The sequence below is a fragment of the Rhinolophus hipposideros genome (genome assembly GCF_964194185.1).
Source record: "Rhinolophus hipposideros genome assembly, chromosome: 17".
NCBI classification, from domain to species: Eukaryota; Metazoa; Chordata; class Mammalia; order Chiroptera; family Rhinolophidae; genus Rhinolophus; species Rhinolophus hipposideros.
Window position 1 is genome coordinate 57,713,572 of NC_138063.1, and position 134,758 is coordinate 57,848,329.

Below are 134,758 nucleotides of genomic sequence, written 5' to 3' on the forward strand. Positions count from 1 at the left end.
TTGTTTAAGCCACCCAGTCTATGATATCTTTGTTATAGCAGCCCAGAGTGACTAAGATCAACACCTTATGAGTTTTGGCAGGAAGTAGAACCCACTGACTACTTAGAAACAGCTGAGGATCCAGGATTCTTCTTCCCAACTTCATTCAGAGCTGGTGAGGACACATGATCCAGACTGCCAAGATGCACAGAGGAAGGTTAGGGGCCTGGTACCAGGTTCTGCAGCAGGATTCTGGGAGTGGTGTCCAGATATTTAGCCCTGAAAATGATCCTGTGGATATTTTTATAATTCTGTGAGATACCCATTATTTTTTAACAAGTTCTATTTCCGAGTAAATCAGCTAAAGTTGGTTCCTGAGCTTTCCATCTAAGAAGCCAGATTGCTAGTCTATGAAAATAGTAACGTTATGCAGTGATGAAAACTACATTGTCTTCTAAAATAAAATAGTATCATTTAACCTCTATGAATAACCTAGAAATTTTTCTTGAAATTGCATTTTCTAAAGACCTAGGTGTGAATATGTCTTATCACCTACACCAAATATGATAGATATATTGGATGGCATTGATTGAAAGAAAAATTATTACAACACTTACAACTACAAACAATATTTTTTAAAACAGTCCCATTAAGTTGGTGTTCTCCCCTTCTCACTGAAATCTCTCAGAAATCACAAGAAAATCAAACTTTACCTTGATCAGAATTTGGATTTAGCTGAAAGGCCAAATCAAAAAGGTGAAGTATAAAAAGCAATAAAATTTGAGCAGCAATGTAGGAGAAAACAGAGAAAAGTGCCCTTGGCTATAGGTACCAGAAAGAGTTGACAAGGTACACATATCCAAGTGAGAACCCAAATCTTTAACTATAAGACCAAAATCATTTTGATAAAGAAAAAACACATTATCTTCTCTGTACTCAGTTTGGGTCTGAAAAACAGTGCGCTAACCTCCACAATCAGTCCCAGGCAGAAGGAGAACATATTTGCAACAAACCACCAAGTCATGTGACCACGTGAAAAGGAGAGATTCTGTTCTGTGACCAGACCTACAGGGGATTGCACTGTTGGGTAGGGACAAGTAAACACTGAAAAATGCACACACGTTAACTACAGCCAGCCCTGAGTACAAACCTGGCTCTCTTCCATTGAACCTGCAATAAATAGCTCATCCATGAAAAACTGCCTTATGCAGAGATGAGTAATCAAAAATAATTTGGTAACCATTTGCAAAAATATGGATGGACCTAGAGAACATTATGCTAAGTGAAATAAGTCAGACAGAGAAAGACAAATGCCATATGATCTAACTTATATGTGGAATCTAAAGAAAAGAATAAATGAATGAACAAATCAGAAACAGTCTCAGAGACATAGAAGAAAAATTGAAGGTTGCTAGATAGGAGTGGGGGGTGGGAATAAGGGGGAAGGTGAGGAGATTAGAAAACAGTCAGTAACCACAAGATTGCCATGGGGAATATAATCAATAATGTTGTAAAGATTTTGTAGGGTATCCAATGGACACTTGTCTCATTAGGGAGACAACCTCAGGGATGATGTAGATGCCTGATCACTGCACTGTACACCTGAAGCTGAAGCTGAACAATAAAGAATGTCAACTACAATTATATATATATTTACAAGAAGCAGAGTACAGCATTAGGAATAGAGACAGTGGAAATGTAATGGCTGTGTGCGATGTCAGAGGGGTGGTAGATGGGGGTAGTAGTTGGGGGTAGTAGATGGGAGTAGGGTTATCACTGTGTGAGGAATATAAATGATAAATGTTTATTATATTGTTTTGTACACCTGAAACTAATAAAATAAATAAATAAATCATAATTGGGTACCAGATATTTATAAATGTATTACAATAAATGAAAAATGAGAAATCTTACAGAAAAACACATGGCAGACAAATATCACTCACTAGAAATATTGGTCCTGAGCAGCAACAGAATACATATACTGAATTTTACATCATAAATTTCCAAGACTTAATGAAGTTTCTGCCAGTATAAAACAAGAGTACAAAGTAGGTATAAGAGCTCCACAGAGATCAGAAGCAGTACAGCAGACTTCAAATGGAGTTCATCGTTTTTCTGGACCCTCTTCCGCACAGATTCTCCAATGTCCATTAATACTGTGGTTCCAAATTTGCCACAGACCTGGAATGTAATATTTCACTCTCATGTAATTGTCTCATGTATACATGTAATGTGCCTATCAAATTGACCTAATAATACAGGATTTGTCTTCTCTTTGAGTTCTTTTATGCTGAGTAAAGGGAATGTTCTGAGAGGTTTCCCACCCTCATTATTTCTAGATGGCTTCCCACTATTTTTACTTTTCTGATGACTGTTTAAATTGTTATGCTGCAATCTTTGAACATACTAGGCATGGGAGTAAGAGACAAAATGCTTTTCCTCAATCTTATGGTCTTCCCAAGCTCTCTCATGAGTTGGAGTTTTCTTCTGGATGATTGCCACATGTGTCTCCTTGTTTGCCTTGTTTTATCCAACTGACCACTACAATGTTAGCCTTCTCCATATGAGAACCAAGGCCCACCCTTATCATCCTTTCTAGTTTTATGTGCCTTATATAGGGTCCCCAAGAGATATTTGCACATACAGTGGAATGGCAGCGATTGTGGCAGTGTTGTTCATAATAGCCCAAAGGTGTAACAACCCATTCATTTACGGATGAATGGATAATTAAATTGTGGTCTATACATACAATGGAATGTTATTCAGCCTACAAAAAGAAGGAAATTCTAACACATGTTACAATATGGATGAACCTTGAAGACACTATGCTAAGTGAAATGAGCCGGTCACAAAAAGACAAATACTGTATGATTCCATTTATATGAGGTCCCTAGTGTAGTTAAATTCATAGACAGAAAGTAAAATGATGATTGTCAAGGGCTGGGGGAGGAGGACTGGGCAGTTAATGTTTAATATGCACAGAATTTCAGTTTGGGAAGATGAAAAGAGTTCTGCAAATTGTTGAACAATAAATTGAATGTACTTAATGTCACTGAGCTGTACACTTAAAAATTGTTAAGGTGATAAAATTTTTATGTGTATTTTACCACAAACAAAACAAAATATTTAAAAAATTTTAATGCCCTACGTTAAAGCTGATTTTTCTCATGCAAGCAACGTTCCCAAAGCTGGACAGTTGCCTTGAAAAAATTTTTTTTGACACTTCATGATTTATCCCCTTCATCCAACTGAGTCTGGTTTGGAAACAGATGGCCTGAGATGGGGTGGCCAGTGGAGTGGTGACATCTCCCACAACTTGATGACAAGAAAAGACTATCTCCAAGTCACACAGTTAGTGACAGTGTCAGGATTCAACCTGGGCTCCAGAGACCCTGCATCCCCTGCACTGTGCTGCCCCTCCCATGCCGTACATTCCAACATGTTGTCATGTGCACATAAACTTGTGGAAGTTCTCTTCAGAAACTGTGGGGAGTTACCCTGAGCCTTGATGTCTCTCGCCAGGGCGCAGAGTGCTTTGCAACTTACATTGGGAAAATGACCCTGAGTGTTCTTCTACCCTAAGCCACCACATGCTATATGTCTGTTTTATAATCTGTTCTTTTCCACTAATGCATTATTGTATATAGTGTTCTATGCCACTAAATGGTCTTCTACAACACTTCTTAATGGTTGCATAGCATTCCATTGTATGAATGCAAAATATATTATTTAATCACTCTTCTTTTTTCCAGATTGTGGTTGTTTCTAATTTTTTGCTATTATAATTGCCCCTATAGGGAACACACTTGTAGCTAAATCCCGTGTTTCCCTGAAAATAAGACCTAGCCGGACAATCAGCTCGAATGCATCTTTTGGAGCAAAACTTAATATAAGACCCAGTCTTATTTTACTATAATATAAGACCTGGTATAATATAATTTAACATAACATAACATAATATAATATATATAATATAATATAACACTGCGTCTTATATTAATTTTTGCTCCAAAAGACGCAGCAGAGCTGATTGTCCAGCCAGGTCTTATTTTCGGGGAAACACTGTCTTTACTCACTAAATTATTACCTTGGAATAAATTACTAGAACTGGAATTGTTGGTTCAAAAGGTATGCACATTTTAAAGGCTTTTAATACATTTGCCAAATTGTCCTTCCCGAAATGTTCTACAAATGTGCACTCAGACGAGCAGGTTTTCAAGTCTCCATTTCCCTACACACACCCCAACACTGGAGCTTATCTTTTTGTTTTCCTCACCTCTTGCCAATTATGCTGGGTGTTTTTTTTTTTTTTTTTTTAAAAAGCAGCTTGTTTCCATTTGCATTTCTATGATCGCTGGTAATATTGAGCACTTGTTATACATTTATTAGACACTTGTGGTTTTGTCTTTTGTCTGCATCCTTTGTCTGTTTTCCCATCAAGGCGTTCATCTTCTCCTTAATGATTTATAAAAGCGTCAAGTGTACCTGCTTTCCTGAAGTGAGGCCCAGCTGTGCTGGCACCTCTCTGGTTGCTATGCAGATGTGCCAGTGGTGGGGCCAGTCTCCATGGCCACAGATACCAGGGTCTCAATGAGTAGGGAGAGGGTTGCCATGGTGATGCTAGCAAGCAGGGTCTGGCCTCCCCTCCCATTTGCTGAGCAGCTTTCCTGGCCACAGGGCTGCCAGCCTAGTCAGAGGTTTTGAGGGCTACAAGGAAGGAGGTGGAGGGAGGCCCACGCCCTAAAACAATTCAGGAGAAATTAGTTTGCACAGTAATGTCTGGGATGTGCCTAGCAGGGCCACCCACACTCAAGGAGTCAAAAGTTTAGAACATTTCATCCCTAAATAGTGAGATGCATAATAAGATTAAAAGAAGAAGCTGCTCATCACAAAACTTAAAAATTGTGCCCCACGGCCAGACCAGATGATCTGTAATGCATTAACTTAATATTTTATTAAAAATATTGGAATTGTCTTGTTAACATAATAGTGGTGCATTATTTGTGTGAAGAGTGTTTAAAGTACTAATTTGTTAAAGTAACCATTTAAAAGATAGATTAACTTTCTAAGCCATTGAGGCATGTCATCATTCTTTAGCATGTCAAAATCCTAAAATAAAAAAAATAAAAAAAATAAAGCAAACCTAGACATGCCATGGCCTCTCTCAACCTTGGACAGAGCTTGTCCTCCCATTTTATGAGCTGAACTTTGTCTTCCCAAAAATTATGTTGAAATCCTAACTCCTAGTACCTAAAAGTATGACTGTATTTGGAGAAAGGTAATTAAAGAGGTAATTAAAGTGAAATGAATACACCAGAAGCTAAACATTAATGAATGCCAACTATAATTTTATATATATAATGTGATGGTTCAGTGTGAGGTCGGAGGGATAGTGGATGGGGGGGGGTTCACAGTGTGAGGGATGTGGATGATGAACGTCTAAGTATTGCCTTGTTTTGTACACCTGAAACTAATAAATAAATTAATTAATTAAAAAAAATGAAATGAGATCATGAGGGTGGACCCTACTCTAATATGACTGGTGTCCTTTTTAAAAGAGAAAATTTGGAGACAGACAAACACACAAAGGAAAGACCATGTGAATGCACAGGGAGAAGGCAGCCATCTGAAAGTCAAGGAGAGAGGACTCAGAATGAAACAACCCTACCACACCTTGATCTTGGACTTCTAACCTCCAATACTGTGAGAAATAAGTTTCTGTTGTTTAAGCCACCCAGCCTGTGATACTTGGTTATGACAGCCTTAGTAAGTTAATACATCCCATATCATCTCGTTTCACTTCATTTGCACCACAGGGAGTTGGTGTTATCATCAAATCCATTGACAGATGCAGACACTGGGGTTCCAGAAGGTTGGGGCGGGGGGTGTTGAGAGAGGGACTGGAGTCGGGATTTGAACCTGGGTCAGCTCATCTCTGGCAGTGTGTTCTCCCCACTGCGTATACTTTAAAAAAAAAAACAAAAAAAAAACTCTAAGACTTTTCCTAAAAGGTGGGAAGTCCACATCACCCCCTTGCTTATCATTGGGGAAACTGAGTCAAAGGTTGACAATTCCCCCTGAGATTGACATTGCTCTACCTCTTTAGGGCAGCTGAAGCAAGGACTCCCCTCTCCTCAAACACCCCAAGCTGTGGGCAGTCACTTACAGGCTGAAGTTCTTTCTGTCCTGAATTAGGGTGATTTATATATTTTCTATTCACTTATTCTTTCATTCAATTACCCAATTCATATTTATTGAGCACCTACTAGGTGCCAGGCACTGGGCTAGGTGTTAGGGAGACAGCAATGAGTGAGAGGAAAAAATCCCTGCCATCATAGCACTCATATGCTAGGGGAGACAAACTATACCCATGTAAATTAATAAAAGATCATTTTAGAGAGCCCTAAATGCTTAGGAGGATAACATAACAGTTGACAGGATAGAGAAGGACAAGGCAGGGAAATGACTTTAGATAAGGTGGTGAGGAAGGTGACATTTGAGCTGAGACCATAGTGACCTGGAGCAGCCAGCCATGTGAAAGATGGAGAAGGTATTCTCCAGGTGAAAGGAGCAGCAAGTGACATCTCTAAGGCTAGAATGAGCATGGGATGTCCAAGGCACAGTAAAGAGGGCAGTGAGGCTGGGACATACTGAGGGTGCGGAGGGGAGGGAGATGAGGATGGAGCTGTCTTGGGAACAAAGAGCAGTGAGGACTGTCTTACGCTGTCCTCAGGAGCAACATGCCAAGGAAGAAAGCCTTTCCCAAACCCTTCCCCTGCCAGCATCGTCCCTTTCTGGGTGGCCTCCTGGGAGAAGGCAACAAGGGACATGAGAAAGAACATGAATTTTGGAGTCAGAACTATACTGGAATCTCAGCTTTGAACTAGCAAGCTCTGTAATCTTGAGTAAGTCATTTTATGGGCGACGCTGTCATATACAGCCCAATCCCCACTTTTGGATCAAGGCACTTATTTCCCCCAGGCTTGGAATGATGAAGGTGGATGGCTGATGGTTGAATCCCTGAGAGTTGTCCTTGGTTGATGTCAGCTGCTTTGCCCAAAGCTGGGTATGACCTGAAGCTTCTGTTGCAGCTGCATGGTATCCCAAGTGCTCTTTCTGCCCAGCTTGCTTCCCTCACTCTCTGCCAGCATTGATCTTGTGTCTGCCCTCTAACAAACCTCCCTCACATAAACCTCAATTTCACAATCTGTTACCCAGGGAACCTGGCCTAAGACACACTTCATCTCTTTGAAACTCAGTTCCCTAGATGGCTATACAGATTTATAAGGCTACAACGGCCATTTAGAGTTATAAGGTTTAAAGAGATGATGTATGCAAAGCTTCTAGGCTAGGACATGGAAAGTCTTCAATACGTTATTTTCCCCCTTTCTGGCCTTCATGTATTTCTTTTTTTTTTTAATTTATTGGGGTGACAATTGTTAGTAAATTTACATAGATTTCAGGTGTACAATTCTGTATTACATCATCTATAAATCCCATTGTGTGTTCACCACCCAGAGTCAGTTCTCCTTCCATCACCATATATTTGATCCCCCTTACCCTCATCTCCCACCCCCCACACCCTTTACCCTAAGGTAACCACTAAACTATTGTCTGTGTCTATGAGTTTTTCTTTCTCATTTGTTTGTCTTGTTCTTTTTTTGTTTTTGGTTTATATACCACATATCAGTGAAATCATAGGGTTCTCTGCTTTTTCTGTCTGACTTATTTCACTTAGCATCATACTCTCAAGATCCATATACGTATTTCATACGAGAGCTTCACCTGGAATAGATGTTCACTGTGTTCTGGATTCAGTCAACAGACTACATGTGACAAGTACTGCATTTTTCACATTTATTAGAAGATGAAACAGAAACTGCTCATTGTCCCCCAATATCTATTCTCAACTTCTCTCTCATGAAAATAGAATTCGAGACTTTTAGCTGGATACAGGGACTTCCAGAATAAAGACTACTTTTCCCAGCATTCCTTGCAGCTAGCTATTACCACGTGTCTAAATGTTAACCAATGAGTGAGCATAAATGATGTCTGAAACTCGAAATTGTGTTGTAAAAAAAAGAGTCATGCTTTCCCCTTCCCATTGGCAGGAATAGAGATGCTATGGCTTGAGGTGGAGCAGCCACCATGGACCACAAGATAGTGGAGCAACCACAAAGCCATCATCTGCATCCTGAGCTGAATGTTCTATGGCTGTGCTCATCATGATCTGCTTCAGCAAGTCTCTTACCTTTCAGAAACTCAGCGTTTGCATATGTGAAATGAGAATGAAATCCTAAGTGAGACCATATGTGAGGGAGTCTCATTTTACCCAACAGTTTTATTTTACAGGAGGAAAAAAAAATTCCTTAAAACTGTAGGATCTGGAATTTTAGAAATTCTTAATTCTAGATTAACTCCTTAATTAACTCATGTGTTTCTCTTTGTTTTTAAGGTATGATCTTCCTTTCTATGGGGTGGTCAAGATCTACTAGGACGAAGGGCAAGACCAACAGGTTTTTAAAAACAAAAGAAAACAAAACAAAACAGATCTCTCCCTCTCAAAAAGAACATTGAATTCATGTAAATTAAAATGTGACCTTGACAGGAAACCAGCAAGGTAGGCCAGAGATGCCAAAGCAGTAACTATACTTGTTATTCTTTGATGGTTTGAAATACCCTCAGAACTGCAAGACACCATAGGAAGGAGGCCTTGGTAGGTGCAGGTGGCCCAGGAGTTATGTAGCCTCTGGGCACAGAAGAGAAGGAAGAGTTTTCCTGAAGAGTAGAATGGCCTGGTCAATGGTGTAGAAGTGACATTGCACATACCAGGATGGACTCTAGCCAGGATGAAACGAAGGGTCTTTAGGAAATTTGAGGAGAGTAATTTGGGAGGACAATTCCTGAATGTGTGGAAATAATCTGAATTGGATGTGGATGTTAGTGAACCCAAGGACTGGCTTTCCTCTGGCCTGGACATCGGCCTCTCCACACCTCAGCCTAGCCCTTGCCCAACATGGCAGTAATGAGGTGGCATCCCACCTTCCCCACCAGCACAGTGTCAGAGGAGGCCAGCAAAGACAGAAGTCTCATAGCATAAGTCCTCAAATATCCATGTTTTGACCGCAAATCACTCTCCATCCCAAGATTCAGGTAGACTTCAACTTGAATGAGAAACAACAATCCAGAGAACCCAACCCTGATGATAGTGATACTAGAACTACCTGACAAAGATTTTAGAGCAACCCTTACAAAAATATTTAAGCAGTAAACACAATTGACGCAAATGAAAAAAACAGAAAATCTCAGCAAAGAAATTTAAGTTGTATAGAGAACTAAATGGAAATTTTAGAACTAAAAAACACAATAACCAAAATTAAAAACTCAAAGGATGGGCTTACCATTAGAACATAGGTAACAGAGGAAAAAAATCAGTGAATTTAAAGATCAAACAGTAGAAATTACTCAATATGAACAACAAAGAGTGAAAAGACTTTTTAAAAATGAACATACCCTTATGGACATAAAGGACTATAACGGAAGATTTAATATTTGTGTGATCAGAGTCTCAGGAAGAAAAAAAAAGTTTTTCCCAAACTGGAAAACTTTTCAAAAAAAAAAAAAATGCAATGGATAAAATTCCCCAAATTTGACAAAAGACACAAACCAACAGATCAAGAAGCTGAATAAACCTTAAACAGGATAAACCAAAAGAAATCTATGCTGAGATGTAGCATATTGAAACTTATGAAAACTAAACACAAAGAAAAACTGGGAAAGCAGTGAGATGGAAATGGCATCTTACATATAAGGGAAAAATTATTTAAATGACATCAGATTTCTCATTGGAAACAATGAAGACCAGCCTGATAACACATTTTTCAAGTGCTGAAAAAAATATCAACCTGGAATCTTATGTCCAGTGAAAATATACCTCCAAAATGAAGGCGAAATCAAGACATTCACAGAAACAAGAAAACTAAGAGAATTTGTCACCACCAGCCCTACCCTAAAGGAGTGATTATAGGAAGTTCTTTAAACAAAAAGAAAATTATAAAAGGAGTCTTGGAATATCAGTCAGGAAGAAAGAACACAGTGAGCAAAAATAGGGACAAATACAAGAGACCTCATCTCCTCTTAAGTTTTCTAAGTTATTTTTGCCAATTGAAACAAAAATTATAACACTATCTAATGTGATTCTCAATGTATATAGAGGAAACATTTATGTTAAAAATGGGAAGAGTACAGGGACATCAAGTTACTTAAGTTTCTATACTTCACTCGAACTGATAAAATGTCAACATTAGTAAACTGATAATTTATCTATGTATAATATAACACCTAGAATGTCATTAAAACAATCTATATAAAGAGATACACTGAAAAACACATTATACAGAGGGTGCCAAAAAACATGTATACACATTTTAAGAAAGGGAAAATACTGTATTAAAATTGTAATAATATATAATGGTAACAAAAGATGAATGCAAGTCACATGTGACTTCTGCAATTACGAGAGGTGGTCAAAGTGGTTACCATCAGTGTAATTTCAATACAATTTTCTCCTTTCTTAAAGTGTGTATAGATTTTTTTGGCAACCTCTGTATAAGTCAAAAATGAAATTTTTAAAAAGTTCAGGTAACCCACTGAAAGGAAGGAAAAACAAAAAGAGAAATTTAAAATAGAGGGAACAAACAAAAGGCAAAAAAATCTAACATATCAATGATTACATTAACTGTAAATGATCTTATATACTAATTAAAAGATAGAGATTTGCAGAATGGAACCTTCCTCCACCCCCGAAAAAAATCCAACTATATGCTATCTGTGAATAAGAAATTCACAGATTATGTCACAGAAATGGAGGTGTGAGAAATGCTTCTTGAAATCTGTCCTGGAATTTACGACAAATTGAACAGCTATAATTCAACAAAGGACTCCATGCATGGCACACAGACATGTCTGAGAGACCCGCAATTGTAATCATCGAAAGGTGGGCAAATTAGGCAAGCAGAGGAGGAGGGAAGGGGGAAGTGCAGAGATGTGGGCCACTGGCCTAAGGACACAGACCAGAGCTAGAAGCTCCCTGCAGTCCAGAGCTTTCCGCAGTCACGGGAGACGGAATAATTCGGACTGATAGTGCTCCCCTTATGGCCCACAGTCCTGCCTGAGGGATCACCATATAACACGGCTGAACTCAGCAATCCCATGAGAGACCTCGAAGCAAAGACTGAGGGAAGAAGGGTGAGGACAGTGTTTTAAGCCCTCACTGCCAAGAAGAGGACGGAAGACATACGCATGGAGCCTGGTTGACCCCTCCCTACCCTCCCAGAGCTTGCCCCACCCCAACCCTCCCAGAGCTAGAAGTAGACTCCAGAAGAATCAGTAGCAGTGTCAGATCAAAAAAAACAGAATATTTACAGCTGTGAGATCTGCAGCCCTACAGCCGCAGACTCACAGCACAACTAATTCCAGCAAAAGAGGAAGAATTGTAGGGGCAAGACAACTGTGGACTGGTAGTCCCTGTTGCTCGGAGCCACCTCTAACAACCCACCCCACCCCCGCCGATCTGAGCGGATCCCTGCAGAGGTAACCAGAGTTGATGAGACACACAGGTTCTGAATATGGTTGCAGGAAGAGTGAAGAGCGTTGGGACTTCAGAAGCTCTTCACATCCCCCCCACAGAGGTGATGCACTGAGATCCAGGCGACCTGCTCACAGAGCAGAAGCCCACCTTCCAGGGAACATGCCATCATGTGAGAAGCCAGAACAGTGCAAGAAAAAATATAACACTCCAGTGTGAGAGAGAATAAAAGGCTATAGGGGGAGAAAAAAATAAAACATTCCACCAAAATCTACTGGAAAGCAAAAGAAAGACCTCTTCCTATCAACTTGTTGCCGAACCCACTCCTTTTGATGTCTAGGAAGAGAAATAATAATTCATAAACTGCCATGAATAACTAAGGTAACAAGGCAGCTCAGAAAGAAAATGAAAAGTCTCCAGAAAATGAACTTAAAAACATGGAAATATATGACTTAAATGACAGAGAATTCAAGATTGCAGTTCTAAAAAAACTCAACGAGATGCAAAAGAACACAGACAGGCAGTTTAATGAACTCAGAAAACAATCAAAGAACAAAATGAACACTTTACAAAAGAGATTGAAATTTTAAAAAAGAACCAAATAAAATTTCTGGGGATTAAGAACTTGATAAAAGAGATAAAAAATGAAACAGCCAGCTTAGGTAGTAGAGCTGACCAGATGGAGGAAAGAATCAGTGACATCAAAGATAGAAACCTGGAAATGACAGGGATGGCAGAAGAAAGATACTTGAGACTTAAAAGAAATGAAAAGAACTCTATAAGAACTTTCTGACTCCATCAGAAAGAGCAATATAGGAATAATGGGCACCCCAGAGGGAGAAGGGAGCAGAGAGTATATTCAAACAAATAGTTGACAAGAACTTCCCAAACTTGTGGAAAGATCTGGATCCTCAAATTCAAGAAACAAATAGAACATCTAATTACCTCAACCCCAATAGGCCTTCTCCAAGACACATTGTATTGAAGCTGTCTAAAATCAACGACAAAGAAAGATTCCTCAAAGCAGCCAGGGCAAAAAAGACGGTAACCTACAAAGGAAAGCCCATTAGATTATCATCAGATTTTTCAGCAGAAACTCTACAAGCCAGGAGGGAGTGGAACCAAATATTCAAACTTTTGAAAAAGAGAAATTATGAGCCAAGAATAATATATCCAGCAAAGATATCCTTTAGATATGAAGGAGGAATAAAGACCTTTCCAGACATCCAGAAGCTGAGGAGATTTTCTAGCACACGACCTGCACTACAAGAAATACTGAAGGAGACTATCTGACCTGAAACAAAAAAGCAAACGAATACAAAACCGTAAGCAGAATTACGAACAGACAGAAGCAGGAAATGGCAACCCCTACACAAAATAGGGCCAGTGTACACTTAAAAATAACATAAAGGGTAAAAAAGAAAAAAATATTTAAAAAAGGAAGAAGAAAAGACAACTTAAGAAGAAAAGGCAACTCAGAAAGAACTCACAGCATAAGTAGGGATAACTTGTGACAACAAAAACATAAAAGGGATGAAAGTAAAAGTCTGAACCTGCAAAGGACAATGGAGATAAGAAGCACGCTGAAGAAAGAGGACTATAGTATACATAAAAATTTCTTTTACATAAACTTAATGGTAACCACTCAAAAAAAATTCTGAACTGAAATATATAACATGTAAAAGGAAAAACAGAGGGAAAAGTCATAGATTACTACCACACTAAAATAACAGAGAGCAACAAAAAAGCAAAGAAACAATGGAGACACCGAACCAGAAAACAAAAGATAGCATGATAGGAAATCCTCATATATCAATAATCACCCTAAATGTAAATGGAATAAACTTCCAATAAAAAGGCACAGAGTAGCAGATTGGATTAAAAAAAAAACTAAACCCAACAACATGCTGCCTCCAAGAGACACATCTCAGCTACAATGACAAATACAGACTCAAAGTGAAAAGGTGGAAAATGACACTCCAAGCAAATGATATTCAGAGAACAGCAGATGAAACAGACTTCACAATAAAAAAGGTAACAAGAGACAAAGATGGACATTTCATAATGATAAAGGGGAGTATACAACAAGCAGACAACAGTCATCAATATTCATGCCCCCAATCATGGAGCACCAAAATACAGAAAGCAATTACTAACAGAACTAAAGGGAGAAATTGACCAAAACACAATTACAGTAGAGGACCTAGATACATCATTGACAGCTATGGATAGATCATCCCAACAGAAAATAAATAAGGAAATATCAGCCCTAAATGACACATTAGATGAAATGGATATAATTGACATTTATAGAGCACTTCATCCTGGGACATCAGACTACACATTCTTTTCTAGCATACATGAAACATTCTCAAGGATAGACCACATATTGAGACATAAAATTAGCCTCAGCAAATTTAAGAAAATTGAATCATACCAAGCATATTCTCTGATCACAAGGCTTTGCAATTGGATATCAACTGCGAAACAAACAAACAGAAACAGAACAGGAAAACCCACAAATATGTGGAGATTAAACAACATACTTTTAAAGAGGGACTGAGACAAAGAAGAAATAGAAGGAGAAATCAAAAGATACACAGAAATAATGAGAACAAAAATACATCCTACCAAAATTTTGGGATGCAGTGAAAGCAGTATTAAGAGGGAAATTTATATCATTACAGGCCTATCTCAAGAAAGAAGAGAAATCTCAAATAAACAACCTTACATTACACCTTAAAGAATTAGAATAAGAAAAATAATGAAGCCCAAAGTCAGCAGAAATAAAAATCAAAGCAGAACTAAATAAAATAGAGAACAAAAAGACAATAGAAAAAAATTAATGAAGCAAAGAATTGGTTCTTTTGAAAGATTAATAAAATTGACAAATCCTTGGCTAGACTCGCTAAGATAAAAAGAGAAAAGACACAAACAAACAAAATTAAATGTAAGAAAGGAGAAGTCACTACAAATGCCAAAGAAGTACAAAGAATCATCCAAGAACACTGTGAAGAACTATATGCCACCAAATTCAATAACCTACAAGAAATGGACAAGTTCTTAGAAATATACATCTTTCCTAGGCTAAATCCTGAAGAATTGGAAAATGTAAATAGACCAATCAACAGTAAGGATACTGAATCAGTCATCCAAAACCTTCCCAAAAGCAAAAGTTCAGGACCAGATGGCTTCAATAATGAGTTCCACTAAACATTCAAAGGTCATCTAACACCTGTGCTATCGAAACTCTTTCAAAAAATTGAAGAGACAGTACTCCCTAACACATTTTATGAGGCCAACATTACCCTGATACCAAAACCTGGTAAGGATAACACAAAAAGGAAAGTACCTTAACATAATAAAGGCCATATATGACAAACCCTCAGCTAATATCATAATTAATGGTGAAAAACTGAAGTTCTTCACTCTATGTTCAGGAACCAGACAGGGCTGTCTCCTATCACCTCTGCTTTCCAACATAGGATGTGAAGGACCTATACACTGAAAACTGTAACACATTTTTAAAAGAAATTGAAGAAGACAAAAAGAAATGGAAAGACATTTTGTGTTCATGGATTGGAAGAATCAACACAGTTAAAATGGCCATATTACACAAAGCAATATACAGATTTAATGCAATCCCCATCAAAATCCCAATGGCATTTTTTAAAGAAATAGAACAAAAATAATCATCATATTTGTATGGAACCACAAAAGACCCTGAAAGCCACAGCAATCTAAGAAAAAAGAACAATACTGGAGGTATCACACTCCCTGACTTAACCTGGTACTACAGGGCTACAATAATCAAAACAGCATGGTATTGGCACAAAAATAGACACACAGACCAATGAAATAGAATTGAAAACCCCAAAATAAACCCACATAAATATGGACAGATAGTTCTTGACAAAGGAGCCAAAAACATACAATGGAGGAAAGAGCCTCTTCAATAAATGTTGCTGGGAGAATTGGATAGCCACGTGCAAAAGAATGAAACTGGACTGCTATCTGTCACCATGTACCAAAATTAACTCAAAATGGATCAAAGACATAAACGTGAGACCTGAAATAATAAACTGCATAAAAGAAAACAAAGATATTAAACTTACGGACCTTGAGTTCAAAGAGGATTTTATGAATTTGACTCCAAAGGCAAGGGAAGTAAAAGTTAAAATAAATAAATGGGGCTATATCAAATTTAAAAGCTTCTGCACAGCAAAAGATACCATCGACAAAATATAGAGGCAACCAACTGAATGGGAGCAGATTTTTGCAAACAACACATGCAATAAAGGGCTAATATTCAAAATATATAAGGAACTCATACAACTCAACAACAAGAAAACAAACAATCCAATTAGAACATGGGCAGAGGACCTGAAAAGACATTTCTCCAAAGAGGATATACAAATTGTCAATAGACATATAAAAACATGTTCAACATCACTAATCATCAGAGAAATGCAAATAAAAACCACAATGAGATACCACCTCACCCCAGTCAGAATGGCTTTCATCAACAAGACAAATAGTAACAAGTGTTGGAGAGGCTGTGGAGAAAAAGGAACACTCATACACTGTTGGTGGGAATGCAGACTGGTGCAGCCGCTATGGAAGGCAGTGTGGAGGTTCCTCAAAAAATTAAGAATAGGGGCCGGCCAGGTGGCTCAGGCGGTTAGAGCTCCATGCTCCTAACTTCGAAGGCTGCCAGTTCGATTCCCACATGGGCCAGTAGCTCTCAACCACAAGGTTTGCCAGTTCAATTCTTCGACTCCCACAAGGGATGGTGGGCAGCGCCCCCTGCAACTAGCAACGGCAACTGGACCTGGAGCTGAGCTGCGCCCTCCACAACTAGGATTGAAAGGACAACAACTTGACTTAGAAAAAAAAAAAAGTCCTGGAAGTACACACTGTTCCCCAATAAAGTCCTGTTCCCCTTCCCCAATAAAATCTTTTTAAAAAAATTAAGAATAGGATGCTATAGATGCCTGATCACTGCGCTGTACACCTACAGCTGAAGTTGAACAATAATGAATGTCAACTATATTTTATATATATACATATATATATACATATACAGTTACAAGAAGCGGAGTACAGCCTTAAGAATAGAGACAATGGAAATGTAATGGCTGTATGTGATGTCGGAGGAGTAGTGGATGGAGGGAGGGTGTTTGTCACTGTGTGAGGGATATAAATGATAAACGCCTAACTATTACATTGTTTTGTGCACCTGAAACTAATTTTTAAAAAATTAAGAATAGAATTACCATATGACCCAGCAACTCCTCTCCTGGGTATATACCCAAAAAATCTGAAAACATTTATCCAGAAAGATATATGTGCTCCAATGTTCATTGCAGCTTTATTTACGGTGGTCAAGACATGGAAACAACCAAAGTGTCCTTCGACAGATGATTGGATAAAGAAGATGTGGTATATATACACAATGGAATACTATCCTGCAGTAAGAAAAGATGAAACTGTACCATTTGCGACAACATGGATGGATCTTGAGATTATTACGCTAAGCAAAATAAGTCACACAGAAAAAGTCAAGAACCATATGATTTCACTGATATGTGAGATGTAAAACTAAAAGCAACAAAGCAACAAGACAAACAAATAAAGAAACAGAAACTCATAGACACAGACAATAGTTTAGTGGTTACCAGAGGGTAACAGGGGGAAAGGGGTGGTAGATGAGGGAAAAGGGGATCAAATATATGGTGATGGAAGGAGAACTGACTCTGAGTGGTAAACACACAATGTGATACATAGATGATGTTTTACAGAATTGTACACTTGAAACCTATGTAATTTTACTAACCATTGTCACCCCAATAAATTTTAATAATAAAAAAAAGAAATTCATTTCACATCTAATGATATGGGTAGGTTGAAAGTAAAAGGATGGGAAAAGATAATGACAATGCCGAATGGTGAGGGTGTGGAACAATAGGAACTCTCAGGTTGCTGGTTGGAATACAGAACAGTACAGCCACTCTGGATAACAGTTTGGCAGTTTCTTTAAAAACGAAATATACATTTAACATTCAGCACAGCAGTCATACTCCTGGGCATCAATCCCAGAGAAGTGACATGTTGTGTCCACACAAAAACCTGTGCATAATTGTCTATAGAAGCTTTATTTATAATAGCCAAAAACAACCCAAATATCCTACTATAGGTGAATGTTTAAACAAATTGTGGCACACCAATACCAACAATAAAAAGGAACAAACTACTGATACACGCAACAACTTGGGTGGATTTCAGGGGCATTATGTTGGGTGAAAAAAGCCCTGCTCAGAGGTTACATACTATGTGATTCCATTTACATAAAATTCTTGAAATGACAGAACTATAGCGATGGAAAGCAGGTTACCGGTTGCCAAAGGTTAGAAATGGTGGAGGGGGGTGGTTATGACTGTGAAGGGGCAGCACAAGGAGGATTTTGATGATGAGGGACAGTTTTGTATCTTGATCGCAGTGATGGGTACACAAATCTGACGCACAGTTATGTCACTCTCTGGTTTTAACATTATACTATAGTCACATAAGATGTTCCCATGGGTGAAACTGGATGAAAAGTACACAGAGCCTCTTTATATTATTGCTGCAACTTTCTATAAATCTACACTTATTTCAAAATAGAAAGTTTAGAAATAAAGGTTAGAATGCAAAATTAATTTCTTTACTTTGATTACATTTAAAGTTGAAGTTTAATGTGTTCATAAGGATAATATTCAGAAGAGCCCAAATATTTTTATTTAGATTATAAAAAAAAGTTAACAGTGAAGATGGTATTTTTTTTATTTTGTCAAAAATGTTATTTTGTTTCTAATAAATCACTATTAAATTGGAAAAAATTGGTTCTATTTGATATAAATGTATATGAAAGCAAGAGTGTATTCATTCATTCATTCATTTATTCCATACATATTTATTGAGTTCCAAGAAGAAAAACAAAAGCATTGAGCATCCTCAGCAATTTTCAGCAGTTTCCCAACCTGGAATGCAGGACTCAGAAGAGCAAGATAAAGAGGCTTCTGTGTACAGGTTCCCAACTCCAAAGCCAGATGTTTTGCAGATTGAAGTCCAGATTGAATCTGTGAACCAGTTTGAGATCCCTATCTGCCACCCTCCCCAGGCTGGGGGCTTCAGCTAGAGGTGTGACCCTCTCCAGCAAATGCTATGGCAATGGCTGTGGATAGGGAGGCACGTGGACTCCTTTCCCGGGGGCTGGAAGACTGCCTTCTCTTGCCACTATCCTTTCTTTCTAAAATATTCTCTTGTCCCCTTCCATATGCCAGGTGCTAGGGTTACAGCAGCAAACAAGATGGACAGTCCCTCTGGAACCATGGGCATAATGCTGAACCTCAGAGTCCTCAGGTGTAAAGAGGAGATAATAGTAGCTGCGGCATCACATAGTTGCTCTGAGGGTAACTGAGTTAAAATGCATCACAGGCTTAGAAGATAGTAAGTGCTAAACAAAACTGCCATTATTATTATTATTTATTTTAATTTTTAAATAATTTATTAAATAAAATCTTAGAGAGGGAGAAGCACTGTAGGTAAAACAAAGCCAGGGGCAGAAGAGTACAGGGTGGTCAGGAGCAAGTTACATAAAAGAGAGGCCCCAACAGGCCTTGCCAAGGCTGTGGCATCTGAGTGATGCCCTGATGGTGGAGCAAGTTCCCCAGAGAACTGCAGGAAGCGTTTGCCAAAGGGAAGAGCCCTGTAAAGGCCCTGAGAAAGAATCAGTCAGCCTGGCTAGAGCATGGGGACGAAGTGCATCGGAGAGGAGGCTGAAGTCCCCAGAAGAGACCAGGTCTTACTAAGATTAGAGGATCCCCGGGGAAGCACTGGCAGCTGTTCTCTGTCCTGCCCCCCAAGATTGCTAGTCCTTTGCCCCAATGCTGCAGGTGAATGTCCTTGGGCTCTGGCTTTCACCGAAGGAAGCCACATCTCTGGAGGAGCAGGTCTGAGTGCCCTCCCAACCACTCTGGGAGCTTCTCACCTTGCTCAGGATGGGTTTGCCCTCACCTGAATTTGCTCAGGGTCAGGCCTCAAGCTGCAGAACTGAGCACCTTCAAATGGTGCCCCTGCCATTCACATCGTCTTGCCCTCACACCCCAACAAGATGAGGCCCACACAGGCTCCCTGGTGGGTGGGGGCACTGTGGGAGCAGCAAGTGTGACTATGAGCACCTGCTCTTGCCAGGGTGGAGGGGACGGAGAGAGACCTCTTTCTATAGACAGGGATAAGCCGGGGGAGATAGCCCCATGGTGGGCCCAAGGCCAGGAACAAGGCTCTGCTCTGAGCAGGTCTGGAGACCGACCCTCTCCAAGCACAGCTCTTCCTTCAGAGACATCTTCTTTGTCTTCCAAGTCATGAGGCTGACTTGAGTATCCTCGGTTGCTAGTTGGGGGGAGAGTAGGGAGCAGGGCAAGGTCTAATAGATCCCGTAGTAGGGTCCTTGAATATCCTTGAATAGGTCCAGATACTCATGGAGCCTACAAACCACCTACACACAGCCCCACAGGCATTTGGGGACACACCCACACCCATGCAGGCACACTGGGATCATCATGGACACACACTTCACACTCACCAAGCAGGATCATGCCTACACCTGTCAACCCATTCCACAACAATCACGTTCTCATACACAAATATACATACCCCTGTGTGGAATCAGACACACACAAAACTCACTCAACAGGCAAATCTGATTCACAAAATTACATGCATTGGTGTACGCCAGACACCACCTGCTCTTGGTCACATGCAAGCACTCCGAAGGGAGAAAAGGGGCCTGACCATGCCACCTTGGCCAGGATGGGTGACAAAAAAGAAGCACCTTCAGAGGAGGGAAAACTGGAACACCTAAGAAAATTTACTTCCAGGCCTATCCACACCATCATGCCCTCCCCGTACACCTCCCATTCCAGCCCAGCCCACCCCCGGGTCTCAGATGTCATCTCCAACTGCAGGGACCACCTTCAGCCCTGGATCCAGGGACTTTCCCCACTGTCCCATCTCTTACAATGGGAGACCCTGGCCCAACCAGACCCTCACTATGTCCCATCCTTCCATTTACGCATGCCTTAAAGCAATATTCACTGGGTTCTTTGGGGACACTGCTGTGAAGAAAACTACTTGTTCTACCCTTGGGGCATTTACAGTTTAAAAAAAATGAACACATCAAGTTCCTGACAGGAGCCCTTGACCTAGTTTGGGAGGTGCCCTGAGATGACATTTGAGCGGGGCTGGCTCTGTAAGAGGTGGGGAGATTCCAAGCATGTGCAAAGGTCCTGAGGACAAAGAGGATATGGGGCTTGAGGGAAGGAGCAGAGGCCAGAGCACTGGTGCATAGCTGGCACATGAGGAGAGGGTGGTAAGGTCAAAATGGGAGTGGGGCCAGCAGGCCAACTCATGTCTGGTCAGGTTCTTGCTTTTATCCTAAATGCAGTGGGAACCATGGAAGACTCCAGGCAGGCAAGTGGGGTGAGTCCTGGTTGGAGATGTAGAGGGGACAGCATGGGAAAGGACAGAGGGAAAAGAAGTGAGCTCCCTGGGGAGTGGAAAATCAGGTGCCTGAACATGAGTGAGCAGAGGAGGGAGGAGCAGGATTCCTAGGGGCTCAGGTCTCCAGTTCAGGCAACGGGGTGGATGGGGGGTAAGGGGGCTCCTCCTTGACATGGAGCTATTGGAGGGGCTGGGGCATGGGGCCGGGCCAACCCCAGACTCCTTCCTGTCCCTGCCTCTGCCACAGCTCTTTCCACCAGGACTCCCACCTTCTGTGTTCTGGGCAAATCCAAATTCTTCCTCCATTCCTTCGGCATAAGCCTAATGTCAGGCAGTGTGAGCACAAAGACCAGGGGCTTGGCCTGCCATGCCTCAGGTGGACAACTCACATCCACTGACCGGCACTCTGGTCAACACCATGGTGGCTATAAGACCAGAGTTGGAGGGGGAGCCTGGGGAGTCAGGCAAGCCTTCCTGGGGAGCAAGGGATTACCTAGAGGCTCAGGGACACACTGGCCAAGTAAAGAATGGGGTGCTCCAACCCAGGGGTTCCCAAAATGGAGTACCAACCCTCCATGCAGGCCAAACCGTTGTGAATACATTACAGGAATATACTAGAATTTCTATGCACAAGGTATGAGAAGAAAATGTTAGAACTTCTGTTTTGTATGTATGTTTGTCAAAAAAGAAAAGAAGAAATCAGCTTATTAGCATACCCTATAAGGCGACACGCCAGCCTGCACAGCCCTGCAAGGCCTGGGTCGGGATAGCCACATGAGCTCCCGGGGAGGGGAAGGAAGACCCGAAATGCAGAGGGCACGCTCATACACGTTCATTCTCTTTCTGAGCATTGACATGGTAAGTGGATTTGTGTATGACAGTCTGCTCTTAATTGAAATAACCCTAACAAAATGACCAAGTGGCTTAAGAAGTTTCCTGCAAAGGAAATGTGGACTGAAGATAATACAAGGATGAGCTTTGAACAACAACAACAAAAATGGTAACACTGGCACTTCCATTCTTGGAAGGAGCTGCTCACCAAGCACATTACTATGTAAATACGGTGTCTACCTATCAGCTCTGTTGAGAAGTGGGACACAAAAATTACAAACTTATGGAGACATCTATTCAAAATGTGGGTTTACAGTTGCGACCGTTAATGCTGGCCTGACCTAGAAGACATCCTGGGGAAATAATAGGTGAAAAAGCAGGTGGAAAGACTTGTATCCCATGTGTGATATAAACAGAATAATAAGAATAATATATGATAGTGTATGCATAAAACCTGGAGGTATATACATGAAACCAGGCTTCTCCTTGTGGGGAAGGGCTGTTGCTATCGGCACCATGTATCTATCTCTGCTTATTTGAATTATTACAGTGAGCATGTAAGACAATTCTAATGAGAAACACAATAAAGAATTTTTAGCATCTGGAGTCTTTGTACGTTTCATTTTGAACTAATTATGGATTTACCAAAGAGTCTCAAAGACTTCCTGAATACCCTCCCCACAGCTCCTCCTGTAAATGTGTCCAAAGACCAGGGTACATTTATCAAGACAGAAATAGATGCTGGGCACCACTAGTAACCTAGGTTCCGATTTTTGAGTCAATCCAGGCTCCCACCTTGCATTCAGTCATCGTGTCTCCTTAGTACCCTCCTGTCTCGGACAGCTCTTCTGTCTCAACTTGTCTCTCACAACCTTGACCCTTTGGAAAAGCACTGCCCAGTTATTTTGGAGGATGTCTCTCAATTTGGGTTTGTCTGTCACTTTCTCATCATTATACTGCAGTTGCAGGTTTGGAGGAAAAAGATCACAGATATGGGCACCTTCTCATCCCATCACACCAGGGGTGCCTGACACCCATACAGTTGAACACTAGTTGAGTTGTCTTCCAGGATCCCCCACTGTCAAGTTTTAGCAGGTTTTCCAGCAGTGAGGGTTTCACAGGAACAGGGAGATAGAAAGGGAGGACAGAGGCAGGACAGGCCACATCACAGGCGACCCTGACTGTAGGTTCAGACCTTCTCTCGGAGATAAAGTGGGGTTGGAAGAGCATTAGGCAGAGATGCGCAGGGTTGGCCGTGAGATGCCGAAGTCATGATGATGTCTGTGTGCAGACAGGGCCGGGGGGCAAGAGAAGCAGGGGGCAGCTGGGAGGCCAAAGCAGCAATGCCCAGGTGATGGGGGAGGAGTAAGAGAGAAGAGGAGGAAAATTCAAGAGCAAGGGTGGAGATGAGGCGGTGAGGCTTCTGAGTAGTGCTTCTCTCACTGGAAGGAGCAGAAATCTTAAAAGTTGATGTCCTGGAGGGCACCCTCTGCCTTCCCATCCAATCCCACCTTCTCACAAAAGTAGAGGTGCCCCTGAGGGCGGTGCATAACAGAGCACTTCATACCTGTGCCTGCAGGCTCATGGTGGGCTCTCAAAGCAGACAGCCTGAAGGTGGGGAGACTCATGATCCAACATCAGTTCTTCCTGGGGTCTCTGGCCTACCCGCCTGCCCTAAAGATTTCAGACTTGCCAGCTCCCACAATCGAGTGAGCCAATTTCCTAAAATAAATCTATCTCCATCTCTCTTCATAGCTCTCTTTATAGCTCTCTCTCTCCACACAAACACATACACACACACACACACACCCCTACACACACACACACGTACAGACACGTACACACATGCACACATTGACACATACATATACACACATTCTCACATATATACACCTACACACATTCATACACATACACACATAACAGATACACACATATACAGATACACACACATGTAAACACATATACACACATACACATATGCACACACACATACACACATATCCTATCAGTTTCTGGAGGACCCTGACTGGTGCAACCTCTCTGGGGAAGTGCCCTTGGAACAGAGAACTGAATGAAGGGAGTCGGGGGTAGCTATGCAAGGACCTGGGGACAAAGGTTCTGGGCGAGAACAGCAAGGCATCTGGGAGCTTGTTGTGTTCCCAGTGAGCCAGAGTAGTGGGAAAGGGTGGTCGAGTCAGCAGGTTGCAGTGGAGTAGGGCCTATCAACATGGCACAGACTGGCACTTTGCTATGCAGAGAGCAGAGTTGGGAGGAAAGTGATGCTTCTTTGGGCCCCCAAGTGGAGGATGGACTGTTTAAGGCCTGTCAAGAGGCTGTTTCTGTCATCTAGGTGAGAGGGACGGCCACTTAGACTAGGGTGATGGTGGCAGAGCTGGTGGTATGGTGATTCTGGGTGCATTGGAGGCAGAGTCGAAAGGCCCAACCACTGGCTTAGCCATAGGCTGTGAGGGAACAATAGGATTCAAGAGGGAATAAGAATGTGGTCAGGCCTGTGTTACAGCTCCAGATGTTTCCAGGACTGTTTGTTTAAGCCTGTCTCCCACAGTGGGTTCCAGGAAGGCAGGTGATGAAATGTCTTCCAGTTATACGTACTGCTGTGCCCGTAAAGCTGGATAAATATCGTAAAATGAATGGGTGGGCTGCCTCTGTTCCTCACCATGGTTGCCACTAGTCCGACCCATGGGCTCCAGACTATGGTGTGGCTGTTGGCCCCTGGCCCAGGCTACCAGGAGCCCTGCTTACAAAGATGGCTATGCTGGGCCCAAGAGCTTGGCTCTGCCACGAGGAGCTCATGCAAGTTAAGGAGATAAGGCACAAAATAATTAGAGAGCAGAGTGTATAATTAAGTGTTAAATTATGTGTTTCATATTCTCTGAGCTAAAAGAGTATGAGTTGAGGAGGTTGTGCCAGGATGGTGTAGCTGGGGGAGGCAGCACATGCAGGGAGGGACAGCCATACAGGGGAAAACTCTGGGTTTGGCAAGGCATTAGTAGAGGGTGAGGCAGGAGCAGGGGGAGGTGCAGGGACAATAAGGACAGTGTCCCACACACATTCTGCAGGAGCACTTGTGGATAGGGAGCAGCACCAGGTCACAGGTGTATGCTGGGTGAGCATTGCATAACCTCAACAGGCCTCAATGGCCTTGTCTGTGAAATGAGTTGCTAAGGGTACCCAACAGGACAGTCTATACACAGATTCAGCACATGGTCTGGCACGCTGGGGATGCCCAGACAGACAGACAAAGAAAGAGTCAGGTGACCACATAGACAGAGGAACACACAGGCAGACAGACAGGAGAGCAGTCAGGTGGTCAGACAGGTGGTGAGAACAGGCAGACAGACAAGCAAGAGACATTCAAACAGACCAACAGCTGGATTTGTGCCTCCCAGCTTCTGGCCCTTCAGGAGCCCTGTCCAGAGCAGGTCTTATCCACTCTTGTCCTGCTCTGAAAGACAGGAAGACTGTGGCTGCCAGGTGGCTCAGGGACTTGCAGAGTCCCAAGGAATGCTGTGTGGCAATACATCCTCAATGAAACCTTCAGAGGTTGAGAGTTCTGGGAGAGCACCCCAGCACTAGCTGTAGGCCTTGGGAAACCAGGGTTGAGAGGTCAAGCAAAAGAAAAAGGAAATCAGAGCTGGAGCAGAGGTGGGCCTGGGCAGGAAGAAGACAGGGAGGAAGACAGGGAGGCAGAGCAGTGAGAGTCACTCATACCCCAGCCAGGCGGTCAGGCCTGAGGCTGCAACAGGAGCAGCATGTCCCTAGCACCGTAAGGCAGCCCAGAGGCCGCAGGAGGTTCTCTTGGCAGCACTGTGTTTGCAGCCTGACTTAACATCCACTGCCTGTTAAACAAACTTGTGACAGGCCTGCTCCATACACCCAGGGACAGCAGTGGCTCTCAGCTGTCAAGGGTGGCCCGTAATGGGGGCACTGTATGCCACAGCAGAGCCTCTCATTCCAACACAGAGGCAACGGCCTCTGCCTAAACAAACATGGGCTTTGGCCACAGCCATGTGAGACACAGCGCATACCGCACACTGGGGAAGGGGCCTGGGCCTGGGCCACTGCTGTTCTGCACTCGGGCTTCACACACAGGCAGGAAGGAGGCAGAACGTGCAGTCCCTGCTGCCCAGCCTGGCACCCATTAATCCACCCAACAAATATCAATTGAGCACCTACTGTGTGCCGGGCATTGTCCTGGGACCTGGAATACAACAGGAAACAAAGCCACCAAAAGCCCTGCCTTCCTGGAACTTACATCGTAATGGGGGAGGCTGACAATAGACAAAAATATAACGTCTGAGGGCAATAAAGAGCTCAAAGGAAAAAACACAATGTAAAGGGGATAGGGCATGACAGAAAGGTCAGGGAAGGTGTCTTTGAGACTTTTGGGCAGAGACCCAAAGGAAGTGAAGGAGCTGAGTAGGGATTCAGAAAATCCCCGGGAATAGCACATGCAAAGGCCCTGGGGCACGTCTGTGCTTGGCATGTTCTGGGACTGATAAGGAGATGAGTGTGACTGGAGTAAAGTAAGGGTTGAGGAGAGAGGCAGACCAAGAGGCCTGAGAAGTACCGGGAACAGGGTGTGTGGACTTTTCCTTGTTCTCTGCAGAAGGTGGGGACATGGAGGGATAGGACCTGGCTTCCGTCTTGACAGGGTCCCTCTGGCTGCTGCAGCAAGGGCATGGGGGGGAGGGGTCGTCACAACAATCCAGGAGAGAAGGAGTGGGGCAGCTTAGACCAGGATGGTAACAGTTTGGGTGGGGAGAGAGGTCGATTCTGGGTGAATTTTGGAGGTAAAGATGCCTGGGTTTCTTTACAGACCAGATGTAGGGGTCAGGGAAGAAGAGGAGCACTGGGGAAACCACCCTGGGTCATAGGCTTCGCAAACAGTGCTGAATTTCCTAGTTCATTCACTCATTCATACATTCATTTTTCTTTGCAGTGGTGAGGAAGTGGGGGGAGAAATAAAGATGTTCAGTGTAGCGTTAATTATAAGAGTAAAATTGGACACAAGCTACAGTCCTTAGCAATGAGGTAATAAATAAATTGCAGCTCAGCCATACAATAAAAGAGTAAGCTGCTCTAAAGTTCAGGTCTTTGGAGAGTTTCCAATCCATCTGTCCCTCTTTCCTCAGCCATGAGCGGGACCCTGGGGGCCCTGAGACAAAACAGCCACAGCCCAGCCCAGAGTGACAGCAGGGGAGCTAGAGTGGCCCCTGACTGCCCTGGGATGGGGGGGAAGGATTTGTTGATGGCAGTGACAGTGAATTCAGTCCTGAAGACAAGAGGGACTCAGCTGGGACAGAGGGGTGCTCATGCATGAGAGGAGAGTTATATCCATCTTGGTGGCACCCCTGAGTGTCCAATTTCAGCATGTTTAAACAAAGCCTCTAGATGGACCTTGGCTAGTGGGGAAGGCTGGATGCCTGTGCTAACTGGGCTGCCTGCTGCTCTGGCACTCAGGGACTTTCCACTAATTGGATCCCTAGGGAAGGAGAACAGCCTCCATCCCCAGCCAACCCACCAATCCATCCATCCAACTATCCATTCATTCGTTCGTTCATTCATTCATTCAGAACCTCCAATGTAGATGAGGTCACTGAGCTCAGCTCTGGGGATGCTGGGGTGAAGAAGATAAAGTACAGAGGAGCTTACACACCACTGGTAAGGCCCACAGTAAGTGCACAGGAGAGATCCGACGCAGTATACGGCAGGCAGAGTTCAGCAGGGTGGAGTGATAGAGTGTTGAATTGGAGGGATGCTTCTCCAATTAGGTGACATTTAAGGTGAGATGTGAATGGCCAGATGGAGCCAGTGTTGGGGGGGAGACTCCAGGCAGAGGGCACAGCAGGTACAAAGGCCAAGAGACCAGCTCAAACGTGGGGGCTGTTTAAGGATCAGCTAGGAGGCCTTGTGGCTAAGCTGAGAGGGCATGAGAAAGAGTGGAGAGAGAGGAGGTCATAGGTGTCAACAGGTGCCCCTTAGGTAGGACCTTGTTGCCCCCTAGGAAAAATGTGGGTTTTCTGTGGAGTGCACCACCTGGAGTGCTGTGAGGCAAGAGAGGGCAGGGACAGCCCGAGCTTGCTGAGAACCACTCCCTCCCTTTTGTGGTATGGACTGATGATGCCACTCACCCCGCAGGCAGGCCAGTCCAGGTCCTTTCGTTACCCTACTAGGAGGGGCTGTGGTGCTCATTTTATGGATCACAAGACTGAGGCTCAAACAGGTTACTGCAGGGACTTAGAGGCCAGTCATTCCAGCTGGATCTAACCTAAAGAGATATTTTGTTTTCCCTGCATAGTTTTTAAAATTTGAATCAGTTGCCAACATTTAAAAATTAGGAGACTTCACATAAAAGATTTTTGTTTGGCTTTCCAGTGTCTCTTGAATAATCAATCTAGGACCACCCCCTTACATGGGGTCAACTACAGACTCTCTGTTTTGGCATAGCCCCCTACTCCCAACTGCATCACACTTTACCTTGTCCCTCATTTGTGTCCCCCCAACACACCCCTTCAACATCTGAGATTGCCATCCTAGGCTGCACCTGGTTGGGCCCACTGGCTGCTGCAAGCCCCTCCCTTGTGGAGGTAAGGAGGTGCACATGCACAGGCATTCTCTGAGGGAACTAACAACCCCCCATCTCATCTCCAAATTCCATAACTATTTCCTCACTTTTCTGCCCTCAATTGCCTGCACCAAGCAAAGACACCCAGCTCCAGCTTTCAGGATGTAGATTCAGAATCCTTCCAGCCAGAGACCATGGATGGGACCATCCTCCAGGGGGGAACTCAGGCCCAGCAGGGCTCAGGGTCACTCAAACAGTCATTCCCAGGAGCCCTTCTGGAGAGACACAGTAAAGAGGTTGCATTCTTCTTAGAGCCCTTGGCTCAGAGCCCCAGCCCTGCCTCCATTTAACTGGGAGATGTGGGCAGCAGGTTTCAGTTTACCCATTTGTTCATCGAGATTCATTGTGATGCTCTCTGAGGCTTCTCCTATCTCATGTACCCATTGTCTTAAGAGAGAAGCAGCTTGTCTCTCTGGATTCAAACTCACCCGCCTCTGCTTCTAGCTGTGTGACCTTGGGCAGGTGGCTTAACCTCTCTGAGGCTTGATGTCTTCATCTATAAAATGGAGATGTAATCCATGGGGTCATTACAAGATCCCATCGGATGATGCAAGAAAAGTACTTAGCACATAGTAAATGGTCAGTAAATATGAGCAAGTCTGGGAGTTGTGAGCTGACCTCTGTCCCTCTCGCCAGGGGCTTAGGCCAACGTCAAGCCAACAGGCCAGGTATGGAGACCAGCTGACAGAGAAGGCCAGGCCATCTGATCAGGTGTCTGCTTGCCTGAGTGAGAGTCCCAGAGTGAGGTCACCCCTCACTCCTGTCACTGAGCCATGCATGTACCAGGCACCCTTGTTAGTACTGGGGAGGAGTCCAGTGGAGACCAAGACTAGGAGGGCACTGCTTCTAATGTTCTGGGCTGGGGATTGGGGGAGAATAAAACAGGGCGGTGGAACAGAAACAGCCAGGTAGGACTTGGGGCTGCTCCAGACCTCATGGTCAGGGACTAGCATTCTGAGGAAAGCACATTAGGAATGAGTGAGGGGGGCGTTACCAGGGAAGGGCATTGCAGGGGGAAGGAACTGCCAGTGCATGGCCCGGAGGCGTCACAACCTTGAGGCTTTGTTAGAAAGGAAAGCAGGTCTTTGCGTGAGCACCATAGCACCATCCGGAGAGGCCGTAGAAGGGGGCATGGCATCTACCAGACGGCATGGCATTCTTGCAAACTTAGGAGCCAGGCATCGGATTCTATTTCAAGGTGGCAGGAGCTCCCGGAGGGTTTGGAGTGGAGCTCAGTAGTGGGCTTTTCTTTTACAATGAGGCCAGCGCTGACCTACTCCTACCTGGAGAGTCTGGGTCCAAGCCCACAGCTCCAGGCAAGAAAATGAAGCCACTGGCCGTGGTCTACGGGTGGGGGCAAGAGGTAGGGTCTGGGGGAGGGGCACTGGCCGGGGCGTGCCCGGGACGCTGAGCTGGAGTCTGGGGAGTGGTGGGGCGGTAAGCAGGGCGGCGGTGGCGCAGCTCAGGGCGAGAGCTCCGCCACGGCCGGAGCCGGGCACCAGGGCGCGCCCGCGGGGTTCACCGAGGGAGCAACGGAAAGGGCTCCGCGGCAGTGCCAGTGCCCCTCGCCCGCGGCGACCGAGCCCCCAGTGTCCGGTGAGGCACCGCCCCCTGCTGCCCGCGCCCAACATCGCGCCAAGCGCTGAGCTGCGCCGAGGCTGCTCGGGGCACCGGGCCAGAGACCCGGCAGCCTCCTGACCGGGAACGCCGGGGGACTGTGGGGAGCCGAGCGCAGGAGGGAGGCCACACTCAGCCCGGCCCTGGCCGCAGGCGTCCTGCGACCTGGAGCAGCCCCTCCCTGCTCCGGATCTCACTTCACAGTGGGACACCGCCAAGGTCACCCAGAACGAGTGACGGGCCTCGTGCCAGGGCGGTTCTGCAGCGCTGCCCACGCAGACCTGGAGACTGCACGACTTTGTGAGCTTCAGTTTGCACATTTGTAAAACAGGGGTCATCATACTCCACCTGGCTTAGAATCTTCACCTTTCAAACCATAAAAATCTCAGCAGTAAGAATGCAAGTGCTGATTTCTCCAACGATTTCTAGATAGTTTTTTTTTTTTTTAATCTTCCCTTTTTTTGTTCATTTTCTTAGCTCGGTACTGAAATACAAGTAACAGTGCACTGCAGAGTCTGGTATGTAAAGATGTTGGTTTTTGAGAAACAAGACCCTCCAAAAGCCAAGTTTTTAGCCCTATTAAAACATATCCAAAGAACTATATTAATATTTAAAATGCACTTAAAGCACAAGAAAAGTCAAAAGATAAATGACAAACTGAAGAAAATATTTGCAACTCATCACAAAAGTCTAATACAGGGGTCTGCAAGATTTTTCTGAAAAGGACCACATAGTAAGCATTTTCAACTTTAGGACCTTAAGGTCTCTGTCACAACTTCTTTGCTGTTGTAGTGTACACGCAACCACAGACAATAAGTGTAGCTGTATACCAATAGAATTTTATTTGCAAAAGATAAGTTAGCAGGCCTGATTTAGCTCACGGGCCATAGTTTGGTCTAATTTAGCCAATATATAAAGAGCTCCTAGAAACCAATAAGAGACAACTTAATAAAAATGAGCAGAGACTATGATTGTTTTTAAAAAGGAAACTCAAAAGGCCCTAAACATATTACAAACATATGACAAATGCCCGACTTCAGACATGGTAAGAGACATGGAAATTAACCACATTGAGATATCGTTTCTCCTGTCACAATGGCACCTTTGTCAGGTACTGACACAATGTTGGTGACACTGTGGGAGACATGTCTGTTGCTGGTGGGAGTGCAAAGTGGACACCTTCTAGAGGGGAAGCTATCTGTATTTGTCCCTCATGGCTACCTTCTGACCTAGCAACCCCACTGCTAAGCATACGTCCTACAGGCGTACATAACCAGGTACCACGAAGTGATCCATTTTCAATGTTACATCAGGAAAGCCACTAATGCGGTGTTTGGAATAATAAAAATGTTGGAAACAAGCCACCCAGAAGCTAGTTACAAAAACTGCTTTGGGTGCACGATGGAATATCACACAGTTATTAAAGGCAACAGGAGGCTCCAAGGTTGATATCGAAAAATCTGCATGCTGCTAGACATTGAGAGGAAAGCAACATGCAGAACTGTGTATTCAGTGTAAGGCCTTTGTGTATGAACAAGGTCTGGAAATAAGCTGCGTATTTCTGTGTGTTTGTATTGTGTAAAGAAACACTGAAAGGATCCCTAAGAAGCCAGTCCAAGTGCTTACCTGTCTGGTGCAGGGAGGAGAGAAAGAACTCTCAATGTACATCACTGTACTTTTTCAAACCCTGTGAGAATATATTTTCTATTCAGAGATTTTAAACTGTTAAATCAATGTACATGGCTTTGATGAGGAGTGAGAGGAAGAAGCCAAACGCAGAGGAGTATATATAGACTGCTGCAATCTGAGTGGGAAAGGGCATGTTTCTTTATGTGCGGGGTTCTCTGGAAGAACAACCCCACTCCCTGCAAAAAGTACCAGCAACAGTAGCCTCTGGGAGGAACATGGGGCCAGGGTTTAGAGGAAGACGCACTTTTTTTTTTATTCTTTTGGATGGCTGGATTTTTTTTAACCATATACATATTTAAAGTTCTCAAATAAGAATAAAAAGAGGTGAAAAAGAAAGCAGATGAGAGCGCACAGGCTGTTAAAATAATACATCAGCGCCCCCTCCCCTGCCGCCCTCGCCCTCATGGTGTCTGCCATGAGCCAGGCTCTCTTCTATGTGTTTGCATGCATTAGCTCCTTTAAGGCACCAGCAAATACTACTGTTACCTCCGTTTTATAGCTGAGGAAATGGCCAGAAGAGGTGAGTGCCCTGCCCAGCCTCTCACACACGTGGGCATGTTGCCCATCAAGTCCCTGAGATTGCCCTCGGCCAGCAACTAAAAGACACTGATGTGGTCTCACACTGCTCAACACTGGAGTTCCCTCTATGAAGTTATCTCAACTGGTCGCCCAGGCTTTGTTTCAACACCTCCCAGGATAGGAAGCTCACTGCCTTATAGGCAGAGCGTTCCATGGCCAGATAGTTCAGTTGAAAATCTCACTCAGCAGGAGTTCCTCCCTGCCTCTGGCTCTGCCCTTGGGACCACCTGCTCCTTCTACTAGGGAAAGCCCCGAAGGCATGGAAAGACCAGGGTACCTGGAGCTGTTATTCAGACTGAGAAGCCTTGGCTCCTGTGGTAGTCCCTGTTGGATGGTGACTCCGACAAGACCCTTTCCCTCTCTGAGGCCATATGGATAACATATCCCTTTTCACAAGATTACTATGCCATCACAATAGGAGCGCCAGCATGCAAGGAAGCCCCAGCCAGTCTCTCCTGACTCTTCTCTTTACTCCATGCTTTGGCCAATTAATCTTTCCTTAGTCTTGCCCAAATTAGCCAAGACTGTGCATACTTCAAGGCCTTTGCACTTACTGTGCACTCTATCTGGAAAGTTCTCTTTATGTCTGCATTGTCCCATCCTCAGTTTCTTAGCAGGAATGTGACCTTCTTGGAGAGGCCTTCACTGACTATTCTAGCTAACACAGCTCCCCATCCATTCCCTTCCTATCTTTCCATTTCGTTCAGGAATCATCTTGCTTTCTTGTTGCTTTGCTTATTATCTGCCTCCCCTAGTGTAATATGAGCTCAAGAGGACAAGGACCTCGTTTACTTCATTTACTGCTGGACCCTAGTGCCTAGAAGAGTGCCTGACACATGATGTATGTTCAGGAAACACACAAATGGATGAATGAGTACAGAGCCTGCATACTCTAGCATGTAGGGACAAGCCAGCGAGGACTGCATGCCCACAGGGACATGGGTCTAAGTGTCCAGCACTGGAGTCTGCTCTGCACAGCCCCCACCCAGGCACCATCAGCAGCCCCTGCCCTTTAGCCCCTCTGCTCTCCCATTTACCACACAAGTCAGAGGTGAGGCCAGGAGGCCACTATCCCAGGAATATCAGGGCTCTCAATTCAATTTAAAACACTTTAATTGCCTAATTGCTCTGCTCTTCAGTGCAGTTTGTTAACAGAAGCGATTCTGCAGCACCCAGGCCAGTCTAGCAGAAAATTGGTATTTTAAAGGAAATTAAAGAGACAGAGCACTGAACTGCCACCACTTCAGCTACCCCAAGTACCCTTACACCACCACCCCCAGCCCCAGGGGAGGCCTCAGTCACCTGCAGGACATGGACAAGGGTGGGGAGCACCAGTGCTGAGCCCTTATACATGCAGACACTGTGTCAGTCTGCTGGGAGGTGCTTGTGTTGGGACGAGCAGGTGCTTCTGCTAGCATGTTTGGACTTCTCTGCCGTGTGCTATCCTAAGTATGGCTGTGCTTTCTTTTCTTTATGTTTAAGTCATGCTTTCAAATAGGGAACACATGCAAGTGGTGTTTTAATTCAAGGCATAGATGACTTTGCAGCTAACATGAACCTCCCTTCCCCCCACCCTGATCTCCGTCCACCAGTTCCCTTTTCTAGGCACAAGCAGTTATGTTTCCTGCAGGTCCTTCTAGAGATATTTTATGTTTATGTATGCATAGAACTGTTTTTATACAGACGACAGCACACGCTAAACACTGTTCTGCTTTCCCCCCACTTTTTCTATCTTGGAGACTGCCTAAGCAGAGCTTATGTAGAGCGTCCTCTCTTTGTAACAGGTGCCTCATCATGCCATTGAAGGACTGCCTTTTGATTGCTTTCATCAATCACCTATTGCTGGACATCAAGGTTGTTTCCAACCTTATGCTTTATAAGTAATCTCGCAATCTCAATCTGCATACATACCTCACTTTTCCCACATAGGAGGGAAATGTGTGTAGAATTCATATTTCTTTTTAAATCAAGTTTGTTTGTTCCTACTCTCAAAGCAACACTCACGTCCTACAAGAATAGGATAAGTGTCACAATCCTACAACTCAGAAACAGCTTTGATTACACTTAGCCCCTATTCCATGCTGATTCTAACTTCTAATTTACCCAAATGGGTTAGTAGCATTCAAACTATTTTCAAGCGAGTTGTTTTTTTTTCACTCAGCAATAAATGACATTTATCTTCCCACATAAGTAAACAGCTCTGTGTTTCGTTTTGTGGGCTGAGTAACACGCCATTGTGTTCTCCTACTACAGCGATTCAACCACTCCCTTACTAGAATCCAGACCGTTGACAACTTTTTGTTATTACAAGCTGCACTGCAGGGAAATTCCTTGAAGCCTAGTCTTGGCACACATCCTTTATTCTGTCCATAGGACAGCTACCCAGAAATGGAACTTCTAGATCACAGAGCATGTACTATTGTTTTGGGATGCACATTTTTGATGTATTTGGGTATATGTGTTTCTGTTGTGTGTCTGTAGGCCTGTGACTGTAGGTTCATGAAGGTACCAAAGCAAATCTGTTGTATGGCTATAAATGGGTGTGTGTGCTTTCTCTCCACCCGTAATCTCTAAAACCACTCAGTGCTGCCTGCCCTCTGCCTGGTAGCTGGGAAAATATAAGTGTCTCCTGTACCTGTGCAGTGCCATACCCTCTGGACACAGCCGTTGGAGGGTCTGCAGACCTCACTCCGGTTCCTGAGCTAAGCCAACTCTCCTCTGCCTGGATTCTCTCAGTAGCCGGGATCAGAAACCCAACCCAGACTGGCTTTATAATATGGGGGAGAAGTGTGAGTAACTGGAAGTCCAGGACCTCAGGCCCATGCGGATGCAGGTGTTGAAAGAAGTCCATTCAGAATCTACGCCTGTCTCTCGAAACTGGTTTCCTCTGTGCCAGTTGCTCTTGGGCCAGCCTTCCTGCATGGAGGCAGAGACCGCCTGAAGCTAGCTCCAGGCTTGCAGTTTCTTGCTTATGGTCCCAGAACCTTCTCTTCTTCCTACCTGTCCCACCAAAGCTTGGGATTTCCTCTCATGAGACCAGGTAAGAGCGTATGCCCTCCCACCCCCAAACCATCACTGCATCCAAAGGACTGTGGTACTTTTGCTGGCCAGCCTGGGCCACAGACCCAGAGGTTGGAGTCAGCCCTGCCTCGCCCAGTTCTTCCTGCTCCCCCTGGAGCCTAACTCTGTGTCCCTGCCCACATCTGCTCACCTGGCATCTAACAATAAAGAGGTCAACAGCCAACTATTCTCACTAGTTGCCTGACCTCTAGGATAGCTTTGGTCTCAAAGGAGACTCCCAGAAATCCGAAAGGCTACCAGACACACCGGAGAAGAGGAGCTGGGGGGTGTGGGAGAGGGGTCAGAAGCATCATTTCAAGCGAGAGAAGTCAAAGGGAAACAGACTTGACTGTTTTTCTTTACAAAGCACTAAATAATTTGGCAAAAAGGGTGACTGGAAAATGTCTAACTGTTTCACTGGTACACAGACATCTGTAAATGTTCCTGCTGCTGTTCCTATTTTCATGAATGGTCCCTCCCAACCTAAATTTTCAACCTCCATCAAAGGTCATTTGAGGCTGATACTGAACCTTCACCATAGGTGATGCTTCCAACCCCAGGTCCTATTAGGCTGGATTTCTGTGCTTTAGTGAACTCCTATTCATCCTGCAAAACCTATCCCAATGCTGCTTTCTCAGGGAAGCCTTCCCTGACTCCCTCTGGCAGAGTTAGTATCTCTGTCCACTGGCAGTCTAAGGTGACCTATTTCTGCCCTCTAAACATCAATTGTCTATCTGTGCTCTGAAAGATGTGAGCCTGGTCTAGGGCTTCTGACTTCCCTAGCCTCATATCCCTTCAGTCCATGAAAGAAGAACTTAGGGTGAGTTGGATGTTTTGACCACCTAAAGGAAAAAAATGTTTACATTCATTCAGTCAGTGTATACTGAGCATCTACCAAGGAGCAGGCTTTGTCCTGGGTGCCCCAAAAGACATCGTAATAATCAAATATCATAAATAGATAGTGCATTATAAAGGGTGGTGAATGAAGGAAAGACAGCATAACAGAGCAGCTAAGGGCATGGGTGTGGAGCCAGACTGCTTGAGTTTGAATCACAAAATTCACCACTTACCGGGGGGATGAGCATGGCCAAGTCACCAAACCTCTCTGAGTCAGTTTTAGAGTCTATAAGGTTAGTAGCAGCCCTGCCCTTTTCATCCATTGGGAGGATTAAACAGGCCATTGGAGGTGAAGTATCTTGCCTGGCCTATGGCAGGAGTATACATGTGTCTGTTCAGCAAACACTTGAGTATAGATAGCAGGGGTGCCTATTTTCTTTGGTTGGTGAAGGAAGGTTAGAGTTTGAGCAGAGGCTGGTGGATAAGTAGTACACGATTAACCATGAGGGGAGAGCAGAAGCATTCCAAACAAAAGAAGCGCATATGCAAAAATGCTGACCAGCTGGCATTTTGGGACTGGATATTCCACCTGTGCACATAACGGCTCAACTGCATGAGAAGAAATGGAAGGTGTGGGAGGGGCAACCTCCAGGAAGCATGGTGAAAAAGATGATTCTTAGTATATAAAGTATGGCAAGAATAGAATACAAAGGATTTGTAAAAGATATTCAATATTAGATGTGCATTAAATTTCCAAATAAGACATTTTAAATTTGTAAATGAATCTTGAGGTAGTTTCCACATATATATCAGATGTCATGCTTGAGCTAGCAAAATACAGTGCCTCATCAAGATTTGTTTTACGGACCAGCTGTCTGATAGTCACTGTGGATGAGACCTGCAGGTGGTGGTCGCAAAGGAGAGGACAACTCTGCCTTGTGTGGCCATATAGAGCGCCCTCTAGTGGCCAGTAGGAAGTCTACAAGGCCAAGAGGTGTGCCATAAAATAGTGTCCCAATATAATTCCAAATAAATTTAGTTGAATAGTTGTAAAAAATGATTTTGTACCTATAGAAATTCACGACCACAAACAATCCATGACCCTCAATAGCAGTAGGTTAGTACTAGAAAGCTAAGAGTGGAGGGGCCCAGAGACTGGGGTGCAGGAGTACAGACAGGGAAGTGTGGCTCCAGATAAGGCAGGTGTTGAGGGCGGAGCCTCTGGGGGCCTTGCTGCAATCCTAGGGAGCCATGCTAGAAGGGAGTCACGGAAGGGGATAGACTGAGGGACAGAATCGGAGCTGCACCTTGGAAGATCTCTCTTGCTTCAGTTTGCAAAGGGGTTGAGGACAAGATGGAAATGACAGCATTGGTCTAGAAGAGACAGGATGGCAGCAGGAACCCGGCTGCTGGCAGGAGAGAGAGACAGTAGACTGAGGCTATATTTTGAAAATGTAAAATGCACAGGACTTGGTGACCTAATGACATAATGGGCCGGGGAAGGGGAGGCAAAGGAGTGGAAGGCTTCAGTAGGCCCTCCGAGACCTAGCTTCCGGAGCCGGAGCCGGGCAGGCGCCTTTGGGATGGTAGCAACCAAGATCTCCTTAGCAGGAAGCCAGCTGGAGTTGGGGAGGGGCAAATGGCAAAAGTGAGCAGACTTCCCAGGTTCTGGGGACAGTCCTGGTTTATTCCTATTATATCTGAGTAATTATTCATTGTACCCTCTTCTACATTCAAAAGTGACCCTGATTTCCTCTGAATAATAAATTTTATTTATTTACTTACTTATTTATTTATTTATTTATTATTAGTTTCGGGTTTACAACACAAAACAACATAGTGATTAAATATTTAAATACCTCACAAAGTAACAACCCCAATTAATCTATTACCCATCAGACACTGTACATAACTATTAGAATATTATTGACTATATTCCCTACGCTGTAATATATATCCCTGTGACTATTTTTTAAAAATTATACTTGACATTCAATATTATTTTATATTAGTTTCAGGTGTACAGCGTAGAGGTTAGGCACTTATGTAATTTATGAAGTGATTCACCCCAATAAGTCTAGTACCCATCTGACATTATAGAGTTTTTGCAATATTATTGACTATATTCCCCATACTGTGATTTACATCCCCATGACTCTTTTGTAACCACTAATTTGTACTTCTTAATCCCTTCACCTTTATATCACCCAACTCCCCAATACCCCTCATATCTAGTGACCATCAGTTTGTTCTCTGTATCTATGGGTCTGTTTCTGTTTTGTTAGTTCATTTATTTCATTCTTTAGATTCCACATATAAGTGAGATCGTATAGTATTCCTCTTTCTTAGTCTGACTTACTTCACTTAGCATAATATCTTCTAGGTCCATCCATGTTGTCACAAATGGTAAGATTTCATTCTTTTTTATGGCAGAGTAATATTTCATTGTATATATGTACCATATCTACTTCATCCAATCATTTATTAATGGCATTTCAGTTGTTTTCGTATCTTGGCTATTGTAAATAGTGCTGCAGTAAACATACAGATGCATATATCTTTCCAAATTAGTATTTTGGATTTCTTTGGATAAATACCCAGGAGTGGAATTGCTGGGTCACAAAGTAGTTCTATTTTTAATTTTTTGAGGAACGTCCATACTGTTTTCCATAGTGGCTGCACCAATTTGCAATCCCACCAACAGTGTACAAGTGTTCCTTTTCTCCACCTCCTATACAACACTCGTTGTTTGCTGATTTATTGGTAATGGCCATTCTGACAAGTATGAAGTGACATCTCATTGTTTTTTTTATTTGCATTTCTTTGATGATTAGTGATGTTGACCATCTTTTAATAGGTTTATTGTCCATCTGTATGTCCTCTTTGGAGAAATGTCTATTCAGTTCCTCTGCCCATTTGTTAATTGAATTGTTTGGGTTTGGGGGTGGGGGTTGTTGAGTTGTATGAGTGTTTTGTTTAAGATTTTTAATAGTAACCCCTTATCAGATATGTCATTGACAAATATCTTGCCCCTTTCAATGGGATGTCTTTTCATTTAGTTGATGGTTTCCTTTGCTGAGAAAAAACTTTTTAGTTTGATGTAGTCCCATTTGTTTATTTTTTATTTTGTTTCCCATGACTGAGGAGATATATCAGTAAAAATATTACCAAAGGTAATATGTGAGAGTTTACTCCCAATGTTTCCTTCTAGGAGATTTATGTCTTTGGGTCATACATTTAAATCTTTAATCCATTTTGAGTTTATTCTTGTATATGGAGTAAGAAGGTAGTCCAGTTTTATATTCTGCATGTATCTGTCCAGTTTTCCCAGCACCATTTATTGCGCAGATGGTCTTTACACCAATGTATATTCTTGTTTCCTTTGTCATAAGTTAAATGACTATATTGGCATGGATTTATTCCTGGGCTCTCTATTCTGATCCATTGATCTATGTGTCTGTTTTTAGGCCAACCCGTGCTGTATTGATTACTATGGTTTTCTAGTATACTTTGATATCAGGTATCATGGCACCTCCAGCTTTGTTCTTCTTTCTCAAGATTGTTGTGTCTATTCAGGGTATTTTATAGTTCCATATACATTTTAGGATTATTTGTTCTAGTTCCGTGAAAAATGTCATTGATGTTTTGACAGGGATAGCATTGAATCGATATACTGCTTTGGATCGTATGGACATTTTAACAATATCAATTATTCCCACCCATGAGCATGGTATATGCTTCCATTTGTCTGTATCTTCTTCAATTTCTCTTTCAATGTGTTTTTTTTAATTTATTGGGGTGACACTTGTTAATGAAATTACATAATTTCAGGTGTACAATTCTGTATTACATCATCTATAAATCCCATTGTGTGTCCACCACCAGAGTCAATTCTCCTTCCATCACCATATATTTGATCCCCCTTACCCTCATCTCCCACCCATCACCCCCCTTACCCTCTGGTAACCACTAAACTATTCTCTGTGTCTATGAGTTTTTGTTTCTCATTTGTTTGTCTTGTTCTTTTGTTGTTTTTGGTTTATATACCACATATCAGTGAAATCATAGGGTTCTCTGCTTTTTCTGTCTGACTTATTTCACTTAGCATTATACTCTCAAGATCCATCCATGTTGTCACAAATGCTCCTATATCATCTTTTCGCCGAATAGTATTCCATTGTGTATATATACCACAACTTCTTCATTCATCTATCGAAGGACATTTTGGTCATTTCCATGTTTTGCCAACCGTAAACAAAGCTGCAATGAACATTGGAGCACACAGGTCTTGATGTATAAATGTTTTCAAATTTTTTGGGTAGATACCCAGGAGAGGGATTGCTGGGTCATATGGTAATTCTATTCGTAATATTTTGAGGAACCTCCACACTGCCTTCCATAGCGGCTGCACCAGTCTGCATTCCCACCAACAGTGTATGAGTGTTCCTTTTTCTCCACAGCCTCTCCAACACTTGCTACTATTTGTCTTGTTGATGATAACCATTCTGACTGGGGTGAGGTGATATCTCATTGTGGTTTTTATTGGCATTTCTCTGATGATTAGTGATGTTGACCATTTTTTCATATGTCTATTTGCCATTTGTATGTCCTCTTTGGAGAAATGTCTCTTCAGGTCCTATGCCCATTTTTCAATTGGGTTGTTTGTTTTTTTGTTGTTGAGTTTCATGAGTTCCTTGCTCTACGTTCAGGAACACGACAGGGCTGTCCCCTATCACCTCTGCTTTTCACCTCTGGATATTAGCCCTTTATCAGAGGCACTGTTTGCAAAAATCTTCTCCCATTCAGTTGGTTGCCTCTTTATTTTGTCGATGGTTTGTTTTGCTGTGCAGAAGCTTTTACGTTTCATATAGACCCATTTGTTTATTTTAGCTTCTACTTCTATTGCCTTTGGAGTCAAATTCATAAAATACTCTTTGAACCCAAAATTCGTAAGTTTAGTACCTATGTTTTCTTCTATGCAGTTTTTTGTGTCAGGTCTTATGCTTAAGTCTTTGATCCATTTTGAATTAATTTTGGTACATGGTGACAGATAGCAGTCCAGTTTCATTCTTTTGCACGTGGCTATCCAATTCTCCTAGCACCATTTATTGATGAGGCACTCTTTCCTCCATTGTATGTTTTTAGCTTCTTTGTCAAAAATTATCTGTCCATATTTATGTGGTTTTATTTCTGGATCTCAATTCCATTCTATTGGTATATGTGTCTGTTTTTCTGCCAATACCATGCTGTTTTGATTATTGTAGCCCTGTAGTACAAACTAAAGTCAGGGAGGGTGATACCTCCAGTATTGTTCTTTTTTCTTAAGATTGCTTTGGCTATTCGGGGTCTTTGTGGTTCCAAACAAATCTGATGATTTTTTCTTCTATTTCTTTAAAAATAGCCATTGGGATTTTGATGGGGATTGCATTAAATCTGTATATTGCTATGGGTAATATGGCCATTTTAACTTTGTTGATTCTTCCAATCCATGAGCACAAAATGTTTTTCCATTTCTTTCTGTCTTCTTCAATTTCTTTCAACAATGTGTTATAGTTTTCAGCATATAGGTCCTTCACATCCTTGGTTAAGTTTATTCCTAGGTATTTTATTCTTTTTGCTGCAATTGCAAAGGGAATTGTTTTTTTGTATTTCTTTTTCTGAGATTTCATTGTTAGTATACAGGAATGTAATGGACTTTTGTACGTTGATTTTGTAGGCAGCAACTTTACTGTATTCGGTGATTGTGAGTGATAATTTAACTTATTCATTCCCAATTTGGATGCCTTATATTTCTTTCTCTTGCCTGATTGCTCTGGCAAGGACTTCCAACACTATGTTGAAAAGCAGAGGTGATAGGGGACAGCCCTGTCATGTTCCTGAACATAGAGCAAAGGGCTTCAGTTTTTCACCATTAATTATGAGATTAGCTGAGGGCTTGTCATATGTGGCCTTTATTATGTTAACGTATTTTCCTTCTATACCTATTCTATTAAGTGTTTTAATCATAAATGGATGTTGTATCTTGTCAAATGCTTTTTCTGCATCAATTGATATAATCATTAATTTTGTCCTTTATTTTGTTTATGTGATGTATCACATTGATGGATTTGCGGATGTTGAACCATCCTTGTGCCCCAGGTATGAACCCCACTTGGTCGTGATGAATAATCTTTTTAATGCATTGTTGCATTCGATTTCCTAAAATTTTGTTTAGGATTTTAGCATCTGTATTCATCAAAGATTTTGGTCTGTAGTTTTCTTCTTTTGTGTTGTCCTTACCAGGTTTTGGTATCAGGGTAATGTTGGCCTCATAAAATGAGTTAGGGAGTACTGTCTCTTCTTCAGTTTTTTGGAAGAGTTTGAGCAGGATTGGTATTAGGTCCTCTTTGAAGGTTTAGTAGAATTCACTAGTGAAGCCATCTGGTCCCGGACTTTTGCTTTTGGGAAGGTTTTTGATGACTGATTCAATTTCGTTACTGGAGATCTGTCTGTTTAGATTTTCCAGTTCTTCATGGTTCAGTCTTGGAAGGCTATATGTTTCTAAGAACTGTCCATTTTTTCTAGGTTATTGAATTGGGTGGCATATAATCCTTCATAGTGTTCTTGGATGATCCTTTGTATTTCTGTGGTGTCCGTGAAAATTTCTCCTTTTTCATTTCTTATTTTGTTCATTAGTGTCTTCTCTCTTTTTATCTTAGTGAGTCTAGCCAAGGGTTTGTCAATTTTCTTAATCTTTTCAAAGAACCAGTTCTTTGTCACATTAATTTTTTCTATTGTCTTTTTGTTCTCTATTTCTTTTAGTTCTGCTCTGATTTTTGTTATTTCCTTTCTTCTGCTGACCTTGGGTTTCACTTGTTCTTCTTTTTCTAGTTCTTTAAAGTGTAACAAGAGGTTATTTATTTAGGATTTTTCTTGTTTCTTGAAAAAGGCCTGTAATTATATGAATTTCCCTCTTAAAACTGCTTTCGCTGTATCCCAAAAATTTTGGTAGGATGTATTTTCATTTCATTGTCATTTGTTTCTATGTATCTTTTGATCTCTCCTCTAATTTCTTCTTTGACCCAGTCGTTCTTTAAAAATATGTTGTTTAATCTCCATGTATTTGTGTTTTTTCCTGCTTTCTTTTCACAGTTGATATCCAATTTCAAAGCCTTGTGATCAGGGAATATGCTTGGTATTATTTCAATCTTCCTCAATTTGCTGAGGCTGATAAATGATGAACGTCTAAGTATTACCTTGTCTTGTGCACCTGAAACTAATAAAAATAAAAATAGTAACAATAATAAATCAAAAAATAGAAATAATTAAAAAATAAAAACTGTATATATTGAAAATGTGCATCATGTTTTGATATCCATATTCATTGTGAAATAATTGCCACAATCAAACCAATTAATAAATCCTTATTTCAAGTAACAAAAAAAAAAACAATTTGCTGAGGATGATTTTATGTCCCAATATATGGTCTACTCTTGAGAATGTTCCATGTACACTAGAAAAGAATGTACAGTCTGATGTTTTAGGATGAAGTGCTCTATATATGTCAATGATGTCCATTTCATCTAATGTGTCATTTAGGGCTGCTCTTTCGTTATTTATTTTCTGTTTGGATGATCTATCCATAGCTGTCAATGTTGTATTTAAGTCCCCTAGTATAATTGTGTTTTGTTGAATTTCTCCCTTTAGTTCTATTAGTACTTGCTTGGTATATTTTGGTGCTCCCTGATTGGGGGCATAAATATTGGTGACTGTTATGTCTTCTTGTTGTATAGTCCCCTTTATCGTTATGAAATGTTCACCTTTGTCTCTTGTTATCTTTTTCACCCTGAAGGCTGTTTCATCTGATATCATTATGGCTACACCTGATTTTCTCAGGGTACTATTTGCTTGGAGTGTCAATTTCCACCCTTTCACTTTGAGTCTATGCTTGTCCTTGTAGCTGAGATGTGTCTCTTGGACACAGCATATGGTTGGGTTTAGTTTTTTGATCCAATCTGCTACTCTGTGCCTTTTTATTGGTGAGTTCAGTCCATTTACATTTAGGGTGATTATTGATATGTGATGATTTCCTGTCATTCTATCTTTAGTTTTCTGGTAAGGCTGTGTCTCCATTGTTTCTTTGCCTTTTTGTTGTTGTCTGTTATTTCTGTGTGTTGGTATTCTATGATGTTTCTCTCTGTTTCTTCTTTTATTACAGTACATATTTCAGTTATGGATTTTTTTTTTTGAGTGGTTACCCTTAAGTGTATGTAAAGGAAAGTGTGATATTTAGAGTATTCCATTTTCTTCAGCATTTTACTTTCTCCATTCCCATGTTCTGGTTCAGGCCTTTACTGTCTCCCTTTTTATTTTTTGGTTGCCACAAATTGTCCCTGTTGATGGTGATCGAATAACCTCCTTTAGTATTTCTTGTAGTGCAGATCGTGTATTAGAAAATTCCCTCAGCTTCTGTATGTCTGGGAAGGTCTTTATTCCTCCTTCATATTTAAAGGCTGTCTTTGCTGGATATATTATTCTTGGCTCATAATTTCTCTCTTTCAATAGTTTGAATATTTGGTTCCACTCCCTCCTGGCTTGTAGAGTTTCTGCTGAAAAATCGGATGATAATCTAATGGGCTTTCCTTTGTAGGTTACCGTCTTCTTTTCCCTGGCTGCCTTGAGAATTCTTTCTTTGTCATTGATTTTAGACAACTTCAATACAATGTGCCTTCGAGAAGGCCTGTTGGGATTGAGGTAATTAGGTGTTCTATTTGCTTCTTGGATTCGAGGATCCAGTTCTGTCCACAAGTTTGGGAAGTTCTCATCAAAAATTTGTTTGAATATATTCTCTGTTCCCTTCTTTCTTTCTTCTTCTTCAGGTATGCCCATTATTCTTATAGTGCTCTTTCTGATGGAGTCAGAAAGTTCTTATAGGGTTCTTTCATTTCTTTTAAGTCTCAAGTCTCTTTCTTCTTCCATCTGTGTAATTTCCAGGTTTCTATCTTCAATGTCACTGATTCTTTCCTCCATCCGGTCAACTCTAGTACCTAAACTGGTTATTCATTCTTAATGTCTTCTACTGAGTTCTTAATCTCCATAAATTCTCTTGGTTCTTTTTTAAAATTTCAATCTCATTCGTAAGATACTCATGTTGTTCTTTGATTGCATTTCTGAGTTCATTAAATTGCCTTTCAGAGTTTTCTTGCATCTCGAGTTTTTTCAGAACTGCAATCTTGAATTCTCTGTCATTTAAGTCACATATTTCCATATTTTAAGTTCCTTTTCTGGAGACTTTTCACTTTCTTTCTGAGCTGTCTTGTTGCCTTGGTTATTCATGGCAATTACTGATTTATTATTTCTCTTCCTAGACATCTACAGGAGTGGCTTCTGCAACAGGTTGATAGGAAGAGGTCTTTCTTTTGTTTGCCAATACTTGTTGGTATAATGTTGTATTTTCTCTCCGACTGCAGCCTTTTTTTCCTCTCTTATACAGTGGTGCTATGTTTTCTCTGCACTATTCCAGCTTCTCACCCAATGGGGGATTCCCTGGGAAACACGCTTCTCCTCTGTTAACAGTTCACCTGAGTCATAGGGCGCCATGTTCCTATGGGGATGCGGAGAGCTTTTGAAGTTCCAAAGCTCTCTCTGCACCAGATTCAAAGCCCGTATAGTTCAGCAGTTCTCTTTACTCCTGCAGGGATCCACCCAGATAGGTGGGGCCAGAGGCGGGGTGAGTTGTGAGAGATGGCCCAGAGCAATGGCGGTGACCACCACAACAGCTGGTCCTGATTCGACAGCTCCCTCCCTTTTGCCAGAACAAGTTGGGCTGCGAATCTGTGTCTGCAGTCCACAGTTCTCAGAAAGGCAAATATTCTGTTCTTTTGATCTGACACTGCTACTGTTCTGCTTCTAGCACCCGGCAGATGGGAGCGTGGTGAGCTCTGGGAGAGTAGGGAGGGGGCAGCAAGTCTCAGTGCCTAAGGCTTCTGTTCTCTGCTCGGCAGTGAGGGCTTAAACCACCGTTTTCAGCCTTCTTCCCTTAGTCTTTTCTCCGAGGTGTCTGCCATGAGCGTTGGGTTCAGCTGTGTTATATGCTGCCCCCTCAACCCTGTGGGCCGTAAGCGGAGCCCTAGCAGTCCGAGTTCTTCCCTCTCCCACAGCTGCGGTAGTTCCGGGATGCAGCGAGCCCTGCGCCCGCGCGGCTCCGTCTCCGCACTTCTCCCTTTCCTTCTCCCCTGCTTGTGGGATTCTCCCACCTTTTAAGTGAATTAAGTAGTGGGCCTCGTCGTCTTGCCTGTCTGCTGTGCAGGGAGTCCTTTGTGGAGTTATTGTTGTTCGATTAGTAGTAAATTCCAGGGGCGCTTTACAGAGGCTCACCTCACGCCGCCATTTTGATGACGTCTCTCCATTCATTTATTATTTTCTTTAGATTCCACATATAAGTGAGACCGTATGGTATTTGTCTTTCTCTGTCTGACTTATTTCACTTAACATAATGTTCTCTAGGTCCATCCAAATTTTTGCAAATGGTAAGATTTCATTCTTCTTTATGGCTGCATAATACTGCATTGTATAAATGTACCACAGTTTCTTAATCCAGTCTTCTACCAATGGGCATTTTGGTTGTTTCCATGTCTTGGCTATTGCGTATAGTGCCACAATAAACAGGGATGCATAAATTTTTTTGAATTAGAGTTTTGGATTTCTCTGGATAGATACCTAGGAGTGGAATTGCTAGGTCATAAGGTAGTTCCATTTTCAGATTTTTGAGATACCACCATACTGTTTTCCGTAGTAGCTGCACCAATCTGCAATCCCACCAACAGTGCACAAAGGTTCCCTTTTCTCCACATCCTCGCCAGCACTTGTTGTTTGTTGATTTATTGATGATAGCCATTTTGACTGGGGTATAGCTTTTAATCTTCTTAAATTTATTAAGACTTGTGGCTTATCTTGGAAAATGTTCCATCTGCACTTGAAAAGAATTTATATTCTGCTGCTTTAAGGTGAAATGCTCTAAAATTTTCAACTAAATCCCTCTGGTCTAGTGTGTCAGTTAAGGCCTCTGTTTCCTTGTTGATTTTCTGTCTGGAAGATCTGTCAGTTGATATCAAAGTGATATTAAAGTCCCCTAGTATGATTGTGTTACTGTCAATCTCTCCCTTTATGTCAGTCAATATTTGTTTTATATATTTAGGTGCTCCTATGTTGGGTGTATAGGTGTTTACTGGGGTTATGTCCTATGTTGGATTGATCCCTTTATCATTATGTAATATCCCTCTTTATCTCTTATTATAGTGTTCATTTTAAAGCCTATTTTGTCGAATATAAGTATGGCTACTCCAACGTTTTTCATTTCTATTTGTGTGAAATATCCTCTTCCATGTCTTTACTTTCAGTTCATGTGTGTCTTTTTATCTGAGGTGGGTCTCTGTAGACAACATATGTATGGGTCTTGTTTTCTTATCCATTCAGCTACTTTATGTCTTTTGATTGGAGCATTTAATCTATTTACATTTAAAGTGATTATTGATATGTATGTAGTTATTGCCATTTTATTACTCACATTTTTGATCTTTTGTTTGTTTGTTCCCCCCCCCCCCTTTTTCTTTTTAAAGAACTCCCTTTAACATTTCTTGTAATACTGGCTTGGTGGTAATGAATTGCTTCAGCTTTTTTTTGTCCGGGAAGCTCTCTAATCTCTCCTTCAATTTTAAATGATAGCCTTACTGTGTAGAGTAGTCTTGGTTACAGGTCCTTTCTTTTCATCACTTTGAATGTTCCCTGCCATTCTTTTCTGGCTTGCAAAGTTTCTGTTGAGAAATCAACTGACAGGCTTATGGGAGCTCCCTTGTAAGTAACTAGTTGTCTTTCTCTTGCTGCTTTTAGGATTCTCTTTGTTTTAACCTTTGCCATTTTACATATAATGTGTCTTGGTGTAGACCTGTTTGGGTTCATTTTGTTTGTGACTCTCTGCTCTTCCTGGGCTTGTACGTGTATTTTCTTCACCAGGTGAGGGAAGTTTTCAGTCATTATTTCTTCATATAGGTTTTTGATCCCTGGCTCCTTCTCTTCTTGTACTCCTATGATGTGAATTTTTTTATGCATGATATTGTCCCAGAGGTCCCTTAAACTGTCTTCAATTTTTTAAAATTATTTTTTCTTTTTGTTGTTCTGATTGGATACTGTCTGCTACCTTGTTTCCTAAATCACTAATTAGATCCATTGCTTCATCTAATCTGCTGTTGGTTCATGTTAGTGTATTCTTCATTTTCAGTTATTGTATTCTTTACTTCTGTCTGTTTCTTTTTTATGGTTTCTATGTCCTTCTTCATGCTTACTATCTCTTTGTTGAAGTTCTCACTAAGTTCATTAAGCATTCTTATAACCAGTTTGTTAACCTCTGTCTCTAGTAGGTTTGTTACCTCCATTTCATTTAGTTCTTTTTCTGGATTTTTCTCCTGTTCTTTTATTTGGGACATGTTTCTTTGTTTCTGCATTCTGGCTGCCTCTCTGTGATTGCTTCTATGTGTTAGGTAGATCTCCCATGTGTCTCAGTCTTTGCCGTATGGCCTTATGCAGTAGGTGTCCTGTGTGGTCTGGTGACACAGTCTCCATAATCAGGTACTATGGGGGTCAGGGGACGGAACTAGGAGAGGAGGATTATGTGGGGGACTTCATTCTATCTGTGATGTTAAATACATAAAGTTGTTTTTAAAATACCTATTTGAGTGATTGTGAGAAAATGCAAAACTGACAAGCTGGTGGTATGTGTAACAGAGACTGCCAGCTGCCTACCTAATATCCACTTTCTTTCTTTCTTTCTTTCTTACTGATTTATTGGGGGTAGCACGTGTCCAGTTCAAAAGAAAAAGAAACTCTACATATTCCAGCTTCCCTTGCAGTGTGGTGGCCATATTAGCAATTTTTGGCCAACAAGATGACAATGAGAGTTATTAAAGGCAGGTTATGGGAAAGCTCCTCAACAGAAGAGGTGACAACTGACACCATGGTTTCTTTTTACTCTTAACCCTCTTCCCTTTCTTCTACCTACCTAAAACTAGGTAGGACAGGACTGTTGGAGTTGCAGCTGCCATCTTGGACTGCAAGGCCAACTTGAGGATGGGAACCAAGACTAAGATGGCAGAACATAAAGATAGAGGGAGCTGAGCATTGACGACATCGTGGAGCCCAAAACCAGCCCTCAATGGCTGCCTCTTGAACTCACTTCATCAGGGAAAAATAATCTCTATGTTTAAGCCATTTGGGTTGGGGTGTGTCCACACACAGCAACTGCGCCTCAGAGCATAGCACTTGGGGAGCCCACCGTCTCTCATTGCAGGTGCAGGTGATAGGTGCCCTAAGTCCTTTATTTGCTAATCCTCTTCTGTTCTTTGCCTTTCCAGAATCTATGTTTCAAGCTTGTTGAGCCTGCCTTTTTTTTTTCCCTCCTCTTCTTGCCAAACAATAAAATTTCAGCATTTAGCCTTCAAAAATCTAAGCCTTTCCTATGATGGTAAAAGATATCTCAGCAAGACAAGAAAGAAAATGTTCCCACACCCGTACAGCTGCAAGACACTCTTCGGAATCACAAAGCTGGTTCCATTAAGTGGGGAACTGAGAATGTTCACCAAAAAAGTTTTTATGTTCTCTTTGGTGTGGAGACTAATGTGCAAGTGTAAACTCCTGTTTTATTTTTCTGTCTGTATAAAAGTATCCTTAGAAGGGTTATCTGTACAAAGCCTTTGGTCTTGGCTGCCAAGTCCTATGAAATAGGACCTGCATCCCCCTCAATGCTGCAAGGCCCACAGTGGGGGGTCATATGTGATCATTTCTCACCCTTTGGATAATATTTAATGTGGTATCTGTTATTTTCTGGAATTTCTGGGTCAAATCATAAGAGGCTCGTTGCCACTTGCATGAAGGAAAAATTAACAAACTAAGAGGTTGTTAGATTCTTTATTTGAACCAAGATTCCAAGAGTCTTGTCTCACTGAAATCAACACTGACCTAGCAGACTTTGCTGATAGATTTCTCTGCCCAGACTGTCCTCCTACTCCACCCCTCTCTTATTTCACTAACACTGGCTCCCCCTTCAAGTCTGCCCAGAGTCTCCATCTTGGAAAGACCCTGCCTGTGGCACAGCTGGGTCTCTTCCAAGTCCTCAGCCCCCAGCATCTCCTGGAATATCTCCGCCTTCACTCACATTAGCTAGGGCTGCTCTAGTCACAAGACACAGGAGCCTGATTACAACTGGCTTGGGCTAAAAAGGAGTTTTGCTGGCTCCTGACAGGGCCACATTCAGGCACAGATGGATCCAGGCACTGGGATGATCATTCACTCCTGTGCTTTGCCCCCTGTATTGGCTCGGCTGTACTTTAGGGTAAAGTAACATCATCCTCAGAGAGGCTCAAAGAAGGGGGTGACAGCAGCTCAAGACCACATTCTACCAGCCCAGCCAACCCTGCAGAAATGCAAGTCTTGTTTTCGAGGTCCAGAAGCAGCTCAGTGATTTCAATTGGCTCAGCTCAAGTCTCACATGTGTCTCTGAGCCAATAACTGCAGCTTGTCATGGACTAGGGCTGGGCTCACCCATGAGGCAGGGGTGAGTGGGGCCCTGAGGATGTGAGACAGCCAGTCCATGAAAGTGCAAGGTGAGGTTATCAGTAGACTGAGCTGGCACAAAAGAGCACAACAATGTGAGGTTGTAATTTGTTTTCTCGTTTGCCTTCTGTGCCTAGCCCACCAAACAGAGCCTGGCACACAGTAGGTGCCAAGAAATGACACGAGTGGGGAGTACAGGATGCAGCCTGGAAGATGTCACTTCAATACTATGCCATTAGAATTTCTCTGATTTTCAAATTCTGATATGTACAGGGGCCAGACAGGAGACATGATTGGTGCAGACCAGGGGACCTGTCAGAACTGGGGAGAAAAATGTCCCAGTTGTAGAATTGTTGCATCTTGTGAAGTTTTTATTTATTTTTCTTTTTGAGAAGTCAAAAATCTGGACATATGTGTGAAATCTAACGTTTAAATTACGACAACTAATTTTTTAAAATTTAAAACAAGTCATTATTTGAAATTTGAATGAGAGGGGAAGAGCAAGAGCTCTCTGGGAGGTTACCTTTTGGGGTTGGGCTGCTTGGGTGACTACAGGAGAGTGCAGTCACCCCACACCAACCCCACAGGTAGGCTGCCTTGTGAGGGCCCAGCACAAAAGGAGAGCCATCTCCTTGTAGTGGCTCTCACATTTTCCACCTGGAAGCAGGCCTGTCTTACCCACAATGCCCTTTGGCCCCAGCTGAGCAGAACTGATTGTCCCAGGGCCTCTCGGAGGCCCTAAGGAGACTTTGACTGGAGCTTTAAACATTCCTCACAGCAGATGATTGGGTCTTGATTTGCTGAATGCATTCAGCTGAGTAACCAGCTCCAAACAATATGAGAAATAAAACATTGGCCACGATCTAGTGGCCAGTGGGTACTTCCTGATACACAGACCAGTTACATGAGCGGTCCCACCAGCAGCCCCCGTGCCCCTCTCCCAACAGCCAAGGTCTTGGTTAGAAGCCGAGATTAGGCAGCCCCTTAGAGAATCTGCACCATGCCAAGCCCTGCACAGGATGGGCGTGGGGGGCTTCACAGAGGCCTAGGAGGCCTGATCAGTGCCACATTACAGGTGGGGAAAATGATGCACAGAGAGTGAGCAGCCCTGCTAAGGTCATAAGTGAGGGAAAGGAAGAGCTGGGACTGGGAACCAGGCTGTTTGCTCCGTGCCTGTGTGTATTCTGGACCCCACTCTGCCATAAATGCCAGGAGGCTCTCTGTCCCCTCCTGGGCAATCCTTTGGGGGTTTTCTCTGCAGGTTCTTCATGGCGCAGGTTCTTCATGGTGCAGTAGCCTCAGAGGCAATGCATGAAGCCCATTCTATTCAGGAAGTGTTTTTGAGTCTTGGCCGTGGGGTGCAGTGGTTAGGGGCCTGAGGTCCAATCCCACCCTGCCTCGTGTTTGTCCATGGGATCTCTCTACCCCTCAGCTTCCCCATCTGTGAAGTGAGCATCTTAGCAGTATGGGACTGTGTAACCCACATGGAGTGTTCAGGACTACTGTGATCACTATCCCTTGGATGACAAACAACTGTCATTTTTCCCTGGGATAACCAACCAACAGTCTTCATTTCTGACACAGGGTCCTGAAGGACGACGCTGACTTCCTCTCAATGTGACACCAGCTCTAGTTCACACCTTCTATACTGGTGCTACTGGGGATGCAGTGTGGCAACCCACTCTCTCCTGGGCCCACATGCTAGGTCCGCGTCCCAAGAAAAATAACTGCACCTCCTGAGCCTTGCAGTCCTCATTTGTAAAATGGAGGTCAGGGAAGAACACCTCTCTTTCAGGGTACTTATCAGGACTATGGCAGAATTATCTCTGGTGGATGACCCACACATGTGAACGAGGGTCACCAGCTCTAAAAGGAGACTGGTCCTCTGAGACATAGCAACCCCATGAAACCCAGAAGGGCCTGCCTTAGCCCTCTCCTGCTGAGGTAGAGCCCATGTACAATCCCCAGGGACTCAGGGTGCACAGGACCCACATCCTTTAGGTCTCACTTGGTTTTTGCAATTCTGGGAAGTGTGGGTGCAGTTCTTAGCTCAGTCAGGTTGCCACTTCACTCTAGGCCACTCTCACCAATCTGTTCACTGGGGCTTAGATCCAAGCGGGTATCTCTGACCACTCAATCTTCTACAAACCCACTTCTGAGACTGAGGACACATGTTGCTGGTGGCTGCAGCCTCCCTTTACGATGGTTCGACAGCTGCTTCTCTAGGCTGGTTGTGCCCCCTGTGGCTGCCTGTCCTGGGGAGGCAAAAGAGCAGACTCAGTGCAGGAAGAAGTGGGAGCAGGAGTTATCTTGAGCAGCCCGTCTGCCATAGGATTGGTGACATGGCGCTGGACAGCCTAGATGACAGGTGCAGGCAACCTGAGCATTGTTAGAGATAGGCCCAGGAAACTAGCTACTCTGCAGAGGGGCCACAGCTTTCATCCCTAGGAGAGAACATGGCTGCCCCTTGTCAGGGCCTGGGACTGCAAAGTACAGGCAGTTTTTCAGTGACATCTTTTCAGAGAAGGGACAATGCTTCCTATGTTGGCATTCCAGGAGGCAGCTCAGCACAGGGTACCCGAGACGCTCTAATAAGCAGTAGCCATGGATGTCAGTGTTTTCTCGGCTTCACAGACCCCATCTCCAAAAACAAGTTTGTGTCACCATAATGCATCAGCTCTTTCCCAGGATCACATAGGCCCCATCCTCAAAGTGGAGGTGAGGCTGCTGGAACCTGAAGGGAAGGGGAAGGTTAGGGCATTTGGGTTATGAGACTAGCCAAAGTGTCTCTGAGGAAGGGAAGCCACAAATGGGAGGGACAACTTTTGCATGAAACTGACACAAAAATGAGGTCTGAAAATGAGGCCCATGAGACAGATGAGGGGGTGACCCTGTGAACCCAGAACTGTTCCTTCCTTTCTTCCAGCTGAGGTCTTGTTCTCCCTATTTGTCATAAATCAAATTAACTGAGCACCTACTGTGTACCAAGTGGCCTATCTCATTTAACCCTTGCATCAGGCAGGATACGCCAGGATATGATGCAGTAACAACCCCAAATCTTAGAGCTTAAAGGACAAGGTTTACTTCTCATTCTGGTTATGTGTTCAGTGCAGCTTAGCAGAGGAACTCTTCTCATGGAGCTCCCTTAGGACAGACAGACAGAGGCTCTGTTTGACATGGCTCTACCATTACTGTGTTAGGACAGAATGATGTGCTAGGAATTAAATACTTCTACCCAGAAATCACACCTGCCACTTCTCACATTAGATAGATCAAAGATTGTCACATGGCATTACCTGCCTTCAAACGATAATAATCCTGTGCATGTGTCCAGAAGAAGGGGAAGCAGAATGTGTGAGCGATTCCCAAGAGAACCCATTTACACAGGTGCTGTGGATCCCAGTACACAAGCCTGAGGGGTTTTCTAGAAGGCTGCTAATTTCCAACTTGGCTCTATTCTGCTGAGTGGGTGGAAGATTTTACCTCAGTCACTCTTGGAGTTTTCTGCCTGGTCCATGGACTTGGTCAAGGACCCAGAATCTTGCACATCACCATATCAAGGCTTTTAGAACCCCCCACTCTTCTACATGATGTCTGTTGCCACCCAGGCACAGCACACAAGTTGTGGTCCAAGCAGAACAGACGTGAGCAGGGCTCTTCAGTGTCAGGATGTCAGGGGGACCGAGTGCCCTTTGTTATGGGCTGAATTGTGCCCCCCCCCAACCAAATTCACACGTTGAAGCTCTAACCCTTAGTACCTCAGAATGTAACTGTATTTGGAGATAGGTTAAGAAGTTATTAAGTTAAAATGAGGCTGTTAGTGTGGGTCCTAATCCAACCTGACTGGTGCTCCTATAGGAAGAGGAAATTTGGGCATACTGAGCGGTACCAGGCGTGAGCACGCACAAAGGCCATGTGAGGACCCAGTGAGAAGGTGGCCATCTGCAAGCCAAGGAGAGAGGCCTCCGAAGGAACGAACCCTACTGATGCCTTGATCTTGGACTTCCAGCCTCCAGGACTGTGACAATAAATGTTGAAGCCACCCAGTCTGTGGTACTTTGTTATGGCACCCAAGCAGACTAGTACCACATTGGTCATGTGTTCACACCTGTTATCACTGAACCTCCAGTGTTCCTGGCCACAGGTACCTGCAGGTCTCAGAGCTCTGGTTTGCTCATGCCACACACAGGCCGGGAGATTCTTTGAAGCAACTGAGAACCCTGTGCCCAGGGTCTTACTCCCTAATCTCACAAGTGTGCCATCTTATCTAGAACCTGACCTTCACCATGCCTGGGCCCCCGATGCTGAGGGCCTCACAGACCTCACTCCCAAGGGAATTCCCACCTGTTTCTTTCCACAAGCATCCTGCTGCCCTCTATAACCCTAAGCATTTGAAAACAAAGTCAGAAAGTCATCCACCAGCTGCAAGCTTTCTTGGGCAAGGAAGCCCAGGACCAAATTCCTGCTGATGTGGAAAGGAGAAAGGTGAAGTTCAGGAAGAAAAAGGTACAAATCTATTTCTTGAAATGTTATCCTCTCTCCCTCAAACAACCTGTTAGGAGAGCATACCATCATCCTCACATTTCAATTAGGATTGGGCTTGCCATAAACAAAATAGTTTCTTTCTCTTGTATAACAGAAGTCTGTTGGTAACAGCCCAATGCTGGTATGGCAGCACCATCATCACTAGGGACAGGGCTTGTTTGTCTTTCTATTTGAACATTCTTGGTGAATAGCTTCCCCAAGTTGCCTCATTATCCAAGATGGCTACTGGAGAGTCAGTCATCACATTTGCATTCCAGGAAGCAGGAAGGAGGAAGGCAGGAGCACAAGAGTACATCTCCTAGTTGAGTCAAGCACGCTTTAAACAGCCTATGCTAAAAAAAAAAAAAAAAAATCTCTTCTACTTCTGCTAAAATACCATTGGCCAAAACTTGGTCACATGTGAGTGCAGTGAAAGGAGGAAAATGTCACCTTTTACCTGGTGCTTCACTGACCCATAAAACATCAGAGTGTGGTTACTAAGGGAGGAAAAATGGATATCAGATGGCAACCAGTCATCTGTTACCGCATGTTACTAATGAGGAAACTGAGGGCCAGAGAGAAGACATGATTTGCCCAAGGCCCACAGCCAATGAGCATCAGCAGTAAGGAGGTAAGACTGGTACTTGGGCTATGTATGGTGAACTCCATCACTATATGAAGGCTTCCAGAACCCCCCACATCCTGGTCACTCTTCTACATGATGTCTGTTCCCACCCAGGCACAGCATACAAGTTATGGTCCAAGCAGAACAGACGTGAGCAGGGCTCTTCAAGATCAAAAATTTGAATAGCAGAGTGTCAGTGAGGCTTTGCTGGTAGGAGTTAAAACTAGTCCAGTCTCTATGAAGGCTGTGTTGGTTCAGATAAAGTTCAACTATAAGTATGAGAAAAATCCAAAGTGGTTTAAACAAGATAAGTGTTTATTTCTCTCTCAAATTCAAAGTCATCTGAAAGTAGGAAATCCAGGGCTGTTATGGGTGTACCATATGTCAGGGACATGGGCTCCTTTGACCTTGTTGCACTGTTATGAGGGGCTTCCATTCCCAAGATTATCCTGTGATTCAAGATGGCTGCTACAACTCCAGCCACTGCAATCACCACCCAGTTAGCAAGAAAGAACAGAGCTTACCCTCTCTCTCTGAGAGAGTTGCATGCATACTTACATCCCATTGGCCAGAACTTAGTCACATGGCCACATCCATCTGCAAGGAAGGCTGGAAAATGTAGCCTTGATTCCAGGCAGCTGTTTATCCAGTGGAGGAAAAGGAGAACATATACTGGAGGACAGTCTCTGGCAGAAGACTATAAAACTAACTGAAACTAAGCCTGTGTGCTCCAGAAATTCTACTTGTGTGAGTTACCAAAAGCATTACATGGTGTGATCAAAAACTATGGTGACTGTTTAAATTTTAAAAAATTTATTACAGTATAAGACACATTGCCATTAATCCCCCTCAAAACACTCCCTCTCGCTTCAAACACACTTATCCCATCGTTCTTGCCACTTTCTGAAGCAGTTCTGGAAGTCCTTTCATGAATGTCTTTAGTTGCGGTGTCGTGGCTGCTTCGATGTCCTCAATTGATTCAGAACATTTATTTCTCATGATCATTTTGACTTTGAGAAAGAGCCAGAAGTCGCATGGTGCCAGATCCAGTGAATAAGGTGGGTTACAACACACTGCAATGTTTTTATTTGACAGAAATTGCTGTACCAAAAGTGATGTGTGGCACAGAGCCTTTCCATTGTGGTCAAGAAATACAGTGAATGCTGCTGCCGAGTGCCATCCAACGGAAAGGCAGGGATCTTCAATGCAGGAAGCAGCACATGGAACCTGAGTAATAGTGTGTGACAAGTTTCCACTTGTTCAGTGCAGTTAGTTTGGTGTCAGTACAGTTGAGAGAAGGTGTGTTTTAAATCATCCTCCATCATGACAATGCTCCGAGTCACACATCACTTCTGGTATACAGCAATTTCTGTCAAATAAAAACATTACAGTGTGTCCTCATCCATCTTATTCACTGGATCTGGCACCGTGCGACTTCTCGCTCTTTCCCAAAAATCAAAAAGATTCAGGACATCGAGGCAGCCATGAGAGCGCAACTAAAGACACTCACGAAAGAGGACTTCCAGAACTGCTTCAGAAAGTGGCAAGAAGGATGGAATAAGTGTGTTCAATGCAAGGGGGAGTATTTTGAGTATTTTGAGTATTTATTATAGTAAAAGATATTAATGGCAATGTTTCTTTTACTGTAATAAATTTTTTTTACTGTAATAAATTTTCTTTTACTGTAATAAATTTTTTTAATTTAAACATTCACCGTATTGTTTGATCATACCTCATATTTATAAAAATTTTTATTGCTGCATTGTTTGTTGTTGCAAAACATGTTAGAATCAAAAGTCCATCCTGAGGGGACTGGTTAAATAAAGTGCCGTGGATCCACAATGTATGCAACTAACACAGGGAACGATGCCCAGGTCAACTGTCAAGTGGAGAAGACAAGCTGTGGATTATTTACATTCCCAAACGAGGGGTAACACACACACACACACACACACACACACACACACACACACTTCTGGAAGGCCACGGAGACCTGGCCACAAAGTGCTTCTGGAAGGGGGACAGGAAACTGAATGTCAAAGTCCAGGAGATTCACCTCCTGTACACCCCCATGCAGTGCTCAACTTTTTTTTTATTTTGCACATACATATATTACTTATTAGGTTGGTGCAAAAGTAATTGCAGTTTTTGCAATTATTTTTAACCTTTTAAACCCCAATTCTTTTTCCACCAACCTAATATTTAAAGAAACAAACTAAAATCAGAACCAAAAAGCAACAGGCTTCTAATCTTTCTTCTGTTGATGTCTTCCTATGGACGTGGCTGTTTGCTCAGTAATCTCACTGAGCAAACCAGGCTGTCGCTGTGACCTCTCAGGTTGTGTACCCATCAAAGGCTACCAGTATTGAACCCAGCTCGGAATTTGACCATCAAACCCAGTCTCACCCCCAACACTTACAGGCTTACCTTTCGTACCTAACAGGAGTTTCTGGAAACTGTGAAGTCGCAGCAGTGTGGAGAAGCCTGTCAGGATTCCTGAGCAGCCCTGAAGCCCCTGGGCCAGAAGCCCAACTGCCTGGCTGTTCCTCTACATTTGCCATGCCCATGCCACTGACAGCCCTTTGGGCCCTGGATCCTGAGGAGCCTGGCATGCTGGCTCCACTGTCAAAAGTGCTGTTGAAGCTGGTGCCCTCGGTGCCCTCCTAAGAAAGAGGGCAGCAGTGGAGGTGGGTACCAGGCCTGACCCTCAGCATTCCCACAGTCCCAGCCAAGACCTCTTCCCTCTGATTGTGGGAATTACATAACTGGCAACTCCCTTTTTCCTTTGGCTAAGTGACTCAAAATTAGCTACACCAGTGGCAATATGGACATGTGGAACTTCCCTCTTATTTCCATTTTCCCATCCCAGGGCTTTATTCTGACTTACCCCATTTTCAGCTCATCACATCCATTCTTATTATAAATATCGTCCCTTAGCTTCCCATCCTTTGAATGCCTACTGTGTGCCAAGCACTGTTCCAGAGGCTAAAAATAATGTTATCATTATTGTTCCATTCCCAAATGTTAGCCATTCACTTACTATTTTCTAGTCCTTACAAAAATCCTTGCAAGACAGGCCTTCTTATTCCTATTTCACAGATGGTCAAACTGGAGGTGTGGCAGCGGAAGTGGCTGGCTCAAGCTGACAGAGCATGAGCAGAGAAAGGACAGGAACTGCAGGGCTTATTCCAACCTCCATACTCTTCAACAAGGTGGGGAGATAGCCCATACAAACCAGTTTTGTCCACATCAGTCTCCTCCATGATTCCTTTCCACCTCCCAGCAGCCAGGGCCTGCACACTAGCCAGTGTTCCTCGGTTGAGCCTCCCTGGGTTCAGCAGGCAGAGGAACGTGCCAGGACCTCTGAACACCACAGCCCTCAGGCTCCTGAAAGGAACCAGCCCCAGTATTCCTCCAGCAGAACCTCCACAGTGACACCTTCTGCTCCTTTTCCTTTTTATTAAAAAATAGATGAAGAAAATATATACACTTCAGTCCACCTGCCAGAGTGGGCTTTGAGGAAGCCAAAGCGCTGTAGGGAGGTAGTCAGACCAGACCTGGGTACCTCCTCTCTCCTTTGAAGAAAGGAGGTGACCTTGGCCAGCCTAGCCAGGCCTGGCTCTGGGAGATCAAAGTCTGGGCCATGTCACTGAGCAGGGCGAGGGCAGGTGGAAGGGGGAGGTGGCCCTCAGCTAAAGCACAGGTGGTCAAGGGCAACTGGGGGCGCAGAGGGCAGGACAGAGCCTGCATGGCGCTGCTGTCCACACAAGGTCTCGTGACCTCATCCTCCTCCCCTGAGAACTCTGTGCTCTGGCATCCTCTCCAGTCAGCGTTCCATAGGCCCCAGCATGCCCTCCAGCCAGGGCAGCCACATTCAGGCACTGAGAGCCTTCCAGCGCTCGCTGTCCGTGCTATTGATGCTGCCGGTGTGGCAGGGCATGGAAGCAATATCATCCAGGTAGGCCACCCCACCGGCCGAGTCAAACTGTGTACTGGCAGCGCCTACTGTCTCCAGGCCCTCACGCCGGGCCACAGCATAGGGCTGGGGAAGGTGCACATCCGGTTCCTCGGTCTCATCCACTTGGCATTTGTAGGAGAAGAGGATCTTGGGCTCTGAGCTGGTAGGGAGGTTAGAAGGGTGGGGGAGTCCCACTGTCTGAGTCCGGAAAGGCCCTCCCTCTGGGCAATGAGGCTATCAGACTAGGAGGAAACACACTAACAGCTGCTTAACACCCACCCCGAGGTCCCTATCACTTGAACTGTGGAGGACTAAAACCCAGCCTTCTTTATCCTGGCTGTGTGTGTACTTGGCTGTGTAGAGCTTCTGTATCTGCTTTCTCACCCAAAATGGGTAGAACAACGCCAACCTGAGAGGCTCTTTGTGGCAAGTGAACAGCCTGAAACAGTACCTGACTCAACGTGCTCAGCAAGCACTGGCTGTGACCTCTACCCCTGCAGCTCTTACACTACCCTGTGCGTTCCCCCATCCTGCAATCGACAGCATTACTTTCTAAGGAAGAAAGCACTGCACCCAATTTAAAACAGGAGCCTGAGGCCAGATTGATGTTGGGATGGGATCAAGCTACTCCTTGTCACCCCACCTCTAAAGCCCTCACCCAGCGGGAGATCCCTTATCCCACCCTCAGACCTGGTGGGTGGGGAAGGGTGGGCTTAGGGAAAAATGCCCTCACTTTCACCAACCCTCAATCCCATATGTCTTCTCCCTGACACACCTACAAACACTCATGTGCACAAAAGTACACCCCACCCCACACTCAAATACTCACTAGACTCCTCTCAACCCTGCTCCTCTCCCCAGTCACCTTCAGCTAGAATATGAACTCCATGAACGCATGCATTTGCGTTTACTTTGTTCCCGTTTGTGTATGCGGCTACAGCAGTACAAGGCACAGTGAATACATGCTGAAAGTATGAACTAACCTATTCTTAAATGAAAAACAGCAAGTGCAGAAAAATGTGCATAGCCACTGTCTCTCTTGTGGGGAAAGCGTATACACACATCTGTGTTGCATATGTAACATGTATATGTATGTGTATATTGTATATATGTGTATATATATACATATATGTGTACATATGTCTATAGGTGCATGACTGTGTATATGTATGTACATATACGAAAAGGTACAATTAAGTTCGCGAACTTTCCACCATGTAAGCGCCTAGTGGAAAGTTCGCGAACTTACTTGTGCAACCTTTTTGTATACACTCCATCTGCCTCCTCTAGCTCCTGTCCTAGCCTGCACCTGCACCCTGGGCAGGGAGGCTCTGGACTTGTACCATGCCTGTAGGCACGCGCAGGAAGCAGAAGTCGCAGTCCTGCTGGCAGCCACACGAGGCGCCCATAGACCTCCAACTCAGGGTAGTGGGTGGGGAAGCCGGGAGCTCCGCTACTAGCCCCAGCCCACTAGCTCCGCATGCCCCTGCGGGAGGACTCACCCGAAAAAGCCCCGGAGGAAGGCCACGTAGATGAGGGGCGCGAAGAAGCTGAAGTAGAGGAACGTGGTGGCGTCCACACAACTGGGGGAGGGGATCCGGTCAGAGCGGGCCTCGTAGGGCGGGGCTTTCCCCTCCCCTCCCTGAGCCCCAGGCCTACGTACCAGAGGCCCTCAATGATGTCCACGCAAAGCAGCGCGCTCCCCAGCCCCTGCAGCAGGTTAAGTAGCGCCAGGATGCCTGCGTACACATAGAAGCTCCTCCGGGCTAGGGGTTTGGGAGCATGAGGTCCTGCCCTCTCCTCTACCTTTCATCCCCAGTGTGTCACTGGGAACCCTTGGGCCTCCCAGGAGGCCACCCGCCCTCCCACCCAGGGCTCTCCAGCTCCAGGCCACAGTGGCCCAAACAGAACCCCCACCCCCCACCCCCACCCTCACCCCCACCACCCTGCACCCAGCCATGTCCCAGAGCTGCTCACAAGGCAGGGAGATGCGCTCCTTTAGTGGGGTCTTGGGGAGCACTACCACCAGAGAGTACACCTGTAGAGACAGAGTGGGGCTGAGAAGGATGCCCGGGAGCACCAGGCCCAGAGCTAGGCCCAGTACCAAGGAATCCAGGCCCTGGTTCACCTGGCTACCTCTAGGGTACCCAGGCACAGGGGTCGACCCTCCAACTCACCAGGAAAAAGAAGCAGGAGCTGACCAGCCAGAACTGGCGGCCCCCGTGCCCATAGATGTTGAAGTCCTCAGCTGAGAGGTGGGTATCAGGGTACATGATCTCCAGTGTCCCCTGCAGGAGTAGACAGGGGAGGGCTCACAGGCTGCTTCTACCTGGAAAGGCCCCTCCCTGGGGTCTTCCCAGATAGAGCTCCTGAAGCTCTCCACCTCCACCCAGCCCAGGCCTGGCCCTCAGAGGTTCCTGCTCCAGCCTGCTCTGCGGCCACACTCTGCCCATCTAGCTCCAGCACCCATAACAGGCCCATCATGGGGCAGGGGGCAGCGCCTGCCTTGTTAACAAGCACCCCAGGTGATTTCTTAGATACATTTAAAGTTTGAGAACATTGCACCTGATAAACATTCAAACACTGACCCAGGACAAGGAGGTGGTGGAGGCCTCGCCCTCACTGACTGCAGGCCCTCCAGTGAGCCCCTGCGGCCACCCTGCCCCCCCCTTACCTGGGTTACAGAGTAGGCCAGGGACAGCACTGTGGTGATGGCCAGCACTCGCTTGATGCTTGACTTACTCTCCAGGTGACCTGGAAGAAACGTGCTGGTCAGTCAGCAGGGGGGCCACCCCAAGTGACTGTGGTAGGGTTGGCCCCCAGCCAGGGAAGGGCAGGAAGAGTACTGGCCCCAGCAGCAGACGCACCAAAGGCAAGGCCCAGGATAACCACACTCAGCTCGATGGCCAACAGGAAGAAGCGTGTAATCTCCCACAGGATCTGGACACAGAGTTGGCAGAGTGTCAGCCTGGGGGCCCAGTCACCCCTCTTCCCAGTGCTCTGCACCCCCCTATTGGCAGGCCCAACCACACCTTATCAGCAACAGTTGCAGCATCTGAGGTGCTGACCGTCATGGACACCACGGCCCGGGCGATACCCACCAGCGCCACCACGAACACCTAGTGGGTGAGAAGGGAGTGTGGTGGAGTGGGGGAAATCTCTGGGGATTGCAGGGACGGCAAACCCACATCCCACATCTGCAGGCGCTGATTCCTCAAGAATGGAAGGATTCCAAATTAAACAAGTCGGGAGGCGGGGAGACCCTCCACTGACCTGGCCCTCCCCTCCTGGGCCTCAGTATCCCAGCTACACTGACAGCCCCGGAATGGTCAGTAAGGCGACATGGTGGAGCCAGACTGCTGGAGTTCAAATCCCAGCTTTACTGCTTCCTGCTTCTGTGATTTCAGGCAAGTAACCGCACCTCTGTGCCTGTTTCCTCATCTATGACATAGAGGTAACAATAGCACCGATGGCATCTGGGGGATCAAATGGGTAAATAAATGTAGAAGTGTTCCTGGCACCCAGTAAGGGCTGTGTCCATATCTGCTGTTAGTCTTGTCACATTAATGGTTTTAATTCTGAGACATGGGAGCTGGCGGAAAGGAGGCCAGAGGGAAGAGGCATCGCAGACCCTCTGAGAGGTGCTGCACCGGCAGGTTTTACAGAACTTCCTGTGCTTGGCATCTGTGGCTTTTGTTAGCCCACTACCCATCCCCTTCCTCTGGCAATAGCCTCATTCCTCTCCCCACCTCCTCCTTCACATGGTTTTGTGTGTGTGTGTGTGTGTGTGTGTGTGTGTGTGTGTGTGTGTGTGTGTCGTGGGGGAGGAGTGCTGACCCCACCACTCCTGGCTTCAGGAACTGGCCTGTGGCCCAGGGCTGGCCATTCGTGTATGCCATTCCCCTGGTTTAGGGATGGGGGTTGGACCCCAGGAGGACGAGTCACAGCCAGGACATCAGGTGTAGTCACTGAGAAAGTAAGCTGAGGGGATGCGAGCCTGGAGCTGCTAGGGCCACCTGGCTACCATGGGTGTGGAGATTGCTAGAGACAGAGCCATCAGATAGACGTGCAGATGAGAGAGAGAGAGACAGTGCTAGACAGCATCACTGAACCCAAATCCAGCCGTGCCCACAGCCCTGGGGTATGTCAGTTTCTCAGTCAATACATTCCTTCCAGCTTCTGTGGGTTTAAGTTTGGTTTTCTGACACAAACAAAAGAGCCCAGATTCATATACACTCTATCCTTTGTGCCTTGAAATCCATGTCTAAGCCTTCAGGAGGCCAACATCACTCAACAGGGCAGGCTGCAGAAGCAACCAACTGCCATGTGCCTACTGTGTACCAAGCCCCCACAAGGCAGGAGTTAGGCTCGCTGTCATCTTGTGCTCACAGGAGCACCACGTGCTAAAGCAAATCCAACACACATCACGTAGAAGGGCACCAAGGCATAGAGGTGAAGCCACTGGCCCAAGTTCACTCAGCACAGCTAGGGTTTGGAGGTGCTCTACCCAAGTGCACTCTTACCACGACCTCCTCTCCAGGATGAAGTCCCCAGGAGAAAGCGGGTGGGGCCAGTGCTGACTCCCCTAGCCCTGCCTCATGTTCTCGGGCATTAGCCCTGGGTCCCTTTCCCCTGCCCACTCCCCCAGAAAGGGCATCTACCTGACGTACAGTAGGTGCTTAATATCTGTTGAATAAATACACAAACAAGTAAATGGTCAGAGAGGCAGTGGAAAAGGGCAGAGAAGAAAGCAGGCCTTGATCCCCACCCCTGCTCGCCACCACTTCATAGGGGAGGGCTTCAGTCAGCTGGCAGCCCCTGGGGTCTCCACCAATAGCCTCCAACTTTCCCCACAACCTGCCCTGCTTCTCTGCCTGTCCACTGGGAAGTACTGAGCCAGGCCACAAGGGGGAGACCGGGGAGCCACTCAGCTCTCTTTGGCAGTGGTAGGTAAGAGGCACAGAGAGGGGAGGACTCTGGTCAGTTGGTCCTGACCCCTGAAGGAAGGAAGCTGGACAGCCTGCACGTGAGGCCCAAACCTGGGGCTATCTTCTCAACTGCAGCCCTGCTGCCTCTCCCAGGCAACACCCACCAGAACTACGGAGTGAGGAGAATGCAGGCCCCCCCCAATTAGAAGGAAGTCCGCTTCAAAGAGGTCTCAGAATGTGTGAGTGGATGGACAAATGGACAGATGGAAAGATGGAGGCCCAGTGGGTATTTTTCCCCACCCAGCATCCATTCCTCTTCCTTCTAGTAATGGTCCCCCAATTTTCTTCTAGTGACCACCGTCCTCTGGGCTGGCTGAGGTGACCCCATTCCCAGTTCCAAAGTATCCCTTTCCCTGTTAGTCACAGTAATTGGCTCAGGACTGGAACCCAATGTGGGCCAATCAGAGGGAAGCTCAGATCGACACTGGTACCATCAGGAACGAGGTACTGCTCACTGCAGTTGGCATGGAGGCAGTGTGTTAGCTCAGAGCTGCTCCGGGCTATCTCTGACACCATATAAGGAGAACTCATCCGAGGTAGGGCCGGAGGAGAACAGAGATGCAGAAAGAGACAGAGTCCTGATGACATCAGTTAATCCCCTGGATCCAGCCATACCTGAAGAACTGCTTTTTCATTAGAGAGACAATTAATACTTCCTTCCCTTTTTTGCTTAAGTCAATTGAAGCTGGGTTTTCTGTCACCAATTGGAGTAAACTCACCAGGATATAGAAGGTGATAAAAATGGGGCTGGAGGTGATGCAGATCTTGGCCCGAGCAAACGGAAGTTTCCAGAGCAGGAAGATGAAGAAGAGCACATTGGGGATGAGCAGCAAGAGGTCCCAGTACCGGACCCTAGCAGATGGGTACAGAAGCCAGCTCACTGGTGAGGTTGTGTCTTTGTGTCTGCACCCCACCCCCAGCCCCACCCCTTGTGCCTCTCTCCTCTCTCTCTCTCTCTCTCTCTCTCTCTCTCTCTCTCTCTCTCTCTCTCTCTCTCTTTCTCACACACACACACACACACACACACACACACACACACACACACACTCCAGGAGAACCTACTCACACATAGCCAGCCAGCTCTGCAAGGCTGTGACTGCCTCACCTAGAGGTGCCAATGTCCTCGTAGAGCAGTAACAGACAGCGATGTGGCACACTGGCGTTGGGCACCAAGATTGGAGAAAGCGTTGTACTCCCATTAGCCCAGATTACCTCCTGCAGGGTGTCCATTCCACCAGCTGCCAGCCCTAGGGAAATGAGAGCCACCACATTAGCAGCACAGGAACTGTGTGGCCCTGGGCATCTGCGTCTCAGGTTCCCAGTGGAATACAAGAGGAGCTACTCTTCGTGGGCCTGCTGCCCACTGCCCCCCATGCCAGGCAGGAGGTGAACTGTGGTGCTCCTGCACATGTTGCAACCCAACCCCCACACAGGGCCCCATCCCTCGTCCCAGGCTCTGTCTCGTGACCCCCAAACAATCAAGTCCCCCATCCAGTGACTGAGCCTGCCTGTGTGCCAGGCACAGTACCGCAAGCTACTTGGCATCACCCCCAGTTAGTCCCTCTAATCCTGGAGGGCTGGGGGAGATAGGGTTCATGTCTCAGCCTGCCCCTTACTTCCCGGTCCTCTCTGTGCCTCAGTCTCCCCCCACCCCTGGAATGGCGGTAACGATGGTGTGCACCCTGCGAGCTTGTGGTGAGACTAGATACATAACGTGAAGCACCTGCACACATGACGCCCTCAGATGCTGAGCTCCAGCTCCAACCCTCCACACCCACGCACAACCCACTCAGAGGCTGAGTGATGTGTGGGGTCACAGCCACCAAATGCCAGAGCATGGCATCATGCACACCTCAGGTGGCCCTCAAGCCCATCTCCCCCTGCTGCCACCCTAGAAAGGCAGACACAAATGGATGGGACACTGTCCTTTGCCTAGATGCACAGAGGCCTCTAATTGGCAAGGGTGAGGGAAGAGGAGGTGCTGTGGAGGGAGGCAGTGGAAGCCATGTCTACAAATGCAGGGGGCTACTGGGGCAGTGGGAGCCAAGGGCGCTGGCACAGCCAAGTGCCCACGTAATGATCTGATAGGTCAGTGTCCCGCCTAGAAGATAGGAGAGCTGGTGGTTTGGGGTCCTGGAGCCCCCCTGAACAACTGAGACAGGCTCACAGGTCACAGGACTCAGGGAGAGCAGCAGTAGAGCTGGGCCCACATTCCCAGTGGCAGGGACTTCCACAGGGAGCGACGGGGGCCCAGGGCAGGCGAGCCAGGCTCACAGGACATAACAGATGCCAGCTTTTAAAATGGTGACTTGAACCACCTGGCCCTATGACCCATGTCTCCACTTCAGGGTATGTTCATAACAGCCCGCAGCTGGCAGCAGTCCAAATGCCCACCACCAGCAGAACACATACATGAATGGTGATGCCACCACGAGCAGAGGAACGCCGCCAAAACAAACAGAAGAGATGACTGCTACAGGCAGCCCCACAGAAGGGCCTCGCAGACACAAACGCCAGTACAGGCGCAGACATGCGGTCTGACCGCACACAGGCAGACAGGAGAGGGTCATCTCTGTGCAGGACGGAGGGTAGAGGGGTGGGGCGACGTAGGCCAGCTGGAGACTTGATTTGGGTGGTGGGTGGCACAGGTTTGCTCACTGTGTCGCAATTCATTGAGCCACGGACTATGGTCCCTGTACTGGTCTGTGTGGGTCCCACTTCAGTAAATGTTTTAAAATTGACGTGTTCTGGCTCTCTGCTCCTCCCGTTCGACAGACAGCCGCGTCTTCCTGCGCAGTACCAGCACGACCCCGAGACACGATGGTGAAGGTCGGAGTGAACGGATTTGGCCGTATTGGGCGCCTGGTCACCAGGGCTGCTTTTAACTCTGGCAAAGTAGATATTGTTGCCATCAATGACCCCTTCATTGACCTCAACTACATGGTCTACATGTTCCAGTATGATTCCACCCATGGCAAGTTCAAAGGCACAGTCAAGGCTGAGAATGGGAAGCTTGTCATCAATGGAAAGTCCATTACCATCTTCCAGGAGCGAGATCCCGCCAACATCAAATGGGGTGATGCTGGTGCTGAGTATGTTGTGGAGTCCACTGGGGTCTTCACTACCTTGGAGAAGGCAGGGGCCCACTTGAAGGGTGGAGCCAAGAGGGTCATCATCTCTGCCCCATCTGCGGATGCCCCCATGTTTGTGATGGGTGTGAACCATGAGAAGTATGACAAGTCCCTCAAGATTGTCAGCAATGCGTCCTGTACCACCAACTGCTTGGCCCCCCTGGCCAAGGTCATCCATGATAACTTCGGCATCGTGGAGGGACTCATGACCACAGTCCATGCCATCACTGCCACCCAGAAGACCGTGGATGGTCCCTCTGGGAAGCTGTGGCGTGATGGCCGAGGGGCTTCCCAGAACATTATCCCTGCTTCTACTGGCGCTGCTAAGGCTGTGGGCAAGGTCAGCCCTGAGCTGAATGGAAAGCTCACTGGCATGGCCTTCCGCGTCCCCACCCCCAATGTGTCGGTTGTGGATCTGACCTGCCGCCTGGAGAAAGCTGCCAAATACGATGACATCAAGAAAGTGGTGAAGCAGGCATCGGACGGCCCCCTTAAGGGCATCCTGGGCTACACTGAGGACCAGGTTGTTTCCTGCGACTTTAACAGTGATACCCACTCTTCTACCTTTGATGCTGGGGCTGGCATTGCCCTCAACGACCACTTTGTCAAGCTCGTTTCCTGGTATGACAATGAATTTGGCTACAGCAACAGGGTGGTGGACCTCATGGCCTACATGGCCTCCAAGGAGTAAGAGCCCCCTGGACCTCCAGCCCCAGCAAGAGGAAGAGAGGCCCTCGACTACTGTAGAGTCCTTTTCCCAAATTGATCCCCCAACACACTGAGAATCTCCTGACCTCGTCTCCATCCCAGACCCCCCTAAAGGGTAGGGGCTAAGGGAGCCCAGCCTTGTCATGCACCGTCAATAAAGTTCACTGTACCCAGCCAAAAAAAAAAAATAAAATAAAATAAAATAAAATTGACGTGTTCTTTTACGTTCCAAGAGCACAGGTTTCCCACTCAGCAAGTAGCAGCCCAGGGTGCTTAGCACCTGCTGGCAAGAAGGATTTGCAGCAATGCACCAGGCACCCCTCCCTGCATATCTGTCCCTAGTACTGTCCCCAAGCAGCAGCAGGCCCAGGACAGGGCTGGATGAGATGCAAGCACATGCTGTTTCTCACAGCCATGAAACGCAAGTGCCACCTCCGGCTGAAAGGGAAAGACGCCAAAGGAGGGGGGCCAAGGTCTGGGGCTCAGACCCTCTAGCCCTCTCTCCAAAGGGCCACTGACTGGCTCCGGGACTTGCAACTTGAGGACATACCAACAATGAGGAGTATTCAGGAGAACGTAAGCCTGACACATAGTAGGTCCAAAGAAAGAAGTCGGCGCCTTCCTTGTTTTCTACTAATAGGAGAGATGGCCAAAGAAGTCCACCCTTCCTTCATTCATGCATTCTTCTACCCACAGCAAGTAGTGAAGAGCACCTTCTGTGAGCCAGGCAGGAGTCCAGGTGCTGGGATGGGTCCCCCAGCTGGGATGGGTGCCCCCATGGGTCCTTCATTCTAGGAGGGGAGGCTATAGCCAACAGAAAAGCCAGTATTTAAAAAGCAAATGTCTCCTAGAGATTAAGTGCTGAGATGAAAAGAGCACAGAGGGGTGAGACAAAAGGATGGGAAACCCAGTAGAGATTGCTGCAGTCCCCAAAATGCACCCTTTCCTGGAGTACTAGAAATGGTGGCTTCCCAGAACCGTGGCTACTCCCCCAGCCTCCCGTACCCCTGGCTGTGGCAACCTGACCACGTTTTATACAACTGAACATGAGCAGCGTGGTTTGCCAGTTTCAGGTTGTGCCCTTCACCCTTCCTATTGGCTGGAACGTGGATGTGGTGGTGGGAACAAGAGCAGTCATCTCAGACTCTGAGACAGAAGCCATGTTTGAGGATAACAGAGCAGTAAGAAAGGTGTCTGTGTCCCAGACACAGTAGGGCTGCATTCCCATTCCGGACAGCTTACATGCATACGTCATGCAACAGGCAAGAATAATCTTCTATCTTGTTATCTCAGTCTTTGTTTCAACAGCTAAGCCTGAATCCCAGGGAACATAAAGGGGTGCTGCCTCAGATTGGGCTGTCAGACAAGATGACATCTGAGCTGAGATCCAAATAACTGAGAAGGCGCCAACCTTGGAACAAGGTGGACAAAGAGCATACCAGGGAGAGGACAGAGCTGCAAAGGCCCTGAGATAGAAACAGGCTTGGCCTGTTCAAAGGGCAAAAAGGAGGCCAGTATAGCTAGAGGTGAGATCAGAAAGGTTGGCGGGGCCAGGTCAGATGGGGCCGTGTGACCATAGCAATGTGACTTCATTCTAAGTGCATTGAGAAGGGTGTTCCGAAGGCAGATGACAGGGTCCCACTTCCCTGTGGAGAGGATTGCTCAGCTGCCAGAGACAACAACTAAAGTGGGGAAAGAGTAGAGGCAGAGACCCAGGAGCTTCGGTATCAGTCCAGGCACAGGAGAACAGTGGCTTAACTAGTGGAGTAGAGTAGAGGGCTGTGGGATACCTTAAGGAGATCAGGCCACAAGAACTGCTGGCAGCACATGGAGGGAGGGAAGAGGGCAAAGAAGGGCGACGCCGTGACGTGTGGCCTGGGCCCCTGTATGGTTAGTTAGCAGCGGTAAGGTTGGCACTGTCAATGGCGTCCCCAGTAGACGCTGTCCCCTTCTTCCTTGCTAACAAGCTGCTCTTTTGTTCCAGGACCCCACTCCATGATGCTCTGTTCAGATCAGGGCCCTCCCCAGCACCAGAAGCTGTACCTCAATAAAGTACAAGCCAGTGGTTGTGTGAAGCAGTACCAGACGCCTCAGCGGGGCACATGGGTGCTCCAGTTTGATCCAGGGACTGTGGGGGAAGGGCTATGGATTTGTCGTGGGCAGGGTCCAGGACTGCCAAATGTCCAGCAACACATGTGATGCTCCACCGGATGAACGAGCATCCTCCCCTTTGCCGACAGTGACCTACAGAGAAGCTCTGGTCAGTCAGGAAGGGTAGGCCCACTCTCCTCCTCGTCAGCAATTGGTTAGGCAGGGCATGCAACGCCACATGGGGGGGTCTCCTGCGATGAGTGTTCCTCCCTGACCAGTAGATACCGCCAAGGACAGAGCCCTCCTTTTCTGTGCCTGTATGTGGCTGCTGAGGTATGACGCCTGAACTGCGGCCATGCTGCACCCATGTCAGGACCAGGCCACCGCGCTAAGCACAGGGAGCTTACAGCTGGTAGGGGGTATGCCACCTCCCTTGAGATTTCTAAAAACCTGAGTGAACATGGAAGGGACAGTTCAAGGAGAGAGATACCAGTCCCCTCCGCCTCACCCCCTGTGGATCAAACATCTGGACTTAGCAGACCCACACCAGCTCTGGCCTAGGACAGAGTGTCAAGCAGCCCCAGTAGGGACAGGGCAGGGGTGCAGGCCAACCACCCAGAAGCCACAAAGAAGCTGAGAGGCCCCTGTAGCAAAGACAAGCCAGTGGGGATGAACAAGGGCCAGGAGTGGGAGGAGCTGGATAGGGAGTCCAGAGTATGGGGGTCAGGAGGGGCTTCTCTTGGCTTTGCCTGTCCAGCACCCCATTTTCCCTCCACAACCCCAGGGAATGTGCATGTGATCTACCCCTGGCCAATCAGGATGCTCCGTTCTCCTGGCCAATGAGAATCAGCCCAGAGAAGTTTGCCGTAATTATTAAGAGCTACACTTTCTGCTGAGAGCAGTAAGCCAGAGCTATATTACTTTGACCCCACATATGGAGCCACGTGAGAACAAAGCCAGCACAGAAGAATGCAGCGCTGAGAGACAGATGGAAACATATCTGAGAGACAGATCTTTATGTGAGCCCCTGGATCAAGTCACAACTCAAGCTAGTTACCCCCCTGGACTTTTGATTTACAGAATCCAAAAATTCCCTTTTCTGTTTAGGCCAGTTTGAATCTGAGTTCCCTAATTTACCACTGAAAAATGTCCAGCTACACAAGTTATACAGTTGGACAACCCTGGCTTGCACTTTTGGCTCTGCCATGTACTTGCTATATGATTTTGGGTGAGTCATTTCCCCTTTGTGAGTGTCATAGGGACCATAACACTTACTTAAGAAAGTTGCTATAAGGGCCAAATAAGACCAGAGAAGCAAATGTCTACAAAAGGTCTCACACACAAAGCTAACTGCTGCTCCTCTTCCCAGAGGAGAGACTCGGGGCATGGAGAGGGGAAGCATGTGGGTCACAGGTCCAAGGGCCCCTTTCGAAGTCCCACATGCAACAGAGTCTGAGGCGAGGAAGAAAAGTGTCAGCTGCTTCTCTGCACCAATTCCCCTGTTAATTCTTCAATAACAGCAAAGAATCCTCCCTGAAGCCTCCCACCCTCCTAGGAAAGTACTTATGTAATCCTCACTGTACAGAGCTCAGAGGTGGGCAGCCACCTGAGGGGCCTGCAACCCAGGCAGTCTCCAGAGCCCAGGCCCCCAATCAGCAACCTGCCAGGTACACCTCGCCAGACCTTGGTTTCTCCACCTGCTGATAAGAAACTGTGCTTCTCAGACGCAAGTGCTGTTCTGACCCAGCAGGCCTGGGGTGGGGCTGACAGTCCACATTTCTAACATACTCCCATGTGGTGCTGCTGCTCTGAGTTAGGAGGCTGTCAGCTACACCAGAACTGCCACTCTGTGTGAAAGCTTATAAAATAACTGAAGCAATGATAAAAATTAAAATAAAACAACTATGAACTGTGCAGACACAGGGCCCAGTGCTTTACATGTGGTCACACACTTAACCATCACACCAGCCTCTAGGAGAGATGTTCCCATTGTACAGAGGAGGAAAGGATGGGCTGGGAGGGATTAAGTCACCGCCACATCCTCCTTCTCCCACCACCAGGGATCTCCTGGCCTTGGGGGCAAAAGCCCTGGCAGTGACAGAAAAGAGGTTTGCAGGCTCAGGAAACAGAGCTGGTGGGCAGACTGGCTGAGGGCAGGAGAGGAAGGTGTGGAGCCCAGACCAGAGGATGGGGAAGAGGATTCTCAGGTCTCTCAGGACCAGGGAAACTGGGACCGACGGTTCCTTCCACCTAGGAAAGACTCTGCTGACCTCATTCCCATTCCAGAGGCTCTCTTCCCACCCACTGTTTGGGCCTCCCCGTCACTCCCTCTGTCTGTGGCCAGGCTGTGGGGCAAGCTGCCAGCTTGGCTCAGGTCATGCACTGGTGGACCTGCTGTGAGCCCCTGGACAGAGTCTTCTCCTCTCTGAGACTCAGCTTTCCTACTTCTCATCTGTGCAATGGGATTGACCAGCCCTCTCCTAGAACTACTGGGTGGGAAACCTGGGGAAAACAGAAAGCCCTGAGAAGAGAGAAGCTATATATATATATATATATGCTTCATTGTTGCTGTAAGGCCCCTCGATGCTTCTGACCCCTAGCCGGTAACTGAGCTTTTAAACCCCCTTCTCCTTCAGCCTTGGTGGGCACAGTCTTAGAGAGGCCAGTCCTCGGAAACTGCCAGCAGCCCAGGTGGGAACCCAGGAGGAAGAGGAGCACCAGGCCCTTCCCTCACCTTCAAGACCCATCCGATGTGACCCCTGCCTGCTGCTCTGCCTCACTGCCTGCTGCTCTCCAGCGTCTGGCTTTCATCCTGTTCTCCGAGCTGCTGGTAAACTTATGCCTACCTCAGGGACGCTGCGTTTCTGCTGCCAGCATTGTCTCACCACTCTCGCCACCTCCTCAGAGCTGCCATTCTTAACTGTGTCTCACAGCTATCCCACCGTGTGTTGCTTTCTAGAACGCGGCCTCTGTCTAAAGCGGCGCTCGCTGTGGGTTTCGGTGTTTGTTGGCTGCCCACCCCACGCAGGTTCGTGACCCCATCCCCTAGAACAGGGCCGGACACAAGACAAGTCCTCCACAAAACGTTATGACGCGGACAAACGAATCCCCACCGCAAAGCCAGCCAGCCCTTCCGGGGAGCGGGAGGAGGACCCAGGGAGAACCGAGCCACGGGGTGGGCACGCCCTGCTGGCCGGCCGCGGCCCGGACCTGTGCGGCTGCGAGTGGGCACCGCCCCCAGTCACCGCCTCACCCCCGGGTGTCCTCACACGCGGGGGCCCGCTCGGCCCCCGGAACTGCCCCAACGGCGTGCTCTGAGGCTGTGGCCAGAGCAGAACGGGGTCACTCCCTGGGGGAAAGGGCAGGGACAGGTGGGCCCCGCTGTGGCTGGGGATGGTGGCGGTCTCAGTCAGCTCCAAGCTCCGTCGCAGCTGCCGCGGGGAGCCCCTGGCTGCCCCGGGGAGGGGTGCGGAGGGCTGTGGGTGCGGCGGAAGCCGGGGCCTCTCCGCAGCAGAGGCGCCAGCCCCACGGTATGGTTCCACGCCGGGGCAGGACAGGGCAGAGGTTCCCCTCTTACCTGAGGGCCTCGGGCCGCGCTCAGGCCCCGCCGCCCCAGTCGCCCATCTACCGCCAGTGGTGCGCGGACCCGGCACAGGCCACGGGACTCCCGGCTCCCGCGCCCCCATCAGGCGGGGGGAGGGGGGGCCGGGGAGCGTCGCGCAAGAGCCGAGGCCCGCAGGCTCTGCGGAAATGGGGAACAAGTGAAGGAGACGAGGCGCTGTCCGCGCACCCGGCCCCCAGGACCCCAGGCCGCCTTTGCGGCCCTTCCCGTAGTGGCAACCCGGAAAGTAGGCGCGTCCTTTTCGTTTAGCCAAAACTGCAAAAACGAACACGGTCCCTACTTGGAGCATTCGGGCCCGCCCCAGCTCCCAGTAGCCTATAGGAATGGAGCTATAAGGAAAAGTGGGAGGAGGCAGCGAAGGACCCAATCGGATGCCTAGAAGGCGGGGCTCTTACAGCAAGAACACGCAGCCGCTGAAGAGAAGGAAAGCAGCTGCCGGGAGGGGAGAGGCGGTGTTTCCACCCGGAAGGCCGTCCGGACGGTGGACGCGGCCCCCTCTCGGCCCCGGCGCCTGCCCGGCGTCCGCAGCTGTGAACGCACCAGCTCGCTCCAGCCTGCGCTCCTCTTGCCGAGGCAGGCTGGGCCGGACGGTTAGGGGAGGAGCATCCGCGGGCCGCCCCATCCAGTGCTGCCGCTGCCCCGACGCTCAGCAGTGGCCATCCGGCCTGGTGACTCCTGGCCACCTAGGAGAGGAAGGAAGGGTGGGGACAACCCCGCCCCCCGAACGACGCGTTTCCACCAGCTTGCCACGCTGCCGGCACAGCCACATCAAAGCACCCTGGCATTATTGAGCACCGTCCGGGTTCCAGGCACTGATTTCACGACAACCCTGCAAAGCGGTTATTACTAGTAGCATTTCACAGAGGAGGAACTTGACAATTAGAGACGTTAAATAACTTGCCCAAAGCCACACAACTAGGAAGTGACAAAACCTGGACGCTGGACTGAACCCTTATGTATTTCTAACAAGCAGTTCTTCAGGCAACTTCCTCTGGGAAGCCTTCCCTGACTGCCCTCCCGTGCCTTCCTGACTTCTATGCCGTTCTCATGCTGGCGCCTCATGGTTTGCCCCCGACCCCCACCGCCTCCCACTCACCCCCTTCTCATTCAGGGTCCTCAGGTTACCTGGTTTCTGTTTCTCTTCCTAGAATGTACCAAGCCTGTTCCTGCCTGCGGGTCTCTATATCTGTCCCCTACCGAGCTGGCTCTTTGTCACATAACCTCCTCTTTGACATTTTAGCTAAAGTAGCTCTCCAGTTTTTGTCACATAATGCCCTTTTATTTCCTTCTGATCACCATCTCACTAACATGATTATATTCATTTACTTCCTTCCTAGTTAGTCATCAGCCTCCCCCCATTAGAATGTCAGTGTCTTGAGAACAGAACTGTGCTTGTCACATTCCCTGAAGCTGACTGAAGCAATGTCCTGAAGCTGACTCAGTGCTTGCTGCAAATTGTAGACACCCACTTATCACAGTAACCCCCAGATACACACTCGGTGATAACAAAGTTGCTTTACCATTGGACTGAAATGATGTTGGGCCCGTCTTTCCCTAGCTCCTGTTCTAAAAGAGGGGAAGGTTAGGATGTCACCACCTTATGACCATTTGGGACTTGGCTTATCTGGCACTGTTGCAGCCTGCTGGGCCAGCATGCACAGTTTCTTATCAGCTGGCAGAGGCGGTGGTCCTTGCTGATGCCTGCCTTCATAAATGGGCTGTGAGGAGTCAAGGTCAGCAATAATTAGAGTTTCTGCCAGGACATTACACATATCACCCCAACTCATTAATTGGTAAAAGCAAGTCCTAGGCTTCTACTTTTAAACAACAGGGGGCAGGAAACTTCCCTCCTACCATGTGCCAGAGGAGGAGAAATGGAGTATCTGTGATGAGACTGAATGACTACATTCCATCTTTATTTTTATGCTTTTTGAGACAGTACAGACTACCTGGGAGGAAAAAAAGATTGCTATTACAATCGCAGTACACGATTCTGCATTTTATACTCTGAGTTTGGGCCCCACATGTGGGTTTCTGTGGGATTTTATTTGTGGGATAACTGAGGGTTTATATTTCACACCCTCCCTTTAGGGCAGGCAGTGGCTTTTTCACTGCAGTATCCCACACACACAAGACAAAGTGAAGCATCAGCAAATTTCAATAAATAATTGTTTAATAAACAAAGATCTGACTCCCAAGTTCTGTTCCTTGCCCTACACCAGCTTCACGGGTGGTCATCCTCTCCAGGCCATGGCTGACAGAAGGAGATGCTGCTACAGAACTGGCTGACTGATGGCAATGGAGGTCCCAAAATAATAGAGACAAGATGGCAGTGCTCAGCTGTCAAGAGCAAAGTGGGTGCGATAGTCATACAACCATCGAGGACAAAGTAGCAGTCAGAAGGCTGAATAGCTCACTGGGATGGATATATTCAGTAGTTGGTAGAATGACCACATTGGTTCCTTGGTTTGAGTGGTGAGATTTTCCATAGATATGAAGGTCAAGTGAAAGTCCCTGAAACTTCCTTCCCCTCACCCACCCACCACAGCCAAGATAATAAATAAATAAATAATATACCAGGGGAAATGGCAGAGATTAGTGCCACCCTTGAAGACCTAAATAATGTGGAAAGGATTGGGCCCCATCACATCCCTATTTAATTTATCAGTCTGGCCTTGGAAAAATACAGAGACTGGTGGTGGATTGCTGCAAACTCAACCAAGGAGTAGCTACAACACAGCTGCTGTGCTGGTATCACTGCTAGCACAGAACAATATGGCCTCAGGTGGGTGGCCTTTGATATGACCCTCCCTATCAGGAACCATTGACATTCACAGGAAGGGACAACAGTTTATATTATGGTCTTGCCACAAGCCTATGGTCACTGTCCCACGCTTTGTCATAATATAGTCTGAAGGACCATGGCTGTCTGGGCATTTTGCAGAATACTGCATTGGTTTATTATATTGATGATATCCTGCTAATCTCTCTGAATGAACAAAAAATAACAGATAGATGAAGACCTTGATGAGGCATTTTTCTCCCAAGAGTGGAAGATAAACCCTGTGAAGATATGGCGGCTTGCCACATCAGTGAGGTTTGTAGGGGTCTAATTGTCTGGGGCATACCAGGAAATCCCTTCCAAAGTAGACGACAAATGATTGCATCTTGTACACCCCAACGCAGGAAAGGAAGCACAATGTCAGAACCCACTCTTTGGGTTCTGGAGGAGGTATATTCCATGCCTGGGAATGCTACTCTGGCCTATACGTCAGTGAGTGACATCAAAGGCGTCCAGTGTGGAGTGAGGCTCACAGCAGGAAAGGGCTGTCCCTTAGGCCACAGAACCCACAGACCCTATGATAGAGGCATATGTAGTGGGAAAACATGCTGTGAAAAGTTTATTGCAAGTCCTAGTGGGTATCAATCAATTTTGACTGAGAACTATAAGGCAAACAAAAGCTTTACTTGGAGGTCTTTTTAGGAATTGCAAATCCAGGAAACGGAGATTTGGGTAGAAACCCAACTGTTCCTAGGGGAGAAAAAGGCACAGAGGAGGTTTCCAAAGGAGTTTCCACAAGTTGCTTTGAAAGAACTGGGATGGGTGTTATCAATTGGTATACACTATGCTACACACGATCAATTGCTGATGTCTATTGCTAGGTGAAATTTTTATTTTTTAATAGAGAATTCAGTGATGCAGAGCCGATTCCAGGAACTGTATCAGGATTTAGCCATTTGGTTTAGCCCAGTTCAAAAGTTCAGTTTCACATGAAGAGGGTGTGTTAGCTCAGTTTCCTGAAGGCCTCCTGGCTCAATTTTAGATTGCTCTCTTGACAATACCAACTTCATTTTGCTGGTTTTCTTTCACATTTCTCCCTTTTGATCAAGATCTTTCCTTAGAAAGCATGGACGATCAACTATCAGGGAGTATCATTGGTCTAGTCATCAAAAAAGCAACATTGTTTCCTCTTCACAAGGGAGGCTCCTTCCTGGTATATCATGTCCCGCATAGGGGTAAAGCAGTCTCCTGAGAGTACAGTAAGAGGGCTTATGGACACATTTGAACAATAGGACATTTGTCAGAAGCAGAGCTAAGTCCCATATTCCTCAGGTCAAAGGTTCCTTTGAGAGGTGGTCTCAGTCAGATGTATTTGTTGTAACATCCCTAGATGTTGGGCTACCATTATTCTGGCAGTGGCTATTAGTCATTGTTGAATGCTGGTAAAACATCTGGTTAAGGTAGTGAACAGTGTAATTACAAAAGCCAATATGATTAAGACTGGTAATGTAGAACAAAATCAGGTCCCTATTCCTGCAGGCAGCCAAATATGCATAAGTCTGTCCATTGCAACTTATAAGGTAATGTTCTGTCTGTTCAAGGGATTTTAATATTTTGTTTCAGAACCTCAAGCTGTTGCATCACTTTACCTGATTTAACAAAGAAACAACATTCCTTTCCAACTAAGCCTTGTTGGGTGGCTAACACATGTAGAGCCCTATGGTTTTGTAGTGCTACCTCAGCCAGACTGTCAGTCATTCTGTGTTGTACTTCAAGAATAGCTGCAATAACATTGTGCTACAAGAGTAGAAAGATTTCTGATAGATTTTTCTAATTCAGCTACTCCATACCAAAGAAAGAAAACTACAGCAAAGGCATGCGCAAAGCTTCACTGATCTATTATGGGGTTTGGGTTATAGAGAGAGGACGGAAAAGACCATGCCCAAAATCCCAATTCTGTTTGGTCAAAGTATATAGATAAAGGTGCCTAGACTGCGGATAATGGCAGAGGAAGGGAGAGTCTTTCTGGTGACAGCGTCAAGTATGAACATAATGATACCACATCTGCCTTGCCATCGAGTCGACAAGGTGACATATTTGGGTCCCACACAAAAAGAAATACTTGGTGCCCTGAAGTGAGAGTGCATAATTAGGCCCCTAAACCCAGACTCGAAGGGAAGTATTAAGTTTATTTTTGAGACAGGGATTTCATGTCGTCCCACATGTTGGATGATCATAATAGTTGTCAACACAGAAGACATTAAATTCATCATGCGATTCATGAGTGTGATTAAAAGAGCACCTGAGGTTTCTGTATATTTGGGTTAGGATTGAAAGATTAGGATGGGTTTGATTGTTCCAAGTATTTGGGCTGGGATGCCCTAAGAGAGAGATTTTATCTGTTTTCCATCAAATACCAGCTTTTTGATCTAGTCCCCAAGTAGTACTCAGGAGCAGAACGACATGTGCTTCCCAGGATTGAGTGGCATTGTTCCCTCCTTTCCCCACGTCAGGGAGCCCCTGTAACAAGTAACACTGCAGTGGCTGAGGGCTCAGTGACGTGTGAGCGCTTGGTGGTCTGAATCACACAACAGTATAGATACACTTTTTTCATCACATCACTGACCATAGTTACACATTTTTAAATGGACAACACTCAAGATTCTGCTTGAACTATTTATATTTTCAAAACAGACAAGTTATCAGTAAGAGTTCGGGTTGTATTTATGGGTATTCCCTTGTGGATTAGGGAGTACCTTATGGATGGATCTAGCTACAGGAAGGCTATTGGTTCCATCAACATTTTTTGAGGTTTGAGAATAAAGGACTTTAAATCCAGTGTTATATCCAGTTAGATTTTATAAGCTTTCAAGGCTTAAGGACGAAGCCACTAATTCTTGTTCATCATGAGTATAGTTAGCTCAGCTAAATTAGTTTAGCCCAGTTGAAAAGTTCAGCTTCAGTTAGCTAAATTGGCGCTGTTGGATAATCATTGGCTATCAGGAACAGAAGGGTGTTGAAAGGTGTGGGGACAGAGTCCCAGAAAGTAGTTTCCAGACTCTTGGCCTCACCTGGAAAAGTGCTGGCTCGGTTATTAGATGGCCATCAGCTGCTACTGGTTAGCCATTAGCCACTAATATAACTGCTGTGGCTACCCTGGCAAGAGAGGGGGTTGACAGAGCAGTGGACGGCAGATTGCGGCTACCAAGTGCGGTTAGCAAGCAGATTGTGGACCGCAGATAGTGTTGATCCTACTTCCTGTGTCTCGCCTGGCCGCCAGTGAGAGGGGGGTGCAGGAGGACCCCTCATTGGGGTACTGGCAGATGTTTGCTTTTGTTGTCTCGACCAGCCGCCTTCAAGAATATAGTACTATGACTCCCCTATCTATCGCTTCGTTGTTGTTCCTTTTTGGCCTCACCATGTCCTGCGTTTTTGTGCGGGGAGTGGGAGCTGAGACCCTGCATTACACATGGTGCCACGAGCAGGGTTCTGGCCAGGAAGGAATGATGTTTGACTCCGGGCAGGAGGACATGTGGCCCCCACACAGCATGTGGTGCCTGGTGGCCACTGTTCTCAGGAGATGGACCCCTGTGGAGCGGTGGCAGGACATGGATGGTTCTCCAACCGGCATGGAGGAAGCTGTGCAGCTGCCGGAGAGCTGGACCCCCGTGGAGGGGTGGGAAGATGTGGACTGTTCTCCAACCAGCATAGGCCGGAGAAAGCGAAGGTCATTGCGGCCATGAGGGCTGGGGGGTGCTTGCTGGGGCGGCCCAGATGCGGCACTTGTAGACCCAGGAGGAAACGCTTGCTGAGCCCTCAGTGGAGGATGTGGGTGAGGTCACCGTCATTCCTCACCCCCAGGTTGGGGAGGAGTTAAAGCCCTCACCCTGCGAAGACGGCACACATTGTGAGGCTAATGCACAGCCCTGGTGATTGACTATGGACTCTGGGGAATTACCTTCCATCCCTGGTTTGATGGACCACTTGACTGTTTGCTTGGGAACCGTACCACCATGTAGTGGAACTGGCGGATGTTTGCTTCCTGTGTCTCAACCAGCCGCCGTCGAGAATATGTAAGCACCTTGGCTGTGAGCCCCTATTGCTCCAGCACGGTGCCCTGAAAGCCCTGGCTGTGCCCAGGAGGTCTGGCTGTACCCAGAAAGACTGTCTGTTCCCCAAAAGCCTGGCGGTGCCCAGGATATTGCATCCACCTCCAGGTGGCAATGGCTGTACAGGTGGACATCGAGGGACACCCCCTGGGACATTACTTGAACTGGACTAGAACTTTTTCTCGTGCGCTGGGTTCCTGGCACAATGCCCCTTGCAGAAGACACTTGTCGCCCAGATTGTGAGGCAAGACCCTGGAGGGGTGGACTGTGGGGACAGAGTCCCAGAGAGCAGTTTGCAGGCTCTTGGCCTCACGTGGAAAGGTGCTGGCTCGGGTAGTAGTGGCCACCAGCTGTGATCAGATGGCCATCTGCTGTGGCTGGGTGGCCATCAGTTGTTACCAGTTAGCCATTAGCCACTGATATAACTGCCGTGGCTACGCTAGGGGGTGGCTTGGTTGGTTGGTTGGTTGGTTGGTTGGCAGAGAAGCGGACAGCAGATTGCAGCTAGTAAGTGCAGTTAGCAAATGAATTGTGGTCTGTGGATCATGTTGATCCTACTTCCTGTGTCTCACCTGGCTGCCAGTGAGATGGGGGTGTAGGAAGACACCTCGTTGGGGTTCTGGTGGATGTTTGCTTTTGTGTCTTGACCAGCCACCAGCGAGAATATAGTGGTATGAGTCCCCTCTCTATGGCTCCATTGTTCCTTTTGGCCTCACCATGTCCTACGTTCTTCTGAGGGGAGCGGGAGCTGAGACCCTGAGTTACAAAGGGCAAATAGAGTATTCACTGTTGTAAGCAGACATACAAATCTGAGTATGTTCATCTTGAAATTAGACTAAAGAGCTAGGAAAAGGAAGAATGTTTTCTCAAGAGTTGTTCAGACAAAAGTTAGGTTATGATAACAATATAATCAGTAAATGAAACAAAGGTGGTTAAAGGGAAGACCAAGTATAAGGGTCGCTGGGTAGAATCACGTCCTGGTCTGGAATCTTGGGGTCTTGGGTAAGTAGTATACATCGCATGCCATCTGCTTTGATTCTTGAATGAGAATTCTAGTGGTGATCTAGAGTTGTTTGGAGATTTTCAGCTTAAGATCTCCAAACGGCTGAGATGACCACGCAGGTGTGTGTCCCTTTTAAACGAGACACATGACTCCATGAGCCAATACCATTATGTTAAGCAGCACAAGGGTTAGTTAGCAATACCTGATATGGCCCTTTCCACTGGGGCAGAAGGGCATCTTTATGGAGATGGCGTTTATGATAAACAAAATCTCCAGGTAGGAGATCGCAACATTGTAGATCTTTGTCTCCAGGAGAGCACTATGGAAAGATTATTCCACAAACTGTGAATCAGTTTTAAGGGACCTTATAAGTTCTTTACAGTAAATCAGGACGTCTCCTTTCAACAGTGCAGGTTCATACATTCCTTGATCTAATCTCAGGGGTCTGCCTGTAATAATTTCAAAAGGAGACAGTCTGTTTGCCAAAGGGAGTAGATCTTAAGTTGAGCAATACCAAAAGAAGAGCCTTAGGCCAAGGCAGATGAAAAGACTCCATAAGTTTTGCCAATTGAGTTTTGATTACCCCATTAGTCCGTTCTACCAGACTGGAGGACTGGAGGTGATCAGCACAATAGAAATGTCACAAAATGCTCAGATCTTACAAACAGCTTGTATGACTTGTGCTGAAATGAGTTCCCTAGTAGTTTGGTCACTATGGAGCTCTGTGGGATTCCCCAAGTTGGGAACATCTTCTCTAGGAGTATTTAACTTACTGCTGAGCCTGTGGCTCTGCAGCATGGAAATGCTTCCACCCAGTGAGAAAACATACGAATCATCACTAACACATACCTGTATCCTTGACAAAAGGGCAACTGAATAAAGTCCATTTGCCAGACCTCAAAGGGATCAAAGCAAGGGAAAATGCCCTATTGAGGTATGAATGGGTTTTCCATGGTTGTGCTTTGGGCAGATTTGGCATTTTGGGTATACCTGGGAAGCTATCTTTGGAGAGGACTTCCAGTATATTGTTTTCCCCATGAAAACATTTTTTCCAGTGTTCCAGTGAGTTGTCATGTACATATTGTAATATGTAATATTGTATACAATCATGGAGGAGGGGTCGGTCATTTGGACCTACCTATAAGTTTCTTCTAGGGTCAAATTTACAACCTTGTTTTAACCACTACTTTCTATTTTGTCAAACATCTAAATACTGTGCTTCCATGTTATCTTTTAAATCTCCAATTGCTTCAGCCAGTAGCACATGTGCTTCTGTGGGGACAGAGCCCCAGAAAGCAGTTTCCAGGCTCTCGGCCTCACATAGAAAGGTGCTGGCTCAGGTAGTAAATGGCCATCAACTGTGATCAGATGGCCATCAGCTGTGGCTAGTTGGCCGTCAGCTGTAACCAGTGCGCCATTGGCCACTAATATAACTGCTGTGGCTACGCTAGCAGAAAAAGATGGGGGCTAGCAAGAGCAGATGCAGAGAGGCGGATGCCGCCGGTGAGAATACAGTGATATGACTCCCCTACTTATGGCTCCGTGGGTGTTCCTTTTTGGCCTCACTGTGTCCTGCGTTCTTATGTGGGGAGTGGGACCAGAGACCCCGCCGGCCGCCCCACATGACACATGGCGTAGTCGGCAGGATACGGTGCTGGCCAAAGCTTTCCGAAGGGCAATGGAGCAGTTTGTGCGTATGAAAGCTCAGTCTGAGGAAGACCAGGAGGAGCAGCTGCCGGAGAGCTGGACCCCCGTGGAGGGGTGGGAAGACGTGGATGGTTCCCCAACCAGCATAGACTGGAGAAAGTAAAGGTTATTGCGGCCCTGTGGGCTGGGAAGTGCTTGCTGACGCAGCCCAGATGCAGGAGACTTATAGTCCCAGGAGGAAACGCTTGCTGAGTCCTCCGTGAGAGATGAGGGTGAGGTCAAGGTCGTCCCTCACCCCCAGGACAGCCCTGGCGAATGACTATGGACTATGGGGAATTGCCTTCCATCCCTAATTTAATGGACCACTTGACTGTTTGGGAACATATTACCATGTAATGGAACTGGCGGATGTTTGCTTTTGTGTCTTGACTGGCCGCCATCGAGAAGATGTAAGCACCTTGACTGTGAGCCGCTGCTGTTCCAGCACGGTACCCCGAGAGGCCCAGAGAGAGAGTGGCAGTGCCCTGAGAGCCCTGGCTGTGCCCAGGAAGTCTGGCTGAGCCCAGAGAGAGTGGCAGTGCCCTGGGAGCCCTGGCTGTGCCCAGGGAGACTGGTGATACCCTAAGAAGCCCAGGAAGTCTGGCTGTGCCCAGAAGTACTGGTGGTGCCCTGAGAAACCCTGGCTGTGCCCGGAGAGAAGGTGGTACCCTAAGAAGCCCAGGAAGTTTGGCTGTGTCCAGAAGTACTGGTGGTGCCCTGAGAAAACCTGTGTCGTGCAGGGTGTCAGGCGGGGTCTCTGCTCCCGCTCCCCACATAAGAACGCAGGATGTGGTGAGGCCAAAAAGGAACACCCACAGAGCCATAAGTAGGGGAGTCATATCACTATATTCTCACAGGCGGCATCCGCCTCTCTGCAATCCGCTCTTGCTAGCCCCCATCTTCCTGCTAGCGTAGCTACAGCAGTTATATTAGTGGCCAATGGCTTACGGGTTACCGCTGATGGCCAACTAGCCACAGCTGATGGCCATCCAATCACAGTTGATGGCCATTTACTACCTGAGCCAGCATCTTTCTATGTGAGGCCGAGAGCCTGGAAACTGCTTTTTGGGGCTTTGTCCTACAACCTGGCTGTGCCCAGACAGCCTGGCTGTGTCCAGGATATTGCATTCACCTCCAGGCTCCTCACACAGGGCCCCTCGTGGAAGACGCTTGTCACGTAGATTGTGAGGCGAGACCCTGTAGGGGTGGAGTGTGGGGACAGAGCCAGGAGTGCAGTTTCCAGGCTCTTGGCCTCACGTGTGTGTGTGTGGGGGGGGTGCTGGCTCAGGTAGTAAATGGCCATCAACTGTGACTAGATGGCCATCAGCTGTGGCTAGTTAGCCGTCAGCTGTAACCAGTGTGCCACTAATATAACTGCCCTGACTATGCTAGCAGGAAAAGATGGGGGCTAGCAAGAGCAGATTGTAGAGAGGCGGATGCCGCCAGTGAGAATATAGTGATGTGACTCCCCTACTTATGGCTCCGTGGGTGTTTCTTTTTGGCCTCACTGTGTCCTGCGTTCTTATGTGGGGAGTGGGACCAGAGACCCTGCTGCCGCCCCGCACGACAGCTTCCATTAGGGGCTGAAATTGTTTAATGCTGCCTACCTACCCAGCAGCAACGTCAGCCAAATGATTACCTTATTTTCCTCTATGCTTGGCATTGAATGTCCAGGGATTTTTACGATTGCTAAAGATTTAGGTAATTGGATAGCCTCTAAGAGTTCTAAGATGTAAGAACTATTTTTTATATTTTGTCTGGAAGAAGTCAAGAATCCTGTTTCCAGAGCATACCAAAGTTATGGGCAACACCAAAGGTGTACTTGCTGTCAGTATATATGTTAGTTGTTTTACCTTTGGCCAAATTGCAACCTCCAATTAATGCATAGAACTCTGCTTGTTGAGCAGAAGTTGCCTGAGGCATTGGACTGGCCTCAATGGTTTCATTTAGAGACAATGGCATAGCCTGCTTGGTAGTGGCCTTGTCCCACAGGGTGGCATGCGGGGTCTCTAGTCCCACCCTCCACAAAAGAACGCAGGACGTGGTGAGGCCAAAAAGAAACACCCACGGAGCCATAGGTAGGGGAGTCATACCACTATAATCTTCGCTGGCAGCTGGGTTGGAGACACAGGAAGCAGGAGCCACAGGATCCGCAACCCGCCGTCCACTTGTCTCTGCCAACCACCCTCACTTGCTAACTGCAGTCCGCCTCTCTGCAATCCGCCATCCACACTCCACCGCCTGTTAGCTTAGCCACAGCAGTTATATCGTGGCTAATGGCTAACCGGTAACAGCTGACGGCCGACTAGTCACAGCTGATGACCACTTACTACCTGAGCCAGCACCTTTCCATGTGAGGCCGAGAGCCTGGAAACTGCTCCCTGGGGCTCTGTCCCCGCAGGCCTATTTCAGATTTTAGGTAAGAACCATCAGCAAGCCAAACTAATTCAGCATTTTCAAGGGGTGTTTCCTGTAAACCAATTTGAGGAGTTAGTAGGTGGTCTGTTCATGTCAGGCAGTCATGAGGAGTTTTGTCAGAGGGCAGAGGAAGGAGAGTAGCAGGATTCAGAATCACATTGAGCAATAGTAACATTAGCTGAACACAATAAAAGAACTTTGTAGGAGGTTAGTCGGCTAGCAGAGAGGTGCTGAGTACGAGAGTTAAGTAAGGTTTCCAGTGAATGAGGCACATGAAGAGTAGTGGAAAGTCCTTTACTATCTGTTCTGTATGTTGTAGTAAATTAACAGTGGCCACAATGGTTCTCATACAGGGAGGGAGACCTTTGACCACTGGGTCTGATTGCTGACTACAGTATCCAATGGGCCCCATGTCGTTGGCTTCCATGTCAGTAGGTCAAGACACTTAAGGTATTTCCCTCTCTTCATGGACAAAAAGGGAAAAGGGGAACTGATATTAGGATATCCTAAAGCAGGTGGATCATAAAAATTGCCTTTTATTTCACCGAAGGCTTTCTGGGATTCCTCTGTCCATGTGAGAGGCTCTGTCTGGTCAGCTTTGAGAAGAGAGTATAAAGAGTAAACCATGACCGAAAAATTAGGAATCCAATTTCTATACTATCCAGCCAAACCTAGGAATCCCCTGAGGTGCCTTTTAGTCTTGGGCCTAAGAAAAGTTAAAATGCCCTGGATCCTATCAGAATCCAAGAGAAGAACTTTATCAATAACTAAATGTCCAAGATTATTAATTTGAGTTTTACAAAACTCAAGTTTTTCTTTAGATATCTTATGTCCTTTTTTGCTAGTTCGTGAAGGAGGTGGAGGCTATCTTCAAGGGATGCTTTCTTAGAGGGCGAGCAGAGGAGGAGGTCATCCACATATTATAAGGGTGGATTGGTAACGGGATGCTATATGGCAATATCTGCCTTCAAAATTTGGGAAAAGTAAGTCAGACTTTCATTGTAGCTCCGAGACATTATTGTCCCAGTATACTGATGTCCTTCCTATTGAAAGCAATTAAGAACTGGCTTTCAGGATCATCAGGAATATTTAAGAAAACACTATAAAAACCTGTAACCAAACAGAATTTACTTTCTGGTGGTATGGCTCAGAATAAGGTATGAGGGTTAGGCATGACTGGGTGCCAATGCATGACTATTTTTTATAGCTCTTAGATCTTGAACAAACCTCCATCCCTTCCCACAGGGTTGTTTTTAACAGAGAAAACATAAGTATTACAAGGGCCTGTATAAGGGATGATATCTCAAATATCATTACAAGAGAGGCCTTCTTTGAGATATTCCTCAATGATAGGTTTGATTCCTTGAATGGCTTCTGCATTTAAAGGGTATTGATGGATGTTAGGCAAAGGTTTATTTTTGTCAATTTTAATTTTCATTGCTGGTGCAGAATAAATGCAATCTATGTCAGTGGCATTTTTTGACCCAAGTTCATTTGGAATGTAATCTAAAAGAGGGTTTGAGTCAGTTTACGTGACTGAAAAAACAGGAATAGCTATGGTCTAGTTCTCTTGAGGGTCATTAGTTAGAAGCTCAAGATGTAAGAATATTTCCCCCTTTTGAGAGAAGGGAATATGAGTTACAAAGCTTCAAGAAAGTCTTTCCCTAAAGAGGAATATGTACAGAAGGAACCAAAAGAAATCAGTGGGTTCCTTGAATAGATCCAAATTGAAAAGGAATCGAATGGGATTTGGAGACAGTCATGGGTTGATTGGAAACCCTCACCACTTGTATGGTTTCAGTACTCTTTAGTTACCTAATTCTTAATAATTAGCTCAATTTCTCCTAAAGAATTAATTAGGAGCATGAGAATAAAATCCCCTTTTGATCCTCAGAGCAACCCTGTTGCTGAGAAAATTTAGGTTGGAATCCTTACAGAGGATTTGCAAATTTTATGGGCTGTTAGCCTTTTAAGCTTTAAACAATCGTTTTCCCCCAATGTCCAGGCTTTTTGCAATAATTACTAACCCCTCTGAAGGGTGGTTTGCCTTGGGGATCTTGACAAGTGTGTTTAGCTGTCAATTGCTGTAATTGTAGACTCATTACTTGAGTTGCCTGAATTTTGGCGTTTAGGGCTTGTGTAGCTTTTTGGATAGCTTGGTGAGTTGCTCATCAGTGTACTAAATTATGGGTTTGCATGGTGGTCCAATTAAGTTACAATTTTTTTCACCTGTTGTCCAAGTTTGTCTTGTATATCCTCAACAAAAGCTGAATTAAAAAACATTGAGGTACCTGAAATCTATGTAACTTTAGTAACAAGTGTCATACCAATAAACTTCAATTAAAAAAAATTTAATTGATGCTAAAAAAAAAGCATTGAGGTGTCATCTTTGACCTCATCAATGCCAGAATACTGTTTAAATTTTTTTCAAATCTATCATAATTATCAAAAACAGTTTAATCAGGATTTTTAACATATTTTTAAATTTCTTCCAAACAATAACTCAAAGAAAAGCCTCAGTTATCTTTTCATGAAGCCATTTAGCCAGCTTTGAGGCTTTGTTCATGGTTTCTTATCCTCAAAAAAAAATCTCTCATAGGGTTTTGCCATTCCATTTTGTTTGGTCATTCTCTTGCATAACTTTCTCCTATGAGCACATAGATAAGCTGACAGAGGTCAGACAACTTTGGCTCATATGTTTGGATAGTTAGCAGAAATTCCCTAGTAAACCCAATGGACCCTCTTTGGGATTAGATTAGGGAGATCTTTAAGATCTTTAGTAATGGCATGGAGCTCAGGTTTAGTCCATGGGATATAAGAAATAAGGGTTTGTCATCTTGGGCTTGGCCCATCCAATGGTTTAACGTTAAATGGGGTGGTAGGAGGAGTCTAACAGAGCCTCAAGTTCATCATTATAAAAAAGGGAGTTCACTGAATGAAACATAAAGAGAGGGAAAACAGGCATGCAGCAAAGGAGCAGAAGGTGCAGATAATGAGATGTCAGATGAACATTTAGAAGTTTCCTCAAATTTAGTGAGTTTCTGAGACAACTTGAAATTTGCTTTGGTTAATTTAGAATTTGTGTCTTGGAGGGAAGCAATTTTTTAATTACTTATGTTTGGAGGCCTCAAAATGCTAATTAAAATATGCTTTCCATTCAGGTTGCTGAGTTTTGTAGTCATTTTCCAACTGACTACACAGATAGATTAATTTGGGGATTTCAAATAAACCCCAAGTTGGCCAGTTCAATTGTAAATCCTGCTGGGCAATTATGGTCCAGCGAGATAGAAATTTACAGGACAGAGACCTGTAATTTTTGTACATAAATAAAGCAGGAGTTCCAGAAGGTTGCTGTTCAGCAGTCTCTCCCTTTGAAAGCATACTTCCCATTTTTCAAAAGAGTAATTACCAGTCACGCACATTAAATCCCGTAGACAAAAGATCAGGAACAGAGGACATCTAAGTAGAGCCTGGACCTTAACCAAGACAGGAGGTTCAGGTCTAGGAGGACTTATCACAAGGATCCAAGATCACTGGGGAGACAACAGGTGAAATGGACTCTTGTAAGTACCTTACTCAAATCATAGAGATGTTGGAGGAGGCAAGTCACTCTGGATCCCATTTCTGACACCACATATTGTCAATCCATTTCAGCTAAGAACTGTAAGGCAAGCAAATGCTTTATTTGGGGTTTTTTTAGGAATTGCAAATCCTGGAGACACAGATTTTGGTTGAAATCCAACTATTTTCTCAGGGGGAAGAAAGGGACAGAGTTTATAAAGACAGAAAAGGGACAGAGTTTATAAGGACAGAAAAAGGGGGACTTCTAAAAAGATTACACAAGCTGCTCGGAAAAAGCTATAATTGGTACTGGCAAGGAGATTTACACTATGCTACACATGATTAATTGCTTATGTCTATTGCTAGGTGAAAATTTTATTTTTTAATAGGGAATTCAGTGATGCAAAGCCAGTTACAGGAACTGTATCAGGATGTAGCCCAGTTGCACAGTTCAGTTTCATATGGAGGGGATATATTAGCTCAGTTTCCTGGAGGACTCCTGCTTCCATTTTTAGATTGTTCTCTTGACAGTACCAACTCCACTTTGCTGTTTTTCTTTCATATGGGAAAACCACAATGTGGAGCCCTAGGATTCTAGAGCAAGGCCAGGATCTCCACTACAGAAAACTATATAAAAATTCAAAATGCAAACTCCACAAGTCTACTGGATCCTGGTGGAGATGACTAGGGGACATTAAGTGACCATGAGGCCAGAGCTGCCCCTAATGAACTGGGTTCCATCAGGCCCACTAAGTTGTAAACTCCCATGGGCCCTGCAGCCATCTATTGTAAGACTGTAAGTGATCCATTGTAGACCTACATCATCCACCACTGTTGCGCCAGGGTCTCTCCCTCATTCACACCTATGGCAGATTGGGAGGTCATGCGGGAGCATGACCAGCTGACAAATAAAGGAAAAGGCTAAGCTTGATCAGAGATGAGCTGGCTCATTTATCAGCAATGCCTTGGGGTGGGGGTGGCAGCCATTTTGAGACCTTGAGGATGAAAGCCACAGTCTGGATGGTGGAACCAGAAGTTGGGAAGGAGACTTGTCCTTGATCATGTTAGTGCCAGAAGTCCACTGATGTGAGAAAAATAAAACCCCAAGGTGATGTGCATCCAGAGTGAGTCCAAGATGGCTGGTACCTGGATCTAGAGTTGCCTGTATGTCCTCAGGAATGAGTGATCTAACGGAGAGAGGGAAAGGAGAACAAAGCCACAATCTTTTCATAATTTAGTCTCTGAAGCGACATCCAATCACTTCTGTCATATGCTTCTGGTCATACACACAAACTCTGGTACAGTGTGGGAGATTATATAAAAGTGTGAATACCAGAAGCAGGGATAACTGGGGATCATAACAAAGTTATGGCTGCCCCCAACATCTTCTACCTTGCCATTTCTCCTACCCTCCTCCTATTAGCATTTAAACATGCCCAAGTATCTCTCATTTCAGGAAAAGGCCTTTCCTCAGCTCCACATCCCACTCCAGTTAGTGCACTTTGCATACTCGGCCATGTCCCACAGCCCAACTTCTCCAAAGAATTGTCCAAGTTCACCCTTCTCAACTCCCTGCACCCTGGTCCTCAGCACACTGTAATGTGGCATCTGACACTGATCTTGCCAGGGCCACCAGTAGCTCCTGATCCTTACCAAACTTGACCTCTTGGCAGCTTGTCACCTGCAGTTCCCATCAATCATCTTGACCCCTCTGGTTGGCAGCCTCTGAGATGGTCTCCTCTCCTTGATGGTGGATTGAAACTAGCAATTTACTTCTAACTAACAAACAGAATATGGCAAAAGTAATGGAATGTTACTTCTGGGACATGGCTTCTATCTTGCATGGACTCTTTCACCCTCGTTCACTTGCTCTGAATAAAGCCACTTGCCATTTTGTGACATGTCCTATAGAGAGGCCTACATGGAAAGGAACTGAGGAGGCCCCCTCAAAAGAGCCAGTATGAAACTGAGTCCTCAGCCAACAATCTAGGAGGAACTGAGTCTTGCCACATGAAGGCGCTTGGGGCTTCTCTGAGCTGAGCCTTCAGATTAGACTGGCACCATGAGTGCAGCACCAGGAGTGCAGCCTGTGAGAGACCTTGAGGTAGAGGCACCAGCCAAACCAAGCTCATATCCGGACACACAGCTACTGAGATAATATGCAGTAATTGTTTTAACCTGCTAGAATCCTGGATAATTTGTTATGCTGAAATAGATAAATTATACAATCCCACCCACTCCCAATAGCAAAAGGCCTCCTTGGATATCTCTGTTCAGGGCCCACATTCAACACAGCCAGAAACAAACTCATCCTCTTTCCCCCAAAACTTACTTGTCTTCCTCTTAACATTCTGCATCTCAGAGACGGTACCATCATCTGCCTAGTCTCCTAAACCAGAATCCTGGATGCCTCCCTTTTGCTGTCCTCAATCCCCAAGGCCAACAGACCCCATCTCCTAAATATCTCTTGGATAGTTTCAGTCCTCGTCATCCCTCCTGCCCCATAACCTGGGTCCCATCCAGAGAAGTTTGTTCACTGCACTAAAGGGCCAAGAGGGCTTAGATTCAGCCCTGCCCTGCTCACCAAGGAACCGGCGTTAGCTTGAGCTACCTGTAACTGGAGGAAAAACCGCAGCAATCACGTCCAACCTGCTTCAATTCACCTCAACCCAGGGGCAGCCTGAGGGATTGTCCTTGAGCCCACATTGGCTCTTGTCTCACCTGCTCAAAACCCCTTCCATGGCTCTCCATTGGCCCCAGGATAAAGCTCCAACTCCCTAAAAAGACTTGGAGATCCTTCCATGACTTGGGCTCTTCAACCACAAGTCTTGTCCCTACCGGGGCATCATAAACTGTGTAACCCAACTGTGGAATTGCTTGCAGCTCATCATTGTGCTATGCTCACTACCTCTTTACAAATGTTCTATCTGGAACATCTCTGAAATGGCTTCCTACCATCCCGGAGCGTTTCGGTCTGAAAGTTTTTTTAGAAGCTGTAACTGTCCACTCATAAGACAGTAGGAGCTCAGAAAACAAGGCTGTGAACCTCAGTTGCCTCATCTATAAAACGGCCATACCGTGACTAAGTCAGGCAGCCAGCAGGTGAGGATGGTCTTCAGCTCCCAACTTGCCGGTCAAGGCAGCGCAGGGCAAGCTACCCGCACCACCGGCAGGTGGCAGCTTCCAGGGCCCGGGACCAGCGGCCTCCGGGCGTCGGGGCGGGGCCTGCGGGCGTCGGGGCGGGGCCTGCGGGCGTCGTGGGCGGGACCTGCGGGCGTCGGGGCGGGGCCTGCGGGCGTCGGGGCGGGGCCTGCGGGCGTCGTGGGCGCGGCCGTCCCCCCTGGCTCCTCCCGCGTGCCGGCAGGACGGAGGTAGACGCCGACGTTATGACGACGTGCTCCTTCAGACGCTTCCCGGGCTCCAGCGGGTCACGTGAGCCACTTTTCGCGCGAAAACTGGTTGCTGCTGGAGGAGCGAAGAGGATCGCGGCGCTAAGATGGCGGTGAGCGCGCGGGTGCTGGGCGCGCGCTTGGTCCCCGCGGCCCAAACGTCTGCACAGCCTGGGGCGCGGGTGGTGAGGGACTCGTGCCAGGAGCAGGGACAGCGTGCGGGTAGGGGGGTGCTGCGTGCTTCTAGTCCTTGCCCCGCTCTTGCCCTGCTCCCGCCCGCCCGGGATCGGTCCTCCGGACGAGGTAAGGCCCTGGGCTCTGGTTTGGAGCTGATTCCTCTCGGGGTCTGCAAAGCCAGCTGTCCCGGCAGCGCTCAGTCTTCCTGGTGATGCCGCCTCCCCCACTCCAGCCTGGGAGCGCCGGACTCCTGCAGTGGAGGCAGCCGGCCACTGTCATTTATTCATTATGCACATGCTTGTTGGGCGCCCTCTCTGCTTGGCGCAGAGTGTACACAAGATAGACGAGGTCCCGCATCTTCGTGCTTTTTGTCTCTTTGTCTTGTTTTCTGTCTGACCCCCTCCACCAGTCTGTAAGCATCAGACCTCTTACGTTTGCTCTCATATGACAGTGCTTAGCACAGTGGGTGCTCAAATGGGTGGGAATGCATCCTCGGTGATTTGTCGTGGAGAGAACACAGGGTATTTATTGTGTGTGACCAGATGTTTGAAGAAGTGATATTTGAGGTGGTTCCCGTGCGTTGAGAAGCCATTGTCTCAGAGAACTCAGAGGACAGCGTTCTATATAGAGGAAAACAGCATGTGCAAAATCTTGAGTCTGGAAGGGGTTTGGTGTGGTGGACCACACGGTAACTGGTGGGGAGGGCCACCTTATAGAAAGCTAAGTTAGCCTTCACCTTCTGGGTCTTCCCTTGCAGGAATCATCTGAATCCTTTACCATGGCCTCCAGTCCAGCTCAGCGTAGGCGAAGCAATGATGCTCTCACCTCCAGCCCTGGACGAAGCTCCCGACGCACAGATGCTCTGACCTCCAGCCCTGGCCGTGACTTGCCTCCCTTTGAAGATGAGTCTGAGGGGCTGCTAGGTACAGAGGGCCCCATGGAGGAAGAGGAAGAGGATGGAGAGGAACTTATTGGAGATGGCATGGAGAGGTACTTTCATTCAGTGCCTGCATCAACAGATAGTTTTGGAGGGAGTTTGTTGTGTGTCTGCGATCATGCTTTGGGTGCTAGGGAAGTAGACGAATCTGAGCACCTTGCCTTTGAGAGCATCTTGCTTCAGTCTGGGAGGAGACAGGTTCATAGGACCACAATGTAGGTCCATTTAACTTTTTGTATCTAAGACTGCAACCTAAGGCCTGGGTAAGCCCAAACTCCATAAGATGTGCACCTCAAGGGCTGTAAGGGTCCTCTAATCTGGTGGACAACATCAGGAATGCCCCCTGGGAAGCACAGGAAACAGGCAGCTGAGTATTTTTCTGCAATTTCAAAAAAACAGCAAATTTAGGGGGTAGCTAATTAACCATCATTTAGATTCAATTCAGGTATTTATTGTACCTAATCCGTACCAGGCCCTGTATTAGTTACTTTCACGCTTAATTAGTAAACAATAAACATACATTAAAGGTTAAACAATAAACGTATTAAAGGTTACGTGTATTAAAGGCTTAATGCTAAGACAGTAGAGTAAGCTCTGCAAGAGATCAAGGTTAGATTTCTACTGCTGCTTTGCCCCGTATTAACAACCAGGATTTGGTGGGTGCATCAGTGGTAGAATTGTGTGAATGCCCAGGAGCCTCATGAAGAGGCTTTTCTTTCCTTGGACTCGGGGTTTCAGACTTGGCGTGTGTGAGAGGACTATACAGGCCATCCCACACTCCACAGGGAGTGCTCTTGTGAGCCATCCCACGGACTGTGAAGGGTCCCTCTCTGGACCATTCAGATCTTTGCTTTAAGCACTGTGACCCCAGATGATCAGACTGGGTGTGCAGAACATGTCAGACTATGGAAGGAATGAGGCGTTTGGGACAAATCAGCCTGGGACAGGTCCTCATGCACTGTGGAGTTGTTCAGGCAGAGCACCCCTCCCTCATCCTCTACCATCTATTTCTACTTTCTCCTTCCCTTTAGAGAACGAGAGGAGAGGCCCTTTGCAGGGGCTTCTGGATAGAGCTATCTGAGGGCTAGCTGGGCCAAATTAGACTTTGTTTTGTGACTTTTTAAGAAACAAGTTTACTGAGCTATAATTTATATATTGTAAAATTTACCCCTTGGAAGAATATAATTCTAGTGAATTTTAGTCAATTTCCTGAGTTTGGCAGTCATCACCACACTCTCGTTTTAGAATGTTATTGGGCATGTTCATCCCATTTAAGACCCCTTGTGCCTGTTTATAGTTAATCCTGGTTCCCATTATCACTCCTAGGTTGCCAATAACCTATTTTCTGTCTCTTTAGATTTTACCAGTTATGACCATTTCACACAAATGGAATCATAATACCTGACCCTTTGCGACAGGCATCTGGTTTTCAAGGTCCATCCATGTTGTAGCGTGTGTCAGTACTTCATTACTTTTTGTGGCTGAATAATGTTCCTTTTGATGGTGTCATGCAAGGACTCAGCTCCTGCTTCCCACACAAGAACGCAGGATATGGTGAGGCCAGAAAGGAACAACAGAGCCATAGATAGGGGAGTTCACACCACTATATTCTCGCTGGCGGTTGGGTTGGAGACACAGGAAGCAGGAGCCACATGATCCTGCAATCCACCGTCCACTTCTCTGCCGACCAACCAACCAACCCCCTAGCATAGCCACGGCAGGTATATTAGTGGCTAATGGCTAACCGGTAACAGCTGATGGCCACTCAGCCACAGCGGATGGCCATCCAATAACTGAGCCAGCACCTTTCCATGTGAAGCCGAGAGCCTGGAAAGTGCTCTCTGGGACTGTCCCCACATTTGGATAGCCCACATTTTATTTATCCATTATCAGTTGATGGACATTTGGGTCCTTTGCACTTTTTGTCACTTATGAATAATGCTGCTATGAAGCTTTTGTGTAAACATGTGTTTGTAATTCTCTTTGGCAAATACCAAGGGATGGAATTACTGGGTCATATGATAACTGTATGCTTAATCTTCTGAGGAACTGCCAGAATGTTTTCCCAAAGCAGCTTCCCCATTTACATTCATGCCCACGAGCGGTGTCTGAGGGTTATCATTTTTCTACATTCTTGCCAACACCTGTTGTTTTCTGGTTTTTTATAATAGCCATCATAATGGGTATAAGGTGGTGTCTCACTGGGGCTTTGATTTACATTTCTCTGATGCTTAATGTGGAGCATCTTTTCACGTGCTTATTGGACATTTGTATATCTTTGGGGAAATGTCTATTTAGATCATTTCACTTTGTTATTGAATAAGAGTTTTTAAACTTATTCTTGATATAAGTCCTTTATCAGATACGTGACCTGTAAATATTTCCTCTTCAATCTGTGGCTTGTCTTTTTCATTTCTTTAATGACACATTTTGAGGCACAAAAGATTTTAATTTTGATGAAGTCAATTTTCTCAAATCTTTATGGACCAATTAGAATTTCTGTGAGGATATTTCCTGTGACTTGAAGAGTCAGGTACCTTTTTCCTGGGAATTTAAGAATTCAGAAACGGATCAGCCTAGAAGTATATCTGGCTCTGGATTTTGTTTCTGACATGAACAGTGTGGGATTACTGGTCTTGAGAGTGTAGTCTGACAGAGTTTACAGAAAAACAAAAAACACCCAAATAGTAGCAGTTCCTCTGATTACCACTTACCTGAAAAAAAAGGAGACTTCAAGAAGATTGTCTTGGGGAGGCAGTGTGGTATCAGGGAATGAGTTTGCGATTTGTGGTTGTACTGTATTTCGACACCCAGCTCTGCTGAGTGACCAATGGCAAAAGTCATATCATCTCCTAGTGCTCAGTTTCCTCATCGTTTCGATGGAGCAATGATGCCTATCTCCCAGAATTGTAGGGAGGAGAGCAGGGCTTTGCTCTCAGGGGTTCCTTGATAAGGTAATCATTCTTCACATAGCTGATAAATGACATTATGGAAAATGAGTCCTTGGCAGTCTTAGAGGAGCTGAGAGGCTTGAGTGAGTTGGCGAGTGTTGGTTTGGCTGATGTGAATAGAAGACCTTCCCAGCTCTTGAAGGGGTTTTGAGGCGGTATTGTCAGAGAGGGAGAGTTCTTGCACTGTGGGGGAGCTGGGCATGTCTCTGAAAAGCTTTTATGTATGAAGGTTTTGTGGTTCTCCAATTTCTCTTATTGGGTGCTTACAGCTGTGTGGTGAGCTCCCCTTTTTTTATTGTTGAAAAATAAGTAAATAACGTAAAATTTCCTCTCTTAAATACCTTTAAGTGTCCAGTTCATTGGCTTTAAGTACACTCACGTTGTGCGATCATCACCACTGTTTCCAGAATTTTTTCATCTTAACCACACTGAATCATGCATTATTTGTCTTTTTGTGACTGGGGTATTTCACTGAGTACAATGTCCTCAATTCATCCATGTTGTAGCATGTGTCAGACTTTCCTTTCTTTTGGAAACTGGATAGTATTCCATTACGTGGACAGGCCACGCTTGGTTTATCCATGGGAGATCCTTTTCAGCCTTTTGTCTTTCTGGCCTGGAGATTCTTCAGCCAAGGGCTCCCGAGCCTTCTGAAACAGGCCCAGTTCCTGGGTGGCGTTTGGGGTTTTTTGATACTAACATTTGGGGCTCTCTCAGGGACTACCGTCCCATCCCGGGGCTGGACACCTACGAGGCTGATGGACTGGCCCTGGACGATGAGGACGTAGAGGAGCTGACAGCAAGTCAGAGGGAGGCGGCAGAGCGAGCCATGCAGCAGCGTGACCGTGAGGCCGGCCGGGGCCTGGGCCGCATGCGCCGCGGGCTCCTATACGGTAGGTTGAGATGTCTGCACCCCCAAGGGGGCTGTCCTTCTTCCAGAGTCTTGGGGGGCTGGGAAGGCGTGCTGGGGAAAACTTCACTCAAGGATGTCCCTTTTGCTCCAGACAGCGATGAGGACGAGGAGCGTCCTGCCCGAAAGCGCCGCCAAGTGGAGCGGGCCACAGAGGACAGCGAGGAGGACGAGGACATGATTGAGAGCATTGAGAACCTGGAGGACCTCAAGGGCCACTCGGTGCGCGAGTGGGTGAGCATGGCAGGCCCCCGGCTGGAGATACACCACCGCTTCAAGGACTTCCTGCGCACTCATGTGGATGGCCACGGCCACAATGTCTTCAAGGAACGCATCAGCGACATGTGCAAAGGTATGGCTTCTGTACCCCCATTTCTGTTCACCATAGCTCACCTTCCAGAACTCTCCTGTAGAGAGTTACACTTTGGCCCATTAGTGGCACATTTAATGAAGACATGAAATGCAGAAAACATTAAATAACTTACGGTCATGTAGGGACTCAGATCCCGCTCCTCGCACAAGAACGCAGGACATGGTGAGGTCAAAAAAGAACACCCATGGAGCCAAGGATAGGGAGTCATACCACTATATTCTCAATGGCAGCTGGTCAAGACACAAAAGCAAACATCCGCCAGTACCCCAGTGAGGGGTCTTCCTGTACTCCAGTCTCGCTGGAGGCCGGGCGAGACACAGGAAGCAGGATCAACACTATCCGCAGTCTACTTCTCTGCCAACCAACCAACTCCCTAGCGTAGCCACGGCAGTTATATATGGCTAATGGCTAACCGGTAACAGCTGATGGCCAACTAGTCGCAGCTGATGGCCATCTACTACCTGAGCCAGCACCTTTCCACGTGAGGCCAAGAGCCTGGAAACTGCTCTCTGGGACCCTATGCCCACACTTGCCTATTGCTGGATGGAAGTTAGAACCTGGCACCCACAATGTCCATCTTTCAGACAAACACAAGGTGTGATCAAACAATATGGTGAATGTGTAAACTAAAAGAATTATTGCAGTAAAAGACACATTGCCATTAATCCCCCTCAATATATTCCCCCTCGCTTCGAACACACTTAACCCATCCTTCTTGCCATTTTCTGAAGCTGTGCTGGAAGTCCCCTTTCGTGAGTGTCTTTAGTTGCACTATCGTGGCTGCCTCTGTGTCTTGAATCATTTTGACTTTTGGGAAGAACCAGAGGTTGCATGGTGCCAGATCCAATGAATAAGGTGGATGCTGACCATAATGTTTTTATTTGACAGAAATTGCCATATAACAGAAGTAATATGTGATGTGGAACGTTGTCATGATGGAGGATGATTTATGGCACACTTGAAAACACCTCTCAACTGTAACTCACACATGACTAACTATACCAAACAAGTTGAAACTTGTCACACTGTTACTAAGGTTCGATGCACTGCTTCCCGTATTGAAGATCCCTGCCTTTCCGTTGGATGGCACTGCTGTGGCATTCACTGTATTTTGTGGTCACAGTGGAAAGGCTCCGTGTCACACATCGTTTCTGGTATGGCAATTCCTGTGTGTCCTCAGACACATGGTGTGTCCTGATCCACCTTAGTCACCAAATCTGACACCGTTTGATTTCTGGCTCTTTCCCAAAGTCAAAATGACCATGAATGGTGAATGTTTTGAATCGATTCAGGACATCGAAGCAGCCACGACAGTGCAACTAAAGACTTAGGAAAGAGAACTTTCAGAGCTACTTCAGAAAGTGGAAAGAATGATGGAATAAGTGTGTTTGAAGCGAGGTGGCAGTATTTTGGGGGGATTCATGGCAATGTGTCTTTTATAGTAATAATTTTTTTTTAATTAAAACATGTTGCGTCCAGTCAACAAGGGCAGTAAGGAGGCGAGAAGGGGTGGTTTGGTTAAGTTTTTAAGAAAGAAACAAACAGAGACTTAATGCAGTCAAATCTCTCCGAAGGCCAGGGGTCTCTCAGCCTCAGAGGACTGGAGCCCAGAATAAAGCCAACTGGAGGCTTTTATTGACTAGTATAGAAGGGAGCAACAGTGATTTATGGCACGGTCTGTGAGACTCAAACATCCCAAGCCAATTTATCTTAGTCTCTAAACAGCCGAGGTACAAGGTCCCATTATATCTTCCTTAAGGTAAATATCTTAGAGTCAAGCCTCTCAGATATTAGAGATAACTGGTCTTCGTTCTCCTCATTATATTTCTAACTGACAGCTGTGAGGGAAAAGTCAGAGCCAGCAACAGACTTTCCCAAGCAGGGGGAAGGGGAGGCAAGGCCCTTTACCATATTTGTTTAAGGCAACTTATTGGGGGTCCCCACTCGGTTCCGCCTGGCTTAGGTTGTATCTCCCGTGAGATATCTTACCCGTCTTTGGCTGCAAACCATCTTTTGGGGATCAGACAGAGAGACATAAGGTGTAAACACAAGGATGGAACAGAGTCCCAGAAAGGCACAATCTCACAGACTCTTCTTTCCTTAAGGAAAGACATGGAGGGACAGTTGGCTAGGCTGTTGTGCGACTACAAAAACATTCACTGTATTTTTTGATAATAACTTGTACAAAAAGAATTGCAAGTCTGTACTAGGACTCTCTAGCCAACAATACAGGGTGCACATCTGTACCACAGAAGTGGTTTTTGACATGCTTAAAATTTGGCAGGTTTTACGGAAAAATTTGTATTACTACTTTGAACAGAAAGTAGTGGCATATTTTTGTGTGACCGGAATTAATTTTAAAGCGAGGCGTCCAAATCTTGGTTTTCTGCTGTCCCCTCCACTCCCTTTGTCTTCCATTTGTCACAGTTTATTCATGGGTTTCCTTCCTGGACATGGTAGATACTTCAAGTTGCGGCCCTGCTGTACTAGGCACTCTACGATGTCTGACAATTAAGTTCGCGAACTCATCCAAGGTCTTCCAAGTAAAATTTGCCCCACGGGCACTTCCGCATACCCGGTCCTCCTAACTCCTTAAAAACCCTTAACCTAGCCCACCGAGCCAGGTGGATTAGAGGCCTCTCCCAGCTTCGCGATTGGCGGCTTCTCGCTCAACAAACCTCTCCTTACTCCAGACTCGGACATTCTGAGTTTTGGCCTTTTGAAGCACTGGGTACCCAGACTTTGGTTTGGTAACATCACTGTTCTTCTGTCAATAAACAGCTGAGGTATCAGTTCCAGAGTATTTTCCCTTAAACCCCCCTCATGTATGGTTTTGTTAAAAAACAAATTCAACCAAGTAAATGTGAAGCTCTAACTGGCTTTATTAAGCACTTTGTGAATGGGGCAGTCTCCTACGAGGTCTGACAATTAAGTCGCACGCTCATCCTAGAAAAAGTGCTACATACCTCATTGTTGAATATCACTACGGTCACCTTCAAAGCACTCCCCTTGGGAAACAATGTACCGATGCCAGCGCTTAGTCCACCCTTCAAAGCAATTTTGGAACTCTTTCTGGAATAGCCATCAGAGCTGTCGTTGTATTACCCTTGATGTCCTGGATGTCATCAAAATGTTTTCCTTTCAATATTTCCTTTACCTTCGGGTAAAGAAAGAAGTCATTAGGGGCCAGATCAGGTGAGTAGGGAGGGTGTTCCAATACAGTTATTTGTTTACTGGCTAAAACTCCCTCACAGACAGTGCCGTGTGAGCTGGTGCATTGTCGTGATGCAAGAACCATGGATTGTTGGTGAAAAGTTCAGGTCTTTTTCGTCTAACTTTTTCACGTAGCCTTTTCAGCAATTCCAAATAGTAAACTTGGTTAACTACTAGTCCAGTCGGTACAAATTCATAATGAATAATCCCTCTGTATCAAAAAAAGAAAGGTTATCAACAGCATTTTGACTCTTGATTTGGATTGACAGAACTTTTTTGGTTGTGGAGAATTGGCTGACTTCCATTGTGCACTTTGACGCTTTGTTTCAGGGTCGTATTGGTACACCCATGTTTCATCACCAGTGATAGCACAGCCCAAAACATCATCTTGCCTCCAAAAGGTCTTGGCAAACTTCGACTCTCCTTTGCTTTTGTTCATGATGAGCTCTTTCGGGACCATTTTTGCAGTTTTCTCATGCCAAAATATTCAGTTAAGATTTTGCTGTTTCTCTATTGATGTTTCCGTGGTCTGCTATGCTTCTCACGGTCAGCTTACAATTTTGACACACAATTCAATGAATTTTTGCCATGTTTTCATCAGTTCTGCTCGTTACTGGCCACCCTGACACCTCTTCGTCAGTGATGTGTTCTCTCCCCTCAGGAAAACGTTTAGGTCGTTTGTACACTGCTGTTTTCCTTTTGGCGTTATCCCCATAAACTTGGACTAATATGTCCCTGATTTCACTTCCACTCTTGCCAAATTTAACAAGAAATTTAATGTTTGTTCCTTGCTTATTCTTGCGATGGCACACAAAAACCTGCAACAACCATAATGAACGCCACTCATCAAGACATCACCACACATCTACACAAACACAGCTGTGAGGCACTGATATATCAAGGTCATGAAACCTTACTGAGCTGTTTGTACCGTGTCACCAATGTAAACGCACAGTGGCAAGTTTGCAAACTTAATTTGCAGACCTCATACATGTATTATTTTTCTTAATCCCTCCTGCAACTTGTACTCTGTGTGTCATCCCTATTTCACCGATTGGGAAATTGAGGTTCAGAACATGTTACCTAATCTTATAGCTAAAGCAAGGTGGACTTAGAAGTGAGAGGTGAGCTTTGCGGCTTCAAGTCAAGGATTTGGGCGAGCAGGCAGGCTCCCTCCTCACACAGTGAGGCAGAAATTGCCTCCTCTGGCTTGATGCTCGGTCTGCTCCCGCCTGCAGAGAACCGGGAGAGCCTGGTGGTGAACTACGAGGATCTGGCGGCCAGAGAGCATGTCCTGGCATACTTCCTGCCGGAGGCGCCGGCAGAGCTGCTGCAGATCTTTGACGAGGCTGCGCTGGAGGTCGTACTGGCCATGTACCCCAAGTATGACCGCATCGCCAGCCGCATCCACGTGCGCATCTCCCATTTGCCTCTGGTGGAAGAGCTGCGCTCGCTGAGGTGAGGTGGGGGCAAGAGTTGAGTCCTGTGTACACCATGGCTCAGGCGTCATTCCAGAGAGCTTTGATGGGGGGGGAGAGGGTCATGTGACAGACGGCTGCAGCCAAGGAGAGCCCTCAATCATGAGTTTTGGCTTGCACACTGGTGGGGTTTGATGGATCTGGTGGCACTGGGCCCCAGGTTTTTGGGATCTCGTGTAGTACTTAGCTCTCTGGAGGGCGTGGGTGGAGCATCCGAGTTCCCGGCCGCTGATGTGCCCTCGCCTCTCCATAGGCAGCTGCACCTGAACCAGCTGATCCGCACCAGTGGGGTGGTGACCAGCTGCACAGGCGTCTTGCCCCAGCTCAGCATGGTCAAGTACAACTGCAACAAGTGTAGCTTTGTGCTGGGACCCTTCTGTCAGTCCCAGAACCAGGAGGTGAAGCCTGGTTCCTGCCCTGAGTGTCAGTCAGCTGGCCCCTTTGAAGTCAACATGGAAGAGGTGAGTGAGAGCACACAGCACTGACTGCTGGCTGTCCTTCCTGGCTCGGGGATCTCCTGTACACTGGGGCTACCTGAGCTCATAGGAAGTTTGGAAAACCAGCATGGGTAGCTGAGAGAAGCGAGAGGGCATTGTGTATTGGCCATACCCTCGGGCAAACCACATCTGCCTGGCCAGCTTGTTTAGTTTGGCCCACATGGTGTTTTCAAAAATTCAAGCCAGAGGGTGGTAGAAACAAACAACAAAACTGCATTTTTTTTTTAAATTTATTGGGGTGACAATTGTTAGTGAAATTACATAGATTTCAGGTGTACAATTCTGTATTACATCATCTATAAATCCCAGTGCATTAAAAAAAAAAAAAGTTTGTTGGGAACAAAATATTGTCTTATTCTACAAAACATTTCAAACCTAAAAAAAAAAAGTTCAAGCCAGTATTTAAAGTCAGATGATTTTGTTTAATACATTAAAGTTTATGACTTCTCTTAAAACATGGGAAGATCTGGCTAAACAGGACACACTTCTTGCTCAGCTGCACCCTGAGCAAGGCACTTGCTTTCCAGTCCATCACTCGTGGGGTGCCTGAGGTCCCATCGAGACTTGTTCTTGACATATCTAATACCTGCCTCTCTGGCCCTTTGGTTGGGGGCCCCTCTACTATTCTATGCTTCTGAGAAGGACCCTATCCTGAGCCACATTGCCAGAAAATGCCTGGGAGGTTGCTCTTGTGGCATCCCACAGCTAAAAACAGACCTGTTTAAAAGTTCAGGTGTGCCTTGCCTGGTGAGAGACATCTGTGAGACTGGACTTCAGCTGAGCCCATGCCTCTGCCCAGGCTTCCTTGCCCTGTCTAGTTTCCCTCCTTTGCAGATTCCACCTTCACCAAGCAGAGTTTAAGGCTCTGCTTCTAGGGAACTTGAGATAGTAACTAGTAGAGGATTAATAATTTTAACTGACATTTCTGGAGTACTTGCCAGGTGCTAGGTGAAGCACGTAGTCTTCATACGCTACAAAGGCAGGTACCATTACCCTGTTTTGCCAATGAAGAAACTGGCTGGGGTCACTCAGCCGAGAAGTGACTCAAATGATTGAAGTGTACACTTTTTGACCCAGAGTGTACACTTTTAACTGCTATATTTTAACTGCTACTTTTAACTGTATGTGGTATCTTTTCTAGACGGTAAGTGAAATAATGAACATTCAATTGCATGGCACAATGTTGGCATGTGGTAGTTGGCAATCAGCCCATGCTAATGTAATTTGTCACTTCTTGGACATCAATTTCAGTGCTCTATATATATGACTTAATCCTCACTGTGAGGCAGCAGTTGGCAGCATGAGTATGCCTATTCTGCAGAGAAGGCACAGAGCCAGTCACTTGGCCCAAGATCACACAGTGTAAGCCACAAAGCCAGGATCTGAACCGAGGCAGCCTGACCCCAGCAGGCTCAGCCATGTAGCTGGTGACAGGTGCTTGACTGTCCAACAGTAAGGAGGCATCCAGAGGGGTGGTGACAGGAGCAGGGACCATCCACTGATATGTCGGTCATAGTGGGTTTACTTCTTGCCGTCTTTGGCTCTCTGTTTCCTAGTCAGTAGATAACAACACTGCTTGCTCTCCTTCGCGGGGCCATGGTCAAGGTCAGGTGACATAATTCCATGCTTGGAGGAGTGTGAAGTCTGCCACACAGGGACAGGCCCCATGACCATTTCTTTGTCCCTCGCAGACCATCTATCAGAACTACCAGCGTATCCGCATTCAAGAGAGTCCTGGCAAAGTGGCGGCTGGCCGGCTGCCCCGCTCCAAGGATGCTATTCTCCTCGCTGATCTGGTGGACAGCTGCAAGCCAGGAGATGAGATTGTACGTGGCCAGGAGTGGGCTGGGAGGGAGCTGAGTTGCTAAGGAAATTTGTGTGAGCATTTGTGGCAGGGCGGTGGGGAGAGGGGGATCCATGGCACCCAGGGCATTGGCTGAGGTGAGTTCTTGAGTCGCTCTTTGGACTGAACTAGACAACTAGAACACTGGATTGAGGCCTGATTTACTTTGGTTTTGCTGAGTTTCTCGTTTTGTTGTATGTGGCATGGAGGACTTGGAGGAGAAGCAACTGGGTAAAGCCAGGTGTGGGGGCGGGCCCGGCTCCCACTTTGACCCCAGGGCTGGCCCACCTGACCACATGGTCTCCCCTCTCCCCAGGAGCTGACTGGCATCTACCACAACAACTACGACGGCTCCCTTAACACTGCTAATGGCTTCCCTGTCTTTGCCACGGTCATTTTGGCCAACCATGTGGCCAAGAAGGACAACAAGGTTGCTGTGGGGGAACTGACTGACGAAGATGTGAAGATGATCACCAGCCTCTCCAAGGACCAGCAGATTGGGGAGAAGGCAGGTGGAAGCCCTGTGGGGCTGCTGCTACACTCTGCGAGGAGTCCGGGGGCTCACTGGGGGAGTTGTGGGCACCCGGGGCTCGCTGCCAAAGCCTTAGCTACTTCTCCAGGCTGCCCTGGAATCTCAGTCTTGATTCCCAGATGTTGGAGACTGAGGTTCCCTTATTATACTTCCCAGCGCAGCTCAGTAAACTTGCCTTGATGGGGGGCCCCATGCTACAAAGGAAGAGCATAAACTTTGGCACTGGGAATGGGCCTCTGAGCCTGTGTCCCCACCTGGTTAGGACAGGGTTGTGAGGATTCATCAGATCATGTGGAGTCTAAGCTTGAAGTTGAAACGGAGGCAGAGCAGCAAGCATAACTCATCTCGTGTGGGTGTCCCCTGGTATTAGACTCCTACCCACACACAGTGTTCTCCAGGAGTGCTATCCCAATATGGTTTCGGTTTTTTTATGTAGACATTTTTACTGAAGGTTGGGGAGAAGGGGATTGACATTGCAGATACACAAATAACAAATAGTATTTTAAATTTCTGTTCATACAAGTCCTCTGCTATTTCACCTACTTAGGCGCCACCCGGCTGCCAGGTCGTAAGTGTTCTCTAGCTCACAGTTCTCTTCATTTTCTTCCCTTTCTTCCTTGCTCTGCCTCAGCTGTCTACTTCCTGTTCAGTTTTTAATGTAGAACAGTTTGGCTCTCTCTTTGACCTCTGCTCTTCTGCTCCTAAAGAGCCAGGCTCTCAGTTTAGGTGAACCAGTTCAGGTTCCAGTGGCTTGTTTACTAAATGGGATCCTTCCGTTTGTGGTCTGTAAACCCCTGCGGGCAGGGCAAGTCTGATGCACTCACATCTGCCTGGGCCGCCTTCGTCTGTCAAGATTTGGGGTACCCACAGGAATCGCAGGTGTTTCGCCAGCCTTGGAAGGACAAGAACTTCAGTTCTGCGAACATACTTAGTCCTTGAATACCTTTTAGGGCCACTTTCTGGGATCCTGGTGGGAAGCCAGAAACGGTCCTTGCCCTCATGGGTCTCATTTTATCAGGGATTGAATTTTTGCCTAACCCTTAGTATGATCAGATGAACTGTCCCCATGTAAGAATGAGATGATGATAGTATCTACTTGCAGAGTTGTTATAAAGATTAAACAGATAAGTATTAGGTTGGTGCAAAAGTAATTGCAGTTTAAAATGTTAAAAATTGCAAAAACCGCAATTATTTTTGCACCAACCTCATGTGAAGTGCTAGCTGTGGAGTGCTCAGCAGCTATATGTTACTATTACAGGCAGAAAAGTTACACTATACAGAAACGAACACTATACAGAAACGAGTGGAGGTGCAAGGATTGCATGTTTGAAAAGCATAATGGACCAGTGGGATGATAAACATAGCTTTGGGCCAAGCACCTTAGAAATTCCCGTGCTTTCCTGCTCACAATAACCACACAGGTGTGTGGGCGTGCATTCTGAGGGGTGACAGGGCAGTGCATGCAGAGCATTAAGAGCATGAGTTTCGGATGAGGAGGGTTCAGTGAAATAATTTATGGGAAGTGCTGTGATATTCCCTGGCAGGCCTGGGTTTGATATTATCCTTGTTACCAGCTGTTAAATTGGCCTATTTCCAGGAATAACTGGGTCAGAAACAGCACAGTGGGCAGCATAGGCATTACCACAGTTGCCCCTTACCCTTGAGCCCCACAGGGAGGCCCACCTGCATGCACGGGTGCTTTGCAGGAGGGAAACTAAGCCTGGGAACCTGCCGCTCACAGCAAGGAGGATGCAGGCCACTGCTTGTGGTCCTGGAGGGAGATGTGACTTCACCCTACAGGGGTGCCTGCTGCAAAAACAGTTCTGAGAAGTGGTCTGGTTAAAGAGGTCAGGGACAGGCAGCCTTGGCGCACCCGCATAATATGTGGGAGGATGGGAGATCTGGGGCCGTGTCTCCCAACATTAACATTCCTAGTGCAGATGAGGGTTTAATAAAAGACTTACGCGTACCGAGCAGTGAGCATGCACGTGGCACTGCCTAGGTAATTTCCAGATAATAAGAATGACCCTATAATCTGCGTGTCATCTTTGTCCATTTGATTGAATAAACTGAGACACAAGGGTTAAGTAAGTCTCCTGGATTTCTACCCACATAGTCTGGCTTCAGTCTTCATGATTGCATTTTACTCCCTCCATACGGTTACCAGAGTTTGGGAGGGTGCATATGTGGGTATTTGGTTATTGTGCATTCCACGGCTACCCTAGCACAAATACCCACATTTTAAAACTTTATTACAGACATTTTCAGACATACATGTGGAATGGTATAGCGAACCCCTGTACATCCCTCCCTCAGCTTCACCAGGTGTCAGTCTGGCCAGGCTTGTTAACTATTTGCACCCACTCCCCCTCAAGTATTTCCAAGCAAATGCCAGATGTAGCATTTCATCTCTAATTATTAGTATGTGTCTCTGAAAAACTCTTTATTAAAACCTAACCACAATACCACTGTCACACTTTAAATAATTAGCAGTTCCTGTATATCAGCTATTTTCACTGATTATCTGTTTTCTTTTTTAAAAAACAGTTTCTTGGAATCAGTATCCCAGTAAGGTCCACACATTGGAATTGGTTGATCTGTTCCTTAAGTCTTATCATCTTTGAGTCTCCTCTTCATCTCTTTTTTTCTTGCAGTTTTTAAAGAACAGAAGAAACTGGGTTGATTGTCTTGTTGTGTTTTCCATGGTCTAGATGATGCAGATTATGTCTTTGTTGAACATAACACCCGTTGCCTGCTTTCTGTAAATTGGCAGTCAGAGGCTTACTCAGACTTGCTTTGAATATTTTTTTCTTTTTTGGGTGGGGACCATAGCAAGATTCCTACAGAGGCAGACTTCCATTCTGAGGCACAGCACGTCAGTGATGTTAGCAGCCACTGATAGTTCTTGACTAAATCTATCCATTCATTAGTTAATTCAAAATTCTTCGTTTATTTGCTGTAATACTTCTACATAGTGAAACTGCTGTTTGTCATTAACTATATTGAGTACACCTAGGTGGAACTCCTGTATGAAAAGCAGGATAATGTTTGATTATTTCCCTTTATTTACTAGTTTTCAAAATAATGAATTGGTTCAAAATGATGAATGGTTTACTTTGTGAGGTGACCACTGAGTGTCATTACAAGGTAGTAGGTTTTAATGTCATTGAGGTTTTGGCATTGAAGCTCTTGTATATTTTCTGCTTCAGGCCTGGAATCAGCTATTTCTCCAAACAGCCCTCTGGGGAGTATTGTTTCTTTTCAGTGAGAAATAGGATTTGGAGACATCAGCCTCTAGGCCAAGCACTAGACCTGGACCACTGTGAGCCACTTATACTAACAGTGCTAACAGCGCCTGCTTGGGCTGAATTTTGCAGTAAATTTTAGGGCCCACAAAAGAACCAGCAAAGGTAATGTTGTGGAAACAGACCTCCACTCCTAACTCACTGCGTAAAATAGTGTCAAGAGGCATTTCTGCCACAGCACCAGTGGTACAAGCAGATCCAGAAGGACCAGAAAGACCTACCGGCCACATTGCCCTGGCTGTGATGCAGTGGCATTACATAGAATAGACTGCTGACTCCCATCCCCATCTCCAGTTCCCAGAATTAGGTTTCACCCATCTTCACACTTCCAGGAAAGCCAGAGGGAACATCTTTTCTGCCTGGCTGATGGCAGAGGCAGGACAGCTGGATCCAACCCTATGAAGGTGGGTCTCCCTCAGCACTTCAGTGCTGATATCCCTTTTTCAGAGACCCTCCCCCTGGGCCTGGTGCTTCCTGAGCCGCTAGGTCTGACTTATGAGGATGCAGTGCTTGTGCAGAGGGTGGAAAGGTTGAGAATAGGGAAGGCACAACCATGCCACGGGTGGGGGTGGAAGCTGACTTCACCAGCAAGACATGTCTCTGATGTCTCTAGTTTCATCTTTAAAATTTCAGCAGATTTTGTATTCTCTTTCTCTTCCCACTCCCTCCCTGTCTCTCTCTCCCCTTCCTTCTCCCTCCCCCCAGCTCCACAGAAATGGAGAATGTTTCAGTGAATCTCCAGTTAAAATGACCTGACTTCCTGGTGACCATGTCTCCCAGATAGTCTGTATTTTTTTATTTATTGGGGTGACATGGGTTAAGATTGTTAAAGCTTCAAATGTACAATTCTGTAATACGTCATCTGTATATTCATCGTGTGCTCATCACCCAAAGTTTAGTCTTTCATCACCATATATTTGACCCTTCTTACCCTCTTCAACTTCTCCCTGTTCCCCTTCCCCTCTGCTAACCACCATGCTGTTGTCTGTCAGTGAGTCTTTGTTCATTTGTTGCTTTCTGTTTTATATCCTATATATATGAGGGATATCTTTATTGTCCTTTTCCGCTTTTCTCTCCAACTTGTTTTGTTTAGCATGATACTCAAGATCGATTTTCATCACAAATGGTGATAGTTCATCTTTTCTTACGGATGAGTAGTACTCCATTGTGTATATGTACCACCTCTTCATCCATTCATTTGTTGAAGAACACTTGGGTTGCCAGACGCTCTGTGTTTATCATATTTCTCCATCGTAGTCCAGCCAGGAGCCAGACACTAGTATAAACGCCTCACTTAGAGCACACATACTCCTGTAAATTGGGTAATGTCGCCTCTTTTCCATTTAAGGAAACTGAGGTTCAGGCGCGCCACAGCTTATGTGAGGGGTCTTCAGACCCCTGTCAGAACAGGGTCTTTGCTCTTGGTATGAAACCTTAGGGTAGTCCTTTCTGAACTAGGACAACAAAGGTGTCGAACTAAAGTTTTTTAAGGTCTAAAGTTCTGTGATTCTCAGAAAGAGCCAACTAATGACAAGGCCCAGAGTCAGGGCAGGGCTTAGTGCCAGGGCCTGGTGGAATTGCAGGGCTCTGGGATGGGTGTTTGAGGGCTGGAGCCATCACTATCCTCTGAGACTGGAATATGTGGGTGATACGCTATGGGTATCAGGCTGACCTAGACTTTGGAGAGCAGAAGTCCCATTCCCCTGGCTCTCTCCCTCCCTTCCTCAGATCTTTGCCAGTATTGCTCCCTCCATCTACGGGCACGAAGACATCAAGAGAGGCCTGGCACTGGCTCTGTTTGGAGGCGAGCCCAAAAACCCAGGTAAGCATCCTCTGTAGGGAATTCAGTAGAAGACAGGTTCTAGGTGTCAGACAAGGCAGGACCCTGAAGCATGGGTGTCTGGGGAGAGAGCATGTTAATAGGTGGCTAGGCCATGTGCGACTTGGTCCGTAGGGAGAGCACATGGGAGTGGTGTCCTGGGTGTCCAGTTGTCCGTAGCTCCACCACTGCCTTCCTGTGATTTGAGCTAATTTGTCTTTGCTTCTCTTTAAAAATTTTCATCTTTTAAAAAGTTAAGTTTATCTCTGAAAGGAACATACAAATGTTTTTATATTATATCCTCTTAAATTGTTAGAAGTCACAGGAAGGCCAAAGTCACTATTGCCCACCCTTTCTAATCCTAGTTCCCCCCTTGTCGGTCACCCCTCTGATCAGTATGGTATGTGCACTCCCAGACCTTTGTGTGGCCATTCATAGACTTACACACAGACTTAGAAAACACGGGATTTCACAACACATGCATGTTTCTGTTTAGTTTCCTATAATGTGTGTATAAGTGACTGCATAAAATATGCAGCCTGCTTTTCCTCACTCAGTAACATCTCTTTGGTATCTTGGCATTAGTGCATAATAGAGCAAGTTCATTCTTTTAAGTTACTGTATTATGGTCCATATAGCATAGTGTAATTCATAGTGTAATTCAGGTTGGAGAATATTTCAGTTGCTTCCAATTTTTTACATTTACAGACAACATTGTTATACACTTTCTTATACACGCATTTCTCTGGGTTCAGTGCTCAGAAGTGGGATTGCTGGTCCTAGGGTATTGCAGTCCTTTCTGGAGATAATATTCCTTTGCCGTTCATAATAGGCTGAGGAGTTGGAGGTGAGCCCTGTACCCCTCATGTGCCTCTCATCGCCACTCCCGCTGTTCCTACCCTTCCCTCCTCCAGGGGGCAAACATAAGGTACGAGGTGACATCAACGTGCTCTTGTGTGGAGATCCTGGCACAGCCAAGTCTCAGTTCCTCAAATACATTGAGAAAGTGTCTAGCCGTGCCATTTTCACCACCGGCCAGGGGGCTTCAGCTGTGGGCCTTACGGCATATGTCCAGCGGCACCCTGTCAGCCGAGAGTGGACCTTGGAAGCTGGAGCCCTGGTTCTGGCTGACCGAGGAGTGTGTCTCATCGATGAATTTGACAAGGTGGGTCCTGGATCATGTAGGTGATGGGATTCAGGGTGTGTTGGCTTAACCCTCAGTGGGGGACAAGTGTTATTGGGGCATGTTGGTGAGAATAAAGCATTTGACTCTTGCAGATGAATGACCAGGACAGAACCAGCATCCATGAGGCTATGGAGCAGCAGAGTATCTCCATCTCGAAGGCTGGCATTGTCACCTCCCTGCAGGCTCGCTGCACTGTCATTGCTGCTGCCAACCCCATAGGTACACCAGGCATGATAGCCAGTGGGGCTCAGCACCTGCCAAAGGGGACAAGACCCAAAGAGACCCTGCCTTCAGGAATCCGGAATCCATAGCACCCTCATCCAGTCACAGATCTGAGTTAGGAATTAAGCAACAGAAAAGGGATTCTTTCCTGCATGTCCTGCCAGAGCAGGAAGTGGGGACCCTGGGTTTTTGTTGAGCCATGTTCTCAGAACCACCCATGTCCATTCTTCTCAGAAGACCTGGGAGAAGAATCTAGTGTGTTGTGTAAGTGGGAGTGGAGTTTCTTGTTGGTCCCAGCCTGCAAGTGCTTAGAGCCCAGGCACCCGCACCTGTCTGGCTCTTCCTGTTGGGACACAGGTGTGTTTTGTGTCTCAAGGCTGTTTCGGGCCATTGATTGGGGAAAGCCGTTTTCTGTGTCTTGTTTGGAATGTCTGACAGCAGGTGCTGAGCCTCCGTCCTCTTCTGGTTCCTCTACCAAAGACCTCTTCCCCTTCTGTCACTGAAGTAACTTGGGGTTGGAGAGAACTTTGTGTTTAGGAAGAAGAGAGGATATGGGGAGCATGAGCGCTGATGGAGAAGTGCCTTTGTGTTACAGGGGGCCGCTATGACCCCTCACTGACCTTCTCAGAAAATGTGGATCTCACGGAGCCCATCATTTCCCGCTTCGACATCCTGTGTGTGGTGAGGGACACAGTGGACCCAGTCCAGGTACATATCCACACATCTCGGGTTCCATGCAGTTCCATCCCCTTCACTGGGGATCTCAAGTGAAGCTTGGGTTCGGTGGTGTGCCAGGCACAGGGAAAGGGGGTACCACGTAAACCATGGTGTGTTTTCCATTGTTCTCGTGTCCAGAAGTCATCCTTGATATTTCTTTCCTTCACTGCCCATCCCCTTCCCAGCCGCCCACCCAACACAGTTAACACAGTCCGCAATCTGCTACCAAGTTTTGTTGGTCCTACTGCCTCAGTCTATCCCCTTCTCGCTGTTCCTCTGCTAAAACTCGAGTCTCTGTTTCTCTTGCTCTGACTGAAGTACTGCAGTGTCTGGTGGTTGTTCCCTGGCTTCCACTCGTGCCCATTTAGACTGCAGTTAGATGCCAGCCTATCTTTTGAAAGCATAAGTTGGATCATGCTTTTCCTTCTTAAGAACCTGCTAGCAGTTTTCCCTGTAACTATGAGAGCATCCACCATTCTTGCTCTGGCTGCCAGCCCTGTGAGATCTCTGTGCCTGAGTTTCCTGCTGCCCTCACTTCACACCTTAAAGATGCCAGGGCTTTGAACTTGCTCTCCCCTTCCTGCAATGCTGCTCTCCTGGATAGTCAGATAACAGAGCTGCTCTGGAAGCCTTAGCTGGAGGAGTCTCCTCAGGCACTCACCCATTACCCTATTTCTCTTAGCACCTGTTACTTTCTATAGTTAATTTAAAAAACTGTGTCTCCTCTCCCCTCACTAGGAGATGAGCTCCGTGAGGGCTCAGTCAGGTTTACCAGTGGACCCTGGCACCTGTAGCTGCCTGGCACATAGTAGGCATACAATATGAGTGTTGAGAAAACATCCGTTTCAAGCATATCAACTTGTACTTCTTCCAGCTAGCTGACTTCCTCCCAGCCAGGCCATGAGACTCCCCCTGCTACCTGTCCTCTTCCATCTTGTCTTAGGATGAGATGCTGGCCCGTTTTGTGGTCGGCAGCCACGTAAGACACCACCCCAGCAACAAGGAGGAGGGAGGGCTGGGCGGCACCCCAGAGCCCGCCATGCCCAACACATATGGCGTGGAGCCCCTGCCGCAGGAAGTCTTGAAGAAGTACGTCATCTATGCCAAGGAGAAGGTCCACCCAAAGCTCAACCAGATGGACCAGGACAAGGTGGCCAAGATGTACAGCGACCTGAGGAAAGAATCCATGGTGCGGGCCCGGGGAGCCAGAGGGTGGGGTGGAAAGTAGGCAACAGCTTTCTCATTTATGCAGTGTGTTAATCCAAAGAGTGATAAAGCAGGAAGGCCTTAAAAAAAAAAAAATTAACATCCCTTACATCTTAAAGTATTTTTAGACAACACTTGAATACGCACGCATTTGTCTAGATAGAGGGCCAAGGTGTTTTGATGGCCACTGATTAAGGTCCATGTTGACTTTGCATAAATCTCACCCAAATGAACATGTGCTCTGAACTAGTTTCAGTTCTTTCACGGTGGAATGAAGGCAGCTTACAAGCAATTGGAATGTAGAATTCTTTTAGATTATCTGTCTCACGCACCTAAGCAAGACAGCGACTTTTTCCTTTTTTTTTTTAAACCTTTTCATCAAGTCTTTTCAGAACATTTCAGTTTACATAGAAACAGCAGCTTTATTTTCTCATTTATTTTGCACTGGATTATGCAGTACTTAGTACATGACAGTAACTAGGACATCTGGCCACAAGTATAATGGACTCTGGGATGTATGTAAGTGAATTGGTGGGATCAGCATGTGCCCGCGTAATAGTGGTATGCCATAGCATAGCACTCACCGGGCACTGCTGCACTTCAAAAACAAGTGGGAAGTGTGAGCTCACTCGCTTGCTGTTTTGAGCACTAATGCCATAGTGGTTAGAGGGGCCTGGTGGGTTGGGGCTGCTACCACTACCACTGTCGATTTTCCTTGCCTCTCTCCTGCCTGAGAAGAATGATGCTGTCCTCTCCAGGCAACAGGCAGCATACCCATCACGGTGCGGCACATCGAGTCCATGATCCGCATGGCAGAGGCCCACGCGCGCATCCACCTGCGGGACTACGTGATAGAGGACGATGTCAACATGGCCATCCGTGTGATGCTGGAGAGCTTCATTGACACACAGAAGTTCAGCGTCATGCGCAGCATGCGGAAGGTGGGTATAAGCTGAGGCGGGCGCACAGGAGGCCACGTGTGTATCTCGCGCTGGCCGAGGTGCTGGGCTGTGCCCTGCTCTCTGGCTGCAGAAGCTCCCGGATTTGGCTGCTCTCGCCAGTGGTGAAGATTGCATGGCAGGATTGGGACTGGTCATCCTATAGTGTCTTTGAGGGTCCTGGTAGAGAGGAATGGTGACTTTTGTTCTTTTCTCATGCAGACCTTTGCCCGCTACCTTTCATTCCGGCGTGATAACAATGAGCTGTTACTCTTCATACTGAAGCAGTTAGTGGCAGAGCAAGTGACATATCAACGTAACCGCTTTGGGGCCCAGCAGGATACTATTGAAGTGCCTGAGAAGGACTTGGTGGACAAGGTATGGGCATGGGTGGGAGGGCAGGCTTGGCTGCCTGGGGAGCTGTCAGTCATCTTTGGGGCAAACAGTCCTTGCTCTGTCAGTGAGGGTGTCAGCCTTGGGTAAGAGCCATTTGTTGAGTGTTTTTAATGTCCTGAGCACTGTTCCGTGCACTTATAATCTTGACAGCGGCCAAAAAGGGTGAGTCCTGTAAGTCCTGTAAGTTAAGTACTGTCATCCCATCCTACAGAGGAGACGGCACAGAGCCACCGAATAGCTCGCATGAGCTCACAAGCAGTTAGCAGAGCTCAGATGGCAAGCTCCTGACCCTGATACACCCAGCCTCTGTCCTGGTTGACTTAAGGAGATGGCAGCCCTGCCTGGCGTGTGGGGAATAGGCCTTGGAAAGATCACTGCACCGAAGACGTGGTGGACTTGGGCGTTCCAGAGCCCATTCTCTCTCACGTGATGGTTTCTCCTTCTAGGCCCGTCAGATCAACATCCACAACCTCTCCGCCTTTTACGACAGTGAGCTCTTTCGGATGAACAAGTTCAGCCATGACCTGAAGCGAAAGATGATCCTTCAGCAGTTCTGAGCCTCCACAGCAGCTGCCTGATTGTGGCTGGGAAGTCGGTTCTTAGGCTCGCTTCACCCACTTCTCTTCAGAGACACGAAACCAAACCATCATGGGACACAGAGTGTGGTCCAGGTTCAGGACTGGCAGCTGAACCATCTGGCTTCCCCCAGTCTGCTGGGCTCAGGCTATGGCTGGGAATGGTGGTAATTATTTCTTAGGCTCCCTTTCTGCTGCTTTCACTATCTTGGGTGGGCGTGTTTTGCCACTGTTTATTTTTCAACCGCTTGGTAACCCACCTTTTCCATGAGGTCTGCCTCCACTTTGTCCTGGATCAAGTCCTATGTGCAAGATACTCAGTCACTCTAGGTGACTGAACATAGAAGGGTATTACAAGAACTGTTGCTTGGCGTGAGTTCTATGTCCTAGCTGCTTCGGCCACTTTGTCTGAAGAGCAAGATCAAGTTATTGGTAGTTTTCTCTAAACTCTGTCCTGCAGGTTTCTCTGGGCTTCTGAGTGGAGAAACCTTGTGGGCAGAAGAACGCACAATCCCTCTACCCTCTGTAATGACACAAGTTGGTTTCCTGCAGGAGGAAAGGTCTGAGGGGTTGATATGGTAATGAGGACTACCTGTCACCATTGCTGTGTTAATCTGTTTTCTCCTACCTACCCATTTTCCCATTGTTTGTACATTCCACTTCTGTTTGTGTAGTTTAAATTTTAATAAAATTAAATAAAATCTAAATACTGGTACTTTTGGTCTCCGTTCTGTCTTAATATCATGACGTACGCAGGCTTTCCTGGACTTCCTTGAAGGCTCTTTACAGCTTCGGCCTTTAGTGTTCTGAAAGAGGTAAATGAGGCTAGAAGAGCTGTTTTGTTTGTGGATGTGAAGGAAGACAAAACGGTGTGTCTCTCCCTGGGGAACTCACTTGGCAGTTGTTGCCTATATGATCCCTGTGGAATCCATGGGAACCATAGAACAGGCTTGTACACCATCTTGGTAACCTGGCCTTGTCTCTCATTGGAGCAACATTGTTCATCTCTCTAGCGTGGCCATCCAGTCTCTACCTGAAATGACAAGCTCTGATCAGCTGCCCTATGGATAGGTGGACACCTACAATTTTTAGTAAGTGTTTTTCATGTGAGATTTCCTTACAAATTAGAGGTTCCCACGACCCCTCCTCAAGTTTGATAATTTGCTATAAAGGTTCACAGAATTCAGGAAACAGTTTACTTATTTATTTACTTCAAAGTATACAAGTGAAGACAGAAAAGAGGCCACAGGTTAAACCTGACAAGGTCAGGAGATTGAACATTCCCACCTAAGATGGCGTGAATGTAAAAAAGTTTCATAACTAAGGTGGGCCTTGGCAGGAAGTTACATCTTTAGCCTGAACCTTCCTTCACAAAGTCAATCTTCACTTGAAGTGAGCCTATCCATTGTCTTTGCACCTATGATGACATCCTTGGAATGTCAGTAATCCCTTTTTCTCAACCAGAGCAGGAAAGTACAGAATCCCTCATTATTGTTTTTGTCCCTTGACTAACATCTCTATGAACTATTAACTATCTTGCACCCACCTATGTGAAAGAAGTACCTGAATCTCCGATTTACTTTTATCCAATTCCACAGATTTCCCCGCTTTGCTTTCTCCCACCCCCTTAATTTACCACTATGGATTTCTTTTTCTTTTTGGCTATTTATCTTATAATTTTAATTATTTTTTTTTCTTTTTTTTTAAATTTACTTATTAGGGTGACAATTGTTAATGAAATTACATAATTTCAATTCAATTCTGCATACATCATCAATAAATCCCATTGTGTTCACCACCCAGAGTCAGTTCTCCTTCCATCACCATATATTTGATCCCCCTATCCTCATCTCCCACTCCAAATCCTCTTTCCTTCTGGTAACCACTAAACTATGTATGTGTCTATGAGTTTTTGTTTCTCATTTGTTTGTCTTGTTCTTTTGTTGCTTTTGGTTTATATACCACATATCAGTGAAATCATAGGGTTCTCTGCTTTTTCTGTCTGACTTATTTCTCTTAACATTATACTCTCAAGATCCATCCATGTTGTCACAAATGTTCCTATATCATCTTTCCTTAATGCCGAATAGTATTCCATTGTGTATATATACCACAACTTCTTTATCCAATCATCTATCAAAGGACATTTTGGTTGTTTCCATGTCTTGGCCACCATAAACAAAGCTGCAATGAACACTGGAACACACAGGTCTTGATGTATAAATAATTTCAGATTTTTTGGGTAGATACCCAGGAGAAGGATTGCTGGGTCATATGGTAATTCTATTCGTAATTTTTTGAGCAACCTCCACACTGCCTTTCATAGCAGCTGCACCAGTCTGCATTCCCACCAACAGTGTATGAGGGTTCCCTTTGCTCCACAGCCTCTCCAACACTTTTTACTATTAGTCTTGTTGTTGATAGCCATTCTGACAGGTGAGGTGATATCTCATTGTGGTTTTTATTTGCATTTCTCCAATGATTACTGATGTTGAGCATTTTTTCATATGTGTATTTGCCATTTGTATGTCCTCTTTGGAGAACTGTCTCTTCAGGTCCTCTGCCCATTTTTCAATTTGTTTGTTTTTTTGTTGTTGAGTTTCATGAGTTCCTTGTATATTTTGGATATTAGACCCTTATCGGAGGAACTCTTTGCAAAAATCTCCCATTCAGTCGGTTGCCTCTTTATTTGGTCGATGGTTTCTTTTGCTGTGCAGAAACTTTTAAGTTTCATATAGTCCCGTTTGTTTATTTTAGCTTTTACTTCCATTGCCTTTGGAGTCAATTTCATAAAATGCTCTTTGAACCCCAGGTCCATAAATTTAGTACCTATGTTTTCTTCTATGCAGTTTATTGTGTCAGGTCTTATGCTTAAGTCTTTGATCTATTTTGAATTAATTTTGGTACATGGTGACAGATAACAGTCCAGTTTCATTCTTTTGCATGTGGCTATCCAATTCTCCCAGCACCATTTATTGAAGAGGCTGCCTTTCCTCCGTTGAATGTTTTTAGCTTCTTTGTCAAAACTTACCTGTCCATATTTATGTGGTTTTATTTCTGGGTTCTCAATTCTATTCCATTGGTCTATGTGTCTGTTTTTCTGCCAATACCATGCTGTTTTTATTATTGTAGCACTATAGTACAAGCTAAACTCAGGCAGTGTCATACCTCCAGCATTGTTTTTTTTTTCTTAAGATTGCTTTGGCTATTTGGGGTCTTTTGTGCTTCCAAACAAATCTGATGATGTTTTGTTCTATTTCTTTAAAAAATGCCATTGGGATTTTGATGGGGATTGCATTAAATCTGTATATTGCTTTGGAGAATATGGCCATTTTAACTATGTTGATTCTTCCAATCCATGAGCATGGAATGTCCATTTCTTTGTGTCTTCTTCAATTTCTTTCAAAAATGTCTTATAGTTTTCAGCATATAAATCCTTCACATCCTTGGTTAAGTTTATTCCTAGGTATTTTATTCTTTTTGCTGCAATTGGAAAAGGAATTGCTTTTACTATTTCTTTTCTGAGATTTCATTGTTACTATATAGGAATGCAATGGACTTTTGTACGTTGATTTTGCAGGCAGCAACTTTACTGTATTCGTTGATTGTTTCTAATAGCTTTTTGGTGGAGTCTTTAGGGTTTTCTATATATAGCATCATGTCATCTGCAAAGAGTGATATTTTAACTTCTTCATTTCCAATTTGGATGCCTTTCATTTCTTTCTCTTGCCTGATGGCTCTGGCAAGCAGAGGTGATAGGGGACAGCCCTGTCATGTTCCTGTATGTAGAGCAAAGGGCTTCAGTTTTTCACCATTAATTATGAGATTAGCTGAGGGCTTGTCATAGATGGCCTTTATTATGTTAAGGTATTTTCCTTCTATACCTATTTTATTAAGTGTTTTAGTCATAAATGGATGTTGTATCTTGTCAAATACTTTTTCTGCATCCATTGATATAATCATATAATTTTTGTCCTTTACTTTGTTTATGTGATGTATCACATTGATGGATTTGCGGATGTTGAACCATCCTTGTGCCCCAGGGATGAACCCCACTTGGTTATGATGAATAATCTTTTTAATGCATTGTTGTATTCGATTTGCTAGAATTTTGTTTAGGATTTTAGCATCAGTATTCATCAGAGATATTGGTCTGTAGTTTTCTTTTTTTGTGTTGTCCTTACCAGGATTTGGTATCAGTGTAATGTTGGCCTCATAAAATGAGTTAGGGAGTACTGACGCTTCTTCAATTTTTTGGAAGAGTTTCAGCAGGATTAGTATTAGATCCTGTTTGAAGGTTTGGTAGAATTCACTAGTGAAGGCATCTGGTCCCGGACTTTTGCTTTTGGGAAGGTTTTGGATGACTGATTCAATTTCGTTGTTGGTGATCGGTCTGTTTAGATTTTCCAGGTCTTCATGGTTCAGCCTTGGAAGGCTATATATTTCCAAGAACTTGTCCATTTCTTCTAAGTTATTGAATTTGGTGGCATATAGTCCTTCATAGTATTCTTGCATGATCATTTGTATTTCTGTGGTGTCCGTGATAACTTCCCCTCTGTCATTTCTGATTTTGTTAATTAGTGTCTTCTCTCTTTTTATCTTAGTGTGTCTAGCATAGGGTTTGTCGATTTTATTTATTTTTTCAAAGAACTAGCTCTTTGTCACATTAATTTTTTCTATTGTCTTTTTGTTCTCTATTTCATTGAGCTCTGCTCTGATTTTTGATATTTCCTTTCTTCTGCTGAACTTGGGTATCACTTGTTCTTCTTTTTCTAGTTCTTTAAGGTGTAACATGAGGTTATTTATTTGGGATTTTTCTTGTTTCTTGAAATAGGCCTGTAATGATATAAATTTCCCTCTTAAAACTGCTTTTGCTGCATCCCGAAAATTTTGGTAGGATGTATTTTCATTGTCATTTGTTTCTATGTATCTTTTGAGCTCTCCTCTAATTTCTTCTTTGACCCAGTTGTTCTTTAAAAGTATGTTGTTTAATCTCCATGTATTTGTGTTTTTACCTGCTTTCTTTTCGCAATTGATATCCAATTTCAAAGCCTTGTGATCAGAGAATATGCTTGGTATGATTTCAATCTTCTTAAATTTGCTAAGTCTGCTTTTATGTCCCAATATATGGTCTATACTTGAGAATGTTCCGTGTACACTAGAAAAGAATGTATAGTCTGATGTTTTAGGATAAAGTGCTCTATATATGTCAATTGTGTACATTTCATCTAATGTGTCATTTAGGGCTGCTATTTCGCTATTTATTTTCTGTTTGGATGATCTATCCATAGCTGTCAATGATGTACTTAAGTCCCCTGAGTATAATTGTGTTTTGGTCAATTTCTCCCTTTAGTTCTGTTAGTAGTTGCTTGGTATATTTCGGTGCTCCCTGATTGGGGGCATAAATATTGATGACTATTATATCGTCTTGTTGTATAGTCCCCTTTACCATTATGAAATGTCCATCTTTGTCTCTTGTTATCTTTTTCACCCAGAAGTCTGTTTCATCTGATATCATTATGACTACACCTGATTTTCTCTGGGTACCATTTGTTTGGAGTGTCAATTTCCACCCTTTCACTTTGAGTCTATGGTTGTCCTTGTAGCTGAGATGTGTCTCTTGGAGACATCATAAGGTTGGGTTTAGTTTTTTGATCCAATCTGCTACTCTGTGCCTTTTTATTGGTGAGTTCAGTCCATTTACATTTAGGGTGATTATTGATACGTGAGGATTTCCTGTCATTCCATCTTTAGTTTTCTGGTAAGGCTGTGTCTCCATTGTTTCTTTGCCTTTTTGTTGTTGTCTATTATCTCTGTGTGGTGGTATTCTATGATGTTTCCCTCTGTTTCTTCTTTTATTATAGTATGTATTTCAGTTCTGGATTTTTTTTTGAGTGGTTGCCCTTAAGTTTATGTAAAAGAAAGTTTGATATTTAGAGTATTCCATTGTCTTCAGTACGCTTACTTTCTCCAATCCCATATTCCGGTTCAGGCCTTTACTCTCCCCCTTTTTATGTTTCGGTTGCCACAAATTGTCCCTGTTGATGGTGGTCGAATAGCCTCCTTTAATATTTCTTGTAGTGCAGGTCGTGTATTAGAAAATTCCCTTTGCTTCTGTATGTCTGGAAAGGTCTTTATTACTCCTTCATATCTAAAGGAGATCTTTGCTGGATATATTATTCTTGGCTCATGATTTCTCTCTTTCAATAGTTTGAATATTTGGTTCCACTCCCTCCTGGCTTGTAGAGTTTCTGCTGAAAAATCTGATGATAATATAATGGGCTTTCCTTTGTCAGTTACCGTTCTTTTCCCTGGCTGCCTTGAGGATTCTTTCTTTGCTGTTAATTTTAGACAGCTTGAATACAATGTGCCTTGGAGGAGGCCTGTTGGGATTGAGGTAATTAGGTGTTCTATTTGCCTCTTGGATTCGAGGATCCAGTTCTGTCCACAAATTTGAGAAGTTCTCATCGACAATTTGTTTGAATATATTCTCAGTTCCCTTCTCTCTTTCTTCTTGTGGTATGCCCATCATTCTTATATTGCTCTTTCTGATGGAGTCAGAAAGTTCTTGTAGAGTTCTTTCATTTCTTTTAAATCTCAAGTCTGTTTCTTTTTCCATCTGTGTAATTTCCAGGTTTCTATCTTCGATGTCACTGATTCTTTCCTCCATCTGGTCAACTCTACTACCTAAGCTGGTTATTTCATTCTTTATTTCTTCTATTGAGTTCTTAATCTCCAGAAATTCCATTTGGTTCTTTTTTAAAATTTCAATCTCTTTCGTAAAATGCTCATGTTGTTCTTTGATTGCGTTTCTGAGTTCATTAAATTGCCTTTCTGTGTTTTCTTGCATCTCGTTGTGTTTTTTCAGAACTGCAATCTTGAATTCTCTATCATTTAAGTCACATATTTCCATATCTTTAAGTACCTTTTGTGGAGACTTTTCACTTTCTTTCTGAGCTGTCTTGTTGCCTTGGTTATTCATGGCAATTACTGATTTATTATTTCTCTTCCTAGACAGCTACAGGAGTGGCTTCTGCAACAGGCTGATAGGAAGAGGTCTTTCTTTTGTTTTCCAATACTTGTTGGTAGAATGTTTTATTTTCTCTCTGACTGCAGCCTTTTTTTTTTCTTTCTCACACAGTAGTGCTACGTTTTCTCTGCACTATTCCAACTTCGCACTCAATGGGGGGATTCCCTGGGAGACGGGCCTCTCCTCTGTTAACAGTTCTCCTGGTTTATAGGGTGCCACGTCCCTGTGGAGGTGCAGAGAGCTTTTGAAGTTCCAAAGCTCTTTCTGCACCAAATTCAGAGCCCGTATGTTTCAGCAGTTCTGTTTACTCGTGCAGGGATCCGCCCAGATAGGTGGGGCCAGAGGCAGGGTGAGTTGTGAGAGGTGGCCCAGAGCGATGGCGGCGACCACTACCACAGCTGGTCCCGCTTCCACAGCTCCCTCCCCTTTGCCGGAACTAGTTGGGCTGCGAATCTGTGTCTGAGGTCCACAGTTCTCAGAACAGCAAATATCCTGTCCTTTTGATCTGACACTGCTACTTTATCGCTTCTAGCACCGGGCAGTTGGGGGTGGGGCGAGCTCTGGGAGGGTAGGGAGGGGGCAGCTAGTCTCAGTGCCTAAGGCTTCTGTTCTCTGCTCGGCAATGAGGGCTTAAACCACTCTTTTCAGCCTTCTTACCTCAGTCTTTTCTCCGAGGTCTCTGCCGTGAGCATTGGGTTCAGCCGTGTTATATGCTGCCCCCTCAGCCGTGGGCCGTAAGCAGAGCCCTAGCAGTCCGAGTTCTTCCCTCTCCCGCAGTTGTTGTAGTTCCGGGATGCAGCGAGCTCGGAGCACTGAGCTAGGTCTGTGTCCTGCGCCTGCGCGGCTCCGTCCCCGTACTTCTCCCTTCCCTCCTCCCCCGCTCGCCCGATTCACCCACCTGGAGGTGAATTCATTAGTGGATCTCTTCGTCTGGCCTGTCTGCTGTGCAGGGAGTCCTTTGTGGAGTTATTGTTGTCCAATTAGTTGTAAATTCCAGGTGAGGTTTACAGAGGCTCACCTCATGCCGCCATTTTGATCGAAAATCCACCACTATGGATTTCATGTAACCCTCCTCCTTTGATTCTATGTATAATATAGGCTGCAAACTGCCATTTTGCAGAACACTTTCTCAATCCATTGAGATTTTGCTTCTCGGCAATTGTCAGTTTGGGTCAAATAAACTCTTAACCAGCTTTCTCTTAGACTGGATATTTTTCGTTGACAGAAGTAAACATCCAGATGAAGAGTCATAGGGTGAGGTCCAGAAGGACTCCGAGCATAGGAGCTTCTGTCCTTACGGAGTTTGGGATACACCACCCTTCCTGCACGTGAATGTGTTCTTGTTCACAACCCAGAAGCTCTCAGAAGCACTTCAGTCAGGGCTTTTTTATGGAGGCTTCATTAGGTAGACATGATGATTAAATTATTGTCCATTAGTGGCTCAACCTCCAACCCCTCTCCCCTAGAGGTTAGGTGCTGGAGCTTAAAGTTCCAACCCTCTAATCAATTACAGGTTTGGTTCCCCTGGCACCCAGTCCCCATCCTTAGGGGCTTTCCGAAAGTCACCTTCTTAACATAAACTCAGGTGTGTTGGAAAGGAGCTTGTTATGAATAACAAAAAACATCACCTTTACTACTCTAGAGCTGTTTCCAGAGCCAGTTCAAGAACCATGATAAAGCTCTAATATTACAACAAAAGATACTTCTATGGCTCTTATCACTTAGGAAATTAAAAGGGTGTTAGGAGATCAGGCCAGGAGCTGGGGAGAAAGACTAAAATACACAATTCTTATTCTGTCACAATATCACAATGCCTAATAAGGCCTTGAGTCTGATAGCCTTTGAGTAGACAGCCCTTGAAAGTTGCAAGCAAGAAAGTAACATGGTCCAACATATTTTACAGGGCTATCCCAACTGTCCACTGTAAATTGTACTGAAGGGAGCAAAGAGGAAGAGTTGAGTGGAAGAGTTGAGTGGCTGTGCTGTGCGAGGTGCGATCAAACAATACGGTGAATGTTTAAATAGAAAAAACTATTATAGTAAAGGACACATTGCCATTAATTCCCCTCAAGATACTCCTCCTCAGTTCGAACACACTTATCCCAACGTTCTTGCCTCTTTCTGAAGCAGTTCCAGAAGTCCTTTTTCATGAGTGTCTTCAGTTGCGCTGTTATGGCTGCTTCAATGTCCTGAATCATTTTGTCTTTGAGGAAGAGCCATGAGTCTCACGGTGCCAGATCCAGTGAATAAGGTGGATGAGGACACACCGTAATGTTTTTATTTGACAGAAATTGTCATATAAAAGAAGTAATAATATGTGATGAGGAACGTTGTCATGAAGGATGATGATTTAGGGCACACTTTAAAAAATACCTTCTTTCAAGCATAGTTCACACCTGACTGACTTCACCAAACAAGTTGAAACTTGTCACACACTGTTACTAAAATTAGATGCACCACTTCCCATATTGAAGATCCCTGCCTTTCTGTTGGATGGCACTCGGCAGCAGCATTCACCATATATATATTTTTTTATCACAATAGAAAGGATCCTCTAGTGATTTCCTCATGAACTTTTCTCATTATACCCTCATTATAATACTAAAATCTCTCCCCAGGGGCAGAAATTTTCTGCAATTTTTGAACATGTAACGTATGGTTTCTAATTGCACATAAATAGGAATGTCCCTACCTATACATTTGATGATGAAGTTCACCTTTATGTTTATGCATGATTTCCCTGAATAAAGAAAAATCCCATCCTTTGTTCAGGGATACGCCACTTTGGGAAGTGACCTCCGATGTGTCCTTGCTTGTTGGCTGGTGATAAAGTTCATTTTTTTACAATAAATTTTATTGGAGAATATTGGGGAAAAGAGTGTTTCTCCAGGGCCCATCAGCTCCAAGTCGTTGTCCTTCAATCTAGTTGTGGAGAGTGTAGCTCAGCTCCAAGTCCAGTCGCCATTTTCAATCTTTAGTTGAATTGAACCAGCAATGTTGTTATTAAGAGCTCGCACTCTAACCGAGCCATCAGCCACCCCTCCAGAAGCTCAGCTGCAGCTCGTTGTCTTCAATCTAGTTGTGGAGGGTACAGCTCACTGGCCCATGTGGGAATCGAACCGCCTGTTGTTCAGAGCTCGCGATCTAACCCACTGAGCCATCCGGCTGCCCCCTAAAGTTCATTTTTTATAAAATCATCTTGGTATTTTCTTTTGGCTGGCAACTACTGAGTACTGGGTTGGTCTGGTAATACTTTGAAGTACCAAAGTTTTTTTGTGTTTTTTTTTTTACTTGATCTCCAATTTGTATATGTTTTCGTTGCTTATGCTTTTTGTATTGTCTCAGAAACCACTGCCTATTCCAAGGTCATGAAGTGATACCCCTATGTTTTCTTCTAATTATTTTATAGTTTTAGCTCTTAATTTAAGCCTTTGATCCACTTGGAGTTACTTTTTTCATATGTAGTGTGAAATAGGCGTTCAACTTCATTCTTTTGCTATGGGCTTCCAGTTGTTCCAGCACCATTTGTTGAAGGCACTATTCTTTCTCCATTGAATTGCCTTGACACTTTTGTTGAAAATCAGTTGACCATAAATGTGAGGATTCATTTCTAAACTTTCAATTTTATTGTAAGCATATGTCTATCCTTGTGCCAGTGCCAAATTCGTTTTTCTTTCTCAAGATTGTTCCAGCTATTCTGGATCCCTTGAATTTACATATGAATTTTAGAATCACCTTGTCAGTTTCTGCAAAGAAGCCAGAGGAATTTTGATGAGGATTGCATTGAATCTGTAGATCAATTTGAGCATTGCTATTTTAACAATTTTAATTCTTTTCATCCATGAAAATGGAATATCTTTCCACTTATATGTCTTCCTTAATGTCTTTTAACAACATTTGTAGTTTTTAGAGTAAGCTTTATACTTATTTTATTAGATTTGTTCCTAAGTATTTTATATTTTTTTATGTTGTTGTAAATGTAATTATTTTCCTAATTTCACTGTAATTTGTGTCAGTTTTGTATTGCTGCTATAACAAATTACTATAAATTCAGTGGCTTAAATTAACACAAATTTATTATCTTACAGTTTTGAAGGTCAGAGTATGAAATGGGTTTCACTTAGCTAAAATCAAGGTGTTAGCAGAGCTGCATCCCTTCTGGAGGCCCTAGAGGAAAATTCATTTCCTTGCCTTTTCTAGCTTCTAGAGGCTGCCTCATTCCTTGGCTCATGACCCCTCCCTCCATCTTCAAAGCCAGCAATTCCATCACTCTGAGCTTTACTTCTATTGTTACATTTTCTTTGACACTGACCCTCCTTCCTCCCTCTTTCAGTTGTAAGGACACTTGTGATTATATTGGGCCCACCTGGATGATCCAGGATTATCTCTCATTTCATATCCTTAAATTAATCATATCTGCAAAGTCCCTTTTGCCATGTGAGGTGATATATTCACAGGTTCCGGAGATTAGGACAGGGACATCTTTGAGAGGTCATAATTCTATCTATCACACAAGTGTATAGAAATACATTTGATTTTTGTATATTGATCTTATACCCTGCAACCTTGCTTAACACATTTAGTAGTTCTAATAGTTTTTTAGTGGATAAATTCTTAGGATTTTCTATATATAAGATCATGTCATCTGCAAATAAAGTTTTACTTCTTCCTTTTTCAATCTGGATGCTTTTTATTTCATTTTCTTGCCTAATTGTCTGGCTAGAACCTCTAGCACAATTTTGAATAGAAGTGGCAAGAGTGGACATCCTTGTCTTGTTCCTCATCTTGAGGAAAAGTTTCAATCTTTCATCATTGAGCACGATATTAGGTGTAGCGTTTTTGTATATGTCTTTATCAGATTGAGGAAGGTAACATCTAATTTTCAGATGTTAAATTAGCCTTGCATTCCTGGGATAAATTTCACTTGGTCATGGTATAAAATTATTTTTATACAAGTATGTTGCTAGATTTGGTTTGCTAGTCTTTGTTGAGCACTTTGCATCTATATCCATAAGAGACATTGGTCTGTAGTGCTTTTCTTTTTTCTTTTTTTCCAACATCTATGTCTAGTTTTGGTATCAGGGTAATACTAGCCTCATCAGTTAGCCTCTTCTATTTTTGGGGAGAATTTGTGAAGAATTTGGTATTGATTCTTCTGTAAATGTTTGGTGTTCATTTTTACACAGTTGTATATATTAATTTCCTTTATGCCTTTTGTGTTTGGTTAATATATTTCCTATATTACTTCTGATTATTTAAAGTAGCTTTTTAAATGATTACATTTAGTTCTTCAATCTAGTTGGTATAATGATTGGAAATATGGATCTAAATTTATATTTTCAAATATAATTGACACACTGTCATTTATTGAGTATGCATTCCCAACTCCTTTGAAAAGCTTCGTCATAAATTTTCATATGTACAGGGGTCAGTTTCTGACCTCTCTTTTATTTCATTTATTTATGCATTTATTCTAGATTTGATACCATACTATTTAAATTTCTGTATTTGTTTTTACTGTGTTTTGATCAAAATTTTCTTGGCTCTTTTTGAACATTTTCTCTGCTAGATGAATTTTTAAATCATCTTGTCAAATTCCATAAAACATTCTATTAGGAGTTTCTGTTGGCATTGCACTGCATTTGTTGATTAATCTGGGAAGAATTGGCATCTTTACAATATTGAATGTTCCTATCCAGAGACAAGATACATTTTCCTCTTTTTCTTGTATTATATGAAGCTGTAGAGTTTTCTTCATTTAGATCTTATACATCTAGTTTGGTTTATTCATAGCTTTAATAGCTGTTGTGAATGGGATCTTTTCTCCTACTATATTTTCTAATTAATTATCAATGATACATAGAAAAGTTATTGATTTCTGTATGTTATCTTGTATCCAGCAATCTTGCTGAACTCATTAGTTTTCAATTAGTCTGCCAGTTGATTGTCTTGAATTTTCTAGGTACACTTGCAAATAGTTTTACCAAATTCCCCGATATTTTAAATCCATTTCCTTATCATGCCTTATTGCATTGTCATTTACAGAATATTCAATACTTGTGGTGGTAAATGATTACCTTTTTCTTGTCCTTCGTAGGTTTCTGGGAGACATCCTTTATTGAATTAAGTAAGTTTCCTTCCTATTTCTTGTTTGCTTCTGAAGTTTTTATTTGTTCCTTTTAACAGGAGTAAGATGCTAAGTTTCATTACATACCTTTGGTGGGGGTGGGCATTTCCTAAGAAAGGTTTTTTTGTTTTGTTTTTAACTTTCTTAATGGAGAGAACTAAATCACTGGCTTTTTCTAATACTCAACCAATATTGAATTCTTAGGATGTCCTACTTAATCAAGATATATCAATATTTTCAACATATTGCTGCAATCAACTTACTCATATTTTCTTTATAAAAGTTGTATCTGTATTCAGTAAGATTGACTTGGGGTTTTTCTATTTGTATTATTCTTAGAGTTTTTTTGTTTTGTTTTGTTTTTGGTATCAGGGATATACTAGCTTCATAAAGTAAATTGGGAAGCTTTCTCACTTTGCCCTGAAAGAGTTTTTATGTTCAAGGTTTGACAGAACACATTCATTCCAAATGGGCTTTATGTTATCTTAAAGGGTAGATTTTTTACTGTTTTTTCTCCATTGTTATTGGTTTGTTTAGCTTTTCTACTACTTCAATCAATTTCAGTATTTTGTATTTTCTTTAAAACTATTCATTTCAATTAGATTTTAAATTTTATAAATAATGTCAAGTTTTGCTTATAACTTTAAAAGCTTATTTTGCAATTTTGTTCCCTTTTTCCTAATGGTATTTATTGTCTTCTCTTTTATTTTGATAGTAAAGGTTCGACTGTTTTATTTATCTTTTCAAATAACAGGCTTTTAGCAATTAGTTCTACTAGGCTTTGTTATTATTTTAATAGCAATAGAAATGTATTGATTTGTGGGTATTTTAAAGCTTCTTAAATTGAATGCTTGGTTCATTTACTTTTAATCTTTTTTGTTTCCTAATAAATATATTTGTGGCTATAAAGTATACTCTGTGAATTGTTGGCTGCATCCCATGGATTTTGATATGCAATGTTCTCACATTATCATTAATTTCTAAATAGACTAAAATTTATATTGTGATTTATTCTTTAACCTGAGTTACTTAGAAGGGCATGTAGTTTGCATTGTGGTTTTCTCCATAAAGTAAACTCATTTGCTTTTTATTTTTCAAGTGATTCCTCATCATTTTAGACCCACCATTTGATCCCATCTTGTTTTCCAGTGCTATTTTGGCCTGAGGGGTATATATGTATCTTTCCTATATATGTATGACTTCTAGGGTCCAGAGCAGGAGGGAAAAGTAGGCACATCTATTCAGTGTACCAGTAGCTTGATCTTATCTCCCTCAGTTTTTTGGTGTGTGTGTGTGTGTGTGTTTTTTTAAGGTGAGACATTCTGGATCATGTTTATTATAACTAATGAGAATGATCCAGAAGAGACTGACACTGTCAGAAAAGGGCTACTCTAAAATGGAAGTACTTAAAAAGGAGACAAATAATGCGATATGATAACTCCAAGTGGAGGAAAGTGGCCTGTGATTTAAAAAAAAGGGATGCTTTCTTCATTGTAACAGAGGAAAGAAGAATATAGATGATGGGTCTAGATGCACCCTGGTTTTCTCTTTTTCACTTCCAATACTCCCAGCTTGAACAGTTGTTTTTTATGACATCTTTCTGGATTTCTCATTTGTTACTTAGTCCTTCATTTAAAAAAAGGTTACTATAAAAATGTGTACAAAGTGCAAACAGTTCTGAATAGCATGACCATTAACCTCCTTGTTCTGGACACTGAACTCATTTTAAGTCCAAAAGTATTTTACACTTTGTATTCATTACCTATTTGTGGGCTTTTCATGTGAACTGTTTTAAACTAGATCTTGTCTAATTTGTACTTGGATAGAGAATAGCACCAAAAACCAGAGTCAACAGGATTAAATTCAGTCATTCTCTGAGTCATCCTAGTGTTATCTCTGGGGTGTCTTCTCAAATCTGCTGTGCCAGTCCTAGGTCACACTTCCACCATCTGCCACTGGGACTCCTGCAGCAGTCTCTCCACTAGCCATTTTGTTCTTTGTTCCATCTCTACTCCTTCCTCCCTGCTGCCTTCAGACTTGTCTGTCTGAAATACAGACCTAACCAGGCTACGATTCCTACATAAGAAATGAATTTCTTGAGGATAAGTCCAAACTTCTCATCATGACCTTCAAGATTCTTAATTACCAGGTCCACACCTACCTTTATAGAACACACAATGTCTAAAATGGGCTGTGGAGTTTAAACTGACCACAGGTTAATTGAAATGATGTAGCTCTATGAATTATGAGGTGTGATCAAACAATACAGTGAATGTTTAAATTAAAAAAAATTTAAAAACATTAAAACATGCATTGCCATTAGTCCCCCTCAAAATACTCCCCCTTGCTTCAAACACACTTATCCCATTGTTCTTGCCACTTTCGGAAGCAGTTCTGGAAGTCCTCTTTCATGAGTTTCTTTAGTTGCAATGTTATGGCTGCCTTGATGACCGGAATCATTGTGACTTTGAGGAAGAGCCAGAAGTCACATGGTACCAGATCCAGTGAATAAGGTGAATAAGGATACACCATGTTTTTATTTGACAGAAATTGCCATACCAGAAGCGATGTGTGACACGGAGCATTGTCATGATGGAGGATGAAACCATTTGGCCATTTCATGTTAATGCATTGTTTGTGATCCATGATTTACAGACACTTTAACACACCTTTATTCAACCATAGCTCACACCTGAATGACTGCACCGAACAAGTAGAAACTTGTCACAAACTGATACTAAGGTTGGATGTGCCACTTCCTTTATTGAAGATCCCTGCCTTTCCATTGGAAGGCACTCGACAGCAGCATTCACTGTATTTTTTTATCACACCTCATAAATAAGAATATTTTGGATTACATCATAAAAAAGGCGGCATGAGGTGAGCCTCTTTTTTTTTCTTTTTAAATATTTTAGTGGGGAAGGGGTACAAGACTTTATTGGGGAACAGTGTGTATTTCCATGACTTTTTCCAAGTCAAGTTGTCCTTTCGATCTTAGTTGTGGTGGGCGCAATGCAGCTCAAGGTCCATTGCCTTTGTTAGTTGCAGGAGATGCAGCCCACCATCCTTTACGGAGTCGAACTGGCAACCTTGCAGTTGAGAGCCCACTGGGAATCCATGTGGGAATCCAACTGGCAGCCTTCGGGCATTAGAAACACAGAGCTCCAACGGCCTGAGCCATCGGGCCGGCCCCTGAGGTGAGCCTCTTGAAATCTTCCCTGGAATTTGCAACAAATTGAACAACTATAATTCCACAAAGGCACAGGGGAGGGAGACTTGGGTGCAGGACTGGCTGTGGTGGTTGTCACCGCCATTGCTCTGGGCCACCTCTCACAACCCACCACCCCTGTCCCCACCTATCTGGGTGGATCCCTGCAGGAGTGAACAGAGCTGCTGAAACACCCAGGCTCTGATCTGCTGCAGGAAGAGCTTTGGAATTTCCACGGAAATGGTAAACCTGTGAACCAGGCGACCTATTCACAGAGGAGAAGCCCGCCTTCCAGGGAGTCCCACCATTGTGTGAGAAGCCGGAACAGTGCAGAGAAAATATAACACTACAGTGGGAGAGAGAATAAAAGGCTGCAGCTGGAGAGAAAATAAAGCAGTCTATCAACACCTACAGAAAAACAAAAAAAAGAGTTCTTTCTATGATCCTGTTGCAGAACCCACTCTTGTAGATGTCTAGGAAGATATAATAATTCATTAATTGCCATAGATAACCAAGGTAACAAGACAGCTCAGAGAGAAAATGAAGTCTCCAGAACATGAACTTAAAGACATGGAAATAAGTGACTTAAATGACAGAGAATTCAAGATTGCAGTTCTGAAAAAACTCAACGAGATGCAAGAAAATACAGAAAGGCAGTTTAATGAACTCAGAAACAGAATCAAAGAACAAAATGAACGTTTTATCACAGAGATTGAAATTTTAAAAAAGAACCAAACCAAAAAGAATCTCTGGAGACTAAGAGCTCAATAAAAGAAATGAAGAATGAAATAGCCAGCTTAGGTAGTAGAGTTGACCAGATGGAGGAAAAAATCAGTATCACTGAAGATAGAAATCTGGAAATGACACAGATGAAAGAAGGGAAAGACTTGAGACTTAAAAGAAATGAAAGAACTCTACAAGAACTTTCTGACTCCATCAGAAAGAGCAATATAAGAATAATGGGCATACCAGAAGGAGAAGAAAGAGAGAAGGGAACAGAGAATATAGTCAAACAAATTGTTGACGAGAACTTCCCAAACTTGTGGACAGGACTGGATCCTCGAATCCAAGAAGCAAATAGAACACCTAATTACCTCAATCCCAACAGGCCTTCTACAAGACACATTGTACTGTACCTGTCAAAAATTAATGACAAAGAAAGAATCCTCAAGGCAGCCAGGGAAAAGAAGAAAGTAACCTACAAAGGAAAGTCCATTAGATTATCATCAGATTTTCAGCAGAAACTTTACAAACCGGGAGAGAGTGGAATCAAATATTCAAACTATTGAAAGAGACAAATTATGAGCCAAGAATAATATATCCAGCAAAGATATCCTTTGGATATAAAGGATGAATAGAGACCTTTCCAAACATACAGAACCTGAGGGAATTTTCTAACACACACCCTGCCCTACAAGAAATACTGAAGGAGGCTATTCGACCACCATCAACAGGGACAACAAAAACATAAAAGGGGGAAAGTAAAGGCCTGAACCAGAATATGGGAATGGAGAAAGTAAGCATGCTGAAGAAAATGGAATACTCTAAATATGAAACTTTCTTTTA

General features: G+C 45.1%; 3 protein-coding genes across 9 annotated transcripts; 2 read left to right on the plus strand and 1 right to left on the minus strand.

Moving 5' to 3' along the window:
• Window positions 1-56,399: 56,399 nt before the first annotated feature.
• On the minus strand, window positions 56,400-93,344 carry TPRA1 (transmembrane protein adipocyte associated 1). 6 transcript variants are annotated; one of them, XM_081078812.1, is made up of 11 exons: window positions 93,241-93,344; window positions 66,158-66,299; window positions 65,772-65,904; window positions 63,097-63,183; window positions 62,932-63,004; window positions 62,739-62,818; window positions 62,242-62,352; window positions 62,042-62,102; window positions 61,728-61,830; window positions 61,567-61,647; window positions 56,400-60,224 (listed from the first exon to the last, which is right to left on the minus strand). In XM_081078812.1, the coding sequence occupies exons 2-11, from the start codon at window positions 66,280-66,282 to the stop codon at window positions 59,981-59,983; spliced, it is 1,098 nt and encodes a 365-aa protein (XP_080934938.1). In that variant the 5' UTR covers window positions 66,283-66,299; window positions 93,241-93,344; the 3' UTR covers window positions 56,400-59,980. The 6 variants fall into 6 exon arrangements, with proteins under 6 accessions (XP_080934938.1, XP_080934934.1, XP_080934937.1 ...); XM_081078808.1 differs by lacking the exon at window positions 93,241-93,344 and adding an exon at window positions 75,145-75,294; XM_081078811.1 differs by lacking the exon at window positions 93,241-93,344 and adding an exon at window positions 75,000-75,289.
• On the plus strand, window positions 67,809-69,071 carry LOC308509782 (glyceraldehyde-3-phosphate dehydrogenase-like). The gene has a single exon (XM_081078295.1). The coding sequence runs from the start codon at window positions 67,873-67,875 to the stop codon at window positions 68,872-68,874; it is 1,002 nt and encodes a 333-aa protein (XP_080934421.1). The 5' UTR covers window positions 67,809-67,872; the 3' UTR covers window positions 68,875-69,071.
• Window positions 93,345-93,456: 112 nt separating the features above from the next.
• Window positions 93,457-117,542, plus strand: MCM2 (minichromosome maintenance complex component 2). Of its 2 annotated transcripts, none has more exons than XM_081078901.1 (16): window positions 93,457-93,665; window positions 94,487-94,719; window positions 98,335-98,510; window positions 98,622-98,879; window positions 103,352-103,571; window positions 103,845-104,052; window positions 105,780-105,914; window positions 106,248-106,439; window positions 111,497-111,590; window positions 112,502-112,752; window positions 112,866-112,992; window positions 113,591-113,703; window positions 114,656-114,901; window positions 115,677-115,859; window positions 116,079-116,234; window positions 116,699-117,542. In XM_081078901.1, exons 1-16 carry the CDS (start codon window positions 93,660-93,662, stop codon window positions 116,807-116,809), a joined length of 2,709 nt encoding a protein of 902 aa, XP_080935027.1. In that variant the 5' UTR covers window positions 93,457-93,659; the 3' UTR covers window positions 116,810-117,542. The 2 variants fall into 2 exon arrangements, with proteins under 2 accessions (XP_080935027.1, XP_080935028.1); XM_081078902.1 differs by having other exon boundaries at window positions 93,642-93,855.
• Window positions 117,543-134,758: the final 17,216 nt, after the last annotated feature.

What these genes read in the sequence shown, in the direction of transcription:
- LOC308509782 (XM_081078295.1), top strand. Translation starts at nt 67,873, where the DNA reads ATGGTGAAGGTCGGAGTGAACGGATTTGGCCGTATTGGGCGCCTGGTC.
- TPRA1 (XM_081078807.1), bottom strand. Translation starts at nt 74,893, where the DNA reads ATGCTCCAAGTAGGGACCGTGTTCGTTTTTGCAGTTTTGGCTAAACGA. An exon ending in GCTCCTGCTTCTTTTTCCTG is followed by an intron (nt 62,103 to 62,241) that starts GTGAGTTGGAGG and finishes CTGTCTCTACAG; the next exon opens with GTGTACTCTCTGGTGGTAGT. An exon ending in GGAGCGCATCTCCCTGCCTT is followed by an intron (nt 61,831 to 62,041) that starts GTGAGCAGCTCT and finishes CCAAACCCCTAG; the next exon opens with CCCGGAGGAGCTTCTATGTG.
- MCM2 (XM_081078901.1), top strand. An exon ending in GCGCCGCGGGCTCCTATACG is followed by an intron (nt 98,511 to 98,621) that starts GTAGGTTGAGAT and finishes CTTTTGCTCCAG; the next exon opens with ACAGCGATGAGGACGAGGAG. An exon ending in GAAGAGCTGCGCTCGCTGAG is followed by an intron (nt 103,572 to 103,844) that starts GTGAGGTGGGGG and finishes GCCTCTCCATAG; the next exon opens with GCAGCTGCACCTGAACCAGC.